We start from the raw sequence: 128,803 nt of genomic DNA on the forward strand, positions 1-128,803 counted from the left end.
AAACACTCACACTTCAATGTCAAACAACACCCCAGGACACCATTCACATACTACTGGGCCACAGATCCCAGGGACCAGCCCTCGTACACACGGTCGGAGAATCCGTCGAAATGTGTCCTATCGGACCGTGTTGTCGGATAATCCGACTGTGTGTGGTATGCATCGGACTGTTTCCGTCGGAATATCCGTCGGACCAAATTTTCCAACTTGTTGGTAATATTTTCCGACAAACTGGTCCGATAGGACATACTCCAATCATGTGTAGAGAATTCCGATCAGACAAAGTGCCATGCATGCTCAGATCAAATTCCTACATCAAAGCTATTGGCTTCTAGCCTGAACGTAGTCCCATCGTAACGAAATTACGTCATCACGTTCTGAAAGATCGGATTTTTGACAACTTTGTCAGACCGTGTGTATGCAACAGTTTCGGACACAATCCGACGGACAAAATCCGATGGATTTGGTTGGCAGAATGTCCGACCGTGTGTACGGGGGCTAACACCTTTTATCAAAATTCATCTCTACGTACACCTTGAAAACTAAAAACCTCCTGCTACTTGTGGACTTTAATCTCTGGGCAAACTCCTCTCAGGACTCCATTGCTACCACTTGCATCAACCAACTGGAAGCACTAGGCTGCAGCAACTGATAAATGCTCCCACGTATGCTTCAGGCCATACCCCCGACCTCATCTTCAAATAAAACATTAACATTAAGACACTTGATAACATGCCATTGCCATTGACCACCACGTGATCAAATTCAAAATAAACATCACTTACCAAATACCAACAAACTCAACGACAATACACTGGACAAGATCACAGAAGAAACTATACTCGCAACTCTTCAAAACGACACTATCCAACAAAATAGCGGTGTTAACCCAAAACTACTCAAATGAAGACACACTCAACTCCCTTAACACATCATTATTACAGACCGCAGACATAGTCGCACCAATACGCAGAGCACTCACCCACAAAAACAATTTGGGCTGGTTCAATGACTCTCTTACATCACTGAAACAAGAATGCAGAAGAGCTGAAGGAGCCCAGAGAAGGAACCCGGAGAAGGAACCCAACAATGGAAAACCACACAAATTACAAATCACTCATCACAAGATACCATAAAGCCATCTTCATAGCAAGAAAATAACATTTCTCCAAAACCATCTCAAAAGCCAGACTATGAACCCCACCTGTTTAGAGTCTCCAGCAAACGAAACACAAGAATTCTGCAATGAGTTATCTGATTTTTTTCATTGACAAAATTCAGAAAATAATTCAGCAGAACATAGCAAGTAACCCCACTCAGCCAGAGCAAGAAGATAAAAAAAAAAAACATACAAAGATTCTACAACCACCGAGATTTACTCTGGTCCAAATCACCATTGACACCACCAAAGCCATCATCAGAAACCTCAGAGACAGAACATCGCCGAATGACATTATTCCCACAAAACTTCTGAAAGAATGTACTGACATCTTGGCACCCATCATAACGTACCTCATAAACCAGTCATTTAAAGAAGGAATCGTCCAGACCTCCCTCAAGCAAGGCACAATCAAACCCCTCCTAAAGAAGCCTAACTTCGATCCCAAAGGCCCAAAAGACCGCAGACCTGTCACAAGCCTCAACACCATCTCCAAAATTATCAAGAAAGCAGTAGTAAGACAGATACAACTCCATCTGAACACCCATAAACTCTTGGACCCACTACAATCTGTTTTCTGCCCTGGCCACCGGACAGAAACTGCACTCCTCAAAATCTGGGATGACACCCTCGAAAGCAGCAGATGAAGGAAAACTGTGTCTCCTGGTGCTGCTGGACCTCAGTGCAGTGATCGACACAGTAGACCACAAAACCCTGCTCACTTGTCTCACAGAAGTAGCTGGAGTTGCAGATTCAGACTTACCTTGGTTCGCATCCTTCCTAGGGAACCGATCTCAGAAAGTGAAACTAGTAGCTTTCCATTCGGAAGCATAAGACCAGAAGCATAAGTCAGATGAGACCAAAATGTAACCTTTTTTGGTTTAAAAGCAAAACGCTATGTGTGGGGGAAAACTAACACTGCACATCACCCTGAACACACAGTCCCCACCGTGAAACATGGTGGTGGCAGCATCATGTGGTGGGGATGCTTTTCTTCAGCAGGGACAGGGAAGCTGGTCGGAGTTGATGGGAAGATGGATGGAGCCAAATACAGGGCAAGCTTAGAAGAAAACCTGTGATGCCGCGTACACACGGGCGGACTGTATGGCCTACTTAGTCCGCCGAAACACATTTCAGCGGACAGTCCGCTCGTGTGTGGGCTTCAGCGGACTTTTTCAGCGCGCAGTCTGGCGTACTAAGTATTTTGGATTTTTCGAAATTCTGTCCGTCATACTTTAGTTTCAGCGGACAATCCGCTCGTCAGTAGGCTAGTTCGACGGACTAAGAATGGCGCATGCTCAGAAAGGATTTACACGGCGGAAGGGTGCATTGCTGTGTATTGGACTTCCTATTTCTAGTCCCGTCGTACGTGCTGTACACATCATCGCGCAAGCTTTCGTCGGACTGTTTGGCTATCCGTGTGTGGTCAAGTCCGTTCAGTCGAAAGTATGACGGACTGTCCGTCGGATTGTATGACGGACTAAGTAGGCCATACAGTCCGCCCGTGTGTACGCGGCTTTAGAGTCTGCAAAAGACTTGAGACTGGGGTGGAGGTTCACCTTCCAGCAGGACAACGACCCAAAACATACAGCCAGAGCTGCAATGGAATGGTTTACCAAAGCATATTCATGTGTTAGAATGGCCCAGTCACAGTTTTTACATATTTGTAGAACATTTTGAAAACCATTTATAATTTTTCTTCCACTTCACAATTATGTGCAACTTTGTGTTGGTCTATCATATAAAATCTCAATAAAATACATTTAGGTATCAATGACCTTTTACCAATTGCTTGGTAATAGTGATGGGCAAACGGTTCAAGGCCAAGCATCGGTTCGGCCCATGAACAGCAGTCATTCGGGTGTTTTTTTACGGGGAATTTACATGGCTTTCGGTGGGATTTTCACCCGCTGAGCTCCCCACAATGCACCACGCACTGCACAGTCCTAAGCCAGTTCGGCCCATGAACAGCACTCATTCGGGTGTTGGCAGAACACCCTGAATTGACGGGGCGTTCGGTGGGATTTTCACCCGCTGAGCTCCCCACAATGCACCGCGCACTGCACAGTCCTAACTGGTTGAAGCAATGCACCTGGCTGCTGGTCAGGTGCAAGGCTTATGCCCAATCAGGGCACAGTGAATAGCTGGTTGTTAACGAGCAGGCCAGGAAGCTGGATGAGTCATCAGCGGTCAGCCGGCCCTTTGGGTTTGGTATGGCTTTTAAGGGGAACCCCATGCCAAAATAAAAAAAAAAGTGGCGTGGGGTCGCCGTCTGGTATAGATTTTGAGGTTAACTCCCATGCCAATTTTTTTTTTTTTAAATGGCGAGGGGTCACCTCAAAAATCGAGCTCCCCTCCCCACTCCTGAACCATACCAGTCCGCCCAATGTTGAGGGCATGTGGACTGGTATGGTTCAGGAGTGGGGAGGGGAGCTCGATTTTGGTGGTGACCCCTCGCCATTTAAAAAAAAAAAAAACAGGTGGGTTTTTTTTGGGGCAGGGGGGTCATTGGCCGGTGGGTGTATATCTGTGTTATATATTATATATACATATTTTTCATATCATATCATTTCTTTATGATATGTCTCTTCATGATATTATATATATATATATATATATATATATATATATATATATATAAATATATATATATATATATATATATATCATAAATATATATAGAACCCTCATATTATATATACAAAGTGAACAAATGCAAATAAGTTAATTCGGAGCTCAAACACAGTGCGATGTAAATACAGTCCAATAAATAATGGTGCAACTGTGATCTTCAGTGCCAGGGCTTCTTTCTTCCACCTAATCCACACGCAAGGCCAATTACCAGATACCCGGACCTTGTGGACGGTCTCAATGTGCTTTATCTCAATAGTGTAGAACACAGGCAGCCAGGATGTCATCCACCCGCATATGGACTCCAACCAACGCAAGCCAGACTAACATACATCATAGGGAAAAGAAAGCAAACACTCTATAATATACTAAAAATGCAACTTGCTTTACTAACATGAAAATAGGTGCCCACAAGGCTAGGGGTAATAAAAACACGTGACACAGAAACTTTGATTCGGTCTGGATGGCAAGCGAGCGCGATGACGTCAAACGCAATAGCTCCAGCTGACGCATTTCGTCACAACTGATGACGTCCAGGAGCACAGGCAAAGCAGTGAACTCATTCCCAGACTCTATAAAGGATACTCGAGGACAGCACTTGAGGGCGCCGCCAATCAATACTAGAAAACCAAAATGGTGCAGGCGAGGATATGAAAGACATTCAAGCTCATGCAATACTTATGTTTCCAAAAACGAGTATCAATCTTAATTAAAAAAAAATGTAAACAATCAACATATAATAAATCAGCAATGAATATATAGTAAATCGAAATAAAAAATTGGTTTTATGAAATTAACGCAATAAAAAAAGAAACAAGCGGCATCTTGTGGTCAGAAAAGGGAATGACAACTCCTATAATAATAGATGTCCAAAGAATGAAAGAAATAAAGTATTTATATACATAATAATGATGTGAATGTACAAAGCAAAATACATTCTCCTGTTCCCGAATAAAAATATACTGACCCCCACCTTTAATCCTGACCTTTAACCTTGGCTTACACCTTTGACCTGGCCTAGACTTTTAACCCTAATGTGTACAATGTATTATATAATGTATCCTGTATGCATATAATGTATTGTATAATGGATCCTGTACGTATATAATGTATTATATAATGGATCCTGTATGTATACAATGTATTATATAATGGATCCTGTATGTATATTATGTATACTGTACGTACACAATGTATTATATAATGTATTCTGTCTGTATGCAATATATTATATAGTGGATCCTGTATGTATATTATGTATACTGTACGTGCACAATGTATTATATAATGTATCCTGTCTGTATGCAATATATTATATAATGGATCCTGTATGCATATAATGTATTATGTAATGGATCCTGTATGTACACAATGTATTATATAATGGATCCTGCATGTATACAGTTATATAATGTATCCTGTAATAAAGAGCTGAGAGCCCTGAGCAGAGAGGGAGAGCACGTCCCCGCCAAGGAAATTTACAAGGATCAAGTAAGTAAAATGGGGGGGGGGGGCAGTCACTGACAGAAGTGTTTTAAGGTGAAAAAACACGAGGGGTTACAACCCCTTTAAGCTTTGACAATGAAACTTGGAAGCTGATTGGATTCTATGCAGAACTGCACCTGATTTTTCACTCACCAGATTTAGTAAATCCCCCCCCCCCCATTGAGAGCGATCACAAGGTCTGGGGATCTGGTAAGTGGCTTTGTGGCTTTGTGTGTGGATTAGGTGGAAGAGAGAAGCCCCGTCACCATTTTTTATTGGACGGTATTTACATCACATGGTGTGGGAGCTCCTAATTCACCTATTGGATGACATTTTTTCACTTGGCTCATAGTATTATTTTAATTACATGAATGTTTAATAAATATTTATGATTTAAAGAGACAGCACAACTCTATCTTTTTCTTGAATATTATTTTTGATGAGGAGTAATGCACGATCATTTATTATAAACCAATCAGAGTGCAGAACCCGCTGAGATAACATATCATGTTCAGGAGCGGAAGACGCTTTTCTGCAGTAATATTATACAGAATATTGCAGAAATTCACACACTTCCCCTTTGTTTATTTTTGACATTTTTTTTTTTAAGTTTTGCAAAAATAACACGTGATGTCCCTAAATATTCCAGTAGCACTGTTTCCTGACGAGCCGGCGCTATGGTTTTTGAAAAGTTAAGTTGCCTGAAGCCACAGTTGGGCTTCGGGGTTATTTCTCTAAATTTCTGGTTTCAGTACCAGCCCAGCTTGGTTGCACTGGGTTCTCCTTGACTGCAGGTGTCGCTGTTACCGCCGGCAAGAGCAGAAACGCAGTCTAGCTGGGTGCATTGAATGCCACTGTTCTCTCAGAGCCAGCCCAGTGGGAGTGTTTTCCTGCTGTGCATTCTAAGGAACCGGTGCCACGTTGGAGGAGAGAATTTTGTTTTGTCTGTTTGGTTCTGGTGGTCCTCCTGACCCAGCCCCATGGCCCTCCTGGCCTGGGGTACGGAACTATGCATCCTGAGTCTCGAGGCCGGCAGACCCGAGGCAATGCAAATGAAGGGATGGACCCGAGTGAATCTCAGGGCCTATTGATGCAAGAATGGTGCAGGGCTGTCTCATCTAAAGGGAGAGGCCCAGTAACTGAGGAACCCCAGGGGAGGACTCTTTCAGGAGAAGGACGTGCGCAAGGCTGGCTTCTCTGGAGGAGCCTGGAGGCTTAGTTGAAGGACGCAACATTCATATGGTATCGCCGGATCGGCTGAGAGAACCTGGTACCGTATGTGAGTTCTTTAAATTCATCCACATCCCCCAGTAACGCTCAAGTGTATCTAACAAGTCTGTGGCCTAGACTTTACCAAGCATCCTACCGGCAGCTAGGCCTAGTGAGAGAGGTCTATCCGGGGGTTGTTGAATCCAGTGTGGAACCGCTTTATTCTCTGGATTCTCTGAATATCTTTACCCTGCAATTTAAGTGCCTGAACTCACCCCTAACCCTCTACCCTTTATTGAGAGATGTTGTTTTGTTCTAAATAAATAACCCAAAAGAGGATTCAGTGTCAGTTTCCACATTCTTTGTGCCGTCTATCACGGGAACCCCAAGACGGAGAAGCAAACATGTGAGGTAACGGTAAGCCCAAATAAAACCAGAAGCTCCTTCGGGGGTCAGTGCTACATTCCCATGAAATATTTTTAAGTCTGTTTAATTAGAGTAAAGAATTTTAGAAACACTTATAGCCAGCACTGACTGACATCACTAATGGGCACTGATTGCTGGCACTGATTGCTGGCACTGGTGGGCAATGCATACTTGCCAATAGGGATGAGCTTCGTGTTCGAGTCGAACATACGTTCGACTCGAACATCGGCTGTTCGCCCGTTCGGTGAATTCCGAACGTTATGGGCCGTTCGCGCCAAATTCGTGTGCCGCTCTCGGCCCACAATGCACTGCGATGGCGCAATGCATTGCTGGCTCATGATTGGCCAAGCATGCACTGTGACCCCGCATGCTTGGCCAATCACAGCGCCGGCAGCGAGGAGAGCCATGATTGGCCACAGGCAGGATGCCTGTGGCCAATCATAGCTCAGGCTGTGTAGTACACGCCCCACACTATATAAGGCCGCCAGCGCAGCGGCCTTGTGTAGTGTGTTGGCGTCTGAAGCAGTTAGTAGGTGTTCTGTGTACCTTCAACACAGTATACACCGATCGTTATCGGCCGATTTTTCGATCTTGCTCTTCTGTAGTGGTTGTTGTCTGCGTGCCCTGACCGCAGTATACACCGCTATATTCACCGCTATATAGCTAGCGATATATCTATCTTTTATAATAGAGCTTGCAGTCAGTGTTAGGAGCTTGTGCGTGCTGTCTGCGTGCTCTGTACCCAGTACACACCGCTATATCCACCTACATAGCTCTTCTCTATTTGAGCCATCTGCCATCTGCAGGAGTTATTGGAAGTTGTGTGTGCCTCCAGCACAGCACAGTACAGTATACATCTGTATTTACCCTTTATTGCTGGTGTTCTATAATAAAGGCATCTGCAGGAGTTAGTGGGTGTTGTGTGCCTCCAGCACAATATACACCTGTATCTACCCTTTATTGCTGTTCTCTAATAGAGCCATCTGCAGGGCTTAGTGGGTGTTGTGTGCCTCCAGTACAGTATACCCCTTTATCTACCCTTTATTGCTGGTGTTCTATAATAAAGGCATCTGCAGGAGTTAGTGGGTGTTGTGTGCCTCCAGCACAATATACTCTACCCAATTGCTGTTTTACCCAACTCCCTTCAGGCCATTACCATGTCTGGAAGGCCAGCAAGGAGAGGCAGACAGGCGCAAGCCGATAAAAGAGGGCAAGCAGGCTCTGTGTCTAGAGACAACAGTGCTGGCCGTGGACGCGGTGCATTGTCATCATCAGCACGTGGCCATGGGACACGCTTGTCCTTCTTTTCGGCAGCTGAACATGTTGAGCCGCAACATGCCAACGACTTGGTAGAGTGGATGACCAAGCCCTCTTCATCCTCCTCATCCTCTCTCACCCAGGCTCAGGGTACTAGCAAAGCAGCTGTCAACACATCCTCTTCCCTTGTCTCAATGTCATCATCAGTGACTCCTTCCCTAGACCCACCACGTCCTCCTGAGGAGTCTCCTGAACTCTTTGAGCTCAGTGTTGGGTACATGCTCCAGGAGGATGCCCACGTCCGATTATAGCAGGCAAATGTCCCTGCCCCAGCTGCTGGACCGGCAAAAGAAGTTCACTCCCAGCCATCCACATGCCCAGTGGTTGAATGCTAGCTTGGCTAAATTACTAGCACTTCAACTGCTACCTTTTCAGTTGGTAGACTCGGCCCCCTTCCGTGAGTTTGTACAATGTGCGGTTCCTCAGTGGCAGGTCCCCAAATGCCAGTTTTTCTCACGGAAGGCGATTCCGGCTCTCTACCGGCATGTGGAAGGCAATGTCCTTGCCTCGCTGGACAGGGCGGTCAGCGGTAAGGTGCATATTACCGCTGACTCATGGTCCAGCAGGCATGGACAGGGACATTACCTGTCTTTCACGGCCCATTGGGTCACTCTTCTGGCAGCTGGGAAGGATGCAGGACAAGGTGCAGTAGTGTTGGAGGTTGTTCAGCCACCATGCCTCCAAAATGCTACTATTGGTTGTGACACACCTCTCTCCTCCACCCCCTCCTCTTCTTCTTCCTCCATGGCCTCTTCCAGTGCTCTGTCCTCAGAACCAGCAGTGCTCCGTAGGCGTTCCAGGGGCTACGCAAGTACGCAGGCAAAACGATGCCATGCCGTGCTTGCGCTGGTTTGTTTGGGGGACAGGAGCCACACTGGGGTTGATGTTTTGTCAGCTCTGCAGGGGCAGGCCGAGAGGTGGTTGATGCCACGCCAGCTTGAGCCCGGAATAATGGTTTGCGACAATGGCACCAACCTCCTCTCCGCCCTCTGACAGGGACAACTGACCCATGTGCCCTGTGTAGCTCACGTCCTTAACCTGGTGGTGCAGTGGTTCTTGGGCAGGTACCCGGGCTTACAGGATGTCCTGAAGCAGGCCAGGAAAGTCTGTGTGCATTTCCGCCGATCATTTAATGCCTGTGCTCGGCTGGCTGAGCTCCAAAAGGAGTTGAACCTGCCCAAGAACCGCCTTATATGGGACATGCCCACCAGGTGGAACTCAACGTTGGCCATGCTGCAGCGGCTGCACACGCAGCAGAGGGCCATCCATGAGTACCTGTGTGACTGCGGCACCAGGACAGGGTCAGGGGAGCTCGTTTTTTTCTCACCACGCCAGTGGGGCATGATCAGGGATGCATGCACTGTCCTGTCACCGTTTGAGGAGGCCACAAGGATGGTGAGCAGTGACAGTGCATGCATCAGTGACACTGTACCTCTTGTCCACCTGTTGGAGCATACGCTGCTTGGAATAATGGACAGGGCACTTGAGGCAGAACAGAGGCAGGAAGAGGAGGACTTCCTTGCCTCTCAAGGCCCCCTTTATCCAGACAGTATTCCTGCTGTGCCACCCATCACACAGGAAGAGGATGAGGAGGAGGAAGAGGAGGAGGAGGATGATTGTGTCAGCATGGAGGTGGAGGCTTGCACTCAGCATCAGCAGCAGTCTTGTAGGGATGATTTACAGTCCAAAGAAACCCGTGGACTTGTATGTGGCTGGGAGGAGGTAGCTGCGGATCATGTTGTCCTTAGTGACCCAGAGGACTCCGGACCGAATGCCTCAGCTAACCTACGCTGCATGGCATGGCCTCCCTGATCCTGCAAAGCCTGCGGAAGGATCCTCGTATTCTTCGGATCAAGGAGAGGGACCATTACTGGCTGGCCACTCTCCTTGATCCATGGTACAAGGGTAAGGTTGCAGACCTTATCTTGCCATCGCAGAGGGAGCAGAGGATGAGACATCTCCGGAAGGCCTTCCAGAAAGGTCTGTGCAACACGTTCCCAGAGACTGGGAGGTTACAAACTTCTGGTCCTGGACAACGTGTTGCTCAGGCATCGGTCAGAAGGAGCGGTGGAGAAGGTGGCCGCCTGACTGATGCTTTCAGACATATTTTTAGTCCACAGCCCCAAGGTATGATCGGTTCCAGCAACCATCGCCAGCGTCTGATTTACATGGTGCAGAAATACCTAGGGGCAAGGTCAGACTTGGACACCTTTCCCACCGAAAATCCTCTGGCTTACTGGGTCTTGAGGATGGATCACTGGCCAGAGCTTGCACAGTATGCAATTGAGCTACTGGCCTGTCCTGCATCCAGCGTTCTTTCGGAACGCACCTTCAGTGCTGCTGGTGGCTTTGTTACCGATCACAGGGTGCGCCTGTCCACCGAATCAGTTGATCGACTGACCTTCATCAAGATGAATCAGTCTTGGATCACCCACAGCTACCAAGCACCTGAAGCTGATGTAACCGAATAATTTTTTTTGAAATATCACATCCCTTCAAGACTGCCTATGCTGATGCTGAGTGACTGTCCTGTTATGTTCATTGTCTATCCTCTTCCTCCTCCGCTGATATGTTGGAAGAACATTTCTGGTTCTGGGTTATGCCATCAGCCCAATTTTTCTGCCCCTGTTTAACAGGGGCGTTTAATTACAATTTTTGATGCAATGCTTTGCAGCAGGGCTAATTCCTGCAATAAAACTAGAGTATATGGGAGAGGTTGCAGTGTCGTGGCACCAGCACCAGTGCCTAAGGCCCAATTTTTCTGCCCCTGTTTAACAGGGACATGCAATTACAATTCTTGATATAATATTTCACAGATGGGCCCGTTCCTGTGCCCACCCAGAGTAACTGTGAGGACTTATAGTGTTGTGGCACCAGCCCCACAACCACCAAAGGTCAATTTTTCTATCACTGTTCAACAATGGCATGTAATTACAATTCTTGATATAATCGTTCACAGCAGGGCGCTCCAGCGCCCACCAAGAGTCACTTTGAGGGCTTACAATGTTGTGGCAGGCCCCTACTTTCAAACATCCAACTTACAAACATCTCCTACTTGCAAACGGAAGGAGACAACAGCAAGTGAGATGAAAAAAGATGGACGACAAAGCAAATTATACAGGGGTGATAACCCTTCCCTATGTTTTCCAAAAAGCTTAAAAATAGTTTTTTTCACTGGAGCTACACTTTAAAAATGTACCAGTTGAAAATTACAAACAGATTCAACTTAACACAACAAACCTACACAGTCCCTGTCTTGTTTGCACCGCCTGTATACTGCTGTTCTGAGTATATAGGGCCTGGGGGCCACAAGCATTTCCTTTTTTTAATATGGGTACGGGGTTCCCCTTAATATGCGTACAAGACTCAAAGGGGCTGGTAATGGGCAGGGAGGGCTACCCATGCCATTTTTCTCAATGATTTTCAACCATATTGCAGGAACCAGATATAACATTAAAACCGCAAGCAGTTTTAAATTATGTCATTTTGTGCAGGGACTGTTCTAAACACGGGAAACACGTGGCACTTCACAGGCATACTATGGACACCCCCAGGCGCCATATTTAAAGGAATATTTCACTTTTTTTTTTTTTTCACTTTAATCGTCATTAAAATCAGTGCTCTAGCACTTTCAATTTCAAACGTTCGAGTCCCATAGACTTCAATGGGGTTCTAAAGCTCGTACGAATTTGGGGTCCGTTCGAAAGTTCTGGTGCGAACCGAACCGGGGGGGTGTTCGGCTCATCCCTACTTGCCAACAATCCCGATTTTTCCTGGACAATCCCAATTTTGGGACCTTTGTCCCGATCGGAGGTCGTCCCAATTAATTTCCCGAGATTTTGCCTTTGTTCCAGGAAAAAAGATGGCCGCCACCGCTGTCACAAGGATTATTTTCCCTTGTGTTCAGTGGAGAGGGGAGGGGCAGCCAATCAGCTTTTCCCCTCTCCACTAAACACACACACAAGAAAGCCGGGCACTGCCAGGAACTGTAGCTGCCGTGCTGCTGGGGGACACAGATAACTCTGTAAGGAGGGCTCCGCTGCTGCTGCCAGGGACACTGAAGTAAGGTGGGCTCTGTTGCTTGGGGACACAGATCTGTAAGGAGGGCTCCGCTGCAGGGGGACACCAGATGTAAAGGAGGGCTCCACTGCTAGGGACACCAGATGTAAAGGAGGGCTCTGCTGCCGAGAACACCAGATGTAAAGGAGTGCTCCACTTCTGGGACACCAAATTTAAGATTGAATATTTGTTTATTGTTACAGTTCAGGTAACAGTTTAATACAATAAGAATTGAGAGGGGAAGGGGGGTACAGAATAAAGAAAGTTGGGGAGGGGGAAGGGGTAGGGAGTGCATTGCATACAAAACAACTTACAGGCATCTGCAGAATTCACTCATCAAGTCATACAGTGAAACCCATACAAGAAGGAAATCATCATAAAACCTCCCCCGTGGTTTCGTCTATACAAGGACCCTGTTTGGGAGGTCCATGCAGTCCTGTGAGCCAAAAATGGCAGCCTATGTGGCATGGGACGGGTCAGCTGTTTGCGTGACCTCTTGGGTCACCTGGGTAGGGGGGGCAGGGTGTAGGTAGGGGGGACTCAACAAGAAAAGTCTCTTGGTTTGTCCCCCTGGGGGCTGGGACACCAAATTTAAAGGATGGCTCCGCTGCTGGGGACACCAGATGTAAAGGAGGGCTCTGCTGCCCGGGACACCAGCGGTAAAGGAGGGCTCTGCTCCTGGCGACACCAGATGTAAAGGAGGGCTCTGCTGCCAGGGAAACAGATCTGCAAGGAGGGCCTCTGCTTCTGGGGGCACCTGATGTAAGGACGGACTCTGCTGGGGGCACCTGATGGCATCTGGTGGCAGGCGACGTGGCAGGTTGACACCCTCAGTGGTCCCACTGATTCTGGATTATGGTGAGTTGAATGATTTCATTCTATATTACAATGTAATAATAGTAGAAATGAGCTTCAATCAGCCTGACACCATAACAACCATGGCGCTGGGATGATTGAAGCACCAACACCAGGTGTTTGGAGTGTCTTTATCTGCTTATTTGTTAAACTCTGGAATTCACATTTCTATTGTGGTTTAGGATCTGGGCCTGCTGTCCCTCCATCCCTCTTTCCTTCTTTCTCTCTCCCTCCCTCCCTATTTTGCCCTTTCTTTCTCCTTCTCTCATCCATTTCAGACTCTAACCACACCCATTTGGACCCTGCCCATATGAGCCACCCCCACTACTTTATGTAAACTACGCCCATTTTTGCTATGCCACACCTACAAACACATTCCCCACCCCCTATTTATAATAAGACTCCTCCAACAGCCAAATAAGTGTTCCTATACATTTTTTTTTTACAATGTTGGCAACTATGGCAATTGTGGGCACTGATTGCTGGCAATGATTGATGACACTGGTGGTGCTATAATGTAACCAGGGCCCAATTACACGTTTTATTGTCCCCTGGGAGGAGATGCCGCTGATCGGCACACCCTGTCAGTGTGAGGCGAGGAGCGCCAATTACCGACATCTCCGTGTTTACATGTGACCGGCTGTGATTGGACACAGCCAATCACATGGATAAAGAGCTGCGGATGTGTTTTTTTTACAGAGATGGGGGTCACACCGTGTCCTAGCTAAACAGCGCAAACTTGATCGCCATGTTGAACGCCCCCCACAGGTGTGTGAGAGCGGCAGTTCTGGGATGACGTCATATAAATCTGATACGACCATTTGAAGTGAAATGATGTACCTGGTATGCAATTTGGTGGCAAGTGGTTAAAAAATAAATCCTATTTTTTTTTTTTACAACCAGAGCAGAGCACTGTACTACTCTAGGAAAGTGATCACGTATTATTATTATTATTATTATTTACACTATGATTGCATTTTTATGACTGGCATCCACTCATGTGCCATTATGTGCAATTGCGATTGACCAGCTGTCAGATGGCACAGCTGGGTTGTGATTTGCCCTGACACTACTGTGGGTGGTGATGTCAAGGGGGCAGAGGACACTAAAGTGGGGGGGGGGTGATGTAATGGACACTGAATTGGTAGGGTACAGAACACTACTGTGGGGGGCAGAGGACACTACGGTGGGGGGTGTTTTAAAGAGGGGCAGAGAACACTACTGTGGAGGCGATGGGTGATGTGAAGGGGGGCAGAGAACACTACTGTGGGGGGCAGAGGACACTAAAGTGGGGGGGTGATGTGAAGGGGGCAGAGGACACTACTGTGGGGGGTGATGTGAAGGGGGGAAGAGGACATTACAGTGGGAGGTAATGTGAAGGGGGGCAGAGGACACTACTGTGGGTGGTGATGTGAAGGGGGGCAGAGGACGCTACTGTGTATGGTGATGTGAAGGGGGGCAGAGTACACTACTGTGTGTGGTGATGTGAAGGGGGGCAGAGGACACTACTGTGTGTGGTGATGTGAAGGGGGGCAGAGTACACTACTGTGTGTGGTGATGTAAAGGGGGGCAGAGGACACTACTGTGTGTGGTGATGTGAAGGGGGCAGAGGACACTACAGTGGGAGGTAATGCAAAGGGGGGCAGAGGTCACTACTGTGGGGAGTGATGTGAAGGGGGCAGAGGACACTACAGTGGAGGGTGAGGTGAAGGGGGAAGAGGACACTACTGTGGGTGGTGATGTGAAGGGGGCAGAGGACACTACTGTGGGTGGTGATGTGAAGGGGGCAGAGGACACTACAGTGGGGGGTAATGCAAAGGGGGGCAGAGGACACTACTGTGGGGAGTGATGTAAAGGGGGCAGAGGACACTACAGTGGGAGGTAATGCAAAGGGGGGCAGAGGACACTACTGTGGGGGGTGATGTGAGGAGGGGCAGAGGACACTTCTTTGGGGGATTATGTGAAGGGGGCAGAGGATACTACTGTGGGGGGTGATGTGAAGGGGGACAGAGGACACTACTTTGGGGATGATGTGAAAGGGGGCAGAGGACACTACTGTGGGGGGTGATGTGAAGGGGGACAGAGGACACTACTTTGGGGGATGATGTGAAAGGGGGCAGAGCACACTAATGTGGGGGTGATGTGAAGGGGGCAGAGGACACTAAAGTGGGAGGTAATGCGAAGGGGGGCAGAGGACACTAAAGTGGGCAGTGTTGTGAAGGGGGCAGAGAACACTCCTGTGGGCGGTGATGTGAAGGGGGGCATAGGATGCATTAAGGTGAAAATCACAAGGGTTTGCAACCCCTTTAAATTCCCCATCCCAGCTAAAATCTATGCCCACAGCTCAAATCCTCTCTGCCCATATGCCCCCTAGAAAAAATCTACCCCTCAAATTTTCCCTCTGAGCACAACTCCCCCCTCCCACTCCAAGTACCCCCCCTCACAGCACAAGTTCCCCTTCTCCAATCCCCAATCCTAGCACAAATCCTGCCCAATTTCCCCTCCTAGGACAAATCCCTTCCCCCCTATATCAATATTTTTTATCACAAATCCCCCCTCCTCCCAGGACAAATCCCCCACCCCAACAAAAATCTTTGCCCCAGCTGAAATCCTCCCTGCCCATATGCCCCCAGTAGAAATCCCCCCCCCCACCCCCTCACCAAAAAAATGTACATTTTACATCCTAGCAAAAATCCTTTTCCCCTCTGAGCACAAATCCTCCCCCCCAAAAGCACAAGTTTGCCTTCTCCAATCCCCAATCATCCGAGCACAAATCTACCCCAATTTCCCCCCTAGGACAAATCCCCTCCCCTCCTCTACTATATCACCTTTTCTAGCACAAACCTCACCCTCCCCATCCCCCATCAGAGCACAAATCCCTACCCCAATTTCTCTTACTAAGACAAATCCCCCCCCCCCCCACCATATTACCTTCTCTAGCACAAGCCCCCACTCCCAGCACAAGTTTCCCTTCTCCAATCCCCCAACATCCTAGCACAAATCCACCCCAATTTCCCCTCCTAGCACTACCCCCCCCCCCGCGTGCCATATCCCCTTTTGTACCACAAACCCCCCCTCTCAGCACAAGTTCCCTTTCTCTCATCCCCATCCTAGCACAAATCCCCTCCCCTCCTCCAATCCCCCACCCCCTCCCATCCACACTCCAATTTCTCCTCCTAGGAGAAATCCCCCCCCCCCCTCTACCATATCACCTTTTCTAGCACAAATTACCCCCCCCCCCCCCCACCTCAAATCCCCACAAATTTTCCCTCCTAGAACAAGTCTTACCCCCTGCCCCCTCCTAAAACAGATCCCATCCAGTCTCCTCATGGTGCCCCCCACCTCACATGATGCCACAGTGCCCAGGGCAGCTTCCCCTCCTGCCCACCCCTTGTCCCGCCCTGAATGTAATTGATCATGCCTCTAACTTCAGCTTGTTCAATTAAAGTGATTGTAAGGCTTCTTGTTTTATTTTTTAAAATTACAAACATGTCATACTTATCTCCACTGTGCAGCTTGTTTTGCACAGAGAGGCCCCTGATCCTCCTCTAATGGGGTCCCTCCAGTGGCTCTCGCTGCCCCTCCTCACATCAGATAACCCCCTAGGAGAAGCGCTCTCCCAGTGGGGGGGATTACCTTGCGGTCGCGCTCCCAAGTACATCATTTGGCATCCATAGACACGAATGCCGGACTCGGCTCCGCCCCCCGCGGTGCCCGTGTCATTGGATTTGATTGACAGCAGCGGGAGCCAATGGCTGCACTGCTATCAATCTATCCAATCAGGAGCCGAGAACCCCAAGCAGGGAGGGAGAGCGAATACCCGCCCAGGAAATTTACGGGGCTCAGGTAAGTAAAACAGGGGCGGGGGGGGGGGGGGGTCACTGCCATAAGTTTTTTAAGGTGAAAAAACACGACGGGGTTACAACCCCTTTAAGCTTTGACAATAAAACATGGAAGCTGATTGGTTTCTATGCAGAACTGCACCTAATTTTTCACTCTCCAGATTTAGTAAATCCCCCCCCATTGAGAGCGATCACAAGGTCCGGGGATCTGGTAAGGGGCTTTGTGTGTGGATTAGGTGGAAGAAAGAAGCCCCGGCACCATTTTTTATTGGGCGGTATTTACATCACACGGTGTGGGAGCTCCTAATTCATCTATTGGATGACATTTTTTCATTTTTCAGAGTGCAGAACCCGCTGAGATAACAGGAGCGGAAGACGTTTTTCTGCAGTAATGTTATACAGAATATTGCAGGAATTCACACACTTCCCCTTTGTTTATTTTTGGCATTTTTTTTTAAGTCTGTGAAATAAAAAAATAAATAAAAAAGTAAAAGCAGGGCAACACCTTCTTTTAAGAAGGTTATAAAAATAACAACATATGTTGAAGACGCAGATCGGAATCGGGTTTGACCGCATCGTACAATGAGAGGAGCTGAGAAACTGGAGATGGAAACAGGTAGGTGGTAGATGTGATCATTGATTAATATTGAGGGGGGGAGGGGGGAGAGATCAGATAAAAATAACACGTAATATCCTTAAATATTCCCACAAAATATTTTAGTTAAGTCTGTTTAATTAGAGTAAAGAATTTTAGAACACTAATGGGCACTGATTGGTGCCACTTGTGGGTACTGGGGGGCACTGATTGCTGGCACTGATTAATGACACTGGTGGCGCTATAATGTAATCAGTGCCCTGATTGCATGTTTTATCATCCCCTGGGAGGAGATGCCGCTAATCGGCTCTCCTTGCCACACTCTATATCAGTGTGAGGCAAGGAGTGCCGATTGGGGCTTGATGTGAAGGAGGCTGGGGACACTACTGTGGGCGGTGTGGTGAAGGAGGACTGTGGACACTACTGTGGGTGGTGGTGTGAAGGGGAACAGAGGACACTAAAGTGGGGGGGGGGGGTGATGTGATGGACACTGCATTGGGAGGGTACAGAACACTACTATGGGGGGCAGGGGACACTACAGTGGGAGGTAATGTGAAGTGGGGCAGAGGACACTACTTTGAGGGTTGATGTGAAGGGGGGCAGAGGACACTACTGTGGGAGGGTGATGTGAAGATGGGCAGAGGACCCTACTTTGGGGGCTAATGTGAAGGGGGGCAGAGGACACTACTTTGGGGGTTAATGTGAAGGGGGGCAGAGGACACTACTTTGGGGGTTGATGTAAAGGGGGGCAGAGCAGGGCTCGAGTGCTGCGGGAACGCATGGGAACGGCGTTCCCGTACTATTTCCACAGCGGGAACGCCGTTCCCATTAGCTATCTGAGCCGGGCCGGCTGAGGCTATGCAGCGCGTAGTCCGCGCCGCTCCTCAGCCGCCGAGTGACTGTGCGTGCCCACGCCGAAGTCATGTGACCGGTTGCTAGATGCGGAGCGGCCCCTGCCTAGCAACCGGTCACATGACTTCGGCGTGGGCACGCACAGGCACGAGACCGTCAGTGTGACACACGCGCGCCGGACTGTCCTCCCGCTCCCCTCTACCCAGTGCCTCCTGTGGAAACAGCCGCTGCACTTTGAGTTTACTTAGTTCTTCTCCCCCCAGAACAGAAGGGAAGAGAATACCAGGAGGTCAGTCACTAGTAGTGTGTAAGTAAGTTGCATTCTGCAATACCCTGCCAAATTGCCAATACTCATCCATACTGCCAATACTCATCAATACTCTGCAATACCCTGCCAATACTCATCAATACTCTGCAATACCCCGCCAATACTCATCAATACTCTGCAATACCCCGCCAATACTCTGCAATACCCCGCCAATACTCATCAATACTCTGCAATACCCCGCCAATACTCTGCAATACCCCGCCAATACTCTGCAATACCCGCCAATACTCTGCAATACATACCCTGCCAATACTCTGCAGTACCCTATCAATACTCTGCAATACCCTATCAATACTCTGCAATACCCTGCCAATACTCTGCAATACCCTATCAATACTCTGCAATACCCTGCCAATACTCTGCAATACCCTATCAATACTCTGCAATACCCTATCAGTATCAATAATCTGCAATACCCTGCCAATACTCTGCAATACCCTATCAATACTCTACACTACCCTATCAATACTCTGCACTACCCCGCCAATACTCTGCAATACCCCACCAATACTCTGCAATACCCTGCCAATAATCTGCAATACATACCCTGCCAATACTCTGCAATACCCTGCCAATACTCTTCAATACCCCGCCAATACTCTGCAATACCCTGCCAATACTCTGCAATACCCTGCCAATACATACCCTGCCAATACTCTGCAATACCCCGCCAATACTCTGCAATACCCCGCCAATACTCTGCAATACATACCCTGCCAATACTCTGCAATACCCTGCCAATACTCTGCAGTACCCTATCAATACTCTGCAATACTCTGCAATACCCTGCCAATACTCTGCAATACCCTGCCAATACATACCCTGCCAATACTCTGCAATACCCTGCCAATACTCTTCAATACTCTGCCAATACTCTTCAATATCCTGCCAATACTCTGCAATACATACCCTGCCAATACTCTGCAATACCCTATCAATACTCTGCAATACTGTGCCAATACTCTGCAATACCCTGCCAATACTCTGCCAATAAATACCCTGCCAATACTCTGCAATACCCTGTCAATACTCTTCAATACTCTGCCAATACTCTGCCAATACTCTTCAATATCCTGCCAATACTCTTCAATATCCTGCCAATACTCTGCAATACATACCCTGCCAATACTCTGCAACACCCTGCCAATACTCTGCAATACCCTATCAATACTCTGCAATACTCTGCAATACCCTGCCAATACTCTGCCAATAAATACCCTGCCAATACTCTGCAATACCCTATCAATACTCTGCGATACCCTATCAATACTCTGCGATACCCTATCAATACTCTGCAATACCCTGCCAATACTTATCAATACTCTGCAATACCCTGCCAATACTCATCAATACTCTGCAATACCCTATCAGTATCAATACTCTGCAATACTCTGCGAATACTCTGCAATACCCTATCAATACTCTGAAATACCCTATCAATACTCTGCAATACCCTGCCAATACTCTGCAATACCCTATCAATACTCTGCGATACCCTATCAATACTCTGTGATACCCTGCCAATACTCTGCAATACCCTATCAGTATCAATACTCTGCAATACCCTGCCAATACTCTGCAATACCCTGCCAATACTCTGCAATACCCTATCAATACTCTGCAATACCCTATCAATACTCTGCAATACCCTGCCAATACTCTGCAATACCCTATCAATACTCTGCAATACCCTGCCAATAGTCTGCAATACCCTGCCAATACTCTGCAATACCCTATCAATACTCTGCAATACCCTATCAATACTCTACAATACATACCCTATCAATACTCTGCAATACATACCCTGCCAATACTCTGCAATAAATACCCTATTAATACTCTTCAATACCCTGCCAATACTCTGCAATACCCTGCCAATAGTCTGCAATACCCTGCCAATACTCTGCAATACCCTATCAATACTCTACAATACATACCCTATCAATACTCTGCAATACATACCCTGCCAATACTCTGCAATACCCTATCAATACTCTGCAATACCCTGCCAATACATACCCTGCCAATACTCTGCCAATACTCTACAATACATACCCTGCCAATACTCTGCAATAACCTGCCAATACTCTGCAATAACCTATCAATACTCTGCAACCTGTGCCAATACTCTGCAATACCCTGCCAATACTCTGCAATACCCTATCAATACTCTGCAATACCCTGCCAATACATACCCTGCCAATAGTCTGCAATACCCTGCCAATACTCTGCAATACCCTATCGATACTCTACAATACATACCCTATCAATACTCTGCAATACCCTGCCAATACTCTGCAATACATACCCTACCAATACTCTGCAATACCCTATCAATACTCTGCAATACCCTGCCAATACATACCCTGCCGATGCTCTGCAATACTCTGCCAATACTCTTCAATACATACCCTGCCAATACTCTGCAATACCCTATCAATACTCTGCAATACCCTGCCAATACTCTTCAATACTCTGCCAATACTTATTCCTTTTGTGGGATATTTTCTAATGGGCTGTGTAACAGAATTTGGAACAGGGTGTATTTGTGGTAGAAATTCCCTGCGAGGGAAAGATCATCACCCATTGTGTTGATTGTTTTGTTTGACACGTTATTTTGTTTTTGTAAACTGGCACTTTACAATAAATGTTGTACTGTATTTTCTGTGAAGTATATATGCATATGAGCGTACCTTTTTTTTTTTTTTTTGGTGGGGGAATGGATCTTGGGTGGGAGTTCCCACACTTTTTTTCCCAGGACTTGACCCCTGGGGCAGAGGACAATAAAGCGTGGGGGGGGGGGGGTTATGCGATGGACACTGCATTGGGAGGGTACAAATCACTACTATGGGGGGCAGAGGACACTACAGTGGGAGGTAATGTGAAGTGGGGCAGAGGACACTAATTTGGGGGTTGATGTGAAGGGGGGCAGAGGACACTACTGTGGGAGGGTGGGCAGAGAAGATGGGCAGAGGACACTACTGTGGGAGGGTGATGTAAAGGTGGGCAGAGGACACTACTTTGGGGGTTGATGTGAAGGGGGGCAGAGGACACTACTTTGGGGGTTGATGTGAAGGGGGGCAGAGGACACTACTGTGGGAGGGTGATGTGAAGATGGGCAGAGGACACTACTTTGGGGGTTAATGTGAAGGGGGCAGAGGACACTACTTTGGGGATTGATGTGAAGGGGGGCAGAGGGCACTACTGTGGGTGGGTGGGCAGAGAAGATGGGCAGAGGACACTACTGTGGGAGGGTGATGTAAAGGTGGGCAGAGGACACTACTTTGGGGGTTGATGTGAAGGGGGGCAGAGGACACTACTTTGGGGGTTGATGTGAAGGGGGGCAGAGGACACTACTGTGGGAAGGTGATGTGAAGATGGGCAGAGGACACTACTTTGGGGGTTAATGTGAAAGGGGGCAGAGGACACTACTTTGGGGGTTAATGTGAAGGGGGCAGAGGACACTACTTTGGGGGTTAATGTGAAGGGGGCAGAGGACACTACTTTGGTGGTTAATGTGAAGGGGGCAGAGGACACTACTTTGGGGACTGATGTGAAGGGGGGCAGAGGACACTACTGTGGGAGGGTGATATGAAGATGGGCAGAGGACACTGCGTTCGGAAGGTACAGAAAGCTACATATATGAATTTCTATTGGGAGCTTGATATTTTCTTGTTTTAGGGCGCCGCCTAGTACACCCTGGGGATCTTTGCTTTTCTCCATCTCGTTCAGGTAGATCTCAACCTCCAAAAGGTAAAAGGTTGCCTACCCCCCCTTTACACAGTTTGTTTCATATGTTTTTTTTTAATAAAGATTTGATAGAAAGTATATTTTATTGTGGTGGGCATTACCTGTATACTTTTGATTGGTGGCTGATGGTCTCGCCCTGTGAGACAATGTCTGAAGTACCTCACCAGTATTATAAGTATTAATAACCCAGCCCCCTCACTAATTAGAGGTGGAGCTAGAGGGTAGAGCTTTGATGCTTAGACGGTATAAAAGAACATATGGGGTGCAGCAGACATTCAGTTCTGAAGAAGAGGGGGCACCCTTGAAACACATAAACATCTGTAGGTCTCCGTGACACCTTCCCTGTCCATCTGGAGGAGTGTGTGATTTATTCTTGAGATCTGTGATGAACCTTTTGTGAATAACCGTTTGTGATTATATTACCTACTTTTAATATGGAAATAAATGTCGTCTTGGTTAATGCAGAAGGCTGGTGCGCCCTCTTGTGTTTTTTTGCATGTAGTGCCTATAGATACTCCAGCCTGGTGGAGACCAGAGGACTGAGACCATGTACTTGAGATGCCTCAAATTCAGAGGGTCTTACCACAGCATTAGTGCCATACTTGAGCGCAGAAGATGTGTCATTATTAGCATTGCAAACTTATATATGTAGCACTGACCCCCGAAGGAGCTAGTCGTTTGATTGGGCTTACCGTCACCTTCTTCTCCTCGATTTGCATCTAGGGGTTCCCGTGGTAGATGACCCAGTAAACTCAGAGACTGACGACAGATCCGCATAAAGGGATTTTTGTTTGCAAAACGTCGACAACGAACAGTTTCTTAAAACAGGATCAGAGGGTTAGGAAGAAAGTTCAGGTACTCTTAGCCAATGTACACACGGTCAGAGATTTCGACAACCAAATCCGTCGGATTTTGTCCGTCGGATCTTGTCCGAAACTGTTGCATACACACGGTCGGACTAAGTTGTCGAAAAATCCAATCTTTCAGAACGTGATGACGTGATTTCGTTACGATGGGACTACATTCAGGCTAGTAGCCAATAGCTTTGATGTAGGAATTTGATCTGAGCATGCGTGGCACTTTGTCCGTTCAAAATTCTCTACACATGATCGGAGTATGTCCGATCGAACCAGTTGGTCGGAAAATATTTCCAACAAGTTGGAAAATTGGGTCCAACAAACCGGTCCGATAGGACACATTCCGTCGGAAAATTGGGTCCAACAAACCGGTCCGATAGGACACATTCCGTCGGAATCTCCGACCGTGTGTACAAGGGCTAAGAGTCAAAGTCAATAATGAAGGACTTGCTTACTTTGACTAAATCCAGAGAATAGCCATTCACAAATGGATGATCACTCAAGTTGGACAGCCCTTCTCTTACAAGGCCCAGCAACCAACAAGGTACTTTACTCAGGAACAAGTCTCTGCCACAGACATTGTTGTAGAACATACAGGAATACGTCCCTGCCACAGACGGTGTTGTAGACTTCAGGAAACTAACACTTATGGAACACTCGTGTGATACTTGGATCTTTCAGCCAGCTTGGCAATACCCATGAGACCGGATTCACTTAGGTACTTCAGCCCCTCCATGCTGTTGCTAAGAAACCAACCGTACGTGGCCTTCTTCTGAAGAGTCCTCCCCTGGATGGCTATGAAGTTACTGGGCCTCTCCAACTACCGGAGACGGCACCGGATGAATTCGGAATCCTTCTTTAGTTTCCTTGCCTAGCCAGCCCCGAGACAAAAAGTCAGGTGGATCCGCACCCCAGGCCATAGCCTTCCTGGGGGCTGGTCAGGAGGACCAGGACCATGGAGTTAGAACATACTTCTGGACCGGAACCCCCGAACCACGTGACATCCACAAGTACCCTATCCCAGAAAACACAGCAAGATACACTCCCTCTGGACGGGCTCCGTGAGAGAAAGTAACTTAAAGCACCCAGCCATACTGTGGTTCCATGCCTGCCAGAAGAGACAGTGCCCCTTGTGGCCAGGCTGAACATCCTATAGTCCAGTCAGACTGATGCTGAGGTCCAAATTTAGAACAATTGTACCCAAACCAAACTGCAGTTCAGGTGTAACCTTAACTTTCAAAAACATAGCGCGTGCTCTCCAGGAGCCAGCGCTACATATCCACTTACAGAACGGACCATTTTGCTGGTCAAAGACCAGACCACTTTTTGCAATTCGGCACTGCGTCGCTTTAACTGACAATTGCGCAGTCGTGCGACGTGGCTCCCAAACAAAATTGACATCCTTTTTTTCCCACAAATAGAGCTTTCTTTTGGTGGTATTTGATCTGCGGTTTTTATTTTTTGCGCTATAAACAAAAATAGAGCGCCAATTTTGAAAAAAACGCATTATTTTTTACTTTTTGTTATAATAAATATCCCCCAAAAATATAAAAAAAAACATTTCTTTCCCTCAGTTTAGGCCGATACGTAATCTTCTACATATTTTTGGTAAAAAAAATCGCAATAAGCGATTATTGATTGGTTTGCGCAAAAGTTATAGCATTTACAAAATAGGAATAGTTTTATAGCATTTTTATTAATAATTTTTTATTATTTTTTTTTTTACTAGTAATGGCGGCGATCAGCGATTTTTATTGTGACTGCGACATTGTGGAGGACCCATCGGACATTTTTGACACATTTTTGGGACCATTGTCATTTATACAGTAATCACTGATATATAAATGCAGTGATTCCTGTGTAAATGACACTGGCAGTGAAGGGGTTAACCAGGGGGTGGCAGTGTAGGGGTTAAGTGTTCCTAGGTGTGTGTTACTAACTGTGGGGGGGTTGGGCTTTCATTTAGTGTACACTGATCTCTGCTCCAATCACATGGAGCAGAGATCAGCGTCACTAGTTGCTAGGCAGAATGGAGAAATGCTGTTTACACGGCATTTCCTCCATTCAGCCGTCCCGTGAGACGATCGCGGGTATGCCCGCGGCGATCGAGTCCGCGGGTCCCGCGACCGGACTCACGGGGGTCCCGACCAGCGCGGGAGCGTGCCGCCGGCGGCGCGCTCCCGATGGCAGGGCGGCATTGAAGATTGGACGTACCTGTACGCCAATATGCCTGCCCGTGCCATTCTGTCAACGTACATCGGCGTGCGCTGGTCGGGAACCGGATATACAAAATGGAACGAGATTTTTTTTTTTCAATGTTTTTTTAAATGGAAAAATAATCATATTAAAAAAAATAGAAAAATAAAATGCAGTAAAAAAGAATTAGTGCCTCAAACATAGTCCCCGTTTTCTGGTCGGAGGTATGACATGGTTTGTGATAGTAAAATTAACTTTTAGTAATCTCTGCCTAAAATGTTTTATTTAATACTTATGAATTCTTCAAATGTGTAAATATAGATTGTTATGTGGGTTCACATACAGTATCATATTATGTATTATTGATTAAATAATAAGGTGGAACTCTCCAAGTCTCCATGAATAAATTGCTGGCATCAGAATATACAGTAGCAGTATCGTTCTTCAGAAAAGCTCCAATTAAATTTTTGTAGCGCCGGCTCCTGTGTTTTGTCATTTAACTATACCTGAAACCGCAGTTTGGTTTTGGGTTTAATTACTCATTTATTTTGACCTCAGTACCAGTCTGGCTGGACTGCATGGTGTTCTGCCTGACCATAGGTGGCGATGTGATCCCTGGCAGGGTTAAGAACGCAGTCTAGTTGGGTGCATTAAGGGTTTACTCTCTCTGCGAACCAGCCCAGTGGGTGTGTCACTCTTGCTGTGCATTCTGGGAGAGGGTACTTAAGGTGCTGACATCACGTGCTTCGGGTTTACTGTCCAGAAGTGCTTTCTGGCTGTTTGGTCCTGGTCCTCCTGACCAGCCTCCAGGACTCTCATGGCCTGGGGTGCGGATCCACCCGACTACAGGTCTCGGGGCTGGCTAGCCCGAGGCAAAGAAACTGAAAGAAGGATTCGGAGGTGGTCCGGTGCCGTCTCGGTTTGTGGAGAGGCCCAGCAACTGTGAAGGTATCCAGGGGAGGACTCTTCGGGAGAAGGCCACGCAAAAGGTTGGCTTCTCAATAAGTTGGACAAGTTGAAGGACCCCAAGTGAATCTAGTCTCATTGGGTATCGCTGGACCATACAAGGGTTCTCTAACTTGTCTACATCTTTCAGTTCTGTTTAAGTGTTTTGCATCAAGTCTGTGGCAGAGACTTTGAGCAAGTGTTCTACAACAAGTCTGTGGCAGGGACTGTATCTGATTGAAAAACCCTGTTGGCTGCTAGGCTTGGTGAGACAAGAACTATCCGATATGGGTGAGGATCCAGTTGTGAATGGCTATTCTCTGGATTTCCTAATGTGAGAGACTTTTCCTATTTGAATTAGCGCTAAGAGTACCTGGACTTTCCTACCTAAACCCTCTAACCCTATGTTGAGAGACTGTGTTCGTTAACTATTTTTGCAAATAAAAATCCCTTTAAGTGGATCTGGCGTCAGTCTCTACAGTTCTTGAGCCATGTAATTCGGGAGACCCCTAGACGCACACAAGGTCAAGAAGGTAACAGTAAGCCCAATTAAACCAGCCGCTACTTCGGGAGTCAGTGCTACATTTTATTTTTTTATTAGGTTTTCAACAGAGAGCACGTACAATAATTAGTTGGATAACAATCAATTACAACATGTATGCAAACCAAGGAAATTTGTATAGATGACTTACAATACAGAATAGGATTCACAAATAAGTAGTGAATCTATAATGAACAAGCGGCATGGATCACTCATCCGGGTATCAAGTGAAAAAGGAAAAGAAAGGAGAGGGGAAAGGCAGGTAGAGGTGGCTCTCTAATTGGGCAAATTGGGCCGCCTAAGGCCTCACACTCACAGGGGCCTCACTGCCGCCTGGTTTAACTAATTAGAGAACTGCCTCTTCTAGCAGTAGAGATACCCTGCCACCAGCACAGACTAGTCCTGAGTCTGCTCACTCTGCTACATGGAGAGATAACAGGCTTCGAGTGGGACCAAGTTTCCGGGTAATTGGAGCTCACATACAGCTCCGGATCACAGCCAGGAGAGCCGTTCAGCAGAGCCAGCTCTGACATTTCACCCCTCCTCCTGCTGCCCACGCAGCCAGACAGGAGAGGAGAGAGAGAGCTTCTGCTCCTCCTTCTCCAGCCCTCTTCTTCTGTGTCTGCCCCACCCACACTCCTCGGCGGTGTTCTCTGTTCAGCCTAATGCCGCATGCAGACGATCGGAATTTCCGACAACAAATGTTCGACGTGAGCTTGTTGACGGAAATTCCGACCGTGTGTATGCCCCATCGGACATTTGCCGTCGGAATTTCTGACAACAACTGTTTGAGAGCTGGTTATCAAATTATCCGACAACAAGACTTTTTGTCAGAAATTCCGAGCGTGTGTACACAATTCTGACGCACAAAAGTCCACACATGCTCAGACTCAAGCAGAAGAGCCACACTGGCTATTGAATGTAATTTTTCTCGTCTCGTCGTACGTCACCGTGTTCTTGACTTTCGGAATTTCCAACAATATTTGTGTGACCGTGTGTATGCAAGACAAGTTTGAGCCAACATCCGTCGGAAAAAAATCCACAGTTTGGTTGTCGGAATGTCAGAGCGTCTGTAAGCGGCATAAGAGAAGTTGATGTGTGGGCGGGAAGATTCAAGCTTAAGCCCAGCAAAACGGAAAGGAAAGATGGAATCTGATCCATCCATCCAGTCACTTCTGCCTCCCAGTGAGTACACATGTAGGGGTGCCCTTCCTTCTCTACTTCTTCCACCCCCCTCTCTTTCTTTCTATCCTTCTTTCTTTTTTCCTTCTTTCTCCCTCCACCCCCCTCTCTTTCTTTCTATCTGTCGTTCTTTTTTTCCTTCTTTCTCTCTCCACTCCCCTCTCTTTCTTTCTATCCTTCTTTCTCCCTCCACTTCCCTCCACTTCCCTCTCTTTCTATCCTTCCTTCTTCCCTTCTTTCTATCCTTCCTTCCTTCCTTCTTTCTATCCTTCCTTCTTTCCATCCTTCTTTCCTTCTTTCGAAAATTTCTCAAAATTTTTTTATTGAAAGACGTACATAACATAATGGTAAAGCATGGATGTACAGCGCAATCCAAGGGTATGACCACAATGTAGTTGGCATATATCAAAGGAAACAACCAGTGTAACCTGCAATAATCTAAAACCATACTTGAAATAAAGGCTTTGTGAGTGCTCTGAAGTACAAGTAAATAGTACTTGCAAATAGGGATGGGCGAACAGTTCGGCCCGGAGCATAAGCTTGTGCCGAACTTTAGTTGTTCGGGTGTTCTGCGAACACAGAACAATATGTGTTGTTCGGGGCAAATTCGAATCCGGAACACCATTAAAGTCTATGGGGCATTAACATGAAATATCAAAAGTGTTAATTTTAAAGGCTTATATGCAAGTTATTGTCATAAAAAGTGTTTGGGGACCTGGGTCCTGCCCCAGGGGACATGTATCAATGCATAAAAAAAGTTAAAAAAAATGGTCGTTTTTTTTTTCAGGAGCAGTGATTTTAATAATGCTTAAAGTGAAACAATAAAAGTGAAATATTCCTTTAAATTTCGTACCTGGGGGGTGTCTATAGTATGCCTGGAAAGGGGTGCATGTTTCCCGTGTTTAGAACAGTCTGACAGCAAAATGACATTTCTAAAGGAAAAAAGTAATATAAAAGTACAATAAATTGTTAGGTCTCGGCAATACACAAAAAAGTCATTGAAAAAAACGGCATGGGATTCCCCCACAGTCCATTACCAGGCCCTTTGGGTCTGGTATGAATATTAGGCCACCTTTGACCCCCTCTGACGCCCTGGGGAAGACATTGGGAAGTCCCTGTGCTTCAGGGGGGGCGGGGGTCACCTGGAAACATCAGGGTGTGGCCCCGCCCTCATTTATAAAAGAATTGTCAAATCAAAGACGCATCATACAGCGTGTGCCTCCCATGGACGCGGGTCGGTTGCTTTTTTTTTTTTTCTCTTTTTCAGTCTGTCGGCGGAGCAAGAAAAGAAAAAGACTTTGTGGGACATTTTTTTGTTTTTTAAGGACTTTTCCCAAGCCGTGTCATGTCATTTTTACCATTTTCACACTTTTTTTGTGAAATGGTAGGGGTACATTTGTACCCCATTACCATTTCACACATGGGGGAGACTGGGATCTGGGGGTCCCCTTGTTAAAGGGGCATTCCAGATTCCAATAAGCCCCCACCCCCAGACCCCCACAACCACCGGGCAAGGGTTGTGGGGATGAGGCACTTGTCCCCATCAACATGGGGACACAGTGCTTTGGGGGTCTACCCCAAAGGACCCTCCCCATGTTGAGGGCATGAGGCTGGTACAGTTCATGAGGGGATGTTGCTCTCTCATCGCTTCCTCTTTCCTGCGGTCTACCAGGATGTGTGCTTGGATAAGGGTCTGGTATGGAATTTGGGGGGACCACCACACAATTTTTTTTTTTTATTTTGGTTCAGGATTTCCCTTAATATTCATACCAGACCCAAAGGGGTCTGGTAATGGACTGTGCGGGAATCCCATGCCATTTTTTCATCAATTCATTATAGCCGCGAGTAGTTTAAAATGACTTTTTTCCTTTAGAAATATAATTTTGCTCTCGGACTGTTCTGAACACGGGAAACCTGCGCCACGTTACAGGTATACTATAGACACCCCCCAGGTACGAATTTTTTTTTCATTGATACATGTCCCCTGGGGCAGGACCCAGGTCCCCAAACACTTTTTATGACAATAACTTGCATATAAGCATAAAAAAATTAGCACTATTGATCATTCATGTTCGTGTCCCATTAACGGTGTTCAAACTAATTTTTTGCCTGTTTGCATGTTCTGCTTTTGAATTTGCCATGAACACCCCAAATTGTTCTCTAATCGGCAAACAGGTGAACACCCAAAGTTCGAGTTGAACTTACATTTGACTCGAACGTCGGGCTCATCCCTAGTGTCAGAGGGAGGTGCTGTATGGTAGATTGACTTAAATGCACGTTGCCATTGGGATGTAGTGAATTGGGTTCCAATGTCCTTTTCCCATGTACAAAAGGGGAAGAAGGACTTCTCAAACATCCTTTTTTCTATACAGGATTATAAAAAAAGAGATATCCCTTTTTTGTTGGGAGATAGGGACTTGAGGTATAGCCATGCTAGGGTTGGAATTTCCTTTGTTAGATGTGGCTGCTTAGCAAGACAGTGGCCAATTTTCAAGTATTGGAACAGGTCTGTGGGGTCCATTAACCGGCCTTGTTGCATCTGAGGGAAGGATTTAAATGTATCTCTATTATAAGAGGTCACTTATCTTTCTGTGGGGGACATCCAGCAATGCTGGAAGACATAAGCTGCGTATCATCCATTTTAGTGTTGTGGGTATTTTCAGTAAGGATGTGGGAGTCTGTTTCCACTGGGAGGTTATGAATTTCCACCAGGTAAGAGTGGTGGCTTTGAGTGTAAGTGGTAGCTGTTGTGGGATATTGCCTCTAGGGGCTGTACTATATAGCCATTTTTTTAACCACTTCCCACCCGGCCTATAGCAGAATGACGGCCGGCCGGTGGTTCAGTTATCCTGACTGGGAGTCATATGATGTGCTACAGGATAACAGCCATCGTGCGCCCATGGGGGACACGCATCGCGATGATCGGTAGTGCAGTGTGTCAATCTGACACACCGCTACACCGATCTCAGTAAAGGGCCTCCGACGGAGGCTCTTTACAACATGATCAGCCGTGTCCAATCACAGCTGATCACGATGTAAACAGGAAGAGCTGTTGATCGGCTTTTCCTCACTCATGTCTGACAGACGAGAGGAGAGCCGATCGGCGGCTCTCCTGACAGGGAGAGTCTACGCTGATTGTTTATCAGCGCAGCCCCCCCTCAGATGCCCATACTAGACCACCAGGGAAGCATGTGGATGGCCAGGTACATCCCCCATGGCCATCCACATGTGAAAAAATATGCCCAAAATATGGCAATCAGTGCCCACAAATGGGCACTGACTGGCACCTCTGTGGCACATTACAAAACAGGGATGCCCAGAAATGACACCCATCAGTGCCCACCTATCAGTGCCCATGTGTGCCACATATCAGTGCCACCCATAAGTACCCATCAGTTCCACCCATAAGTGCCCATCAGTGCCGCCTATGAGTGCCCATCGGTGCTGCCAATGAGTGCCCATCAGTGCCACCTATGAGTTGCGCAAAAAATAAAAATAGCAGTGGTGATCAAATACCACCAAAATAAAGCTCTATTTGTGGGAAAAAATGATAAAAAAATTGTTTGGGTACAGTGTAGCATGACCGCGCAATTGTCATTCAAATTGGGACAACACTGAAAACTTAAAATTGGCTTAGGCAGGAAGGTGTCTAAGTGCTTGGTATTGAATTGGTTAAGGTTGTGTCCTGGCACCATTGTTTGTTCCAGTTCGCACCAGTGGGTATTATAAGTTGATGAGAACCAGCTTCTCAACTGTGCTAGGATTGTAGATTGATAGTAGTCTTTGATTTCCACTAGTCCGGAGCCTCTCGCTAACCTGTGTTAGATGAGAATACTGTGCGCTCTGCGGGGTGTTTTCCTTTGCCATATATAAGAGTTTAGGTGTTTTTGTAAGGAGGAAAGGTAGGAGAGTGGGATATGAATAGGCAGAGTTCAGAATAAGTACAATAGCTGTGGAACTATTTTAATTTTGAACGCTGCTAGGTGGCCTGCCCATGAAAATTCATATTTGGCTAGGTTATCTAAGTCCCACACCATTTGTGATCTCAAGGGTATATAGTTTTCTTTGTACAATCCTTTGATGGACTTATTTAGTTAGAGTAACACCTAGGTAACCTATGCCTGTATCATTCCACACATATGGGTACTTCAATTGTAACCAGTTGTGTGTCGTACCATCTATGTTGAGGTCCAGGATATGACATTTTGTTATGTTCACTGTGACAGACCTAGCCGGGACAGAGGCTTTTGGAGGGGACTGAATGCAAGCCTCTTGCCAACCGATTATGGGCCTTGGCATTTGGGGGAACGGTCTTTTTTTGTGAGCTGTATGCCTGGGGACCCTGAAAGTGGTGCTACCTTGGATTCAAGTCCATATCCCCCCAAAACACAGACTCTGGGAACATGTTGAGAGCATTGATTGTTACACTACCTTGATATCAGAATTAAGAAGGGAAATGGGACGGAAATTTGGGTAGGAAGTTGGGTCCTTCCCTGGCTTTGGTAGTGTAACAATCAATGCTCTCATCATGTCTTCATGGCAGCGTCATTAATCAGGTTGCAAAGATATGGGACTAGAATTAGTTTTGTATTGCTTATAGTATTCACCTGGCAGCCTATCAGGGCCAGGAGTTTTGTTGTTTGGCCGAGATTCAATGGCGGATTAAATCTCATCTAGGGTAAAAGGTTTGTTTAACGTGGTCAGTCATTCATTTAATAGGGATGGAAGTTTGGTGTTGTTTAAGAAGGCATTAATAAGGTCTGTATCTTCTTTGATATTATAAAAGGGAATTATAATATGTGCTGAAGGTGTCTGCTATCTTCTGGGGGTCTACCAGTTTGATTTTCATTATAGGGTGAGTTAGAAAGGGAATCTTTGGTTTTCCTCACATCTCTGATATGTGCGGCCATGGCCTTACCAGTTTTATTGCTTGTAATGTAGTAGGTGGCTCGTAATTTCCTCTGACTTTTCGTAAGATTCTAGCGGGAGAGTTCTAAGTTCCTGCTGAAGGGAAAGCAACTGTTTCTTGTGGTCACAGCGTGGTTGGGATTTGTTCAGGTCCTCTATTCTGTTAATAGAAGAGAGTAATTGGTCAAAACGCTGCGTCCTCTTTTTTTGCTTTTAGCACATTAAGAGCAGCACACCCCGAATGACGAATGCATTGTGGGCGTTCAATAAAAGTTGTAACCTCCCTCAAAGAGATTATATTGTGTTTATTTATAAGGGGAAGAACGGAGGATAAAAGGTATTGGCTTACCAGATTTTAGGAGTAGTAGAGTGGGGGCTTGCATGTAGGCATATGCCAATGGGAGCATGGTCTGACCAGGAGATGGTGGAGATGTCAGAGCTGCACGCTGCTTGAAGTAACCACTTGTCCACGAGAAAGTGGTCAATACGTGAGCGTGAGTAAGAGTTATGTGTCGCTGAAAAGAAAGTATGGCACTGCTATCACCTAGAAGAACGTGGCTAAACATCAAATAAGTCATTGGCATGAATTAATGTGGACATAGGGGACTGTAGTCTCAGGTGTGAGGAGGAGTTGGTGTTGAAGTCCCCACATAGAATAAGGTGGCCTTTTTTAGTGGGCCGGATCCACTTAATAAGTTTGTCCAAGACACGTATTTGACCGGAATTGGGGGCATAGAGAGAGACTACTGTATAGACAATAGAGTCAATCTTGCAAACTAGAATTATAAAGTGGCCATTTGGGTCCAAGTTGCTATCCAGGAGTTGAAAGGCTACGGTATCATGTATGGCAATAAATGCACCTCTTTTTCTCTCTGGGCTGTTAGCTGTAAAAGTGTGGGGGAAAGGTTTAAGTGTACATTGCGGCACAGATCTGCTTTGGAAATGAGTCTCTTGTGTGCAGAGGATATCACACCTATGCGCTAAAGCGGTCTTCCTCTTTTGGCCGGGTGATATAACCCTTTGGGGTTAAGGGGTAGTATGTTAAGTCCCATTGGTATGTGTGGAGTGCTAGATTGAAGATTCTGTAATCAGAGTAAGAATGCGTATGCGGTAGTTGATAGACCAGATTACCAGGAAGCTTGGGAGATAATTTCCACTTGCAGGGATGGTCGAGTGCGGGTAACCATTCGACGAGCAGACAAAGTGGATGGTGTGTTCCATAGGAGATTCAAAAGAAGAAATGAAAGATATGGAGAGTTGTAACAAAACAAAGCAAACAATATACAGACAGCGGCGGCATATGCTGTGACTAAGCTGTTGGTAATCAATGAGGATAGTGTCAATGAGACCAAAGCTAGGCACTCTATGGCGACATCCGGGGCAGAGGGCTAATATGTTGAAGGATGGAACTAAATTCCAAGGAGGGGGACTCTGTGAGCAATTATTTGTTCCTGCATTGCAGGTGATGGGTGGATTTATGCCAGGGGGGTGTTATTCTCCCTGGGGGGGTTTATGCATAGCCACTTGTGGTGGTGGCTCAGGAATGATGCCCTAGGTATGGAGAATATCCAAGCCCTTATTCACAGAGGTGATATTATGAGATACACAATTTCTTTCCACCATGAGTTTGGTGGGATTGCCCTATTTGTAGGGGATGTTGTGATTACTACATGCTTTTGTCACTGTGGCAAGTTGCCTCCTCATGTCCAAGGTGTATTTGGAGAGATCCACATACAGCTGGATGTTCACGTAGGGAGCTGGAAACTGGCCAATTGACCTGGATTTTCGTAGGAGTTGCTCTTTAATGTGAAAAAAGTGTATGTGCATGATGACATCCCGTGGAATGGTTTCTGACATGTAATTCGGTTTAGGCAGGCGGTGTATGCAGTCAATGGTTAGGTCCAAAGCAGTTGCATCAGGTAGAAGGGAATTGAACATTTCAGTGGCATAGCGTTTTAAATTAGCAGGTTGCACTGACTCCGGGATCCCCCTTAGCTATAAATTATTGTGCCTGGACCTTTCTTCTAAATCTGCAATTTTTGCTTTCATCCACTGTCTGTCTTCTAAGGCCGCGTACACACGCGGGGACTGTTCGCTGAAACTGTCCGCTGAAACCAAGTTTCAGCGGACAGTCCGCTCGTGTGTGGGCTTTCAGCTGACAGTTTCAGCGAACAGTCCGCTGAACAAGGTTTTTCGGAAATTCCGAAAAACTGTCCGCTGAAACCTTGTTTCAGCGGACAGTCCCCGCGTGTGTAGGCTTGTTCGTCAAACAAAGTTGCGCGCATGCTCAGAAAGGATTTTCACGCCGAAAGTTATAATGCAGCGTATAGGACGTCGTATTTTTCGTCCCGTCGTACGTGCCGTTCACGCGCGCACGGTTTCAGCAAACTGTTCGTCCGTCGTGTGTGGCCATGTCCGTCCATGCTAATTTTGAGCGGACTGTTTGCCGAAACTGTTTGACGGACAAAGTTGGGCGAACAGTCCCCGCGTGTGTACGCGGCCTAAGTTGTCATCATAAGCATCCACCAGGTCATTTATTGTAGTAGTGGTTTCTCCCATGGAACCCCCTATGTGATTCACTCTCTCATCTAGTGAGATTATTTCACAGGAGAACTTATGGGTCAGAGTTTCAAAATCAGCATGCAGAGAATTCTGCAGTGGTAGGAGCATATCCTTCAACAATGTGTTCATCACTGGCTGAGGTATGAAATAAGGCTATAGAAGAGCAGTGGGGAGATTGCATCATGTGTTCAGGGACAGCATGGCTCACCTCTGATTCTTGTGAACTGTCATCCAAGCGCATTCTAGCTTTAGCAGGACTGGCACACATCTGGCTAGGTGATGAGGGTGGGTTTGGTGAAAAGCCCTCATTTTGGAATCCTTCAGTCCCAGGCTGGTCATCTGGCAGGTCTGTGTAGGAGCCCATTCTGAGAGAGGAGGAGGCAGGGGCCAAGGTGGCGGTGTCATCTTGACAGCCTCCTCACAGAAGGAAGAATTTTGTTAGCTTCTGCGGGCACCGATCGTCCTTCCTCTTCCTGGACATATCGGTAGTGTTCCTGTGGGTGTCAGTCAGGTGCTGAGGCATGTCCTCACTGGAAGCCTTAAATGCTCCGGAGCTCGGATCCTATGCTGCCATACAGTGCACGCACTGGCCACGCCCCCCATCCTTTTCTTACTTTCTCCCTCCATCTCTCTCTCTTTCCTTCTTTTTCCCCCTTTATCCCTCTCTATTTCTATCCTTCTTTCTTTTCACCCCCTCTCTTTTTTTCCTTCTTTCTTTCCCCGGCCATCCCTCTCTCTTTCTTCCTCCACCCCCTCTCGTTCTTTCTACCTCCATCCTCCTCTCTTTCTTTCTCCATACATCCCCCTTTATTTCTCTCTTTCTGTGACAGCTTGCCAGAATAGATAGGATCTGTGAGAGCAGTTTCCCTGCAGGGCTCTGCTTGAGGAGAACATATCTGAATTATTCATTACTGTCCCTATACTGTGCCCTCCTGCCCCCTGTACTGTCCACTTACTCCCCCCTGTGCTGTACTCTTCTGCACTGTATCCTCCTAATACAGTTCATTCTTATCACTTGAATTATTTTTCCCCATTATGGGTGTAAGGGAACCTCATGTCTAAGTTTTGCCTAAGGCCTCATAAAGTCTAGAGCTGCCTCTGAAGACAGAAGTCTAGTGAAGGGGGGCGGAAGCCTAATAGTAGGTTTGTAGCTGCAATATAGGAGACTTACTGAATTTAATTTACAAGTGCAGTTGACCTAGCTGGGTTTGGCATCACAACCTATACTATGCCATGTCAGGGGAGACTAGTACAAAGGGTTAGAGACATAAAGTTTGGTTAAGGGTCAATTTTTCTGTCCTAGCTTTAGCAGGCCAGGAGGGCCAGTCTAGGAGGAATTTTGTCATGGTTAGATTGGCTTTGGTGAACATGTGTTCCAGGTGCATGTGTTGGTTGACAGTGGCCATAGCTTGTTGAAGGTTTGGAATGGTACTGCTTTTCCATTTACAGGCTATGGTTAGACGAGCAGCAATGAAGATGTGTGTCAGGACTGGATGGGAATGTCTGGGCCAATCTTCTAAACCCAAGGCCAACTGGGGTGGTAATATTTCTCTCATACCAGCATTATTTATCAAAGACTGAATGTCTGTCCAGAATTATGTGAGACCTGAGCATGTCAGTTTCAACTTTTATCATGTAAAGTCATCCTTGAGCTCCAGTCAGGGACTTTGCCTGGGGCATGGGCACTCAACCTGAGGTCCTCCAGCTGTCGCAGAACTTCAAGTCCCATGGGGCATTGCAAGGCTGACAGCTACAAGCATGACTCCCAAGGGAAGAGGCATGATGGAGCTTACAACCCCTGCAACAGCTGAATGGCCATAGGTTGAGCACCCATGGCCTAGGATTAGATGATGTCACCAGTCTCATGAAAAGAATATTGAGTGGAGAGTATATATCGCTCTCACAGTGCTCCATTATATCTGCATTGCATTGCCTGAATATCCTCCCTGGAATCTTAGGTTTTTATATGAAGGTCTCTGTTCCTTAATAGATGAACTTTGTGAGGACGCTGTATATACCAACTTGTGTGAACTCAATGTACGAAGGATGGGGAATACAGCAACAGCCAAAGGTAAGTTATTATAATGAGGGGTATCCTCTTCATCCATTATAGACAGCTGAGGACCCGAGTCTCTATTTATAGGACACGTCCACCAATACTGCTATACTGGATCTATAAAACAAATTAACCAATCAGATATCACCTCTTACTATCTCTGTATAAAGGTAATAAAAACCAGCATCTCATTGGTTTCCATGCTTCAGTATAAATTTCACACACAGATATGATATACTGTATGCTGCATGACATAATATATTGATTTATGTGAAATAACACGATGCAATAGAGATATACTGTATAACACAGATAAAATATAAAATGTCTTTATCTGAGATAAGAATTCTGGAGGATCATTATACCGGCTGATACACACAGGATTATTCACTATCCCCTCTGTCTGTAGAGATTCCACCTTCCAGGAGTACAAAGAACCGGGTGATACTGATCCTGGGGGTCCTCCTAATATTGGCCTTCATTACTGTGGTCATCCTCATGAGTTTCCTCTTCATTTACTGTAAGTATCTCTACTATAATTATCATTTGGATTATTACATGAAACTAAAAGAGAAAGGAAAAGTGTACTGTTTAAGCATTGGCAGTACAGGGATTTATTTACCATAATCGTATTCAGGGGTGGGGAGGGGGGGGAGTTGGTGCCTGGGGGGGAGCTATGGAGCAAGGACCCGGATTCCACCTTCTACATGCCCGCATTGTCCACCACTTGTGGCATGGGGGGATTGTTCAAGTAGGTGTTCTGTTCACCTTAGGACACTGATGAGTGTATTCAGGAAGAAAACGTAAGGGTGTGCAGAGGGTGTGAGGGTTTGCAAGGGATGTAAGGGAAAGGGGTTTAAAAGATGTTAGGGGGAAATACACACAGGAGATGTAGGGTTCAGGAGATGCTTAGTGAAGGGAAGTGGATTAGGGAATGTAAGAAGAAGGGGCGCACATGGGATAAAGAGTGAAAAACAGGGCCACCACTAAATCGTGGGACCCTGTACAGGTTGACTAGCTGTAAGCCAAAAGGTTTTAGGATGTTCATTGTGAACAAACATGGCAGCTTCCTGCTATTAATGGTTGCTAGGGGAGCAGCAGGTGCAGGTACCCACCATGAGCTTAGCATCTGTGGCCATTTAGATGAATGGAATGGGTGATGCCAATGGTTGCTAAGGATGTGGTTGGGGCAGGTACCCACTGCGTTCTCAGCAAACACTGACATCACACGTCCCCGCTTTCTTACAGATGTAACATATTTCCTCTATCTTTTGCATGTGTGTGTATTAGAGTTGTGTGAATGTGCTTGAACTTGGCTCACATTCAGAGAACACAACAAAATATCCTCAAAGTGCAAATGTTAATGCACACCCTACTGATGTCATTTTGAGGGGATTATTAAACTTTTTTTTTTTTTTCTGGCCATTGTCAAGGCTAATATGCAAACAAAGGACATTGTTAGATGGGCACTGCTAAGGGGAACATGTACCAATGCAAGATCGTTAAAAAATTGTTACAAAATAGTTCAGTGGGGAGTGGATTTTTTATTAAGACTTAAATTGAAACATTAAAAATGCACAAGTCCATGACTGGGGAATGACCAAAACCTGCCTGTAAAATGAGGCACCTGTAGGAGGTGTTATTTCAAAAGAAGAATATGTGCTGATAAATGGTAGCTTACAAATAGAAACAGGATGATTGTAACTAATGCCACGTACGCACGACCAAACTTTTCGACAGCAAAGGTCCAACAGAGTGAATCAGTTGGACAATTCGATCGTGTATGGGCTCCATTGGACCTTTGCTGTCCAAAAATCTGACGGACTTTAGAAATAGAACATGTTTCATTTTTTTTTTTTGCTGGAACTGCTCCGGACCCAGTTCCTATCGAGAAATCCGCTCGTGTATGTATGCTAGCCCGACAGATGAAAACCGACGCTAGGGCAGCTATTGGCTACTGGCTATGAACTTCCTTATTCTAGTCCGGTCGTACGTCATCATGTTCGAATCCGTCGGACTTTGGTGTGATTGTTTGTGGCCAAGTCCGTTAATTCACAAAGTCTGTCGAAATTCCGTCAGAAAGACCATCGAACCTAGTACGTCAGAAAAGTCCGCTCTTGTGTACGCGGCATGAGTGGGATACCTGATGACATCATTGACTCCATATTGTCATATTGTCATGGCCATATAGGATCAATGGCATCATCCAGACAAAAAGGGAGAGGCAATAAGTGTACGGCCTTCATGAACTATACCAGTCCTTATTCACTCATCATTTGGTGGGCCCCTTGCAATAGGGGGCCCCCTTGGTAAGGCATTATGTCTCTATATTGATGGGAACAAGGGCCTCGTCCACACAATTCTGGGCCATGGTAGTGAGGATCTGCAGGGGGGTTTATAAGAATCTGGAAGCCCTCATTAAAATAGGAAGGTCCCCATATATGCCATATGCCACTGCCCCCTACCTGATTGGGGGCAGTGGCATGAACTAAATGCTAAATACATGAACTGTAATTTAATTTAAGAAAAAGCCCCATGGTGTAAATAGTAAATCATGCTGTCAAGCAATGCTGATCCATCATCAATCGAGGAAGGAAAGATGATTGGCCATCAGGCTTCTTTCTGCTTGAGTGCGTCAGTCAGCACACTGCTTCTCCCAGTCTGGAACTTCAGATATTACAGCCCATATATTGTAAGAACCAGGCGAGACTAGCTCAGTTACAAAACTGCAACATGGAACTGTTTATTGAAACAAAGGTATGCAGAGATATTCAAACATCTCTTCAGTAGACTGTCCAATCAGCAGGAAGAGCTGTTGGAGGAATTTGCCCTCTCACAGCTAATCTACATACACATCCCATAATACCCAAGGCAGACAGACACAATAGAACAGTTGAATACAGCCATACCCCAAACAACCCAACAAAGAGCACACCATAGTATAAGATATTATATATATATATATATTTATACAGTATATATATAGAGTGTAGAGTTTAAATAGAGAAAATGGCTCTCTCAGTTTTCTCCATCCAGGTTTTGCTAGTTCTGGATGGGATTTGTAGTTTGGAGATCCCTGAGAGTCATGGGTGGGACGCGATCTCCAACCCTGTGTCCAGGTCTTGAGGAGCAAGCAGGGTGTGTGCCCAGCTGCACACAGCCCATATGACGAGGGGCTGGTGAGAGCAGAAGGGGGAAGGAAGGTGGAGTTGGAGCAGCGGCTCCTAGTGAGTGTCTCTGTGTGAAGAGCTAAGCTGTGTGCATTGAGGGGCTTGAAAACCTGTATGCGTTTAAGAAGCCTGAAGCTGCGTGCATTTAAGAAGCCTGAAGCTGTGTGCATCCAAGACTGTGGGCCTGGAAGAGCTGGTGGTTTGAGGGACCAGTACCTGTAGCAGCAGTGCTGTTGAAGAGTAGCCAGGTGGGCTTGTATTTTCAGTTGTGTCTGAATGACGTTTAAACCCCTGCGTGGGATTCTTGAGTGGATTTTGTTTTTATCATTTAATAAACGTGGGCTAACAGGCCCTTAACTATAAACGCCCATCTGATGTGGACTCACTACATGAAAACGCATCCACCACTGAGCTGAACAATCCCCCTATGCCACTATATATATACTGTATATGTATATGTATATATATATATATATATATATATATATATATATATATATATATATACACACACACACAGTATCTCACAAAGGTGAGTACACCCCTCAGTCACATTTTTGTAAATATTTTATTCTATCTTTTCATGTGACAACACTGAAGAAATTACACTTGTCTACAATGTAAAGTAGTGAGTGTACAGCTTGTATAACAGTGTGAATTTGCTGTCCCCTCAAAATAACTCAACACCCAGCCATTAATTTCTAAACCGCTGGCAACAAAAATGAGTACACCCATAAGTGAAAATGTCCAAATTGGGCCCAATTAGCCATTTTCCCTCCCCGGTAGGGATGAGCCGAACACACCCCTGTTCGGTTCGCACCAGAACCTGCGAACAGATCTAAACTTCGTGTGAACTTTAGAACCCAATTAAAGTCTATGGGACTCGAACGTTCACAATCTAAAGTGCTAATTTTAAAGGCTAATATGCAAGTTACTGTCCTAAAACGTGTTTGGGGACCTGGGTCCTGCCCCAGGGGACATGGATCAATCCAAAAAAAAGTTTTAAAAACTGACGTTTTTTTCAGGAGCAGTGATTTTAATAATGATTAAAGTGAAACAATAAAAGTGTAATATTCCTTTAAATATCATACCTGGGTGGTGTCTATAGTATGCTTGTAAAGGGGCGCATGTTTCCCGTGTTTATAACCGTCTGACAGCAAAATTACATTTCTAAAGGAAAAAGTAATTTAAAACTACTTGTGGCTATAATGAATTGTCAATCCGTTCTACACATAAAAGTTAATTGATAAAAACGGTTCCCACAGGGGAACCCCGAACCAAAATGTAAAAAAAAAAAAAATGCATGGGGGTCCCCCTTAATTCCATACCAGGCCCTTTAGGTCTGGTATGGATATTAAGGGGAACCCCCGTGCCAAAATGTGGCCTGGTACGGTTCAGGAGGGAGGGGGGCCGCTCTCTCGCCCCCCCCTCTTTTACTGCGGCCTGCCAGGTTGCGTGCTCGGATAAAGGATCTGGTATGGATTTTTAGGGGGACCCCACATCATTTTTTTTTTAAATTTGATGCGGGGTTCCCCTTAATATCCATACCAGAACAGGTGTCATCTGGATCCAGCATCAGGGAACGCCTAGACCGCCAGGTGTCTGACTACATCGGGTTAACGGCCGATGTGGATGCTCTGAGAAGTGATGAACCCCTGGACTACTGGGTGGGCAGGCTTGACCTCTGGCCAGAGCTTGCCCAATTTGCAATGGAACTGTTGGCTTGCCCCTCGTCCAGTGTCCTGTCCGAAAGGATGTTCAGCGCAGCAGGGGGGATCGTGACCAGTAAGCCCACTCGCCTAGCTCACGACAGTGTTTACTATCTGACATTTATAAAAATGAATGAGGCATGGATCTCAGAGGAATTCAACACATGTGACCAGTAGACCATGTATATGCATAACTCTATAAACCATTTATTTAATCGAGCACACAGACCTTTTTTCTACCTTTGGCTCACTTCCTTGTACAAAAAAAGCACACCGTACTTTATGCCCTTACCCTCCTGTTTGAAGAGGTTGAGCGGTGTCATATTTTTGGGTCCCGCAGCGAGTTGCTGGTATTAGTGCTGCTGTCAGTGCTCTATCTCGGTGCTGGTGTCAGTGCTCTCTCTCTATCTCGGTGCTGGTGTGGTGTCAGTGCTCTTGATCTCGGTGCTGATGTGGTCTCAGTGCTCTCTATCTCGGTGCTGGTGTGGTCTCAGTGCTCTCTATCACGGTGCTGGTGTCAGTGCTCTCTATCATGGTGCTGGTGTGGTGTCAGTGCTCTCTATCATGGTGCTGGTGTGGTGTCAGTGCTCTCTATCACAGTGCTGGTGTGGTCTCAGTGCTCTCTATCTCGGTGCTGGTGTCAGTGCTCTCTATCTCAGTGCTGGTGTCAGTGTTCTCTATCTCGATGCTGGTGTGGTGTCAGTGCTCTCTAACATGGTGCTGGTGTCAGTGCTCTCTCTCTATCTCGGTGCCGGTATCAGTGGTAGTGCTCTCTCTCTCTATCTCGGTGCTGGTGATGTCAGTGCTCTCTATCTCGGTGCTGGTGTGGTGTCAGTGCTCTCTATCTCGATGCTGGTGTCAGTTCTCTCTATCTCAGTGCTGGTGTCAGTGCTCTCTATCAAGGTGCTGGTGTCAGTGTTCTCTATCACGGTGCTGGTGTGGTGTCAGAGCTCTCTATCTTGGTGCTGGTGTCAGTGCTCTCTATCACGGTGCTGGTGTCAGTGCTCTCTATCTCGGTGCTGGTGTCAGTGCTCTCTATCTCGGTGCTGGTGTCAGTGCTATCTATCTCAGTGCTGGTGTCAGTGGAGCCCTGCATAGGTGGGGGTAATGGTCGGGCAGAGGGAGGGGCTCAAGCACAGGTTGGCACACTGGGACACTGGCACAGGACTGCACTGCCCTGACTTTAGCACTGATCATCTCCTGCACCCCCTTTATAGCCTGCCCTGACCTTGCCTCTCCTCCGTGGCCTTCATGCGCTCCTGAATTGTCAAAATTTCACAGATAAAAAAAGAATGCTTGTCATTGTCGATCCCAGATTCACTTAATACTTTTGTCATGTCAGTGTCCATGTGGTGGGACTATGTGTACACAGCTAGTAAGTATTTTGTGGCTGTAAATATGACCTGTAGGTTTTTAAGGTTCACCTTCCATTAAAGTCAATGGGGCCCGCCACGAACTTAGCGGTTCACAAACTTTTGGCCGTGTTCGCGAAACGTCCCATTGGAAGTTCATCCATCACTAATTTTCATCCTTGACAAACTCTGGTAAAATCCTCAAAGAATCACTAGAAGCCCTTATAGTGACAATCACCAAACCAGGCAAACCTATGGACAATCCAGCTAACTATCGTCCCATTTCACTACTCATAGACATAAAACATTTTGCCAAATTACTAGCCTCCAGAGTTTCCCAATATGTCCCATCCCTGGTCCACAAGGATCAGGTAGGGTTTGTTTTAGGACGGCAGGCCTCTGACGGAACTCGTCGTTTTATAGAACTGATTCAGTAGGCAGAGCGCAGGCGAGGACCTTTTCTGCTCTTGTCTCTTGATGCGGAGAAAGCCTTTGACAAGGTGCACTGGAATTATCTTAAGGAGGTTCTTTTGAAATACGGCTTTAGTGGCCCTATTCTCTCAGCAATCTGAGATGTAAACTCTGTCCCTAGTGTGGACCTCCAGACTTTTATCTAACACCTTTGACATCACCAATGGTACCTGTCAGGGATGTCCACTCACCCCTATTATTTTTGATTTAATCATGGAACAAAGAAAAAAAAAGCCAATTTTTTTCCTCAGTTTAGGCCGATATGTATTCTTTTACATACTTCTGGTAATAAAAATTGCAATAAGCGTATATTGATTGGTTTGTGCAAAAGGTATAGCATCTACAAATAGGGGATAGATTTATGGCATTTTTATTATTATTTTTTTACTAGTAATGGTGGCGATCTGCGATATTTTTCAAGACTGCGACATTATGGCGGACACATTTTTTGGGATGGTTGCCAATTATACAGTGATCAGTGCTATAAAAATGCACTGATTACTGTATAAATGTCACTGACAGGGAAGGGGTTAACACTAGGAGGGGGTGATCAAGGGGTTAACTGTGTTCCCTAGTGTGTGTTCTAACTGTAGGGGGAGGGGACTGACTATAGGAGATGACAGATCTTGTTCCTAGCTATTAGAAACTCACGATCTACCTCTCCTCTCCTCTCCTCACAGAACAGTGATGTGTGCATTTTACACACATGTCCCTGTTCTGCCTCTCGCTCCCGCAATCGTGCGTGGTCACCGCGACCGCCGGTCACAAGCATCAACACCCCCGCAGGGCAGCGGGTGCACACCTGCTATCCCACTTATAGGAGCCGATGTACAACTATGACAGCTCGCGGGATCGTGCTGACCTGGGTATGGATATTCTTGGCATACACTGTGTGACAGCTGATTGGAGGAAAGGCACACACCCCCCACTCCACATAGGCAGAGGAAGGAAGGAACGTGCAGAGCTGTGCTGTGAATAGACAAGCTTTCTGCTTATCTTTTTATAGCACCCACCATGACACAAATCTCAGGCTGGTTTTATCTCGTTGTTGGAGAACTTGTCAGAAGTTATCATGCTGATAACAGTGGAACGAAACAGTTTACTTGAAAATCAATAAAAAAGAAAAAAAAAGAAAAAAGCTAGTTACACACATGGAGAGAAAACCAAATTAAACAAATAAGTGCCCATGCTAGTGCATTGGCTAGATCGTGTGACCTGGTAACAAAAAATTAACCTGATCAGCCGTAGCCCAAGAAAAAATAATGTGGCCATTCTCATAGTAGGTTTCCCAAGCGATAATAAGAGCACCCCTGGAGTGACCAAATCCCAGGTGGCACTGGCAACTTGGGCTCTCTGCCTTCCCAGCCCATGACCAGACCAGGTAGCACCATTCAAATCGGGAGGCACTGGGTCCCTCAAGAACATCACCATAGAATTTTTCCTGTGCCACACCTTACCTAGGGAGCACCCCAGTTTCTGTTCCTACAGGACAAACCTTTAGAGTGCCCATTATACCAGAAATACTATACATGCCCATCAGGGCTGGACTGGGATAAAAATGTGTCCCTGGACTTCATCCAGACCAGCCCACTTAAAATTTTGCAAACAGGCACAAAAACAGTATATAAAACTATATGTAATTGTGCAGAAAAACATAAGTAGCATAACATGAGTCCTCACTAACCTCTTTTATTATTTCACTTATTCTCCTGTTTTTTTCTCAACTTTCTCACATCACTGACTGAAGTTGAGGGTAAGCCGCGCAGCCATTACTTTGTCACTGAAATCGGCCCACTGAGCCATCGGCCCACCAGGAAACTCCCTGTAGGCCCGATGGCCAGTACATGCCTGATGCCAATACTACTACAAAAGGAGCTTGTTAGCCCCCTTGTGATAGTAATAAAGTTAAACAAAAAAATAAAAAGCAAGTTAAAAAAAATATAATAAAATTCATAAAAATTATAGGAAATTATTAAAAGCAACCACATTACCCCATGTACACAATTTTAAAGCTTGACCTGTTGGGTATCCATTTAATCAGTGCAAGCTCATCTTTTATATATTACAAGAACAAAAAATGTGAAGATCCAAAATATTCAGACTTCGGTGCAATCTGTTGATAATGCCTTTCTATGTTTTTTTTTTTTTTTTTCTAGCTGCATTTGCTTTTCTGAGCTCCCCAACAGTCAAGGGATCTTTTCTGACATGATTTTCTATTTTCTTATTAGATAAAAGTTTCCAAGAGGATATTCTACAGATGAAGAATGGTGAGTGTTTAGGAATCCAAGGTTGCTATTGAGTAGGGATGAGCCGAACACCCCCCGGTTCGGTTCGCACCAGAACTTTCGAACGGACCCCAAATTCGTATGAACGTTAGAACCCCATTGAAGTCTATGGGACTCAAACGTTCGAAATTAAAAGTGCTAATTTTAACGGCTAATATGCAAGATACTGTCCTAAAAAGGGTTATGGGACCTGGCTCCTGCCCCAGGGGAAATGGGTCAATGTAAAAAAAAGTTTTAAAAAAGCCTGTTTTGGCGGGAGCAGTGATTTTAATGACTATTAAAGTGAAAAAAAAGTGAAATATTCCTTTAAATATCGTGCCTGGGGGGTGTCTGTAGTATGCCTGTGAAGTGCCACATGTTTCCCGTGTTTAGAACAGTTCCTGCACAAAATGACATTTAATGGAAATAACGTCATTTAAAACTGCTTGCGGTTTTAATGTTATATCTGGTTCCTGCAATATGGTTGAAAATCATTGAGAAAAATGGCATGGGTAGCCCTCCCTGCCCATTACCAGCCGCTTTGGGTCTTGTACGCATATTAAGGGGAACCCCGTACCCATATTAAAAAAAGAAAATACGTGTGGCCCCCATGCCCTATATACTCAGAACAGCAGTATACAGGCGGTGCAAACAAGACAGGGACTGTGTAGGTTTGTTGTGTTAAGTTGAATCTGTTTGTAATTTTCAACTGGTACATTTTTAAAGTGTAGCTCCAGTCAAAAAAAATATTTTTAAGCTTTTTGGAAAATATAGGGAAGGGTTATCTTCCCTGTATAATTTGTTTTGCCGTCCGTCTTTTTTCATCTCACTTGCTGTTGTCTACTTCCGTTTGCAAGTAGGAGATGCTTGTAAGTTGGATGTTTGAAAGTAGGGGCCTGCCCTATATGCTCTGCAGAAATGGCGTAACAAGGTGTTGGTTTTTCCCCAATATTGTAAGCCCTCAAAGTGACTCTTGGTGGGCGCTGGAACGGTTATATCAAGAATTGTAATTACATGCCATTGTTGAACAGTGGTAGAAAAATTGACCTTTGGTGGTTGTGGTGCTGGTGCCACAACACTATAAGTCCTCACAGTTAATCTGGGTGGGCACAGGAACGGGCCCTCCTGTGAAATATTATATCAAGAATTGTAATTACATGTCCCTGTTAAACAGGGGCAGAAAAATTGGGCCTTAGGCACTGGTGCTGGTGCCACAACACTGCAACCTCTGCCATATACTCTAGTTTTAGTGCAGGAATTAGCCCTGCTGCAAAGCATTGCATCAAAAATTGTAATTAAACGCCCCTGTTAAACAGGGGCAGAAAAATTGGGCCTTAGGCACTGGTGCTGGTGCCACAACACTGCAACCTCTCCCATATACTCTAGTTTTAGTGCAGAAATTAGCCCTGCTGCAAAGTATTGCATCAAAAATTGTAAACAAACGCCCCTGTTAAACAGGGGCAGAAAAATTGGGCCTTAGACACTGGTGCTGGTGCCACAACACTGCAACCTCTCCCATATACCCTAGTTTTAGTGCAGGAATTAGCCCTGCTGCAAAGCATTGCATCAAAAATTTTAATTAAACGCCCCTGTTAAAAGGGGGCAGAAAAATTGGGCCTTAGGCACTGGTGCTGGTGCCACCACACTGCAACCTCTTCCATATACTCTAGTTGTAGTGCAGGAATTAGCCCTGCTGTAAAGCATTGCATAAACAATTGTAATTAAATGCCCCTGTTAAACAGGGGCAGAAAAATTGGGCTGATGGCATCACCCAGAACCAGAAATGTTCTTCCAACATATCAGCGGAAGAGGAAGAGGATAGACAATCAACATAACAGGACAGTCACTCAGCATCAGCATAGGCAGTCTTGAAGGGATGTGATATTTCAAAAAAAATTATTCTGTTACATCAGCTTCAGGTGCTTGGTAGCTGTGGGTGATCCAAGACTGATTCATCTTGATGAAGGTCAGTCGATCAACTGATTCGGTGGACAGGCACACCCTGTGATCGGTAACAAAGCCACCAGCAGCACTGAAGGTGCGTTCCGAAAGAACGCTGGATGCAGGACAGGCCAGTAGCTCAATTGCATACTGTGCAAGCTCTGGCCAGTGATCCATCCTCAAGACACAGTAAGCCAGAGGATTTTCGGTGGGAAAGGTGTCCAAGTCTGACCTTGCCCCTAGGTATTCCTGCACCATGTAAATCAGACGCTGGCGATGGTTGCTGGAACCGATCATACCTTGGGGCTGCGGACTAAAAAATTGTCTGAAAGCATCGGTCAGACGGCCACCTTCTCCACCGCTCCTTCTGACGATGCCTCAGCAACACGTTGTCCATGACCAGGAGTTTGTAACCTCCCAGTCTCTGGGAACGTGTTGCACAGACCTTTCTGCAAGGCCTCCCGGAGATGTCTCATCCTCTGATCCCTCTGCGATGGCAAGATAAGGTCGGCAACCTTACCCTTGTACCGTGGATCAAGGAGAGTGGCCAGCCAGTAATGGTCCCTCTCCTTGATCCGAAGAATACGAGGATCCTTCCGCAGGCTTTGCAGGATCAGGGAGGCCATGCAGTGTAGGTTAGCTGAGGCATTCAGTCTGGAGTCCTCTGGGTCACTAAGGACAACATGATCCGCAGCTACCTCCTCCCAGCCACGTACAAGTCCACGGGTTTCTTGGGACTGTAAATCATCCCTACAAGACTTCTGCTGCTGCTGATGCTGAGTGCCAGCCTCCACCTCCATGCTGACACAATCATCCTCCTCCTCCTCCTCATCCTCTTCCTGTGTGATGGGTGGCACAGCAGGAGGAACACTGTCTGGATAAAGGGGGCCTTGAGAGGCAAGGAAGTCCTCCTCTTCCTGCCTCTGTTCTGCCTCAAGTGCCCTGTCCATTATTCCACGCAGCGTATGCTCCAAGAGGTGGACAAGAGGTACAGTGTCACTGATGCATGCACTGTCACTGCTCACCATCCTTGTGGCCTCCTCAAACGGTGACAGGACAGTGCATGCATCCCTGATCATGCCCCACTGGCGTGGTGAGAAAAAACTGAGCTCCCCTGACCCTGTCCTGGTGCCGTAGTCGCACAGATACTCATTGATGGCCCTCTGCTGCGTGTGCAGCCGCTGCAGCATGGCCAACGTTGAGTTCCACCTGGTGGGCATGTCACATATAAGGCGGTTCTTGGGCAGGTTCAAAACCTTTTGGAGCTCAGCCAGCCGAGCACAGGCATTAAATGATTGGCGGAAACGCACACAGACTTTCCTGGCCTGCTTCAGGACATCCTGTAAGCCCGGGTACCTGCCCAAGAACCGCTGCACCACCAAGTTAAGGATGTGAGCTACACAGGGCACATGGGTCAGTTGTCCCTGTCAGAGGGCGGAGAGGAGGTTGGTGCCATTGTCGCTAACCACCATTCCTGGCTTAAGCTGGCGTGGCGTCAACCACCTCTCGGCCTGCCCCTGCAGAGCTGACAAAACATCCGCCCCAGTGTGGCTCCTGTCCCCCAAACAAACCAGCGCAAGCACGGCATGGCATCGTTTTGCCTGCGTACTTGCGTAGCCCCTGGAACGCCTACGGAGCACCGCTGGTTCTGAGGACTGAGCACTGGAAGAGGCCATGGAGGAAGAAGAAGAGGAGGGGGTGGAGGAGAGAGGTGTGTCACAACCAATAGTAGCATTTTGGAGGCGTGGTGGCGGAACAACCTCCAACACTACTGCACCTTGTCCTGCATCCTTCCCAGCTGCCAGAAGAGTGACCCAATGGGCCGTGAAAGACAGGTAATGTCCCTGTCCATGCCTGCTGGACCATGAGTCAGCGGTAATATGCTCCTTACCGCTGAACGCCCTGTCCAGCGAGGCAAGGACATTGCCTTCCACATGCCGGTAGAGAGCCGGAATCGCCTTCGGTGAGAAAATGTGGCGTTTGGGGACCTACCACTGAGGAACCGCACATTGTACAAACTCACGGAAGGGGGCCGAGTCTACCAACTGAAAAGGCAGCAGTTGAAGTGCTAGCAATTTAGCCAAGCTAGCATTCAACCGCTGGACATGTGGATGGCTGGGAGTGAACTTCTTTCGCCGGTCCAGCAGCTGGGGCAGGGACATTTGCCTGCTATAATCAGACGTGGGTGTACTGCTAGCAGATTGCCGGAAGCACTTGGCTGTGACACACCTAATTCTACACCTTCATTCCTCTCAGAGCAGGTTTCAGAGAGGACTGAAAGTCTAGTGGGGTTGGAAATCCCAGCTGATGAGGAGCAAGGAGAGTTCCGCTTTGTTCTTTGGTGTGGGTCTTTGAGGTACGCTTGCCAACGAGCTGCATGGCAGGTCAACATATGTCTGGTCAAGCATGTGGTGCCCAAGCGGCTGATGTTTTGGCCACGCGAGATACGCTTGAGACATATGTTGCAAATAGCAGCGGTGCGATCTGATGCACTCGTCTCAAAAAAGGCCCACACCAAAGAACTTTTAGAATAACGCGCAGAGGCAGCGCCCTGCACAGGCGGAGCTCTGCGGTGGGATTCAGTCGGTGTGCTGCCCCTAAGCTGGCCCCCGGAGGGCATCCTGCCTTGTTGGACATGTGCCTCCTCCTCCTCCTCTCTCCTACCAGGCACCCACGTGGAGTCAGTGCCCTCATCATCCCCTCCCTTTTCATCGCTGGAGCAAACCTGGCAGTATGCTGCAGCTTGTGGAACATGACTGCCAGTTTGCTGTCCTTCTTGAGCATCCCCTCTCTCTGCGCTCACGCTACTGCCTTCCTCTAGCTGAGTATCATCATCAGAGCCTACAAAACACTGGGCATCCTCCTGGAGCATGTACCCAACACTGTGCTCAAAGAGTTCAGGAGACTCCTCAGGAGGACGTGGTGGGTCTAGGGAAGGAGTCACTGATGATGACATTGAGAGGAGGGAAGACGATGCGTTGGCAGCTGCTTTGCTAGTACCCTGAGACTGAGTGAGAGAGGATGAGGAGGATGAAGAGGGCTTGGTCATCCACTCTACCAAGTCGTTGGCATGTTGCGGCTCAACATGTCCAGCTGCCGAAAACAAGGACAAGCGTGTCCCATGGCCACGTGCTGATGATGACGATGCACTGCGTCCACGACCAGCAATGTTGTCTCTAGACATAGAGCCTGCTTGCCCTCTTTTATCGGCTCACGCCTGTCTGCATCTCCTTGCTGGCCTTCCAGACATGGTAATGGCCTGAAGGGAGTTGGGATAACCAACAATTGGGTAGTGTATATTGTGCTGGAGGCACACACAACGTCCACTAACTCCTGCAGATGGCAGATGGCTCAAATAGAGAAGAGCTATGTAGGTGGATATAGCGGTGTATACTGGGTTCAGAGCACGCAGACAGCACGTACAATCTCCTACCGCTGATGCAAGCTCTATTTAAAATGAGCAAGATAGTTTGCTATATAGGTGGATATAGCGGTGTATACTGGGTTTAGAGCACGCAGACAGCACGCACAATCTCCTACCGCTGACTGCAAGCTCTATTTAAAACGAGCAAGATAGTTTGCTATATAGGTGGATATAGCGGTGTATACTGGGTTCAGAGCATGCAGACAGCACGCACAAGCTCCTACCGCTGACTGCAATCTCAATTTAAAACGAGCAAGATAGTTTGCTATATAGGTGGATATAGCGGTGTATACTGGGTTCAGAGCACGCAGACAGCACGCACAAGCTCCTACCGCTGACTGCAAGCTCTATTTAAAACGAGCAAGATAGTTTGCTATATAGGTGGATATAGCGGTGTATACTGGGTTCAGAGCACGCAGACAGCACGCACAAGCTCCTATCGCTGACTGCAAGCTCTATTTAAAACTAGCAAGATAGTTTGCTATATAGGTGGATATAGTGGTGTATACTGGGTTCAGAGCACGCAGACAGCACGCACAAGCTCCTAACACTGACTGCAAGCTCTATTATAAAAGATAGATATATCGCTAGCTATATAGGTGAATATAGCGGTGTATACTGAGCTGGCGGCCTTATATAGTGTGGGGCATGTACTGCACAGCCTGAGCTATGAGCTATGAGCTATGATTGGCCACAGGCATCCTGCCTATGGCCAATCATGGCTCTCCTAACTGCCGGCGCTGTGATTGGCCAAGCATGCGGGGTCACAGTGCATGCTTGGCCAATCATGAGCCAGCACTGCACTGCGCCATCGCAGTGCATTGTGGGCCGTGAGCGCCACACGAATTTGGCGCGAACGGCCCATAACGTTCGGAATTCGTCGAACGGGCGAACAGGCGATGTTTGACTCGAACACGAAGCTCATCCCTACTATTGAGTGGCTTCAGAAGTTACTTCCAATATATGCAAAATATTTTGGTGGAAGTTGCTGAAGACATAATTCTGTGGAGGAGGAGGTAGTGGAAGGAGATCCTGTATATATAATTCTGTGGAGGAGGAGGTGGTGGAAGGAGATCCTGCATACATAATTCTGTGGAGGAGGAGGTGGTGGAAGGAGATCCTGTATACATAATTCTGTGGAGGAGGAGGTGGTGGAAGGAGATCCTGCATACATAATTCTGTGGAGGAGGAGGTGCTGGAAGGAGATCCTGTATATATAATTCTGTGGAGGAGGAGGTGGTGGAAGGAGATCCTGTATATATAATTCTGTGGAGGAGGAGGTGGTGGAAGGAGATCCTGCATACATAATACTGTGGAGGAGGAGGTGGTGGAAGGAGATCCTGCATACATAATTCTGTGGAGGAGGAGGTAGAAGGATATTCCACCATGTGATTCCATCACTATAGAACACACTGAAAGATGTTTAGCTCTAATATTTAAAGAGATCAAAAAAAAAAAAAAGCGCTCAATGTATATAGGTCTTTAGGAGTCACCAACACAAGCTGATGTGGTCCTCAGGAACTCCAACCAGCAAGACACTAATGCCGCGTACACACGATCAGACTATCCGGCGGACTTAGTCCGGCGCACAACCCCCCTGGCTTTCCGAATGAGCGGACTTGCCCACACACGCCCGGACCTTTTCGGCGGACTAGGTCCGGTGGACAATCCACCGGACTTTTGAAATTAATGGACTTGCCCACACACGGAGTAAAGTCCATTCATTTTGAACGTGACTCCAGGTAGACTGAACTAGCGAAGGAAGTCAAAGTGGCCGTCTCCATCACCGAGACTGACACCTCCATAGCCCCGTCACCTGGTATGGATTTAAAGAGGAACCCCATGCCACAAAAACTGTGTGGGGGTCCCCCAAAGTCCATACAAGACCCTTATCTGAGCATGTAGCCTGCCCGTTCAGGAAAGAGGGTGGGGACGAGCGAGCGCCCCCCCCCCCCTCCTGAGCCGTACCAGGCCATGTGCTGGTGTGGTCTCAGTGCTCTCTATCACGGTGATGGTGTCAGTGCTCTCGATCACGGTGCTGGTGTCAGTGCTCTCGATCACGGTGCTGGTGTGGTGTCAGTGCTCTCTAACTCGGTGCTGGTGTCAGTGCTCTCTAACTCGGTGCTGGTGTCAATGCTCTCTATCATGGTGCTGGTGTGGTGTCAGTGCTCTCTATCTCGGTGCTGGTGTCAGTGCTCTCTATCACAGTGCTGGTGTGTCTCAGTGCTCTCTATCACGGTGCTGGTGTGGTGTCAGTGCTTTCTATCTCGGTGTTGATGTCAATGCTCTCTATCTCGGTGCTGGTGTGGTGTCAGTGCTATCTATCTCGGTGCAGGTGTGGTGTCAGTGCTCTCTTATCTCGGTGCTGGTGTCAGTGCTCTCTATCACGGTGCTGGTGTCAGTGCTCTCTATCACGGTGCTGGTGTCAGTGCTCTCTATCATGGTGCTGGTGTGGTGTCAGTGCTCTCTATTTTGGTGCTGGTGCCAGTGCTCTCTATCACGATGCTGGTGTGGTGTCAGTGCTCTCTATCTTGGTGCTGGTGTCAGTGCTCTCTATCACGGTGCTGGTGTCAGTGCTCCCTATCTCGGTGCTGGTGTCAGTGCTCTCTATCTCGATGCTGGTGTCAGTGCTCTCTATCACGGTGCTGGTGTCAGTGCTCTCTATCACGGTGCTGGTGCCAGTGCTCTCTATCTCGGTGCTGGTGTCAGTGATCTCTATCTCTGTGCTCTCTATCACAGTGCTGGTGTCAGTGTTCTTTATCTTGGTGCTGGTGTGGTGTCAGTGCTCTCTATCACAGTGCTGGTATCAGTGCTCAGTCTCTATCGCGGTGCTGGTGTCAGTGTTCTATCTCAGTGCTGGTGTCAGTGAGGGAGATAGCAGCAGAGAAGCCAATCAGCAGGCAGTGCCAGCACCATGGTTGAGGATCAGCACTGGACTGGCACCTCCGGACCACCGCAGTGGAGCCCTGCATAGGTGGGGGTAAGGGCCGGGCAGAGGACTGCACTGCCCTGACTTTGGCACTGATCATCTCCTGCACCCCCTTCATAGCCTGCCCTGACCTTGCCTCTTCTCCATGGCCTTCATGCACTCCTGAATTGTCAAAATTTCACAGATAAAAAAAGAATGCTTGTCGTTGTCGATCCCAGATTCACTTAATACTTTTGTTATGTCAGTGTCCATGTGGTGGGATTATGTGTGCACAGCTAGTAAGTATTTTGTGGCTGAAAATATGACCTGTAGGTTTTTAAGGTTCACCTTCCATTAAAGTCAATGGGGTCCGCCACTGTGTTCCCTAGTGTGTGTTCTAACTGTAGGGGGAGGGAACTGACTATAGGAGATGACAGATCTTAGTTCCTAGCTATTAGAAACTCACGATCTACCTCTCCTCTCCTCTCCTCACAGAAAAGGGATGTGTGCATTTTACACACATGTCCCTGTTCTGCCTCTCGCTCCTGCAATCGTGCATGGTTGGTGGTCATCACGACCGCCGGTGCACACCCGCTATCCCACTTATAGGAGCCGATGTACAACTATGACGGCTCGCGGGATCGTGCTGACCTGGGTATGGATATTCTTGGCATACACTGTGTAACAGGTGATTGGAGGAAAGGCACACCCCCCCCCCCCACTCCACATAGGCAGAGGAAGGAAGGAACGTGCGGAGCTTTGCTGTGAATAGGCAAGCTTTCTGCTAATCTTTTTATAGCACCCACCACGACACAAATCTCAGGCTGGTTTTATCTCGTTGTTGGAGAACTTGTCAAAAGTTATCGTGCTGATAACAGTGGAATGAAACAGTTTACTTGAAAATCAAAAAAAAAAAAAAAGCTAGTTACATACATGGAGAGAAAACAAAATTAAACAAATAAGTGCCCATGCTAGTGCATTGGCTAGATCGTGTGACCTGGTAACAAAAATTATCCTGATCAGCCCTAGCCCAAGAAAAAATAATATGGCCATTCTCATAGTAGGTTTCCCAAGCGATAATAAGAGCACCCCTGGAGTGACCAAATCCCAGGTGGCACTGGCAACTTGGGCTCTCTGCCTTCCCAGCCCATGACCAGACCAGGTAGCACCATTCAAATCGGGAGGCACTGGGTCCCTTAAGAACATCACCATAGAATTTTTCCTGTGCCACACCTTACCTAGGGAGCACCCCAGTTTCTGTTCCTACAGGACAAACCTTTAGAGTCCCCATTATATCAGAAATACTATGCATGCCCATCAGGGCTGGACTGGGATAAAAATTTGTCCCTGGACTTCATCCAGACCAGCCCACTTTAATTTTGCAAACAAGCACAAAAACAGTATATAAAACTATACGTAATTGTGCAGAAAAACATAAGTAGCATAACATGAGTCCTCACTAACCTCTTTTATTATTTCACTTATTCTCCTCTGTATTTTCTCAACTTTCTCACATCACTGACTGAAGTTGAGGGTAAGCCGCGCAGCCATTACTTTGTCACTGAAATTGGCCCACTGAGCCATCGGCCCACCGGGAAACTCCCAGTAGGCCCAATGGCCAGTACATGCCTGATGCCAATGCTATTTGTTGGGTATCCATTTACTCAGTGCAAGCTCATCTTTTATATATTACAAGAACAAAAATGTGAAGATCCAAAATATTCAGACTTCGGTGCAATCTGTTGATAATGCCTTTATATGTTTTTTTTTTTTTTCTAGCTGCATTTGCTTTTCTGAGCTCCCCAACAGTCAAGGGATCTTTTCTGACATGATCTATTTTCTCATTAGATAAAAGCTTCCAAGAGGAAATTCTACAGCTGAAGAATGGTGAGTGTGTAGGAATTCAGGGTTGCTATTGAGTGGCTTCAGAAGTTACTTCCAATATATGCAAAATATTTTGGTGGAAGTTGCTGAAGACATAATTCTGTGGAGGAGGAGGTAGTGGAAGGAGATCCTGCATACATAATTCTGTGGAGGAGGATGTAGTGGAAGGAGACCCTGCATACATAATTCTGTGGAGGAGGAGGTAGTGGAAAGAGATCCTGCATACATAATTCTGTGGAGGAGGAGGTAGTGGAAGGAGATCCTCCATACATAATTCTGTGGAGGAGAAGGTAGTGGAAGGAGATCCTGTATACATAATTCTGTAGAGGAGGAGGTAGTGGAAGGAGATCCTCCATACATAATTCTGTGGAGGAGGAGGTAGTGGAAGGAGATCCTGCATACATAATTCTGTGGAGGAGGAGGTAGTGGAAGGAGATCCTACATACATAATTCTGTGGAGGAGGAGGTAGTGGAAGGAGATCCTCCATACATAATTCTGTGGAGGAGGAGGTAGTGAAAGGAGATCCTCCATACATAATTATGTGGGGGAGGAGGTAGTGGAAGGAGATCCTCCATACATAATTCTGTGGAGGAGGAGGTAGTGGAAGGAGATCCTGCATACATAATTCTGTGGAGGAGGAGGTAGTGGAAGGAGATCCTCCATACATAATTCTGTGGAGGAGAAGGTAGTGGAAGGAGATCCTGTATACATAATTCTGTAGAGGAGGAGGTAGTGGAAGGAGATCCTCCATACATAATTCTGTGGAGGAGGAGGTAGTGGAAGGAGATCCTGCATACATAATTCTGTGGAGGAGGAGGTAGTGGAAGGAGATCCTGCATACATAATTCTGTGGAGGAGGAGGTAGTGGAAGGAGATCCTACATACATAATTCTGTGGAGGAGGAGGTAGTGGAAGGAGATCCTCCATACATAATTCTGTGGAGGAGGAGGTAGTGAAAGGAGATCCTCCATACATAATTATGTGGGGGAGGAGGTAGTGGAAGGAGATCCTGCATACATAATTATGTGGGGGAGGAGGTAGTGGAAGGAGATCCTCCATACATAATTCTGTGGGGGAGGAGGTAGTGGAAGAAGATCCTCCATACATAATTCTGTGGGGGAGGAGGTAGTGGAAGGAGATCCTGCATACATAATTCTGTGGAGGAGGAGGTAGTGGAAGGAGATCCTTCATACATAATTCTGTGGAGGAGGAGGTAGAGGAAGGAGATCCTCCATACATAATTCTGTGGAGGAGGAGGTAGTGGAAGGAGATCCTGCATACATAATTCTGTGGAGGAGGAGGTGGTGGAAGGAGATCCTGCATGAATAATACTGTAGAGGAGGAGGTGGTGGAAGGGGATCCTGCATACATAATTCTGTGGAGGAGGAGGTAGAAGGATATTCCACCATGTGATTCCATCACTATAGAACACAGTCTCTTACTGAAAGATGTTTAGCTCTAATATTTAAAGAGATCAAAAAAAAAAAAAAAAAAAGCGCTCAATGTGTATAGGTCTTTAGGAGTCACCAACACAAGCTGATGTGATCCTCAGGAACTCCAACCAGCAAGACACTAATGTCGCGTACACACAATCAGACTATCCGGCGGACTTAGTCCGGCGCACAACCCCCCTGACTTTCCGAATGAGCGGACTTGCCCACACACGCCCGGACCTTTCCGGCGGACTAGGTCTGGTGGACAATCCACCGGACTTTTGAAATGAATGGACTTGCCCACACGTGGAGTAAAGTCCGTTCATGTTGAACGTGACTCCAGGTAGACGGAACTAGCGAAGGAAGTCAAAGTCGCCGCCTCCATCAGCGAGACTGACACCTCCATAGCCACGTCACCTGGTATGGATTTAAAGGGGAATCCCATGCCAAAAAACTGTGTGGGGGTCCCCCAAAGTCCATACCAGACCCTTATCTGAGCATGCAGCCTGCCCCTTCAGGAAAGAGGGTGGGGACAAGCGAGCGCCCCCCCCCCCCCCTCCTGAGCCGTACGAGGCCATGTGCCCTCAACATGCGGCACCCCCACCCCAAAGTACCTTGTCCCCATGTTGATGAGGACAAGGGCCTCTTCCCGACAACCCTGGCCATTGGCTGTCGGGGTCTGCGGGCTTATCAGAATCTGGAAGCCCCCTTTAATAAGGAGGCCCCCAGATCCTGGCCCCCTACCATATGTGAATGAGTATGGGGTACGATGTACCCCTACCCATTCACCTGGGGGGAAAAAGTGTTAATAAAAAAACACAACACAGGTTTTTAAATTACTTTATTAGACAGCTCTGGGGGTCTTCTTCCGTCTTCGGGGGTCTTCTCACCGGACTCCTCCGCTATCTTCTGCTCTTTTACCGCTAGCTCTTTTACTAGCGGAGGAGCCTGGCTTTCTCCTCTTTCGCCGCCAGCGTCCAGGGGTCTTCTTACGATTTCTGTGGTCTTGTCCCGCTCTTCGGTTCTTCTTGCCGGGCCTCCGCTATCTTCTTGCAGCTCTTTTACTAGCATTGGCCCGGTCTTGTTGCTTCTTCTTCTTCCTTCCGATGTTGACACAACGCTCTCTCTGGCCGTAATGGCAGGGACACGTTGTGCGGCAACTTATATACTCAAAAGGGGCGGAGTCATCGGTTGATGTCACATGGTGACCCCACCCCTTACGATGTCACAGTCCCAGAGGATGCTGGGATACCGGCGACCCCGCCCCTTATGCCTATATAAGTCGCGGCACAACGCATCCGTGCCATTATGGCCAGAGAGAGTGTTGGGTCAACATCGGAAGGAAGAAGAAGAAAGAAGAAAGCAGAAACAGGAAAGAAGAAAGAAGAAGAAGAAACCGGGCCAACGCTAGTAACAAAGCTGCAAGAAGATAGAGGAGAAAGCCAGGCTCCGCTGCTAGTAAAATAGCTAGCGGTAAAATAGCAGAAGATAGCGGAGGAGTCCAGCGAGAAGACACCCGGAGCTGTCTGATAAAGTATTTTAAAAACCTGTGTTGTGTTTTTTTATTAACACTTTTTTCCCCAGGTGAATGGGTAGGGTTACATCATACCCCATACCCATTCACATAGGGTAGGGTCCCCCTTATTAAAGGGGGCTCCCAGATTCTGATAAGCCCCCTGCCCGCAGACCCCGACAATCAATGGCCAGGGTTGTCGGGAAGAGGCCCTTGTCCTCATCAACATGGGGACAAGGTGCTTTGGGGTGGGGGACCTCAGGGTCCCCCCTTCCCCAAAGCACCCCCCCATGTTGAGGGCATGCGGCCTGGTATGGCTCGGGGGAGGGATGGGTGCTCGCTTGTCCCCACTCCCTTTCCTGACCGGCTGGGCTGCATGCTCGGATAAGGATCTGGTATGGACCCCCACACCGTTTTTTCAGCATAGGGGTTCCCGTTTAAATCCATACCAGGCAAGGTGTCAATCTCGCCGATGGAGGCGGCGACATCCACTTCCTTCGCTAGTCACGTCTTCCTGGAGCCATGTTCAAAATGAACAGACTTTATTCCGTGTTTGGGCAAGTCCGTTAATTTCAAAAGTTCGGCGGACTGCCGAGTCCGGCGGACAATTTTAAGTCAAGACTTCTTTCTAAGTCCGCCGGACTTTTGGGAACAAAAAGTCCCCCAGAGCCCACACACGGGCGGATAATCCGATCATGTGTATGCTGCATAAGGGGTTAATAGTGCGGCTTGTGCAGTACATGAATCCCTTAAACATGTCCCAAAGGAGCCGGCATAGTGTTACACCACCAAAACAGGTGTATTACAATACTGTAGTGCAATAGGCAAACACCTACACAAGGGTGGAGACAGAGTTGCACAAACTGAAGCCACCACACCATTCAAACATGGCAGATCAGGTTTCCTTTCTGGCCACAGGACATCAGAGTCCTTCTTCTGCCCTCAGCATTGGGTGGGCCCTGATGTTGTGGACCTTTGTAGTCATGGATCCTCTTCTCTCCTCAGCAGTAGGAGTATTCTGACATCATGGGCCCATTACATCACAGGTCCTCTCCTTTCTTCAGTAGTGGATGGATCCTGACATCATGGGTCGGTTTTTGTCCTCGGCAGTGTATTTTATTAAATTGAATTTGGGCTTTAAAGCAGAGCTATTATCAGATAAAATTTCCACTGCCCAGTCCACCATGTTCCATGGTGATCATAAATGGTAACAATCATGTTCACCGCTTCTCCAAAATCTCACTATGGTCACATGACTAAGTCTCTAGAATCAGAGTTCAGCCTGCCTGATCCTTCTCTTTAGTAGAAGAGTGTGACCCCCAATTGGGGTGGGTAGAGTTTTGGTCAGGGCTTAACGTTCTCCTGGTGCTTTCTAATGCCTGTGCTCACAAGCACAGGCCTTGGTCACTGGAGAACAGTCTTAAGACTGCACTCTAATTTAGAAACAAGCATGTCCGGCTTGCACAGTAAACCCTTTGTGTACGTCACACTCCTTAGTTACCCACACTTCACTTTAACTGTACTCTGACTTCTCCCAATGGATGCTGCAATTCTGAGTGGGTACCGGGGAGCCTGTAACCCACTCACCAGCACAGCCCGACATGTCACCTCACTCCCACTATGAGGCTTCTCCCCGACACATACAGGGATCATCTCTTCACATGTTTCCAAGCTTCCCCACTCCCGAGGGCCCTCCTTTGCTCTAGCCTTCGCTGACCTCCAGGCTGGGTACATGGGGTACCCCGTTTTGCAATATCAGTCCCTGGATGTGGGCCATAATTCGCTATTGAAGCGGTTAAACTCACAAACTCCCTCACCACAAGGGACTTCTGTCACCTAAGCCAGGTCACCACCATTTCCTTCTGACTGGCTACTTTATCACCCAACATATCTCCAGTTACCCTTGACAGCTGCAATATCACCTTCTCCACTCCACTGCAGGCAAAATTGTTGTAATGTGTTCACACAAAATTCTCTTTATCCCCATCCTAAGCCCTGTTCTTTTGATATGCCATGCATGCATTTCTTTTGAATGAGCATCGGGCCAGACACTTTTAGAACTTTTACTGAAAACCTGTGCAGGTACAGAGCAATGTAAACATCAGTCTCTCACAGATTCTTCCATACACAACTCTAGCTCATCCTAACTTCAGGCTGCCCCAGTTCATACCTTCAAATAGAGCAAAGTTCTTTGAGTAAATACCATGAACCCGTCTATGGTACTCCGACTGGTTACCCACCAAGAGGAAGCCCCCAAAAGTTATAGCAGACATATAGTACATGTTTCTGCAGTCCTCCTTGCAATTCCCCATCAAAAGGGCTCCGATAGGTTGCCTCCTCTTGTATTTACAGCCCTCCAAAAGGGGACAGAGCCATGACACAACAGTTGAGAGCGGGCATCTTAACCCCCTCCTGACTTCTAGGCAGCTTAATAGATAAAACCCACTAACCATAATTACTCAGTAAAAACAGTACAGGAAAACAACATGAAGTAGAACTTGGCAATGTAGGATCTCCACAATTAGGCCCCTGCCTGCAGGGTAGTGGGCAGTGACAGCTGGTGAAGTTTTAGGATGGGGGTGAACAAGACCACGCCCCTCCAGATTTGGCCCCTCCCATTTCTCATAAACCACACCCCTTATCAAATCCACATCATATACGAAGCTGCACATTATACACAGGGCTCTGCACATCATATACCAGGCTGCACATTATACACCGGGCTCTGCACATCATATACCAGGCTGCACATTATACGCTGGGCTCTGCACATCATATACCAGGCTCTACATTATACACAGGGCTCTGCACATCATATACCAGGCTGCACATTATACACCGGGCTCTGCACATCATATACCAGGCTGCACATTATACACTGGGCTCTGCACATCATATACCAGGCTGCACATTATACACTGGGCTCTGCACATCATATACCAGGCTGCACATTATACACCGGGCTCTGCACATCATATACCAGGCTGCACATTATACACTGGGCTCTGCACATCATATACCAGGCTGCACATTATACATCGGGCTCTGCACATCATATACCAGGCAACCTGTAAATCTTAAATCTAAATATCTGCAACCTGTAAATTGCACATATCTGCATTCTGCAACCTGTAAATTGCAAATATCTACAGTCTGCAAACTGTAAATTGCACAAAGCCTGTCAAGGAAGACTTAACAATACCTGTTTTATAGCAGAGAAGAGAAGAAATTAAATTACAATAAAAAACCAAGTTGTTGGGGGGGGGGGGGGGGGTGATGGTGCCGCCGTGACATGTTTAAATATTTTTTTTTTTTGCTTTTTTTTTTTTGACTGCATGGGCTGCTACTGGTAGTGGGTGTGTCTTGAATTAATATATGTAGAGTACAGAGGGGTGTATAATGATAAACCTGAATATACTAATTGATATTGGTTTTCCTCTCTTTCTTAGAGACTAACGTGAAGCATAATTTAACAGATCGAATCATAGGTAAATATGTACTGCTCAATGTATATCAGAAAAGTTTGATAGCTGTTATCTAAATATTCTAATCACCTTCTGTATCCAGTCCCTATCCATGAACCCATAAAGAATGGGGGAGATTTTCTGAAGCATGCAGAAGATCGGGAGCTCTGGTCATTGCTTAAAATGTATTGGGGGTTTTTCCTTAATGGATAGCGGCATATTCTTAAACTAGACTCACCCCTGTTAGTGATAAGCCAAAGACATCTGGGTTTGGTTCTAGCAGGGTCCAAAGCAAGGTTCCAAAGTATGGGAGGTGTAAAGTTTGCAGAACCATCCTGTTCTTGTTGAGTAAACTCCATCCTTTGTGTCAGAAAAGGTCAGATACATTAAAATTTCCGAATAACAAAAAATGTGTCTGAATTTTGATTCAAAACGAAACCAACCACACATGTTTAGGATATACCATGCCTGAAAGAGCCTCAACATGGTACTCCGAAGTGTGGTTTAAGCCGCGTACACATGTAGCCGTCTGTCCGACATACTTAGTCTGGCGGACTTCCCGCCAGACTGTCCGTCGGACTTTCGGAACGGGCTACTTGCCCACACACGGCACTTTTTCAGCGGACTAATACGGCGTACTAAGTCCACCGTACTATCCGCCCTACTTTTGAAATGAACGGACTCGCCCACACACGTGGAGGAAAGTCCGCTCATTTCGAGCGGGTCTCCAGGTAGGCGGGGCCCGCGAAGGAGACGTCGCTGGCCCCGCCGCCTGGTATGGACTTAAAGGGGAACCCCAACACCGAAAAAAAACGGCGTGGGGGTCCCCCCAAAGTCCACAACAGACCCTTGTCCGAGCACGCTACCCGGCCGGCCAGGAAAGGAGAAGCGAGCGAGCGCCCTCCCCCCCTCCTGAGCCGTACCAGGCCGCGTGCCCTCAACATGGGGGTTGCCTTGGGGAAGGGGGGGCTGCGCGGCCCCCCCACCCCAAAGCACCTTGTCCCCATGTTGATGAGGACAAGGGCCTCTTCCCGACAACCCTGGCCGTTGGTTGTCGGGGTCTGCGGGCGGGGGGCTTATCGGAATCCGGCTTACCGGCCCCCCACCCTATGTGAATGAGTATGGGGTACAATGTACCCCTACCCATTCACCTGTAAAATAAAGTACAAAAAAAAACACAACACACAAGATAAAATAATTTATTGCACAGCTCCGGGGGTCTTCCGTCTTCGGGGGTCTTCTTGTCGGACTCCTCCGCTATCTTCTTGTAGCTCTTTTACTAGCGGAGGAGCCCGGCATTCTTCTTCGTCGCCGCGGCCTCTTCTTCCGACTTCGGGGGTCTTGTCCCCCTCTTCGGTTCTTCTGCCGGGCCACCGCGCCTTCTTATAGCTCTTTTACAGGCGGTGGCCCGGTCTTCTGTCGCCGCCGTCGCCGCCGCCGCCTTCCGTTCTTCTTCTTCTCTTGGAGATGTTGACTCGACGTTCTCTCCGGCCGCAATGCCAGGGACGCGCTGCGCTGCGACTTATATAGGGACAAGGGGCGGTGTCACATGGGTTGATGTCACATGGGTTGGTCACATGGGTTGATGTCACATGGCGACAGTCCCAGCATCCTCCGGGACTGTGACATCATAAGGGGGCAGGGTCACCATGTGACACCAACCCATGTGACATCAACCCATGTGACACCGCTCCTTGTCCCTATATAAGTCGCAGCGCAGCGCGTCCCTGGCATTGCTGCCGGAGAGAACGTCGAGTCAACATCTCCAGGAGAAGAAGAAGAAGAAAAAGAAGAGGAACGGAAGGCAGCGGCGGCGGTGACAGAAGACAGGGCCACTGCCTGTAAAAGAGCTATAAGAAGGCGCGGTGGCCCGGCAGAAGAACCGAAGAGGGGGACAAGACCCCCGAAGTCGGAAGAAGAGGCCGCGGCGACGAAGAAGAATGCCGGGCTCCTCCGCTAGTAAAAGAGCTACAAGAAGATAGCGGAGGAGTCCGGCGAGAAGACCCCCGAAGACGGAAGACCCCCGGAGCTGTGAAATAAATTATTTTATCTTGTGTGTTGTGTTTTTTTTGTACTTTATTTTACAGGTGAATGGGTAGGGGTACATTGTACCCCATACTCATTCACATAGGGTGGGGGGCCGGTATCCGGGGGCCCCCTTATTAAAGGGGGCTCCCGGATTCCGATAAGCCCCCCGCCCGCAGACCCCGACAACCAATGGCCAGGGTTGTCGGGAAGAGGCCCTTGTCCTCATCAACATGGGGACAAGATGCTTTGGGGTGGGGGGGCCGCGCAGCCCCCCCTTCCCCAAGGCACCCCCCATGTTGAGGGCACGCGGCCCGGTACGGCTCAGGAGGGGAGGGCGCTCGCTCGCCCCTCCTTTCCTGGCCGGCCGGGTAGCGTGCTCGGACAAGGGTCTGTTGTGGACTTTGGGGGGACCCCCACGCCGATTTTTTTTCAGCGTTGGGGTTCCCCTTTAAGTCCATACCAGGCGGCGGGGCCAGCGACGTCTCCTTTGCAGGCCCCGCCTACCTGGAGACCCGCTCAAAATGAGCGGACTTTTCTCCGGGCGGGAAAAGTCCGTTCATTTCAAAAGTACGGCGGACTGGCATACACACGGCCGGATTGTCCGCCGAAATGCAAGTCCGGCGGGAAGATTGGAGTGTATAACTACATTCTAAGTCCACCGTACTTTCGGGTCAAAAAAGTATGCTGGAGGCTACACACGGGGGGATTGTTTGGCGGACTTAAGTTTGCTGGACTTTTCCACCCGCTTGTTTGATCGTGTGTACGCGGCATTACAATCTCCATCAAAGTCTGCCCTTACATCACATTCTCTCCCTACATCAGGGTCTCCATAAGTGCCCCCAATACATTGGAGTCCCATCAGAGTCCCCTTTGCATCGCCCCTTTTATTAGAGTCCCCATCAGATTTTCCCCTTACACCGGACTTCCCATTATAGTCCCTTTTCCATCAGAGTTCCCTCTTACATAAGTGTCCCCATTGGAGTCCTTCCTTACATCAGGGTGACCATGAGAGTCTCCCTTATATCGGAGTCCACCCTTATCTCACATGCTTACACTGTGGCTGGGTGCCTAGAGGGCCAGGAGTTTGGCTGTAGACACAGGGTGAGTGGGTCTAGATGGAGGAAGTGTGGTCCTGCTGTAAATACTAGCATTTGATTGCTTGTTAGGACACCAGCAGCCCTAGCAACTGCAGTCCAGTGCAGCCGAGAGAACCTACACTGGGGACCAGGATGGGTGAATGTTGGGGAGAAATGAAGACTGAAGGCATGTGAGGGACTGCGAACCCTAGCTAAGAGCCAGATAAAATCTTGTAGCGGGCCATAGTTCAGAGACCTCTGGTATAAAGGAAATAAGCTCTTTCCGCTTCTGTGTATTTCAGCTTATTATTCCAACGACAATCAGAGGATTATGGAGTTGTTGGGGAAAGTGGCAGAAGATCTCCAGAACATGAAAAGTAAGTTTATCCTAAACTATTTCATCTAAAAATTCTTCAAGGTTCCATAAATGATCCACCGAGGGCTGCACCTATGTCAATTCTAGATAAATATAAAAAGCACCAATAATTTATATTATAATTGTATGTTGTACACCATAGAAAGGGACAAGAAAACTTTTCCTAAAATATTTAACCTCAAAATGATATGTGGAACCCTGTTTCAGGGGGTTTGTGTGGGGTGATCCTCACCTTGTATTTTAAACAAAATTAGATGAAGTGATGGCAAGAAAGAACCTTCTAATGTAATTATATACAAACATTCAAAGGACAATCCAATGCCGTGTATACACGATCGGACATTCCGACAACAAAATCCATGGAATATTTTTTCTGACGGATGTTGGCTCAAACTTGTCTTGCATACACACGGTCACACAATGTTGTTGGAGATCTCGAACGCCAAGAACACGGTGACGTACGACGAGCCGAGAATATTGAAGTTCAATAGCCAGTGCGGCTCTTCCGATTCCTAGCATGCGTAGAACTTTGTGCGTCAGAATTGTGTACACACGATCGGAATTTCCGACAACGGATTGTGTTGTCGGAAACTTTGAGATCCAGATCTCGGAAATTCCGATGGAGCCTACACGCAGTCAGAATTTCCAACAAAAATCTCCCAATCGAACATTTTCAATCGCAAAATCCGACCGTGTGTACGCGGCATTACTGTGTGAGACCAACTTTACACAGGACTCTGACGTCCCCTAATAAGTGAGCGTTAGTTGATGTCCTACAGGTCATCTCTGGCTGCAATGCTCCTCGGGGAATTTAAACAAAACACAGCAGGCTGCCACAGACCAAACCCCTACATAATAATAAGTGTGGCTTTGTTTCAACAGAGTGCAATAAGGATAGTCTCAATTACTTTAAATTCTAGGAGTCAATCTATGCCACAAAGACGGAAGGAGAAGGCCACATGTGGCTCAAAAACACAAGCTTGAGAATAAAACCCCCTAACATTTCTTCAATCTCTTATTTACATTTCTGTACTGGAGTTCACCACTTACAATACCTGATATCATTAGAGGGGGCTCCCACCAACCCTGTACCTAGGCCTGTACACTTGATGCTCTAATTATATGGAGTTTCCACCAAACCTGCGCTGACTTACCAGCTCTAAACACCAGCAGTGCCCAATATGAGTTTCTGTGTCTGCATATCCACTGTTCCCATTGTGAGGGTTTCCACATCCATGTACTGAGTTCCTGGATCTGCATGCCCGTTGTGCCCAAATAGAGGAAGTCCCACCATCCCAGGCCAGGTCTGCCAGGTCTGTACACCTGCTCTGTCCATTGTAAGGGGTTTCCTCTATCCCTTGTAACCTGGGGTGCAGGTATCAGGTACAAAGCTACCTCTTTCAGGCACAGATACCAAATCCAGTGAGGTAGTGACAAACAGTGTGGTGTTTATTTGTGATATATATATATATATATATATATATATATATGTGTATGTGTATGTGTATGTGTATATATATATATATATATATATATATATATATATATATATATATATATATATATATATATGTGCTGTATAGTTTTCCAGAAAAACAAGTAAAAATAGCCAAACAAAAACCTAGCCGTGCCTCAACACTAGTTATACAATATTTACAGGTCCTAACTCCCAGGCTGAGCAAGTCAACAGTTTGTCAGCTTCCACATACACAGCTTAATAGCTTTTACCAGCCTTTTGCTCTCTTAGCCCTTGTACACACGGTCGGACATTCCGACAACAAAATCCGTCGGATTTTGTCCGAAACCTGTGTTGCATACACACGATTGGATGAAGTTGTCGGAAAATCCAATCGTACGTAACGTGACGACGTTATTTAGTTACGACGGGACTACGTTCAGGCTAGTAGCCAATGGCTTTGGTCTAGGAATTTGATCTGAGCATGCGTGGCACTTTGTCCGATCGGAATTCTCTACACACAATCGGACAAAGTCCGATCGGATCATGTTATCGGAAAGTTTTATAGCCCAGCTCTAAAACTTTGTCCGTCGGATATTCCGACAGAAACAGTCCGATGGATTCCACACACACAGTCGGATTATCTGACAACACGGTCCGATCGGACATTTTCCGTCGGAATGTCCGACCGTGTGTACAAGGGCTTAGACAGAAGTTGTCTGAGGATCCCAGGCCAAGAGCACTGGCTGTCTGTCTCAGGTGAGTTTAAATTGCCCTGGGGGAGAGGACCAAGATCCGAACTGGACCATGGATCAGAAATCCCCCAATGTGTATGAAAGAAGCCTGGGAGACGTATAAACCCCCGAACAGGACTTTTCCAGGCTAACTCTGGGAGACGCTCTGCTACACCCTTTTCTGAGTTCCTGGGTCTGAGCAACTGATTTGCCCACCACAGTTCCCACCACTGCTGCAGTTAATTCCCAGATGTTTAAACCTACTTTGTCCATTATGAGAAATTCCCACCATCACCGTGCTGAGTTTATCGGTATGTAGACCTGCAATGATCATTATAGTGGAGTCCCACCATTCCTGCTCTGAGTTCCTAAGTCTGCCTGCTGTCCCCATTTTAATAAAGATTTTATTTATTTCAGAAATAAAGCAAGTTTATAATCAGTAAAGCCATTGTACATGCTTGAGCAAAATATATATTCAACTTTAAACAGAACAGATTGCACCTTTTAAGTTTTCTATGGCGGATGTCTCAAGATGAGAAACGTTTCCTAAGACGGTATGACAATCAGCCGCTCAGTATACATCAAGAACATCGTATTTAACTATTCCGATTAAGTCTATTTGGCTCTAGAGAGTAGAACAGGAAGGAAAGGAAAAGGGTGTCAGCCTCTAGTAAGGGTGACATTTTGAAAAAGAAAAGGTGGAAAAATATAAGGAGAGACCAGTATTATATTAGGGTCGTAGATTTGATCACTATTCAGGTTTGTACCAAAGAGTCAAATGAAGAGGAATGTTTGCAGATGATCCAGGGATGCCACGTAACATTAACATTTTCTATTTTTTCATGGGCCATTGCCCTAATCTCTTCCATTTTGTAAAGAAAATGTACCTTTTCTAACCATTCTTTTGTTGAGGGAGCAATGGTATTTCTCCAGTGTCTGGGTATTAACGCTTTCGCGGCTGTGATTTTTTTATATCTCTTCATCGAGCAGTTGGTAATATGTAGCAAACAACATGCTTAAGACCCCATTCACACCTGTGCGTTTTGTAGCTTGAAGCCTGAAGCTACAAAATGCTTGAGGGGAAAAAAATCTATTATTCTCAATGGAGATGGTTCACATCTCCACTCCATGTCGCCTGAAGCCGAACGCCTGAAGCTCAAACAAGTTCCGGACCCTTTTTGGTCGCTCGAATTGAACAGTTTGGGCGTTTTTCTTCTTTTAACATTGGTGACCTTTTGCCCTGCACAAATCGCGGTTAAAAAAGCCGGGAATCACGGTAAAAAACGCAGCAAAAAACGCCGCAAAATGGCGGTAAATTTGATCGATTTTCTGCTTGAAAACGCTACACTCAGGTGTGAATGTAGCCTTAGTGGATCTTTTTGTCAGTAATTTGTTTTGTAATTTCGATTACTCCAGAAGGGTTGAATTAGGTCGCACTCCCACCAAATATGTTGTAGGGTGCCCTTGTCTTGCAACGCCAGCAGAGATCATGAACTGTGGGGAACCGTTTATGTTGTTTATTTGGCGTGTTATACCAATTTGTTAGTAATTTTAACAAAGTTTCTTGTAATCGCGTACTAATCGCACCAATTCCACTTGTAAGTTTGAGATTGATTTCATTTTGTTGCCTTCAAGACAGTGTGTAGCTAAGAATGGTGAGTTTCTGTTGGTGAATGGCTGGGTTAATCTAATCATACCCGGTGGAAAATCTGTGTTAGCCATCAATGGCGTTAGTGGGCTAGGGGATGTGGTCAGGCCGGATATTCAAATGACTGTTTTGTAGAGTTTTAAGTGTTGCCCCTATAAGGGGAGGTTGTTTTAGTCATTTAGGGCATAAGTCCCATGGGATCCATGGTGAATGTGACAGCGGTATGGGGTCTATGCTGTTTTCTAAGGTGACTTGTGCGGTGTTAGGGAAGTGTACGTTTGCCAGTGTGATCGGTGTTCCCGCCCATTGCCCCTTAAGGAATATGTATCTGTCAGAAACCATGAATAAGACTGAGACAGAAGTACAATTAAATCACACTTGTTTATTAAATAAAAAGGTAAATAGAAAAAGCGTAGTCAAAGCATAGCCAGAGTCCAGTAACCGGATAGATTAGTCAGCCAGGCCAGAGTTTAATAACCAGATCAGGTATTCAGCCAGGCCAGAAGTCAGGGATCCAAGTAGAGCAACAGCAAGCAGGATAAGGAGCCAGAAGGGATCTCAGCAAGCCAGTCTTTAAACAGAACCGCAGGAAACGGTTTCTTGTGATGTGACCAAGGCGAAGGCAAAGGTGAAGTGAGCTGGACAGCTTTAAGTAGGCAGGTCAGACGAGCATGATCAGGAACAGCTGGTAACTGTGGAGAGAGATGAGAGCTGGCAATTAGCCGACAGCTGAGCAGCCAGCCCAGAGAAGGAAGGGCTAAGCCAGCCCTGACAGTATCTCCTTTCAGTGTCTGCTTGCTGCTGGGTGATGACGATGTCAGTGTTTTTATGTATTAAGATAGAAACTCCCTTTGATTTGGTCATTGGATTTGTTACATGAAAGGCGTGTGGGTAGTGTCTGTCATGCAATCTGGTTTCTTGGAGAAATACCACGGCCGTTTTAGTCTTGCGAAGCTCCCGAAGTAACGAGATTCGCTTCCCTGGTGTATTTAAACCCCTGATGTTATGAGAGATCACAAAAGCATGTTTATCAAGCACAGAGTAAGACATGGTTAGGTGAGTAAATGTTATTAGCCGTTTCTTTCACAGAACTGGCCTAAATGCCGTGATTATTAGAGAAAAAGATAGAAAAGAACAGAAAAGAGGTATTCCAGTAACACTCATGTGGAGTGTCACCTGAATGAAGTATATAGGTAAAATATCTCCTAATGTCCGCTTTAGGAGAGAGAAGAAGTGAATTTATGTTTGGTAAAAACCAATCAAAAATTCATAGTCAGGAGCAATAGGAGGTTGTCACTACAGAAATAGTAGAAACAAGTATATATACATCCCCTTCCAGCCATTAGGGTAGTATGAACATGAATATGAACATGAAAGTTGCCTCTATGACCCCTTTCTCACCACACCGCCCATTGTGTCGGCGGTAAAACACGCTATTTTTAGCGGCGTTTTACCGCTGGATTTGCGGCAGATTTGCGGTGCCTTTCGGCCGCTAGCAGTGCGCTTTTAACCCCCCTGCTAGCGGCCGCGAAACTGTTAAAACCGCCGTCAATTAGCCGCAATAGCGGCGTTTTGCGGCGGTGATACAGCGCTGCCCCGTTGATTTCAATGGGGAGCAGCGGTGGAGGAGCGGTAAACACACCGCTCCTTCACCGCTCCAAAGAAGCTGCTGGCAGGACTTTTTTCTGACGTCCTGCCAGTGCACCGCTGTAGTGTGAAAGCCCTCGGGGCTTTCACACTACACATAATGGTGCAGCTTCTTTAGGGCGTTTTGCAGGCGCTATTTCTAATGCTATAGCACCTGCAAAACGCCCTGGTGTGAAAGTGGTGTAAAGTGAATGATGGTTGCAGTTAGTAAACTATGGTCCAACAAAAAGTCTGCTGTATCTATATTGAGCAGATATAGTTGTTCATTAACATAATAGAATTTTAAGGAAATCTAAAGAATTTTAAAGTGGCACAAAGTGCGTGGCCTGCTAGCGCCACTTAAACTGGTATATTTGTGAAAATCAAGAAATCCCACACCGGGAATGAGGTTGGGTCTTTCCTGTGTTGTGCCCTGGTGACTGCACCCTGAGCGGGCGTCTCCCGTGGCGAGTTTAATTTTATCCTGACTACGGTCAATTTGATAAAATGTTAAGGTCCCGTCGAGGCAAAGCATACACGTGGACCGCCTATCCAGGCAAGAAATGTCAAGCAGACGCTTGCACCGCCTCGACCCTCCCACATGTAATATTGCTGTGCCCATTTTAATGGCCACTCCAGTATTTATGATGGAATTTGTATGTATTTTATATCATGGAGAATGTAAGAAAAGTTGTGACACACAAAGTTGGGTGGAGAAACAAAACTTCTGGGTGTGCAGGAACAGAGCCAAGAATTCCGACAGGGAGATCTCATTGATGGAATTTCTGAGACATATAAGACTCTAGGGTCTGACTCAGGGATGTGATGTCTTTTATCTGTGATTTCCTTTTACTATAATTTTACCATCTTGGCTGAATAACCATGACAATCTAGCATGACCCTCATAATCCTCTTTCTTGCTCCCTCAGACTCTTCTGATCCATTATGCAGTAAGGGATGGATGCGGTATGGACTCAGCTGTTACTCCTTTTCTTCAAGCTCACGACCATGGAACGTCTCCAAGAAAGACTGTGAGGAGAGGGAGGCCCACCTGATAGTCATTAATAGCGAGGGAGAGATGGTATGAATGCTGAACAGATAGACACGTCCAACTGTGATAGTTCCACTGTCCGATCACATCACTGCCAGCAGTATTTGATTATTATGCTCACAGCCTCACCCTGTGAAGAGATTTTCCAGTTTGCAGGACAACAATTTAAGCACTGGTAGACTGAGAGTGATTATGCCTGAGGCAGGTTAATTGAATAATTAAACCTTTGCTCACACACCGCTATGTGTTTTAACAGAAACCTGCACCTTTTAAAGAATCTGTTGGTGCAACTCTGACATCTAAAAAAAAAAAAGTATTTATCGCTTGCTGCCTCATCCAGACAGGAATGTAACAGAGTTTACACTGCTATAGATTCTCCACAGAGACAACGTTATTTCATTTCTAATTAGAACATTAAGTAGCCCAGCTTCATGATTCTTAAACATTTTTTTTTCACAGTTTAGTGAGTGCATTTTCAGGTAATAGCTGCCTCTTTTATTACCTGATTGTTTATTTATCACTTTATTTATTTTGCTTTGATTACTTATTTTGTGGAGAAATATGGGAATTGTTTTGATGAGCGAGGAGGTATTTTCTCCTTCCCTGATTTGTAAACATTGCTTTAACGAAAAGAAAAAAAAAGAAATGCAGAAAAAAATTACAATAGTTAAATAAATGGTAATAATGTAAAATATATTTTATAATTTATTAAAATATTTATAGAAAATATATTTAAAAAAAAAAAGACATAAACAACAGTAAAATAAATGGTTTAAAAAGGAAAAATATTTAACCACTTCAGCTCCGGAAGGTTTTACTCCCTTCCTGACCAGGCCATTTTTGCGATACGGCACTGAGTTGCGTTAGCTGATAATTCCGCGGTTGTGTGACATTGTACTCAATGAAAATTGATGTTCTCTTTTCCCACAAATAGAGCTTTCTTTTGGTGGTTTTTGATCACCTCTGCGGTTTTTATTTTTTGTGCTATAAACAAAAAAGAGCGACAATTTTGAAAAAAAAAAATGTTTTACTTTCTGTTATAAAACACATCCAATAAAAAAGTAAACAATCAAATGTCCTCATCAATTTAGGATAATTTGTATTCTGCTACATATTTTTGGTAAAAAAAAAAAAATCCCAAAAAGCATACATCGATTGGTTTGCACAAAAGTTACAGCATTCACAAACTATGGGATATATTTATGGACTTTTTAGTTATTTTTTTTTTTCAATGTTTTTATTGAGTTTTAAAACGAATTCAATACAGAAGAAGAATAAAACAGAATAATACAACCACCTCCTGGGCCAGAGGGTGCATAAAGATAAACCAGTGTACAATAAACATTACAGAAAACGTAAAACAGCTTCTCTTATTTCCGGGATGGTACAGCAAGCTAGGTAATCAGGTATTAAAAGTATGCACTACTAAACCCTCTTAAGAGCTATGGTTGTAGGGGAGATGGGCTGCTGAGGGGGGGCCACACTCCACCCCAGGGGGAGCACACTGTGGAGAAGGCCACCCGCCCCAGCCCCATCCCTGAGGATTACATAGAAAGTCTGGAGGGGGCTGCTGAAACCCCAACAACTAAAAACTACAATAAGCATACTTAAATATCAATGTGTGTAGTGATCAAAGGAAAACAGAATCGTGTCACGCAGGTATTAAGCTGAGATGTGAGAAACTAAACCACTGAGATTATAAGTGTACCCAGCTATGCCTCTAGGTCTGTACCAGCTGTTTAGATCGCATAATGTGAGACTTAAACACTGGGGGGAGTCCGTTTCTACATAAGAGCACAGAAAAAGGGAGAGGCGTAGGAAGAGAAGGATTTAGAAAAAGTAGGAGAAAGAGCAGATCCATAGGAAAGGGGGAGAATAGAGAGGGCAAGAGGGAAGGTCACCTAGGGGAAGAAGAGCGGACCCAGACATCTAAGTCCCTGGAATTATGGGGACTCCGAAGTAGTTCGCCCATGGTTCCCAAATAAATTGGAATTTGTGGGTTTTGTCTAGAAGTTTGCAGACAATCTTTTCTTGGGCCATGATCCAGGAAATTTTCCGTTTCACGCCATGCAGCGGTACCGTGGACCTTTTCCAGTTTTTAGCTATAGTAATTCTAGCTCCTAAGAGCATATAAAAAATTAAAGATTGGGTGTGTTTAGGGGTCTTTTCCACGCTGGCATTAAGAAGTGCTATTTCGGGTATCTGTGGGACAGCCGTTCCCGTAATTTTTCTCAAAAGGTGGAAAAATCCGTTCCAAAATGTCCGTATCCTAGGGCATGTCCACCATGTGTGAATTAGGGTGCCCGTGAGGCCACATCCCCTAAAACATAGGGGGGAAGTGTCCGGAAACATCTTGGCCAAAGAGGCTGGGACACGATACCATCGCACCATGATTTTAATGCTAGCTTCCATTCGAGAAGGGGGGATAGAGTTGAGGGGCCATTTTGAGCGTAGAAAGTGGGAAATTTGAAATAGTCTATATCTTTCGGTAGAGGGCATTTCCAATTTACTCACACAGTATCCTGGTGTGAGAGGTCCTGTGGTGTGTAGGAAGTGGCCAATTCTGTATAGGCCCTTGTCCACCCACCACTTAAACGCTAAAATATTTTGTCCAGGTGGGAAGCCTGGGTTATTAAAGAGATGTGCAAGGGGGCGCATGGGAGAGACCAGGGCTGGGTGCTTTCGAAGCCTGTCCCACAACGACATAGAGTGAGAAAGGGTAGGGGCCAATATTGCAGGACAAAGTCACGACGTGGACCAGAGTAAATAATCAATTGTGTGTTTCGGTGTCGCCTCCCTCTCCATTGGGAGCCAATCTGGCTTAGGGCCCTTAGAATACACTACTGAGATTTGAGCTACCTGTGCAGCTTGGTAGTAGCACCAAACGTTGGGCAAAGCAAGGCCACCTTGGGTCTTAAGTCTATAAAGAATTTCTTTGGAACATCTGCTGCCTTTGGAACCCCAGATAAATTTCAAGATAGAGGATTGGAACCGCGTAATTTGGGCTTTTCTGATTGGGATTGGCAGAGAACGGAAAAGGTACAGCAAGCGAGGTAAGAGGGTAATTTTTATAGAGTTTACCCGGCCCAGCCAGGATAGATCATATTTGGACCACATGGACATATCCGCTTCGAGTTTTTTGAATATGGGGGGGTAATTGCTGGAGAATAACTTATAATATCTGCTGGCTAAGTTGATTCCTAGGTAAGGGATGGCTGAAGAGTTCCAGGTAAACGGAAAGTGAGTTTGAAGGCTTGTAAGGAGGTTTGGCGAGACGGATATGTTCAGAGCGGCGGATTTTGCAACATTGACTTGGAGGCCTGAGGCAGCTCCAAATTGCTCCAGGAGTTTGATAATGTTGAGAGTAGAAATGAAGGGGATGTGACGAATAGGAGTAGATCATCAGCAAAAAGGGCACATCTATGTTCCTGACCGCTGCAAGAGACTCCTCTGATGTCCGGATTTGTACGGATGGCTATGGCTAGGGATTCGATGGCTATGGCAAAAATCAGGGGCGATAACGGGCATCCCTGTCTGGTGCCCTTCTCGATGGTAAATATGTCCGAGTATCTACCTTGCAATCTTACTTGGGCGCTGAGGTTGGAGTAAAGGGATTTCAATGTACCTAGGAAATTTGGACCCATGCCCCACCTACTAAGTACTTCGAAGATATATGGCCAGGTGACCGTGTCAAATGCTTTTTGTAAATCAACCGAAAGGAGGAACCCTTCTTGAGTGGGTCCTCCATCCCATTGCGAGTTAAGGAGGGACACTATGTCTATGGCTCTTCTCACTTGGTCTGGGCCCTGTCTCCCCGGGATAAAGCCTGCTTGATCTCGGTGTACATACTGAGCAATGAAGGAGGATAAACGATTTGCCATTATTTTCGTTAAAAGTTTAAGATCGTTATTGATCAATGAGATCGGGCGATAGTTGCACACCAAAGACGGGTCTTTTCCAGGTTTAGGAATGGCCGAGATATCCAGGCAAGTACCTTGGCGAAGTGAATTGAAAAATCTCGCTAAGTAAGGTGCTAAAGTGTCAGAAATTTTTGTGTAATAGCCGGCTGAAAAGCCATCTGGGCCGGGAGCGGAGCCTAGTTTGAGATTCTTTATGGTTTCCTTAACCTCTGAGGAAGAAATGGGTTGTTCAAGGCGCTCCACATGATCCCTGGAGAGTTTGGGCAAGGGTAGGGATTCCAGGAACTTCTCGACGCTTGGGAGAGGGTTGGGATTGTTGTCCTTATAGAGGGAAGAGTAAAAATCGTGGAAGCATTTCAGGATGCGCTGCAGATTTTGTGTCGGGATACCCGATGGTAACCGTATCTTGGGGAAAGCCATGATCCGTGACTTGGGTGACTATTTGGTGGCTAATTTAGATCCAATTTTATCTTTGTGTAAGTAAAACCTGGCACCAGACCATCGGAGGTGTTTTTCTGCTTCCGTGGTGAGGGCTAAGTTAAGTTTGATTCTTGAAGTTTCTAGATCCCAACGGGAGGATTGTGTACATTCTCGTTTGTTACGTTTACACGACGCCTGGAATTCGTTAGTAAGTTTGGTTATTTCGGCCCTATGCTCCTTTTTTAATTGGGAGGAAAATTGTATGATTTTGCCCCTTATCACAGCCTTATGGGCTGCCCACAGTGTAGCAGGGGAGACATCTTCTGTGTCGTTACATATGAAGTAATTTTTTAAGTCCCGTTCTAACATGGAGCAGTGAGCTGGATTACTAAGCAGTGACTCATTAAGACGCCACTTGAATTCCTTATTTGTGGTACAAGAGTTGCAAAGGGAAAGTGTAACCATGGAGTGGTCTGAGATAGGGGAGTCTCTAATAGCGGACTTTAACGCTAACGGAACATTAGTACCACGTAGGAAAATATGATCTATCCTGGCGTATGATTTTTGTGGGGCCGAGTAGTGGGTATGGTCTTTGGTGCGGGGGTTGAGTTCCCTCCAAACATCCACTAGACCCGAGTCAAAAAGGAGTTTGGCTATCCTAGTACTTTGTTTAGAGGGTTGCTTAGGACGTGGGAGGCCAGATCCCGATTTATCTAGAGACAGATCGAATGTTATGTTCGAGTCTCCCCCCAAGACTATAACTCCTTCCAGTTGCGGGGAAAGGGCGGCTAGCATTGAAGTGGAAAATTTGTCTTGACCCTTATTGGGCGCGTAATACGAGACAAAAGTATAGATCGTCCCGTCTATGGTGCCTTTAACCAGGATATATCTGCCCAATGGGTCAGTAATAACCTGTGACATGGAAAAATTTAAGTGTTTAGAAAAGCAGACAGCCACACCTTTTGTTTTGTTTTCCACGTTGGAGAGATAGAATTGGGGGAAGTTTTGGTGGAGAAATGAGGGGTGGAACGATTTAGGGAAGTGGGTCTCCTGAAGCAGGAGAACCGCAAATTTTTGTGATTGGTAAAGTTTGAACAGTTTCCGTCTTTTAACAGGGGAATTGAGGCCCTGGACATTATGTGAAACTATGGAGAGGGGTGGAGAAGCAGTGTCATGTACTGGCATGGATCAGGTGGGAGGTACCATCTGGGAGAGAGTGGGACTTACCTTGTGTAGTGAAGACGATATCTGCCAAATTCTGGAAGCGCACTTGGATAGGTGACCTTCGGCAGGAAGAGGGAGAAGGAGGGGTGGAAAAGAAAGGTAGAAAGATGGATCTGCTAGGAGAAAATAGGAGAGAAGCGAGATGTCAGTAAACATAGACAACAAACAGATAATCGAGAACACCCAGATGAGGTGTGGAAACCCATTCCCGCACCTCATACAACCCAACCCCAAACATAACCTTGGTAGCACACCACCCATGAATAGAGGGTGCACAAGATCTCCAATCCGAAAGAGGAACTCAAAGGAGCCCCTCTCTCAGTTAGAGATACGTAGAGGCGCAGGACATCCGCCCCAGCCTTCTCCAGGAGCTTAAATAAAAGATAATGGACTGAGCCCTATATAATGTCCTGAGGGACTAAATGGTGCAAACCGTCCGGCCACCTAACCAGCCATTGACCTCCAATCGAGGTCAAGGCCGGAGTGGTCCGCGGGTTCTGGTGGAAGTCCCTTAGTTAAACATAGCAGTGGGTCTAAGAAGGGATAATGGGGGGAAAGTATCTCCCCCGAGAATCGGCAGTGGACCTGAGGGAAGCCCTTTTGTACATTAGACATCCAACTTAAGACAGGTCAAAAAAAATTGGGGGGGCACCCCTATCAAAAAATAAGAGATATAGAATTAAATAAAACATCAACCAGGTTAGCAGTGTGAAAGACAGGACTGGTACAAAAAAAATAAAAATAAAAAAAGTCAAAAGAGTCATAAGTATATCAGAGGATCCGGATCAGCCAGGATTAAAGGGAGTGACGCGGGTCCATACCGAACCCAGACCTGATACTGTCATTAAGGCGGCTTGGAGTCTTTGGACTTTTTGGATAGGCGCTTCTGCCATGCAGGGGCGATGGGGCTTGACGGAGGGGGTCTCTTAGAGGACGTATTCGGGGTCTTGCCAGTCAAAGATGATTCGGGGTCCCGTGAGATGAGGCCAAGTTGAAGGAGGAGTTTTTCACCGTCTGGAAATGATGAAAAGCCATAAGATTTAGAATTAAAAGAGAATGAAAGCCGAAATGGGAAGGACCACCAGTAGGCGATCGATTTCTGGGAGAGTGCAAGAAGTAGCGGTTTCAGAGACCTCCGTTTTTGAATGGTGTAGGGCGATAAGTCAGCAAAGATTTGTATGGGGTGGCCCTGGAATGTAAGATGCCCTTCACCCTACGACCGTTGCATGATCTCCTCCTTAACTTTGTAAAAGTGTGGTTTGACTATAATGTCTCTCGGGAGCCCATCTTGTCGTGGGGGTTGCAGTGCCCTGTGAGCGCGGTCCAGTGATCAGGAATGTCTGGAATGAGCTCCTTAATGAACGATTGGACCTATAGGACCGAGTCCTGGAAGGATTCAGGGACTCCTCTGATGCGAAAATTGTATCTCCTCGTACGATTTTCGAGGTCGTCAATTTTGGAGAACGCAGTTTCAAGTTGGTCTTGTAAGTCCTGTATTCGGGCAGTATTTTGATTCACTCTGGTGATTGTTTGATCTGCTTTGAGTTCGATCATTTCAATTCTATTTCCCAGTTGCTGTAAGTCAGCTTGAATGGCTGAGGTGATTTGGGTAGCAGTTTGGGAGAGACCCCTGGCTAACATGGTGCCGAACATTGCAACCATAGAGGAAAAGTCCTGAGGTGAGGGGTGAGCGCCTGGTTTAAAGGCCTCACTGCCTCCTGGGCTAGCTGTAATGTCCTCCATGGGTGAGAGCGGCATATCATCAAGGACCCTGCCTAGGAGGGATTCTGTGGAGGAGGGGGACAAGCAGGCGTTGGAGTTATTACTTACTGTGGGGCCTGTCAGCCCTGCTGAGTGAAGAGGCTGATCTGCTATGGTGTCTTCCTCCTCCTGTACATCCCCTCGTGTGGCGGTGTTCGGCGCCATCTTGGATATGGTCGCGGGTCCCGGGCCCGTGTTTAAAACACGGGAGAGGTCTCTCCTAGCCGTTCCACCTGCCATTCCGGAGTTCCCGGGTGTTTCCCCTGTCCACCGAAGCTATTTGCGGCTGCTAATGTCGGCGCTGGAGAGGCTGTAAGGCCGGGGCGGTGCGGAGCTCGCGGACTAAGCTGCCATCCGACGAGCTTCCGCGCATGTGCCTCTCCTTTTCGTTCTTTTTTATTGTTTTTACTAGTAATGACAGTGATTAGCAATTTCTAGCAGGACTGCGACATTGTGTTAGACAAATCTGATACTTTTTGGGGACCAGTGACACCAATACAGTGATCCGTGCTAAAAAGTGTGTTAAGTGTGCTCCTAGGGAGTGATTTCTAACTGTGTGGGGGGTGGACTTACTGGAGGAAGAGAGGCATCTGTGTTCCTGATTAGCAGGAACACAAGATCTCTCTCTTTCTCCCTGAGAGAATGGCGGTCTGCCTTGTTTACATAGGCAGACTGCCATTCAATATAGAATGGGAAAGACAACAGATATACATGTAAAACTTATGTAGGAGGATTTGTTTCTTCTCCGTGTATCATCTGAGGCTGTTTACTTCATTGGGTATAGGAGAGGGTTTACATCCACTTTAAGTAGTCCACCTGTTCTTTGGTTCTTTGTAGAATCTTTTTCATTGGAGAGTAAGTCCAATCTGATGTTTCAGAGTCACTGACGCTCATAAATGACTCTTCATACTCCTTCATAATCTCTATGGTAAGAGCTCAGAGCTGTGGGGACAGCCATCTTTTCTTGTAACCTTAATGGGTGTTGCAGAACAGCCCCACTTACTCAAAGGGCCCCATATTGGCAACTACTGTATCTTAAATAAATGTATAATTACATCTGACAAGGTTTCACAATCTGACAACCAACATATAATTTATCAGCATGAAATTACAATTTGTTAGACACCAAATATCATAATGATCTTATGCATATTCCTATTAGGAAGTCACACTTGTATTTAGACCTGAAATGTAACTCTGTGCAATTCAGCCATTGTAATGTACATGGTAGATGCTAAGATGATGAGAGGGCTTCCCTTACATCTCCTGTCCAATACCCCCTGGAGTTATTGACAGGGTGTAGCAGGATGAGGAGTGGCACAGGTGCCTGTGGTAGGTATGGACACTGTGCATGGTCAGATGACAGTCTGGATACCACTGAGATGCTGTGGATGCTGGACTGGTATTTGTGGAGAATGCTGTCACACACGTGGAGCACAGGAACTCTCAGATGCAGGTATTAAAGTCGTAGCCAAAACAAGCCAATGATAACCGGGCAACAGAGTTTCTTTGAGTTGGTTTCCTCCTGGTACCTCAGTTTCCTATCCAATCCCAAAAATATACTGGTAGATTAACTGTCATGTCAAATTGGCTGAAAAGTGTGTATGCATATTAATTAATCTTCACACAATTTCTATCTTTTGTCTTTCTTAAGAATTTTCTGCGTGGAATTGCAAACAAGAGATTTGTGTGGATCGGTCTAACGGATTTGGATGGAACCTGGAAATGGGTGGATGGAACTCCTTATGAGGTCACTCCAAAGTAAGACACTTAAACCTCAAATTTAAGAATCCTTCTCGCACATTCCTAAATTTAGGATCTGGCAAAATGATCTGAAAAGGTGGCTAATCCATGAATCCTTGTGCTGAAGTGCATTGTTGAGACTTAAGTTCACTCCACCTTGCGCTTTACAACACTTTTTCATACAGAAAGCCTTAATGTATGCATGATCTATGAGTTAGTGGGCCTTATCAGAGTCTAGAGGACACCGTTAAAAATACTGGTGCCTACCACTACTGCCCTCCATCCATGTGAATGGTTACATACAGTAGAATTAAAGACATCCACAAATCCGTTTTTTTACAACCAACCCTGCCCCCCCCCCCCCCCCCCCCAAAAAAAAAAGCAAGAGTCGGTCATTGTAAATCTATAATCAATCATGATGCCCAAAACCTGCCAAATTGCCGGATTAAAAAATGAAAAACTTGACCCAGTGCACATGGCCATTCCTGATGGAACTGCTCACCAAATAACAGCTCCCCATGCTGTCATCAGCTATATAGGGGAAGGCATGGGGAAAGTAGTGACATCATTGTCCAAATATGACCAGATATTTGGGCAGTGATATTGCTGCCCATGTAAGTAATGTGCCAGAGGGGGTTTCTAGGGACACAGCGGGTGTCACCACTTCCTGCTTCTCTAGGAACCACTGACAGCAGGACGCTGGTATATATAGAAGTGGAAAAATACCACTTCTATAGATGATGCTCACCTCCCACCGAACAGGGGGCCAAACCTGCAAAAGTTTGGGCATTCTTTGAAACACTCTAACAGCCTAGGTCCAGGCCAAACCATTGGCTCATCCCTACTCCTCACATAGCCAATCAGGGAACGAGGTGAAGAAAATAACTCCTTACATGCAGTTGGCCGCAACTGATCTAACCTCAGTGAATTGCACAATTAAATTGTAACATGTGGTCAGCTCTTTTGCAGTCCGTCACAGCTGTTGGGCTCACAATTTGAAAATCAAATTTTAAAGCATTTCTTAGGTCCCAGTTCTGCTCTGCCTTGGTCTGATCACTATTGTCTCTTCTGTCCTTCAGGTTCTGGGAGCAGGGTCAGCCCGATGATTGGAAGGGTCATGGTTACGGAGGAGGGGAAGACTGTGCTGTGTTAAGGCCAAGTAATGAGTGGAATGATGGTCACTGTTCACCGAACTTCTGGTATGTCTGTGAGAAGAAGATTGTCTTCTGATCTGCACTGATGGACATCAGAGGACACCTGATATCTCTGTCCGCCTTTTCTCCTTCTCCATCATAAAGAATCTACTACTGCATAAAATATTGCTACAGGATATGCTGGAACTTGTTATTCTTCTAGAATGGTAGGATCTCAGAGTGCCCAATCTGCAGATTTCAAGCTGTACTCCAGCCTAGTCTTTAGTCTTGCACAGCTTTATAGGGTTCTGCATTTCACCACACACTGTGAGCTTCTCACAATGTGCATTAGAAGCTACAGAGGGTCAGACAGAGTCTTCTTCATTTCTTGGCTGGAGGAGGTCCAGTGTCATCTAGACCAACCACAATTAATCTAATCAATTTCAGTTCTTTCAACCACAGAGGTTCAGCATTCCACGTGGGTGTTATCTTAGGTGCTCCGAATGTGAGTCTGTCTAGGAACACCCACGCCTCTAAACTGACACCCACCATCAAGGAATTTTTAAAATATTCGTATAACTCCTCCCAAGAGCCAGCCCACTGCTTGCATCAGGACTGAGGGCTCTTGAAAGGACTACTGAGGGTGGTGTGATGTGTTTAGAAATGTACAACATCCCACCAGTCCCTCCCACCAGTCATGATCTGCCTGCATTGCTTAGTACAGAGACCCAGCGATGTCATCACTAGATCTAACATAAGGCATAATTAAGGTAGAATTCTAATACCTACCCTGCAACAATAGGCAGATAAAATAAGAGCCTCTCAAAAATATTAGTTGTCACGGCAAAGATGAGATTTCACGCATTGTAGCAGGGTCGCCATTCTACATTCATGTCAGCGCTTCCTTTAACCACTTCAATACCGGGTGCTTTTATCCCCTTCCTGCCCAGGCCAATTTTCAGCGCTGTCGCACTTTGAATGACAATTGTGCAGTCATGCAACACTCTACCCATATAACATTTTTAGAATTTTTTTTCACATAAATCTAGCGTCTAGCGCACTGCCGAAAAATTTGTTTGTTTTCATTTCTTTCTTTCATTTTTTTTTGGGCCGTTCATTATGTTCTCAATTCGTAATTTCTTCAGTTTGTAAATTCGAAAATCCGAAAATAAGAAAGAAAATCCGAAAATTTGAAAGAATGAAAATCCCAAAATTCTAAATGATAACTAACTAACTAATAATAGCTAGCTATAAAATTATAGTTATTGAAATTTCCTTTAAAATTTGGCTGTTATTGAGCGTTACAAATACAAATTTATCCGAAGTTACGAATGTCACATCTAAATAAATGGAACAAATAAATAAATAATAATAATACGTTTTTTATTAGTATTGTTATTTATTATTATTATTCATTTGTTATGTTCCATTCGTTTAGATACTTTATTTGTTATTTCAGATAAATACATATTTTGGATACATTTGTATTCATTGCGTTCACTAACAGCCAAATTTGAAAAGGAAATACCAATATCATTCATTTAATAGTTAGTAATAGTTAAGTTATTATTAATTAGTTATTATTTCAGATTTCCGAATTTTCATATTTACGAATTATAGAATATTCAAATTTACGAATGTTCGTAAAAGTTCATTAAACGGGTTTTTGTTAATTTGGATATTTCTGAATAACCGAATTTGTCGGAATTTGTTAAAAAATTAATTTGGAATGAAACAAATTGCACATGTCTAATAAATAGAGCTTCTTTTTGGGGGAATTTAATCACTGTTGGGGGTTTTAATTTTTTGCTTAATAAACAGTAAAAGTTTGTTATAAAATTTTGCAAAAGGGTAATTTTTCTCCTTCACTGATGGGCACTGATAAGGCTGCACTGATATGTGGCACTGGTGAGTACTGATTGACAGCACTGGTGAGTACTGATTGACAGCACTCGGGAGCACTGATTGACAGCACTCGGGAGCACTGATTGATGGCACAGGTGGGCACCGAGAGGTAGCACTGGTGGGCACTGTTGGGACTGCACTGATAATAAATTCCCTGATTATCAGTGTAGATGTCCCTTGCACACAAGCCAATTATCGACTCGCCTCTCCTCATGCTGTCAGGGTGAGGAAAGGAGTTCTGATAATCGGCTTGTGTTAACATCGTGATCAGCTGTGATTGGACACAGCTAATCATGTGGTAAAGAGCCGCTGATTTACCCCATCTGTAATCAGCTGTGTCCGAAGTCACAGTGATCAAAGAATGTGCTCCCCGTGTGGCACATCGAGTGCTTGGTGGGCACGATCATGGTAGGACATCATAGGACACCCTCCCAGAACTGGCCGGCCGGCAGTGCTGTAGCCTTCATTCAGCTATAGAACGGTCGGCAAGTGGTTAATAAATCAATTGTGGATGATATTGTTCATGGAGCTACTCTTCTAAATGCCGGCAAATCTGGTTGCAAACTAGAGAAAGAAGCGGAGGATATATTTGTAAAGTGAGCAGATCATCAGATAAAGTCATTCACGTTTGTTGTGGCATGATCTGCAATGTGTCAGTGTAATATGTTCAGATATTTATCCCCTCCCCCGACAATTCCTTCATCTGCTTTTCCCTCTAGAAGAATATCACCATCAGGCATCATCTAGGGCAGCTTTTCTCAACCTTTTCAACACTGATGAACCCTTGATATAACTTTCTGGTCTCAGGGAACCCCTGCTAACAATGACTATACCTACAACTCATGATCCATTAGTGTGATGGTCAGTGGGAAGAAGGCTCCTTACACTTGCGAGCACTGAGAAGAATTACCCCTTACAGATAGATAAAAATATCAATGGTGGCAGTGGGAACTTATCTGAGAGGAAGAAATTGCTAATTTTTCAAGGAACCCCCAGCAACCACTGGAAGAACCCTGGTTGAGAGACCCTGATCTAGTGTCACCATCTACTTCCTACCCTGAGATGAAAACTCACAGATGACTCTGATTTAAAATTTTTTGAAATATAATAAATTAATAAGCAACTTTCTCAACTGTTATGCTTTTTTTACATGTTGTTATTAATTTACTATTAAATACAATTTAAAAAATGAAAGCCCCTCTCCGTAACTAATTCTTCTCTAGTCCCTGTGCTGGGTTCCCAACCCATATGTTTAGCATCTGATTGGGTGGTTCAAGATGAAGGAGGGTGTGAAAAGAATCTCCTCTCAAACAACTATCCTGTGGTGGTGATAGGCATTGAGTCTTCTTGACTGAACGGTGCCCCAGAAGATGTTGATGAGACACTCACTAACACTGTCTCACTCTCTTGGAACTTTCCCCGGAGAGGCTCCCTATGCTCTGGCCCGACTATGGTAGTGATGTCCTTGCCACTTGTATTGGCTATCAACACCTTTTTTTTCTTTGGGGGCTCTTCATTTCAGCCTAGCCCCCCCCCCATTGATTGGCCTGGGTGGCCACGCATCCCCCATATTTTTTTTTACAATGATTTTCCCCTCTGATTGGCTGTGGTGCTGAGACATTCCATTTTAGGACCTCAAGCCCAGTACTCTGGGCTTGTGTTAGTGGTTTTTGACCTTGTTTCTGCACCATGGCCTTGCATTGTCCTCTCTGGACCACCCTGCTACTGACCCTTTGCTTGAAAAATTGATTTTTTTTTCTGATTGCTGCCTGCCATTACCATTTGCCTGGATACAGCTTACTCTTTGCTGCTTGCCCTGACCTTTTGCCTGGATGCAGCTAACTCTTTTCTGCCTGTCCTGACCTTTTTCCTGGATACAGCTTACTCTTTGCTGCCTGCCCTGACCCTTTGCCTGGATACAGCTTACTCTTTTCTGCCTGTCCTGACCTTTTGCCTGGATGCAGATTACTATTTGCTGCCTGCCCTGACCCTTTGTCTGGATATGGGTTGCTCTCCTATTGCTGCCTGCCTTGTCTCTTTGCCCAGATATAGATTACTCTCTGATTGCCACCTTTCCTAACTCTTGCTTGAATAATGGACTGCGGAACTATCTGTTGTCTGCTGAGACCTCCATCTGCTTGGGGCACTGCAGTCACCAGTCACGGTTGTTCCTGTACACACCAGCTACCTTGAACTCTACCTTCTTGAAGCCATCAGATACAGTACTCTATACTCTCTCTCTGGGTTGCTGGGGAACATCTCAGTTCTGTAAATATAAATCTTTACTTTGGGGCATTTTAGTACTGGTAGGCAGGGCAGGACTTAGGGTGGTGGGGGCCCCTGGGCTTAAGTCACTTTCGGGCCCTACCTTCTATACATTCCCATATTTATCAGCGTATAACCCTCTCTGGCATATAACACAAGCCCCAAGTTTAGGAGGGAATTTTAAGGAAAAAAACTTTTAGGAGGGAAGTTTAAGGAAAAAACTGACATTGAAATGCCCATCAATGCAGCCTTGCCCAACCATCTGCAGCCTTGTCAGTGTCATTTGCAGCCTTGTCAGTGTAGCCTTGTCATTTGCAGCCTTTTCATTGCAGTCTTGAAGTTTAAAAATGGCGCTGCCAGTCCTGTCTATCTCGGCGGCTCTCGGTTCCTCTCGGCGGCTCTCGGTTCCTCTCGGTGGCTCTTGGGTCCTCTCGCAGTCCTGAGCAGAACCAAGAGTAGCCAAATGTACTCGGCTCGGCTCACAGTCACGCTCAGTCCCTGTGATATGTCCATCATAGGGCGGGACTGGGCGTGACTGTGAGTGGAGCCGAGAACACTCGGCTATGTATCTCGGCAGGGCGTGTGGGGCCCCCTACTGGGCGGGGCCCATGGGCTTGAGCCCAGTCAAGCCCAATGGTAAGTCCAGCCCTGCTGGTAGGTACACTATTCATAAGGGAAAGGTGGCTTCTATAGGTCATACTGTGCATAAGCCTTGTTATATTTGCAGAACAGGACATGGCCAGGTAAACTATGCAACATAATGAGAGCCACACTATGGAGATGAATCCTATTCAGGCCCAGTTATTTGCTGGCAAACTATGTGAGTTGACACACCAGTTTCAAGCCTGAATAGTCCAGTATTCTGTTGCTGCCACGTCAGCAACTTTGGAACCCAAGTCAAAAATTCCTTTACCAGACTAAGAGTAACCAGTAATCACCAGGATTTTCAAGCTTTAAAAATTTCTGCAAGTTGAATTTTCAGTATTTCACCCCAGGTCCTTGTCTTCTGAACAACAACAAAGATTGTAATATTGTCATGGTCAGAGACCAGGCTCTGAGACCAGTAGCAGTAGAGAGTCTCCCACCAATCAGCAGGATGGGTATCAAAGCAGGTCACCCTGGCAGATGACACTGGCTCACCGAATGTGCGGGGCCTAAGCACTAACCAGTATTCTCCAAAGCTCGTTATGGTGGAGACAGGACCTGCAACAGGGGGGTGCAGCCAATAAACATATATCGGTCCCGAACGTTTGGAGGGGCCTGGCAACCAGGAAGTGTGCAGGAGAGACATAGTGCAGGAGAGATGCTGGAGGAGAAATAGTGCAGGAGAGGCCCGGAGGAGAGATAGTGAATGAGAGGAACCTGAGGAGACACAACATTTTTTTTTGGCGTTGTCTCCCGGATCCTGATGATGGAATATGGTCTAGAAAATGATGCTTGTGTAGTCTGTTGACACAATCGGAGCGAATGCTTTCTGGGGAGGATACTTGTTGTTGGATATGGGCAGTGACAATGGCTTCAATAAACTTTATAAAGGTGTTGGGTAAGGATGAACTGAACACCCCCCCCCCGGTTCAGTTCGCACCAGAACCTACGAACAGACCTAAACTTCATGTGAACTTTAGAACCCTATTAAAGTCTATGGGTCTCGAACGTTCAAAATCTAAAGTGCTAATTTTCAAGGCTAATATGCAAGTTATTGTCCTAAAAAGTGTTTGAGGACCTGGGTCCTGCCCCAGGGGACATGTATCAATGCAAAAAAAAGTTGTAAAAAAATGCAGTTTTTTCGGGAGCAGTGATTTTAATAATGCTTAAAGTGAAACAATAAAAGTGTAATATTCCTTTAAATTTCGTACCTGGGGGGTGTGTATAGTATGACTGTAAAGGGGCCCATGTTTCCCGTGCTTAGAACTGTCCCTGCACGAAGTGTAATTTCTGCAGGAAAAAAAGTAATTTAAAAGCACTCGCGGCTATAATGAATTGTCGGCTCCCCATAATACAGAGAAGTCATTGAAAGTCATTGATGATAAAAAAAAAAAAAGCGTGGGGTTCCCCCAAATTCAATTACCAGGCCCTTCAGGTCTGGTATGGATATTAAGGGGAACCCCTCGTCAAATAAAAAAAAAATGACGTGGGGTTCCCCCTAAGGGAAACTCCACGCCAAATTAAAAAAAAATGGCGTGGAGTCCCCCATAAAAATCCATACCAGACCCTTTATCCGAGCACGCAACCTGGCAGGCCACAGGAAAAGAGGGGGGGTCGAGAGAGCGCCCCCCTCCTGAACCATACCAGGTCACATGCACTCAACATTGGGAGGATGCTTTGGGGGTCTGTGACCCCTCAAAGCACCTTGTCCCCATGTTGATGAGGACAAGGGCCTCAACCCACAACCCTGGCCAGTGGTTGTGGGGGTCTACGGGGGGGGCTTATCAGAATCTGGAAGCCCCCTTTAACAAGGGGACCCCTCTGAGCATTTGAGGGGGCCTGCCCCCTGCCAACACATCTGTTGGGGATAGGCCAGGGCTCTCAGAACACTCCAGACAGCTCCTCCTAGACTCCTTCTGACTGCTTCTGGAATCTTCTCCAAGGTTCCAGCCAGCAGGGGGAGTCACCATCAATGCTGCTGATGAGACATCCAGCCTACCTAATCACACACCCGACCCAGATTAACAAAGAAGCTTAGCTGCCAGCCAAGCCCAAATACCTTAACTCTAGCACACTAGCAATACTAGGAGTTGCTACAATTGTCTTTTCCATTGTGTTGATTCTTCTCCTGATCCTTGTACTTATAGACCCATCAGCACCTTTGAAGATCTTTTCTAGGTCTTTAAGCTTTGCTTTGCTTACAACCAAACATCCTATTTTTTGACTCCTGGATCATTTTTCCATAGTTACATAGCTGGTATGATTGAATAAAGATACCCATCCATCCAGTCAAATCTGAGTGTGTCTGTGTGTCAATACAATTTTCAATATTCCTCTTGTGGTTGCTAATAAATACATCAAAAAGTTTTAATTGAACTTATACACATTCCCCACTGAAACCATTAGCTGTGGAAGGGAGTTCCACATCCTTACCGCTCTAACAGTAAAGAACCCCTGTGGCATACCACTGCACACTGTATTCAACTCTGATGTGAAGTTAATGAACTAAAAAGACTTCTCATCAAGTCCCTGCCTAACAGTCATGCCCCTCTGACATGATTCACCCACATTGGGCTGAATTGTAGAGCCCAATGTGGTTGAAACATGACAGAGGGGCATAGTTGGTGGGCAGGGACTTGAGCTGAGCATGCCATAGAGGTTCTATAGTGTGAGAGCAGTATTCCTATGCCATATTGTATCTTGGATTGGGACCTGTTCTGTCTCTACCAGCTTGTATATACAGAGAATAAACCTGAGAGATGGACACTGTGGGCTTGGCGCAGTACAGATCCATTATGGTTTTAGTAAAGTACACCTTACATAGTTTAAGATTGAAGTGCCTTTCATGCAATTTCATTGTCTGGCCACACATCTTCATTATAGAATTTAGGTTAAATCGTTTCCTTCCAATGCTAGAGTCGCCATTCAAAGATTTGTATATCGCTATCATATGCCATATCAAGAATTTCTTCTCCAGTTAAAATACGTTTAATGTGTGTAGTCATTTCTCTGTGCTGGAGCACACTGGGATCACAAGTCTGGAAACAGGCTGAGGTACACTGGGAACACAAGGCTGGAATAGGGCTGGAACACACTGGAAACACAAGGCTGGAAGCAGGATGGGACACACTGGGAGAACAAGGCTGGAAGCTGGCTAGGTCATTCTGAGAACATAAGGCTGGAAGAAGGCTGGGGCACACTGAGAATAATAAACTGGAAGCAGACTGGGATACACTAGGAAAACAAGGCTGGAAGATGGCTGGGACACACTGGGAGCACAAGGCTGTAAGAAGGGTGGGACACACTGGGAACACAAGGCTGTGACACACTGGGAACACAATGCTGAAAGCAGACTGGGACACATTGGGAACACAATGCTGAAAGCAGACTGGGACACATTGGGAACACAATGCTGAAAGCAGACCGGGACACAATGGGGACACAAGGCTGGAAGCGGGCTCATGCACGCTGGGAATACAAGGCTGGAAGAAGGCTGGGACACACTGGGAGAACAAGGCTGGAAGCTGGCTAGGTCATGCTGAGAACATAAGGCTGGAAGAAGGCTGGGGCACCCTGGAATACAAGGCTGGTAGCAGGCTGGGATACACTGGGAAAAATAAGCTGTAAGCAGGCTGGGATACACTGGGGAAAACAAGGCTGGAAGAAGGCTGGGTCACACTGGGAATAGTGATGGACGAACTTCCGATGGGACGTTTCGCGAACGCAAACCGCGAACGTGGCCAAAAGTTGCGGTTCGCGGTGGGCACCATTGACTTTAATGGCAGGCAAACCTTAAAAACCTCCAGGTCATATTTTCAGCCACAAAATACTTACTAGCTGTGCACACATAGTCCCGCAACATGGACACTGACATAACAAAAGTATTAAGTGAATCTGGGAGCGACAACGACAAGCATTCTTTTTTTATCTGTGAAATTTTGACAATTCAGGACCGCATGAGGACCATGGAGGAGAGGAAAGGTCAGGGCAGGCTATGAAGGGGATGCAGGAGATGACCAGTGCCACTGTCAGGGCAGAGCAGTCCTGTACCAGTGTCCCAGTGTGCCAACCTGTGCTTGAGCCCCTTACCCCTCCCTCTGCCCGGCCCTTACCCCCACCTATGCAGGGCTCCACTGTGGTGGTCTGGAGGTGTCAGTCCAGTGCTGATCCTCAGCTATGGTGCTGGCACTGCCTGCTGATTGGCCTCTCCGCTGCTATCTCCCTCACTGTCTGAAACCAGCACCGCAATAGAGACTGAGCACTGACACCAGCACCGTGAGAGAGAGCACTGACACTAGCACTGAGATAGAGAGCACTGGCACTAGCACCGAGATAGAGAGCACTGACACCAGCACCATGAGAGCACTGACACCAGCACCGTGATAGAGAGCACTGAGACCACACCAGCACCGAGATAGAGAGCACTGACACCACACCAGCACCAAGATAGAGAGAGAGCACTGACACAAGCAGCATGATAGAGACTGAGCACTGACACCAGCACGGAGATAGAGAGCACTAACACCAGTACCGTGATAGAGAGCACTGACACCAGCATCGTGATAGAGAGCACTGAGACCACACCAGCATCGTGATAGAGAACACTGACACCAGCACCGTGATAGAGAGCACTGACACCAGCACCGAGATAGAGAGCACTGACACCAGCACCGAGATAGAGAGCACTGACACTAGTACCGTGATAGAGAGCACTGAGACCACACCAGCACCAATTGTGTCGCTGCTGAATGTCAACAACGAATCGCTGCTCGACCAAGTTTAAGACGTGTGCCATGAATGGCACGTGTGTAATTTTGCCCTTTTTCAATGTGCTAAGCAGATTGGCACCGTTGTCACACACCACTTTACCAATTGTCAAATCGAGCGGTGTTAGCCACTGATCTGCCTGTGAACGCAAAGCTGAAAGGAGTGCAGGGCCAGTGTGGCTCTTGGCTTCCAGGCACAACAGACGCAGCACAGCATGGCAACGTCTCACCTGGCATGTCGAATAGGTTCTGGGGATCTTGGGCGGCGCAGCAGAAGAGACGCTAGCAGCGGAAAAGGAGGAGTCAGCTGAGGAGGAGAGGGAGGATGGAGTAGGAGGAGGAGAGGAAGAGGCATGCCTGCATGCAATCCGTGGCTGTAAAACCAAATCTACACGTGTGCAACGGGTTACATGCTTGACGGCCGTCAGAAGGTTCACCCAGTGGGCAGTAAAAGTTATATACCTTCCCTGCCTGTGTTTGCTAGACCATGTGTCTGTGGTCAGATGTATCTGTGTGCCAGAGATACATTCACTTGCCACTGAACATGGCCATATAGCTCTGGGATGCCCTCCTGTGAGAAATACTTCCTTCCTGGGACCTTCCATTGTGGTGTTCCAATGGCCACAAATTTTCGAAAGGCCTCCGAGTCCACCAGTTTATATGGCAGTAGTTGGCGGGCTATCAGTTCGGACAAGCCAGCCGTCAACCGTTGGGCAAGAGGGTTATCCGGCGTCATCATTTTTTTACGCTCAAACATTTGGCCCACGGAAGCCTGCCTTTTTCCAGAAAAACGTGAGGACGGCATGATGGAAGGTGAAGTGGAGGATAATTGTGAGGAGAGAGGAGAAGGAGAAGTAGAAGACGAGGCTGGATGGTGAGAGCCTGGAGTGTGGCTTTGTGGGTTCTGTTGCTCCCACTGGGCTCAGTAATGGAAGCTCATGTTTCTTCTTAAGGCGGTCGTCCCTAGGTGAGTGTTGGGCTTACCGCAACTTATGCGTTGACTGCAAAGGCTGCAGATGGCAACACTATTGTCAGCAGCGGACACGTTAAAAAAAAAAGCCCACACTGCGGAGCCATGTACCGGCGTCCTGGGAGCGCCAGATGTGACCGTACATGGTTGATGCCTCGCTCCTGATACATTAGCAGTCTGGTTTGTCCCTTCTGTGCAATGTATGTTCCGTCTGCTTCTCCTCCCTATCTGCTGGTCCATATCTCCCTCTGAACTCCCCTCCTCTTCCTCTCTTGTGGGCACCCACGTGACATCACTAGACACGTCATCATCAATGTCACCTTCCCCACCGCTATAATTAGAGATCTCGGAGTAGGCAGCAACACCGGGGACCAACCTCCTCCTTGGGCTGATCTGGGTACTGCGTCAGACTGCTGAGTGGCGGTTGTTGCTTGCTCCTCTTCCTGATCCAATATCAAGAGTGGCTGCGCATCGGCAATGTCTTGTGATGGATCAGAAAATAATTCCTGTGACTCAAGCGGAGGGTATATGGTGGTGGTGGTGTTGGTGGTAGTGTCTTTGGCGGTGCACACAGCAGAGAGTGAAGAAAAGGGTGCAGATCAAGAAGATGAGGAGGGTGCAGAAGAGTAAGGCTGAGTGAGCCATTCAACCAAGTCTGGTGCGTCCTTTGATGTAATCGAACGCACCTTCTGCAATTTGCCACTTTGGCTCAAGCCTGTTGCTCCTGCCCTACCCCTACCATCCCTGCGGAAGGGCCTGCCTCTTCCTCTGCCTGTCATTTTTTAAATGACCCTGTGACAAAAGTCTCTAGAGAAGTGCAATATGTATGTGGAAGAATGTATATAACATCCCACTTCAACCTGTCATTTTGGGGGGCCACTGGTCTATCACACCAGTTATAATACTTTTTTCTAATTGCGTTTGTCACTCTTTGTAGTATCGCTGCAGAACCGCTCAGTACTCACAATGCTGCACAGTGGAAATGCACTATACTTTGCTTTCTATATTTGCAAGTATTTTATACGTGTATTACACCCCTATATACTGCACACCAAATAGTACACCTATACCAGTCCTTAAAAGGACCTTTGTGGACCTAATAGTAGCTAGCTAGTAGCTAGTGAATTGCAGACTGTCCCTGCTCCAAAAACCAAACTGTCCCTCCCTACACTGAGAAACGACAGCTGTAGAATCGGTCAGCACTCAGCTCAGCAGCACAACAGTGAAGTATAATATGCTTTCTATATTTGAAAGAAAGTATATTATACGCGTACAACCCTGTGACGGAACCGATCCCACACTCCGATTGAGTGCTTCCATCATATACCACTTCCTCCCAGCCTGAATATAGATATCAGATATTCCAACCGCTCACAAGCACAAAACAAGACAAGACTTACTTTGTGCTTGTGAGTGGTTGGAATGTCTGATATCTATATTCAGACTTAGGAAGCAGTATACTGACGGAAGCACTCAATCGGAGTGTGGGATCGGTTCCATCACACTGGTGGCAGCAGTGGGATACTTCCTGCAGTCTGGAACATCCAAACCTCCACCTGGATCCAAGGTCTGGATAGCAGAAGAGGAGGAGTGGTACAGATACCAGCCGCCATGTAAAAGGAATTCAGAAGGAGGTTGTGAGAGATGCAGCTACAGCACAGAGGACCAGTATCAGAGCAGGTCCTGCTGGGATGGTTTGATTCTATTCGCTGCGGACTCTGGAAGGAAGCGCTAGCCCGTGTGCAGCATCACCAGGGTGGAGGAAGCAGTCTTTCCTCACCAGCAAAGATCCGTGCTCCTGGAAGACAGTGATAGAGAAATGTCATCCCAGCAGTCAGATGAGAGAACGGAAAAGGAATCAGCCGGCTCACTTTCCCCATGGCAGTTACACCATTTGGGAGTGGAGGAAGCCAGCCTCCTGCCACAACAGTTAACCAGAGCGGTGGATGTGGAGTCCCCAGCAGAAGTGCTGGCAACAGGTCAGAGTGCTACCAACCTCTGCCCAGCACCGGCAACTGTGGAGTTACAAGAGACTCCTCCAGTTGAAGTGCTGGCCACCGGACAGAGGGTCCAAGACCTCTGCCCCACACCTGCAGTAGTTCTAGGGGCCCATGGTGAGAAGATGACGGTCACTCCCCAACTGTTAGCTGGAGTGGATGATGTGGGGTCCTCAGCTGAGGTGCTTACAGGGCAGAATGCTACTGGCCCCTACACACAACTGCAGCTTGAGCTGATATCGGGGTATGGAACTTTGGTCTCCACTGACACAACGCCAGAAAATGTCACGGCACTGAGACAGGAGGAAGTCAGCCTTGCTTTGCAAGAACTGGGGGATTTTCACCTACCAAAAGTAGATGGGACTTTAGTCCCCACTTGTATACCCCAGGGATGCTGGGCGGTCGGCCCAGATCCCCAACAGCATTACGGAGTGAGCCCAGTCACCCTGTCGTCTCTCCAGCATTTGAAAGGACTCCAGGGAGAAGGACCAGTCCAGGCCTCTCCCCAGCGGCGGGCGTGTTCTCTGAGAGAGGCAGAGGTTGGCTGGGTAAGTACTGCTCTGTTTGGGACAATTTATTTGGGGTACTGTGTAGATACCGGCATTGGGGGACTGGAACTACTGACTAAATTCGGAGTCAACCCGTCTGGGGCCTCCTCCTGTGTTAGTCTCCTACCGAAAGGGGAGATGTGTGACAGACCAAGCCGGGACACAGGCTTTTGGAGAGGACTGAATGCCAGCCTCTTGCCGATCGATTATGGGCCCTGGATTTTAAGGGGCACAGGGTGAATGGGAACCCCACTATAATCTGTGCTAGTCAGATTTAATGCTGTATATATGTATATATAATGTGTGTTGTCTCATGCTGTTGGGACACACACTGTCAGATGCTAATGTCATAAACTCCAGTCACCTGTATGTTGGCTTGTATTATGTAAATGAGTCTAGTCTGGCTTGTAATCTTATTCCACACATTGTTGTTTGGGCTAATTAACCCTGTGTTGATGTTTATGGTAATATTTATTGAATTGTTAGTGAGCTAGGAGCCGAAAAGTCTTATCTCTCAGTCAACTAGTCTGAGTGTTGATTTAGATAATTAGCTCATGCTAATTAGGTTAGGTTTTAGTCTTCTACTGTATTATAAATACTTGTCATTTTGGTTCTAATAAAGGAGTCCATGTTAGCACTAAGCAAGTCTCATCTTGTTTTGTGCTTGTGAGCGGTGGGAATATCTGATATCTATATTCAGACTTAGGAAGCGGTATACTGACGGAAGCACTCAATCGGAGTGTGGGATTGGTTCCGTCACAAACCCTATATACTATACACCTATACCAGTCCTTAAAAGAACCTTTGTGGACCTAGTAGCTAATGATGTGCAGACTGTCCCTGCTGATAAAAGACAGCTGCAGAATCGGGCAGCACTCAGCAGCACAGCAGTCAGCAGTGCACCATAATATACTTTCTATATTTGAAAGAAAGTATATTAGAAGTGTATTAAAACCCTATATACTGTACACCTATACCAGTCCTTAAAAGGACTTTTGTGGACCTAATAGTAATAGCTAGTGATTAGACTGAATGTCCCTGCTCCACACAGTGTCCTTTCCCTACACTGACAAAAGACAGAATGTAAAATGGCCGCCAGATCAGGTCTATTTATAAGGTAGGGGGTATGTCCATGTGCTGAAATGTCTCAATTGGCTGTCCTGTACCCCATGATGGATGTGTCATGGGTCAAAGTTCTTCACAATGTAAACAAATATGTCTGCCGCGAACAGCGCTAGAAGTCCACAGCGCTGCTGACACTGGTCTCCTCCCCCTCTGAGCAAAGTTTGCCGCGAATCGACCGCCGGGCGAACCACAAGGCCATCTCTAACTGGGGACACAAGGCTGTAAACAGGTTAAGACACACTGGGAACACAAGGGTGAAAGCAGACTGGGATACACTGGGAACACAAGGCTTGAAGAAGGCTGGGACATGCTGGGAACACAAGGCTGGAAGAAGGCTGAGATACACAAGGCTGGAGCATATAGACTACCCACCTGGTCTTGCAATTCGCATAGTGTTTGGCTTTGAACTCCCGGCGGACTCCCGCTTTAAAGTATATTTTACTATATATAATTGTAAATAGGTGATTACAGCAATTATACTGTCATCCAACATAGACCACTTCGCGCCCAGGCCAATTCTGACATTTCTCTCCTACATGTAAAATTCATATTTTTTTGCTAGAAAATTACATAGAACCTAGGGGTGCTGAAATTAATCGTTGCATCGATGCATCAGGATTCGGGAGTCCCCGATGCGGCATCGATGAATACAGACCGGAAAATCGATTGCGGGTGACGTCATTAAAACTTGCCCCGCCCCTCCCAGGAAAGCACTCCGAGCATATTTTTAAAATTACTTTTTTTTTTTATAAATGCCGCTGTATGTGCTTTTTAAAAAAATGTCACTTGATACCAAAATTCACAGTAAATACATCCCGATCATGTGCCATGCCAAGCCCGGCCCGCCTCTCGCCTCCCTCCTCTCTCCTCTCACGTCTCTCGAGTCCTGAGGTCAGCGGGGGATTCTTAGCCCCGCCCGCCTCTCTTCTGATACGATAACTATAGTCAGCGGGCGGGGCTGAGAATTTCCCGCTGACGTCAGGACTAGAGAGACTTGAGAGGAGAGAGGCGAGAGGCGGGCCGGTGTTGTGCCAAGAATGGTTTGCCAGTCAAAATCTGTTCCCCCTGGCTCTCGGCTCTTATCGGAACTCCGTCTGTCCAGCCCTCTGCGCTGCAGCTCCTCCTCCTCTACCCCAAATGCAAATCACACTTCCACTGTTCCGTGTACAATATTATTAGTCTATTTTATCCACACACATATATATATATATATATGTGGGGATGGAGTAATACATATAAATATATGTGTGGATAGAATAGACTAATAATATTGTACAGGGGACGGTGGAAGTGTGATTTGCCTTCGGGGTAGAGGAGGAGGAGCTGCAGTGCAGAGGGCTGGACAGGTGGAGTTCCGATATGAGCCGAGAGCCAGGGGGAACAGATTTTGACGGGGAAACCATTCTTGGCACAACACCGGGCACGGCATATGATCGGGATGTATTTACTGTGAAATGCGGTATAGTGACAAATTTTTAAAAAAAGCACATACTTTTTTAATAAATACAGCGGAGCACATCATACAATGTAACAGTAAGTAGAGCACTTTAAGGGAGTGAGGTTATTTTTAATTCAAAGCGGAGTTCCAGTCAATTTTTTGTTTATTAAAAGTCAGCAGCTAAAAAAAGAGTGTAACTACTGACTTTTAATAAAAAGACACTAGGGGGCCCAAGCAGAAGTGGGAGCTCGTCGATAATCGTGATGCATCGAGGATTTAAATCGAATCGTTGACCAGATATTCGTAATCGAATCGTGAGACCAGTGAAGATGCGCACCCCTAATAGAACCCCCAAACATTATATATGTTTTTTTAGCAAAGACTCTAGAGAATACAATGGCGGTTGTTGCAACTTTTTATCTCGCACGGTATTTGCGCAGCAATTTTTTGAACATGTTTTTTTTCAGAAAAAAAAAAACTGTTTCATGCTTTAGAAAAAAAAAAAAACAACAGTAAAGTTAGCCCAATCTTTTTGCATAATGTGAAAGATGAAGATATGCCGAGTAAATAGATACCCAACATGTGATGCTTCAAAATTGTGCCCGCTCGTGGAATGGCGCTAAACTTTGGTATTTAAAAATCCTCATAGACGACACTTTAAAATTTTTTACTGGTTACATATTTTGGGTTACAGAGGAGATCTAGGGCTAGAATTATTGCTTTCACTCTAATGTTCGTGGCGATACCTCACATGTGTGGTTTGAACACCGTTTTCATATGTGGGCGGTTCTTACGTATGCATTCGCTTCTGCGTACAAGCTCACGGGGACAGGGGCGCTTTAAATTTTTATTTTTATTATTAATTTTACTTTTATTTTTTTAGTTTGACACTTAAAAAAAAAATTTTTAAACATCCCTTGTAATAGGAATATGGCATGATCTGACCTATTTACAGTGAGATATGGGGTCAATAAGACCCCACATCTCACCACTAGGCTGGGAAGCCTAAAATAAAAAATAAAAAAATCCTATCACAGCTTCCCAGCCAAAGCGGCGCCATTATTTGAATGCAGAGGCCGGGCGTGATGTCATAACATTGCGCCCGGCCTCCAAACGATCATAGCGACTCCGGCGGACCAGTTCTCTATGATCACCATCCGGGAGCCGACTGATCAGTTCTCCGACTCAAGCGGTGAGTCGGTAAAAGCACCGGAGGGGGATGGAAGGGGGGGACGTCCCCTCCCGCCACCTGTAAGAATGATCAAGCGGTGGAACAGCCGCTATGATCATTCTTATGGTGCAGGGAATCGCTGGCTGAAAATGCTGATATCTGAATGATGTCTGTAGCCTCAGGCATCATTGAGATATACCCCTGGAAAGTCGAGGCCGTCCCTGGACGTCCACGGGGGACCAAGTGGTTAATAAACTTCGATAAAACAGTTACAAACTATATATATATATATATATATATATATATATATATACATACACACACACGCATATATATATATATATATATATATATATATATATATATATATATATATATATATATATATATAAATATGAGCTCCCCCTACTTTTATAGCTATGTGTGAGATCTCGCTTAACCAGTTGCCGACCGCCGCACGCCGATGTACGTCGGCAGAATGGCACGGGCAGGCATAAGGGCTTACATGTACGTCCCTTGCCTCCCGCGGGTCGGGGGCCCGATCGGGCCCCCACCCGGTGCCTGCGGCGGTCGGTTTTCGTCCGGGAGCGATCCGGGACGAGGGGGCGGCCATTCATTCATGGCCACCCCCTCGCGATCGCTCCCGACGAATAGAAATCCCCCGTGACATCACTTCCTCTCCTGTAATGTAAACACAGGAGAGGAAGTGATGTATTCTCTCCTCCGTGTCGGTATTTTTCGTTCCGACACGGAGGAGAGCGGATCGGTGAGTTGCACCAACACTCTACACACACAGTAGAACATGCCAGGCACACTCACACCCCCCCGATCACCCCCCCCAATTACCCCTGCCCCCCAGTCACAGTGACACCAATGTCATTTTTTTTTTTTTTTTTTGCATTGGTGTCATTTGTGACTATAATAACTGTTAGGGCAGTTAGAGTTAGCCCCCTTTAGTTCTAATGTACCCCCCTAACCCCCCCAATAAAGGTTTAACCCCGTGATCACCCCCCGTCGCCAGTGTCACTAAGGCTGGGTTCACATTGCAGCGGTTTATGAGAACGAATGTGATTCACACCGCACTGCAGTGCAAATCACATCCGATCTCTGTGCGATTCGAGTTCAGCCATTCGCCGCACCCGCCGCACCCGCCGCAAATTCGCACGGGACCCTTTTTTTGGCCCGCAGCAGAATCGGATCGCATGGGTGTTCACACCATGCGATCCGAGTTTGCAGATCGCACTGCGATATGCGAACTGATCTGGGGGTGTCAGTAACATTTCACTGACACTCCCAGCAGTTCGCATAAGGCAGTGTGAACTGCCGCCGGGAGGCATGCGATGCGGGAACCCGCCGCGGATTCGCGGCGTTTCCGCATCGCTCCAGTGTGAACCCAGCCTAATAAGCGATCATTTTTCTGATCGCCGTATTAGTGTCACAGGTGACGCTAGTTAGGCAGGTAGGTATTTAGGTTCGCCGCAGCTTTTTATAGCGCCAGGGACCCCCATATACTACCGCATAAAGCCCCCTGATTGCCCCCTAGTTAACCCTTTCACCAGTGATCACCATATAACTGTTACAGGTGACGCTGGTTGGTTAGTTATTTTTTTATAGTTTCAGGGCACCCGCCACCTAATAAAGGTTTAACCCCCTGATCACCCGGCGGGTGTCATTTGTGACTATAATAACTGTTAGGGCAGTTAGGGTTAGCCCCCTTTAGTTCTAAGGTACCCCCCTGACCCCCCCAATAAAGGTTTAACCCCGTGATCACCCCCCGTCGCCAGTGTCACTAAGGCTGGGTTCACATTGCAGCGGTTTATGAGAACGGATGTGATTCGCACCGCACTGCAGTGCAAATCACATCCGATCTCTGTGCGATTCGAGTTCAGCCATTCGCCGCACCCGCCACACCCGCCGCACCCGCCGCAAATTCGCACGGGACCCTTTTTTTGGCCCGCAGCAGAATCGGATCGCATGGGTGTTCACACCATGCGATCCGAGTTTGCAGATCGCACTGCGATATGCGAACTGATCTGGGGGTGTCAGTAACATTTCACTGACACTCCCAGCAGTTCGCATAGGGCAGTGTGAACTGCCGCCGGGAGGCATGCGATGCGGGAACCCGCCGCGCATTCGTGGCGTTCCCGCATCGCTCCAGTGTGAACCCAGCCTAATAAGCGATCGTTTTTCTGATCGCTGTATTAGTGTCACAGGTGACGCTAGTTAGGCAGGTAGGTATTTAGGTTCGCCGCAGCTTTTTATAGCGCCAGGGACCCCCATATACTACCGCATAAAGCCCCCTGATTGCCCCCTAGTTAACCCTTTCACCAGTGATCACCATATAACTGTTACAGGTGACGCTGGTTGGTTAGTTATTTTTTTATAGTTTCAGGGCACCCGCCATTTATTACCTAGTCTCACTAGTGTACCCCTAAATTTAGGGGTGTCTACTTTCCAAAATGGGGTCATTTGGGGGGGGGGGTTGTGCCATCTTGGCATTTTATGGCCTTCAAAACTGTAACGCCCTTAGAAAGCCTGAAGGCGGTGCTTGGTTTTCGGGGCCCCGTACGCGGCTAGGCTCCCAAAAAGTCCCACATATGTGGTATCCCCGTACTCAGGAGAAGCAGCAGAATTTATTTTGGGGTGTCATTTCACATATGCCCATGGCATGCGTGAGCAATATATCATTTAGTGACAACTTTGTGAAAAAAAAAAAAAAAAAAAGTTTGTAATTTTCCCGCAACTTGTGGCAAAATATAAAATATTCCATGGACTCAACATGCCTCTCAGCAAATAGCTTGGGGTGTCTACTTTCTAAAATGGGGTCATTTGTGGGGGTTTTGTGCCATCTTGGCATTTTATGGCCTTCAAAACTGTAATAGGTAGTGAGAAGTGAACTCAAAAATTTACGCCCTTAGAAAGCCTGAAGGCGGTGCTTGGTTTTCGGGGCCCTGTACGCGGCTAGGCTCCCAAAAAGTCCCACATATGTGGTATCCCCGTACTCAGGAGAAGCAGCAGAATTTATTTTGGGGTGTCATTTCACATATGCCCATGGCATGCATGAGCAATATATCATTTAGTGACAACTTTGTGAAAAAAAAAAAAAAATTTTTTTTTTTTGTCATTATTCAATCGCTTGAGGCAAAAAAATAAAATATTCAATGGGCTCAACATGCCTCTTATCAATTTCCTTAGGGGGTCTACTTTCCAAAATGGGGTCATTTGGGGGGGTTTTGTACTGCCCTGCCATTTTAGCACCTCAAGAAATGAGATAGGCAGTCGTAAACTAAAAGCTGCGTAAATTCCAGAAAACGTACCTTAGTTTGTAGATGTGACAACTTCTGCGCAAACCAATAAATATACAATTATTGACTTTTTTTTTACCAAAGACATGTGGCTGAATACATTTTGGCCTAAATGTATGACTAAAATTGAGTTTATTGGATTTTTCTAATAACAAAAAGTAGAAAATATCATTTTTTTTCAAAATTTGCGGTCTTTTTACGTTTATATCGCAAAAAATAAAAATCGCAGAGGCAATCAAATACCATCAAAAGAAAGCTCTATTTGTGGGAAGAAAAGGACGCAAATTTTGTTTGGGTACAACATTGCATGACCGCGCAATTACTAGTTAAAGCAGCGCAGGGCCAAAGTGTAAAAAGACCTCTGGTCATTTACCAGCAAAATGGTCCGGTCTGAAAGTGGTTAAAGTACTCAGTCTTTATCTTCGGATCTTCAGAGTCATATGTCATAGCAAGGTCATAGCAAGGTTAACTCCATATAAATTTGTAATCCAAGGTTAAAGCAGTTAACGTTGAATTAGAAATGATTCTAGTGTTGTTTCCACAAATATAATACAGTGCCTGAAGTGTGATAGTAAGTAGGCCTTATGCCTGCCTAGCGTCAGTTGATATACTCCTCCTCCGTGGGACTAAGTATCCCAGCGAGGCCTGTATATAAGTCTGACTAGGTGCAATGGTTTAGAAAACGGTGGGTAGCAACCCGTTCACCAACTGGATCGGAACCTTGGTATGGTAACTAGACATGTGCATTCGTTTTCGTCCGAACGCATTTTCGTCCGAATTTCAGCTATTTTCGTTTTCGTTTTGACAAACGATAACGAAAGCACAAAATCCGAAAAAACGAAAATCCGACATAAATAAATGCTTATTTTCGTTCGTTTTCGTTGTTACAACAGTTCGATATAGAATAGGAGATTGGGTCCTGCCCCAGGGGACATGTATCAATGCAAAAAAAAGTTTTAAAGACGGCCGTTTTTTCGGGAGCAGTGATTTTAATAATGATTAAAGTGAAACAATAAAAGTGTAATATTCCTTTAAATTTCGTAGGGGGGGGGGGGTTGTCTATAGTATGCCTGTGAAGGGGCGCATGTTTCCCGTGCTTAGAACTGTCCCTGCACAAAGTGTCATTTATGCAGGAAAAAAAGTCCTTTAAAATCACTCGCGGCTATAATGAATTGTCGGCTCCCGTAATACAGAGAACACTCATTGAAAGTCATTGATAAAAAAATAAATAAATAAATTTAAAAAAAAGCGTGGGGGTCCCCCAAATTCAATTACCAGGCCCTTCAGGTCTGGTATGGATATTAAGGGGAACCCTGCCTCAAATTTAAGAAAAAATTTGACGTGGGGTTCCCCCTAAATATCCATAACCAGACCCTTCAGGTCTGGTATGGATATTAAGGAGAACCCCGCGTCAAATTTAAAAAAAAATTGACGTGGGGTTCCCCCTAAAAATTCATACCAGACCCTTTATCCGAGCACGCAACCTGGCAGGCCGCAGGAAAAGAGGGGGGGACGAGAGAGCGGCCCCTCCTCCCTCCTGAACCGTACCAGGCCACATGCCCTCAACATTGGGAGGATGCTTTGGGGGTCTGTGACCCCTCAAAGCACCTTGTCCCCATGTTGATGAAGACAAGGGCCTCATCCCCACAACCCTGGCCGGTGGTTGTGGAGGTCTGTGGGCGGGGGGCTTATCAGAATCTGGAAGCCCCCTTTAACAAGGGGACCCCCAGATCCCGGCCCCCCCCTGTTTGAAATGGTAAGGGGGTACAAAAGTACCCCTACCATTTCACAAAGAAAGTGTAAAAAATGGTTAAATAAAACAAACACACTTTTGAAAAATTCCTTTATTAAAAAAAAAAAAAAAAAAAAGATTCCAGCGGCGGTAATCCACTCTTGCTATCCAGCGACGGACGGTCATCTCTCCAGCGATGTCTCATGTCATCCAGCGCAGCGCAGCATCCTTCTTCTGTCTCCGTGGAGGAGACACTGCAAGGATTCCGGCGGCTGACGTTTGTTATATACGGAGGGCGGGGCCACCCGTCACCTGACCCCACCCCCTCTGACGCAAGGGGAAACCCGGGGTTCCCCGTGACGTATGGGTGACCCCGCCCCCCCTCTGATGTAACGGAAACCTGCCTGTGTTACATCAGAGGGGTGCGGGTCACCTATACGTCACGGGGAACCCCGGGTTTCCCCTTGCGTCAGAGGGGGGCGGGGTCAGGTGACGGGTGGCCCCGCCCTCCGTATATAAGAAATGTCAGCCGCCGGAATCCTTGCAGTGTCTCCTCCACGGAGACAGAAGAAGGATGTATTCGCTGCGCTGGATGAGATGAGACATCGCTGGAGAGATGACCGTCCGTCGCTGGATAGCAAGAGTGGATTACCGCCGCTGGAATCTTTTTTTTATTTTTTTATTTTTAATAAAGGAATTTTTCAAAAGTGTGTTTGTTTTATTTAACCATTTTTTACACTTTCTTTGTGAAATGGTAGGGGTACTTTTGTACCCCCTTACCATTTCAAACAGGGGGGGGGCCGGGATCTGGGGGTCCCCTTGTTAAAGGGGGCTTCCAGATTCTGATAAGCCCCCCGCCCGCAGACCTCCACAACCACCGGCCAGGGTTGTGGGGATGAGGCCCTTGTCTTCATCAACATGGGGACAAGGTGCTTTGAGGGGTCACAGACCCCCAAAGCATCCTCCCAATGTTGAGGGCATGTGGCCTGGTACGGTTATATCGGATAAAGGGTCTGGTATGGATTTTTAGGGGGAACTCCACGTCAATTTTTTTTAAAATTTGAGGCAGGGTTCCCCTTAATATCCATACCAGACCTGAAGGGCCTGGTAATTGAATTTGGGGGACCCCCACGCTTTTTTTTAATTTATTTTTTTATTTTTTTATCAATGACTTTCAATGAGTGTTCTCTGTATTACGGAGCCGACAATTCATTATAGCCGCGAGTGATTTTAAAGGACTTTTTTTCCTGCATAAATGACACTTTGTGCAGGGACAATTCTAAGCACGGGAAACATGCGCCCCTTCACAGGCATACTATAGACAACCCCCCCCCCCCCTACGAAATTTAAAGGAATATTACACTTTTATTGTTTCACTTTAATCATTATTAAAATCACTGCTCCCGAAAAAACGGCCGTTTTTAAAACTTTTTTTTGCATTGATACATGTCCCCTGGGGCAGGACCCGGGTCCCCAAACACTTTTTAGGACAGTAACTTGCAAATTAGCCTTTAAAATTAGCACTTTAGATTTTGAACGTTGGAGTCCCATAGACTTTAATAAGGTTCTAAAGTATGCTATATAGTTAGCTCCGTCGAATCTTCTAAGACAGATTCGAACGTAATTCATGTGGCTTTTCGGACGAATGAAATTTTTGAACGAAAACGAAATAAATAAAAACGATTTTCGGGAGTAACTAAATAAATTAAGTTTTCGGACGAAAACGAAATTCCGAAACGAAATATTTTACTCTGCACATGTCTAATGGTAACTTTGGTCCGGTAGTTGCAGCCTGCTCCGTCACTCCATCCCGTTCCGACGGGTGGACCTGGTCTTCCGATGCTTAAATGAGTGTCTCTGGATCCTCTCAATCCGATCCCTGTGTCGCTGGCACTTCAGGTCCAGGCAGGGTTGCTCTCCGTATTGGCAATAGGTTGCTTCCTCTGGGAGGCCTCTGCACAAGTCCTCACAGGCAGACCATGCGTTCCCAAGAGACCTAAAATGGCCGCTCAGGGTCCTTTTATCTCCTACCCAGCATGCAATGCAGGAGAGGGTGTCCATGGGTAGGTCACTCAGCATCCTGGGTAAACTCTCCACTGTAAATAACAGTCACTTTCTGTAAATAGTTCAATGCTTGAAAGCCAAATATCATTTAAGTTCCCTTTCAGTATTTGGCCACTAGATGGCGCCAAACACTAAGCTATAGAATCGTCCATAGACTTTCATTATAATGCTAATACACATCAGAAGACAAAGATATCAGGGTTACAAAAGTTACATTAACTAGTTAACCACTTCAGCCCCTGAAGGATTTACCCCCTTCCTGACAAGGCCATTTTTTGCGTTATGGCACTGCATCACTTTAACTGACAATTGTGTAGTCGTGCGACGTTGTACCAAAACAAAATTGATGTCCTTTTTTTCTCCCCACAAATAGAGCTTTCTTTTGGTGGTATTTGATCACCTCTGCAGTCTTTATTTTTTGTGCTATGTACAAAAAAAAAAAAAAAAGAAAAGAAAAGAAAGACAATTTTGAAAAAAAAAACAACAATATTATTTACTTTTTGCTATAAAAAAAATCGCCAAAAAACGATTTTTTCATCCGTTTAGGCCAATATATATATACATATTTTTGGTAAAAATTGCAATAGGCGTATATTGATTGGTTTTGTGCAAAAGATATTGTATCTACAAACTATGGGATAGATTTAGGGACTTATATTTATTTCTATTGTTTTTACTAGTAATTGCAGAGATTTGATGGCACAGTGAGAGCATTTGACGGCACAGTGAGAGCATTTGATGGGCACGGTGAAAGCATTTGATGGGCACGGTGGCAGCATTTGATGGCACGGTGAGAGCATTTGATGGCACGGTGAGAGCATTTGATGAGCACGGTGGGAGCATTTGATGGGCACGGTGGGAGCATTTGATGGGCACGGTGGGAGAATTTGATGGCACAGTGGGAGAATTTGATGGCACGGTGGGAGCATTTGATGGGCACGGTGGGAGGATTTGATGGGCACAGTGGGAGCATTTGATGGCACGGCGAGAGCATTTGATGGCACGGCGGGAGCATTTGATGGGCACAGTGGGAGCATTTGATGGGCACGGTGGGAGCATTTGATGGGCACAGTGGGAGCATTTGATGGCACGGCGAGAGCATTTGATGGCACGGCGGGAGCATTTGATGGGCACAGTGGGAGCATTTGATGGGCACGGTGGGAGGATTTGATGGGCACAGTGGGAGCATTTGATGGCACGGCGAGAGCATTTGATGGCACGGCGGGAGCATTTGATGGGCACAGTGGGAGCATTTGATGGGCACGGTGGGAGCATTTGATGGGCACAGTGGGAGCATTTGATGGCACGGCGAGAGCATTTGATGGCACGGCGGGAGCATTTGATGGGCACAGTGGGAGCATTTGATGGGCACGGTGGGAGCATTTGATGGCCCAGTGGGAGCGTTTGATGGGCACAGTGGGAGCATTTGATGGGCACGGTGGGAGCATTTGATGGCCCAGTGGGAGCGTTTGATGGGTTTTTCTTTTCAGTTTGTTTGCACCGCCCCCCCAAAAAAAAAAATTGTGAGCACCAGCCGCCACTGGTGCCAATAAATGAATTATCGTTCTTCTTCAAATAGTCCAAATAAACTGATCCAGTAAAATGTGACTTGTTTGATCTTCATAAATCCTCACACTGTGAGGTCACACTTCATGAGGTGAGTGCATACCTAATGGGGGAGCACTGAAGGGAACTAATATAAGAACTTTTGAGGATTTATGAAGATCAAGCAAGTCACATTTTACTTAGCTTCACTTGATGGCACTGGATCAGTTTATTTGGACTATTTGAAGAACATTAATTCATTCACTATTTGGCGTCCATAGATACGAATGCCGGACTTGCCCATCGCCTTTCCTCCCCCCCCCCCCCCCAGTGCCCGCGTCATTGGATTTGATTGACAGCTGCGGGAGCCAATGGCTGCTCTGCTACCAATCTATCCAATCAAGAGCCGAGAACCCTGAGCAGAGAGGGAAAAGCGCGTTTCCGGCAAAGAAATTTCCGGGGGTCAGGTACGTTTTTTTTTTTTTTAAGGTGAAAAAACACCAGGGGGTTACAACCCCTTTAAGCTTTAACAATAAAACATGGAGGCTGATTGGTTTCTATGCAGAATTGCACCTGATTTTTCACTCACCAGATTTAGTAAATCCCCCCCCCATTGAGAGCGATCACAAGGTCCGGGGATCTGCTAAGGGGCTTTGTGTGTGGATTAGGTGGAAGAGAGAAGCCCCGGCACCATTTCTTATTGGACGGTATTTACATCACACGGTGTGGGAGCTCCTAATTCATCTCTTGGATGACATTTTTTTCACTTGGCTCATATTATTATTTTCATTATATGAATGTTTTATAAATATTTATGATTTAAAGGGACAGCGCAACTCTATCTATTTCTTGAATGTTATTTATGATGAGGAGTAATGCACGATCATTTATTATAAACCAATCAGAGTGCAGAACCCGCTGAGATAACATATCATGTTCACAAGCGGAAGATGTTTTTCTGCAGTAATATACAGAATATTGCAGGAATTCACACACTTCCCCTTTGTTTATTTTTGTCATTTTTTTTTTTTTTAAAGTTTGCGAAATAAAAAAAAAAAAAAAAAGCAGGGCAACACCTTCTTTTAAGAAGATTATAAAAAAGAAACAACGTATGTTGAAGACGCAGATCAGAATCGGGTGTGACCGCATCGTACAATGAGAGGAGCTCAGAAACTGGAGATGGAAACAGGTAGGTGGTAGATGTGACCATTAATTAATATTGAGGGGGGGGGGGGGGGGGGAGACTCGGCAAAAATAACATGTAATATCCTTAAATATTCCCATGAAATAATTTAAGTCTTTTTAATTAGAGTAAAGAAAAAAAATCATATTGATGCCATCAGTTACTGTAAATAGTTGGTTAGGTTAAAAGAAAAGTCCATTGAGTTTAACCACTTGACTAGCGGGCACTTTTACCCCCTTCCTGCCCAGGCCATTTTTCGGCTTTCAGCGCTGTCACACTGTGAATGACAATTGCACGGTCGTGCAACACTGTACCCAAATTATATTTTTATTATTTTCTTCATCGAAATAGAGCTTTCTTTTGGTGGTATTTAATCACTGCCGGGTTTATTATTTTTTGCAAAAAAAAGACAAAATATTTTGAATACAATTTTTTTTTCTTAGTTTGTCAGTAAATTTTGTAAATAAGTCATTTTTTCTCCTTCACTGATGTGCACTGATGAGGCGGCACTGATGGGCACTGATAGGCTGAACTGGTGGGCATTGATGACGTAGCACTTATGGGCACTGATGGGCACTAATAGGTGGCACAGATAGGCAGCACTGATGGGCATTGATGGGTGGCACTGATGGTCAACACTGATGGACATTGATGGGTGGCACTGATGGTCAACACTGATGGGCATTGATGGGTGGCACTGATGGTCAACACTGATGGACATTGATGGGTGGCACTGATGGTCAACACTAATGGGCACTGATTGCTGGCACTTCTTTCTATCCTTTTTTTTCCTCCCTCCACCCCCCTCGCTTTTTTCTATCCTTCTTTCTTTTTTTTTTTTTTTTTAATTTCAATACATTTTTATTGAGAAAATTTTGAAGTACATAACACAGACATCTCAAGTCTCCCGCGAGGTGCAGGAGACTCCCGCATTACTGCAGCGAATTCCGCACACCCGCAAGCGCCTCCTGATCTCCCGGGAATGATCAGTGTGGCGGGGAACAGCTGTGAAGACCGACTCTGACCCCCGCAGACATCTCCGCAAACAGCTTCCGCTCCTAGCATCCCCATCAACACTAAACAATCTGTCCTTAGGGCTCCAGCTGGCAGCCATTTTGTGGTGGACCATATTGCATTGGTTTTAATGGGAGAATTCTCAAATGCTAGAGAACAAACACACACACACAGTTTGTTTATTCCTTATGTTTGTTACTGTATTTCAGAGCAGATATTTTATATACATATATATATATATATATATATATATATATATATATATATATATATCAGCTTTGAAATAAAAAAATTAACAAGTGTATATGCTGACATCTCATCAAAGCCCCCCCCCCCCCCCCCAAATAAAAAACTACTGACACCACTCTGCCCTGCCCTACCAACACTGTCCACTGAAACCCCCCCCCCCCCCCCCCAAAAAAAAGGCATTGTGAAAAAAAAAAAATTATTACAAATAAAAATAAAAAAAATAAACTACTGGCACCATCCACTGCCACCTACCACCCACTCCCTTCCCCAGAAGCACTGTGGAAAAATATTAAAAAAGGTGATATAAAAAAATATTTTGCTGTGGGGGGGAGGTGTTGCGGGCGCGAAGCGCCACCTCCCTGAAATTAGTTTTTGTAGGTCGGGATGTCTGCATAACATAAAGGTAAAGCATGGATACACAGAGCAATCCAAAAGGTATGACCACAATGTAGTCGGCATATATCAAAAGGAAACAACCAGTGTAACCTGCAATAATCTAAAACCATACTTTAAGTAAAGGCTTTGTGAGTGCTCTGAAGTACAAGCAGATAGTACAAGCAGCAAATAGGAAGGGAGAGTAAGGGATGGGAGAACAGTTAAGTGGGAGGAAGAGTGAAGAGGAGGAATAGTACCTACGGGTATCACTTAGAAGTAATGTATTGGGCAATGGGGAAGTGGTGGGAGTACCAGTCCATCCAAGGAGACCATGCTCTATGGGAGTGGATGTAAGCTGCCCTGGATGGGGACAGTATTGCTTCATATAAATAGTGGGTGTGAGTTAATTGAACCATGGACTCTGTGGATGGTGTATTTCCATAGTCTGGTAATTGCTGGAGTTGGAATTTCCTTTGTTAGATGTGGCTGCCTATCTAGACAGTGGCTAATTTTCAAGTATTGGAACAGGTCTGTGGGGTCCATTAACCGGTCTTGTTGCAGCTGAGGGAAGGATTTAAATTTACCTCTATTATAAAAGGTCAATTATCTATCTATAGGGGACATCCAGCAATGCTGGAAGACATAAGCTGGATATCATCCGCTTTAGTGTTATGGGCATTTTCAGGGAAGATCCGGGAGTCATTTTTCACTGGAAGGTTATGAATTTCCACCAGGTAAGAGTGTCGGCTTTGAGTGTAAGTGGTAGATGTTGTGGGATATTGCCTCTAGGGCTTGTACTATATAGCCAGTTCTTTAGGTTGTGCCCTGGCACCATTGTTTGTTCAGGTTCGCACCAGTGGGTACCTTTAATTTGATGAGAACCAGCTTCTCAACTGTGCTAGGATTGTAGATTGATAGAAGTTTTTGATTTCCACTAGTCCGGAGCCTCTCGCTAACCTGTGTTTGATGAGAATACTGTGCGCTCTGCGGGGTGTTTTCCTTTGCCATATATAAGAGTTTAGGTGTTTTTGTAAGGAGGAAAGGTAGGAGAGTGGGATATGAATAGGCAGAGGTCGTAATAAGTACAATAGCTATGGAACTATTTTCATTTTGAACGCTGCTGGCCTGCCCATGAAAATTCTTATTGGGCTAGGTTATCTAGGTCTCACACAATTTGTGATCTCAAGGGTATATAGTTTTCTTTGTACAGTCCTATGGTGGACTTATTTAGTTAGAGCAGCCTTTCTCAACCTTTTCAACATAGAGGAACCCTTGAAATAGTTCTCTGGTCTCTGGGAACCCCTTCTAAAAATTTGAAATCTACAACTCATGATACATTAGTGTGATGGTCAGTGGGATGAATTGTCCTTATACTTGTGGTCATTGGGAAGAATTACCCCCTTACAGGTAGCTAAAAAGATCAATGAGTGGGAACTTATCTGAGAGGCAGAAATTGCCCAATGCTGACGGAACCCCTAGCAACCTCTGGAGGAACCCTAGGGTTCCACGCAACCCTGGTTGAAAATCACTGAGTTAGAGTAACATCTAGCTAACCTATGGCTGTATCATTCCACATATATGGGTACTTCAATTGTAACGCGGAGGAAAGTCCGCTCATTTCGAGCGCGTCTCCAGGTAGGCAGGGCCCGCGAAGGATACGTCGCTGGCCCCACCGCCTGGTATGGACTTAAAGGGGAACCCCAACGCTGAAAAAAATCGGCGTGGGGGTTCCCCCAGGTCCACATCAGACCCTTGTCCGAGCACGCTACCCGGCCGGCCAGGAAAGGGGGGGACGAGCGAGCGGCCCCCCTCCTGAGCCGTACCAGGCTGCGTGCCCTCAACATGGGGGGTGCCTTGGGGAAGGGGGGCCATGTTGATGAGGACAAGGGCCTCTTCCTGACAACCCTGGCCGTTGGTTGTCGGGGTCTGCGGGCAGGGGGCTTATCGGAATCTGGGAGCCCCCTGTAATAAGGGGGCCCGGGATACCGGCCCCCCCACCCTATGTGAATGAGTATGTTGTACAATGTACCCCTACTCATTCACCTGTAAATAAAAGTAAAAAAAAAACACAACACACAAGGGTTAAAATAGTGCACAGCTCCGGGGGTCTTCCGTCATCGAGGGGGTCTTCTCGCCGGACTCCTCCGCTATCTTCTTCTAGCTCTTTTGCTAGCGGAGGAGCCCGGCTTTCTTCCTCGCCGCCGCCCTCTTCTTCCGACTTCGGGGGTCTTGTCCCCCTCTTCGGTTCTTCTGCCGGGCCACCGCGCCTTCTTCTAGCTCTTTTACAGGCATTGCCCCGGTCTTCTGTCGCCGCCGCCGCCGCTCCGCCTTCCGTTCTTCTGTTCTTCTCTTCTTCTTCTTCAGATGTTGCCTCGCCGAGTCCTCCGCTCACAATGACGGGGACCGGGCACGCGGCAACTTATATAGGGACAAGGGGCGGGGTCTTTTGGTTGATGTCACATGGGTTGATGTCACATGGCGACAGTCCCAGCATCCTCCGGGACTGTGACATCGTAAGGGGGCGGGGTCACCATGTGACATCAACCCATGTGACATCAACCAAAGACCCCGCCCCTTGTCCCTATATAAGTCGCCGCGTGCCCGGTCCCCGTCATTGTGAGCGGAGGACTCGGCGAGGCAACATCTGAAGAAGAAAAAGAGAAGAACAGAAGAACGGAAGGCGGCGGCGGTGGCGGCGGCGACAGAAGACCGGGCCACCGCCTGTAAAAGAGCTAGAAGAAGGTGCGGTGGCCCGGCAGAAGAACCGAAGAGGGGGACAGGACCCCCGAAGTCGGAAGAAGAGGCCGGCGGCGAGGAAGAAAGCCGGGCTCCTCCACTAGCAAAAGAGCTACAAGAAGATAGCGGGGGAGGCCAGCGAGAAGACCCCCAAAGACGGAAGACCCCCGGAGCTGTGCAATAAACTATTTTATCTTGTGTGTTTTGGTTTTTTTGTACTTTTATTTTACAGGTGAATGGGTAGGGGTACATTGTACCCCATACTCATTCACATAGGGTGGGGGGGCCGGTATCCGGGCCCCCTTATTAAAGGGGGCTCCCGGATTCCGATAATCCCCCCGCCCGCAGACCCCGACAACCAACGGCCAGGGTTGTCGGGAAGAGGCCCTTGTCCTCATCAACATGGGGACAAGGGGCTTTGGGGTGGGGGGGGGGGGGGCGCTCGCTCGTCCCCCCCTTTCCTGGCCACCCGGGTAGCGTGCTCGGACAAGGGTCTGATGTGGACCTGGGGGGACCCCCACGCCGATTTTTTTCAGCGTTGGGGTTCCCCTTTAAGTCCATACCAGGCGGCGGGCCAGCGGCGGGCCAGTGGCGGGGCCAGCGACGTCTCCTTCCCAGGCCCCGCCTACCTGGAGACCCGCTCCAAATGAGCTCATTTCAAAAGTACGGCGGACTGGCATACACACGGCCAGATTTGTCTGCCGAAATGCGAGTCCGGAGTGTAAAACTACTTTCTAAGTACGCCGTACTTTCGGGTCAAAAAAGTATGCCGGAGGCTACACATGGGGGGATTGTTTGGCGGACTTCAGTTTGCCGGACTTTTCCACCCGCTTGTTTGATCGTGTGTACACGGCATTAGAATTACATCGTCTGCAAAGAGACACATTTTGTGTTCTTGTGAGCCAATTTGGAATCCAGCGATTTGGGGATGTGACCTAATGTATTCAGCAAGGGATTCCATGACCAGGTTTAAAATCAGGGAGGGATAGAGGACACCCCTGTCTGGTGCCGTTAGAAATGTGAAGGGGGTGGAAAGCATTTCTGAAACATAAACCAGAGCCGAGGGGTTGGAATAAAGTGCCATGATGGCTGAGAGAATTCTATGTCCAGTGCATCCTGTCGAATGCCTTCTCTGCATCCAAAGAGAGGAGCAGAGAAAGGGTTTGAGTGCGTTCCGCCAAATTAATAATGTTTATCAGGCGCCTGGTTGCATCCGAGGCCTGCCTCCCTGCAACAAAGCTGGTTTGGTCCTTGTTGATTAGGTTGGGTAATATATGCATAAGTCTAGAAGCGATAAGTTTAGCATAAACCTTGATAAATCAGAATTAAGAAGGGAAATGGGATGGAAATTAGTTGGATCCTTCCCTGGCTTTGGTAGTGTAACAATCAATGCTCTCAACATGTCTTCATGGCAGCGTCATTGATCAGGTTGCAAAGATATGGGGCTAGGATTAGTTTGTATTTCTTATAGTAGTCACCTGGCAGCCCATCGGGATCAAGAGTTTTGTTGTTTGGCAGAGATGCAATGGCGGAGTAAATCATCTAGGGTAAAAGGTTTGTTTAACGTGGTTAGTCGCTCATTTGGTAGGGATGGAAATTTGGTGTTGTTTTAAGAAGGCATTAATAAGGTCTGGGTCTGGTTGTGTGGTGCCTGCATCTTCTTTGATATTATAAAGGGAATTATAATATGTGCTGAAGGCGTCTGCCATCTTCTGGTGCTGAGGTATGTCGCTTGCTGTTCGGGTCCCAAGGGCAGAGGCATGAGGAAACTTGCAATCCCACAACAGCTGGATGGCCAAACGTTGAGCACCCATGGCCTAGGATGAGATTTCACCAGTTTGAGGAAAAGGAATATCGAGTGGAGAATATACATCGCTCTCACAGAGCTCCATTATATCTGCATTGCATTGCCTGAATGTCCTCCCTGGAATCTTAGATTTTCATATGAAGGTCTCTGTTCCTTTATAGATCCACTTAGTGAGGACATTGTATATGCCAACACATGTGATCGCAATGTACAGAGGACGAAGAATACATCAACATCCAAAGGTTAGTTATTATAATGAGGGGTATCCTCTTCATCCATTATAGACAACTGAGGACCAGAGTCTCCATTTATAGGACACATGTCTACTAATACTGCTGTACTGGAACCAAATTAACTGTATACTGTATATACTGTATGCTGCGTGACATAATATATTGATCTATGTGAGATAACATGATGCGATAGAGATATACTGCATAACACAGATAAATATAACATGTCTTTATGTGAGATAAGAATTCTGGAGGATCATTATACCGGCTGATACACGCAGGATTATTCACTATCCTCTCTGTAGGGATTCCGGCTGCCAGGAGTACAAAGAACCGGGTGATACTGATCCTGGGGGTCCTCCTAATATTGGCCTTCATTACCGTGGTCATCCTCATGAGTTTCCTCTTCATTTACAGTGAGTATCTCTATTATAATTATCATTTGGGTTATTACATGAAACTAAAAAGAGAAAAAAGGAAAAAAAAACGGTATTACTATTTGAGCATTGGCAGTGCAGGGATGTATTTACCATAATTGCATTCAGGGGTTGGGGGGGCTAGAGGAGGTAGAACCAAACCTGAAAATGACACAAATTGTGATAATGTCTCCTTATTTTTCTTCTCTGTTCTGTTCACCTCTGGACACTGATGATTGTGTAGCGGCCATAACCCGTTGCAGGGCGGCCATGACTTAATGGGCTTACTGGTTACCTTCTCCTGGCCTGCTCCTCTGCGTCTAGGGGTTCCCAGGGTTGATACCCAACAACTTGTACACTGACACAGATGAAGTCCTTTCAAAAAGGTTTATTTTGCAGTAGAACTTTCACAAACACAGTCTCTTAGGGAACAGAGGGCACAGATGAAGAACTCGGGTACCTTGAACTGCAGGTTTAACAAAGTCTCTATTTCCACCCAGAGAGTAGCCACTCGCAGCTGGGTACTTCAAGGCTGAACAGACCTCTAGCCAGAGATCATGGCAGTCAGCATGTTGACTCAAAACTTTATCAACCAACTGAGAGTTTACAGGAAACTTTTTCTAACCGTTCCCGCTTCCTCTATGGTACTGGAAAAGTGTGAATTCGTCAATGTTCTCCTCAACCCAGTAACCAGGCACTTCTCAGGAGGCCACTTGCCGGCCCTCCTCTGAAGAGTCCTCCCCCGGTCACTTCCACGAGCTGCCGAGAGCACACCCGGACACTTTGAATCCTCCCTCAGTTACTGCGCCTCGGAACAGCCGGCTCCGAGACTCGGGAACAGACGGATCCCTTCCCCCAGACCAGACGGGTCTAACAGGGGCCTCTGACAGGAACATGTTGGGGGATGTCGAGCACCCCGTGACCGGGACCCCGGTCCTGGAACCAGAACAGACCACATGGGTCTTACGAACAACTCTGGAACCCTGAACACGTGACCCACACCTGTTTAAGTACCCCCTCCCAGACTCCTCTGCGGGCCTGGCACTCCCACTGATTGGCTCCGAGAGGGCCGATACCAAAACATCCAACCAGACTTGGTTCTGGCCTGTCATGTGCACCTCACCATTCACATGACCAGGTAGAACTTCTAAACATGGCCTGGCCAGACTGGTGTTAGGCCTACCTATAATAATTACCCCTCAGAACTTTTAATGTCCTAAGGCCAAAAACTAAATTTACAATGCGAGTGACATTTGATCCCAAATGTCATCTGCTACAATTGTATTCAGGAAGAAAATGTAAAGGTGTGCAGAGGGTGTGCGGGGGCTTGCAGGGGATGTAAGGGAAACGGGTGTAAGAAACGTTAGGGTGAAATACACACAGGAGATGTAGGGTTCAGGAGATGAGTAGTAAAGAGGGAAGTTGAAAGGAATGTAAGAGGAAGGGGCGTGTATGGGATGTAGAAAGAAATACAGGGCCACCACTAAATCATGGGACCCTGTAAAGGTCTACTAGCTGTAAGCCAAAAGGTTTAGGTTGTTCATTGTGGATAAACATGGCAGCTTCCTGCTATTAATGGTTGCTAGGGGAGCAGCAGCTGCAGGCACCCACCATGAGCTTAGCATCTGTGGCCATGTAGATTAATGGACTGGGTGATGCCAATGGTTGCTAAGGATGTGGTTGGGGCAGGCACCCATTGGCATCATACGGCCCCGCTTGCTTACAGATATAAAATATTTCCTCTACCTTTGTTGTGCTTGAACTTGACTCACATCCAGAGAACGCAGCAAAATATCCTCAAAGTGCAAATGTTAATGCACACCCAACTGAAGTCATTTTGGAGGTGATTATGAAACTTTTGTTCTAATAGACCCATGATGTCTCCAAAAAGAGAACGTGCCCATGCTATTACATAAGGGGCTTGTTAGCCCCCTTGTGATAATAATAAAGTTAAACAAAAAAAATAAAAAGCATGTTAACAAAAATATAATAAAATTCTAGGAAATCATTAAAAGCAACGGCATTACCCCATGTACACAGTTTTAAAGCTTGACATGTTGGGTATCCATTTACTAAGCGCAAACTCATCTTTTATATTTTACAAGGAAAAGCTCTACCATATTCAGACTTTGGTGCAATCTGTTGATAATGCCTTTAGATGTTTTTTTTTTTTTTTTCTAGCTGCATTTTCTTTTCTGAGCTCCCCAACAGTCAAGGGATCTTCTCTGACATGATTTTCTATTTTCTCATTAGATAAAAGTTTCCAAGAGGAAATTCTACAGCTGAAGAATGGTGAGTGTTTAGGAATTCAGGGTTGCTATTGAGTGGCTTCAGAAGTTGCTTCCAATATATGCAAAAATGTTTTAGTGGAGGAGGAGGTAGTGGAAGGAGATCCTGCATACATAATTCTGTGGAGGAGGAGGTAGTGGAAGGAGATCCTGCATACATAATTCTGTGGAGGAGGAGGTAGTGGAAGGAGATCCTGCATACATAATTCTGTGGAGGAGGAGGTAGCGGAAGGAGATCCTGCATACATAATTATGTAGAGGAGGAGGTAATGGAAGGAGATCCTCCATACATAATTCTGTGGAGGAGGAGGTAGTGGAAGGAGATCCTCCATACATAATTCTGTGGAGGAGGAGGTAGTGGAAGGAGATCCTGCATACATAATTCTGTGGAGGAGGAGGTAGTGGAAGGAGATCCTGTATACATAATTCTGTGGAGGAGGAGGTAGTGGAAGGAAATCATGCATACATAATTCTGTGGAGGAGGAGGTAGTGGAAGGAGATCCTCCATACATAGTTCTGTGGAGGAGGAGGTAGTGGAAGGAGATCCTGTATACATAATTCTGTGGAGGAGGAGGTAGTGGAAGAAGATCCTCCATACATAATTCTGTAGAGGAGGAGGTAGTGGAAGGAGATCCTCCATACATAATTCTGTGGAGGAGGAGGTAGTGGAAGGAGATCCTCCATACATAATTCTGTAGAGGAGGAGGTAGTGGAAGGAGATCCTCCATACATAATTCTGTGGAGGAGGAGGTAGTGGAAGGAGATCCTCCATACATAATTCTGTGGAGGAGGAGGTAGTGGAAGGAAATCCTGCATACATAATTCTGTGGAGGAGGAGGTAGTGGAAGGAGATCCTCCATACATAATTCTGTGGAGGAGGAGGTAGTGAAAGGAGATCCCGCATACATAATTCTGTGGAGGAGGAGGTAGTGGAAGGAGATCCTCCATACATAATTCTGTGGAGGAGGAGGTAGTGGAAGGAGATCCTGCATATATAATTCTGTGGAGGAGGAGGTAGTGGAAGGAGATCCTGCATACATAATTCTGTGGAGGAGGAGGTAGTGGAAGGAGATCCTGCATATATAATTCTGTGGAGGAGGAGGTAGTGGAAGGAGATCCTGCATACATAATTCTGTGGAGGAGGAGGTAGTGGAAGGAGATCCTCCATACATAATTCTGTAGAGGAGGAGGTAGTGGAAGGAGATCCTCCATACATAATTCTGTGGAGGAGGAGGTAGTGGAAGGAGATCCTCCATACATAATTCTGTGGAGGAGGAGGTAGTGGAAGGAAATCCTGCATACATAATTCTGTGGAGGAGGAGGTAGTGGAAGGAGATCCTCCATACATAATTCTGTGGAGGAGGAGGTAGTGAAAGGAGATCCTGCATACATAATTCTGTGGAGGAGGAGGTAGTGGAAGGAGATCCTCCATACATAATTCTGTGGAGGAGGAGGTAGTGGAAGGAGATCCTGCATATATAATTCTGTGGAGGAGGAGGTAGTGGAAGGAGATCCTGCATACATAATTCTGTGGAGGAGGAGGTAGTGAAAGGAGATCCTCCATACATAATTCTGTGGAGGAGGAGTTAGTGGAAGGAGATCCTGCATACATAATTCTATGGAGGAGGAAACAAAAGGATATTCCCCCATGTGATCTCATCACTAAAACACTCAGCCTCTTACTGGAAGATGTTCATCTCTAATATTTAAAGAGATTAAAAAAAACCCCTCAATATGTATAGGTCTTTAGTAGTCACTAATGCAAGCTGATGTGGTCCTCAGGAACTCCAACTAGCCCAACACTAAGGGGTTAATAGTGCGGCTTGTGTAGTACATGAATCCCTTAAACAAGTGCCTAAGAAGCCAGCATAGTGTTACTCCACCAAAACAGGTTTATTACAATACTGTAGTGCAATAGGCAAACACCTACAAGGGTGGAGTCAGAGTTGCACAATCTGAAGCCACCACACCATTCAAACATGGCAGGTCAGGTTTCCCATCTGGCTATAGCATTGTGTGGGCCCTGATGTCGTGGACCTTTGAAATCATGGATTCTCTTCTCTCCTCAACAGTAGGAGTATTCTGACATCATGGGCCCATTACATCACAGGTCCTCCTCTTTTTTTCAGAAGTGGGTGGATCCTGACATCATGGGTCGGTTTTTGTCCTCAGCAGTGTATTTTATTAAATTGAAGTTGGGCTTTAAAGCAGAGCTATTATCAGATATGATGTCCACTGCCCAGTACACCATGTTCCATGGTGATCCTAAATGGTAACAATCATGTTCACAGCTTCTCCAAAATTCCATTATGGTCACATGTCTAAGTCCCTAGAATCAGAGTTCAAACTGCCTGATCCTTCTCTTTAGTAGAAGAGTGTGACCCCTGATTGGGGTGGGTAGAGTTTTGGTCAGGGCTTAACCTGCTCCTGGTGCTTCCTAATGCCTGTGCTCACAAGCACAGGCCTTGGTCACTGGAAAACAGTCTTAAGACTGCACTCTAATTTAGAATCAAGCATGTCCGGCTTGCACAGTAAACTCTTTGTGTACGTCACACTCCTTAGTGACCCACACTTCACTTTAACTGTACTCTGACTTCTCCCAATGGATGCTGCAATTCTGAGTGGGTACCGGGGAGCCTGTAACCCACTCACCAGCACAGCCCGACATGTCGCCTCACTCCCACTACGAGGCTTCTCCCCGACACATACAGAGATCATCTCTTCACATGTTTCCAAGTCTCTCCACGCCCAAGGGCCCTCCTTTCCTCTAGTCTTCGCTGACCTCCAGGCTGGGTACATGGGGTACCCTGTGTCGCAATATCAGTCCTTGGATGTGGGCCATTATTCACTAGGGAAGCGGTTAAACTCACAAACTCCCTCACCACAAGGGATTTCTGTCACCCAAGCCAGGTCACCACCATTTCCTTCTGACTGGCTACTTTATCACCCAACATAACTCCAGTTACACTTGACAGCTGCAATATCACCTTCTCCACTCCACTGCATGCAAAATTGTTGTAATGTGTTCACACAAAATTCTCTTCATCCCCATCCTAAGCCCTGTTCTTTTGATATGCCATGCATGCATTTCTTTTGAATAAGCATCGGGCCAGACACTTTTAGAACTTTTACTGGAAACCTGTGCAGGTACAGAGCAGTAAAAACATCAGTCTCTCACAGATTCTTCCATACACAACTCTAGCTCATCCTAACTTCAGGCTGCTCCAGTTCATACCTTCAAATAGAGCAAAGTTCTTTGAGTAAAGACCATGAACCCATCTATGGTACTCTGACTGGTAAACCACCAAGAGGAAGCCCCCAAAATTTATAGCAGACATATAGTACATGTGTCTGCAGTCCTCCTTGCAAATCCCCATCAAAAGGGCTCTGATAGGTTGCCTCCTCTTGTATTTACAGCCCTCCAAAAGGGGGCAGAGCCATGGCACAACACTTGAGAGTGAGCATCTTAACCACCTCCTGACTTCTAGGCAGCTTAATAGATAAAACCCACGAACCATAATTGCTCAGTAAAAACAGTACAGAAAAACAACATGAGGTAGAACTTGGCAATGTAGGATCTCCACAATTAGGCCCCTGCCTACAGGGTAGTGGGCAGTGACGGCTGTTGAAGTTTTAGGATGGGGGGGCACAAGACCCCACCCCTCCAGATTTGGCCCATCCCACTTATAAGCCACAACCCTTATCAAATCCACATCATATACGAGGCTGAACATTATACATAGGGCACTGCACATCATATACCAGGCTGTACATTATACACAGGGCACTGTACATCATATATCAGGCTGCACATTATACACTGGGCTCTGCACATCATATACCAGGCTGTAAATTATACACAGGGCACTGCACATCATATACCATGCTCTACATTATACACAGGGCTCTGTACATCATATACCAGGCTGCACATTATACACAGGGCTCTGTACATCATATACCAGGCTGCACATTATACACAGGGCTCTGCACATCATATACCAGGCTGCACATTATACACCGGGCTCTGCACATCATATACCAGGCTGCACATTATACACCGGGCTCTGTACATCATATACCAGGCAACCTGTAAATCTTAAATCTAAATATCTGCAACCTGTAAATCGCACATATCTGCATTCTGCAACCTGTAAATTGCACATATCTGCAGTCTGCAAACTGTAAATCGCACAAAGCCTGTCAAGGAAGACTTAACAATACCTGTTTTATAGCAGAGAAGAAATTAAATTACAATAAAAGTTGTTGGGGGGGGGGATGGTGCCGCTGACCACCGAACATAAATAACCAAAGTTGTTGACCAGGAGGGGGACAGTTAGGGTGCTGCCCACCGTAGAAAATAAAAAAAGTTAATAATAATAGTTCAGCCGCCGAAAAAAACCACAATTAAACACATCAGGTTGTAAAGCATGGCTTACCTCTGATCCTCTCAGGCAGGAGAACTGAGCAGCAGAGTGCCAAGGTCACTTCCTTGAGTGACGTTGGAAGCACAGCCCATGTTAACTCAGAGTGAAAGTCTATGCTGTCGCCCGACCAGTCCATCGCGCCAGAAGCAGTGGCACGATCAACTGCGCCACAGAGGGATTTTTAGGGGAAAATGAAGCGCCTCATCTGCAATCTCATGATTGCACAGACGTGGCGCTTCCCATATTGCACTGTGCCCGGCGCTAGGACACAATGCACATTTAAAAAAATAATAATTATTTTTTTAAAGGGACATGTTTAAATCATTTTTTTTTTCAATTTTTTGACTGTATGGGCACCCCCGATGGATGGACCGCTACTGGTAGTGGGTGTGTCTTGAATGAATATATGTAGAGTATAGAGGGGTGTATAATGATAAACCAGAATATACTAATTGATATTGGTTTTCCTCTCTTTCTCAGAGTCTAACGTGAAGCATAATTTAACAGATCGAATCATGGGTAAATATGTACTGCTCAATGTATATGAGAAAAGTTTTGATAGCTGTTATCTAAATATTCTAATCACCTTCTGTATCCAGTCCCTATTCATGAACCCACAAAGAATGGGGGAGATTTTCTGAAGCATGCAGAAGATCGGGAGCTTTGGTCATTGCTTCAATGTATTGGGGATTCTGCTTAATGGATAGCGGCGTATTCTTAAACTAGACTCGCCCCTGTTAGTGATAAGTGAAAGACATCTGGGTTTGGTTCTAGCAGGGTCCAAAGCAGGGTTCCAAAGTTTGGGAGGTGTGACAAAAAATGTGTCTGAATTTTGATTCAAAACTAAACCAACCACACATGTTTAGGATATACCATGCCTGAAAGAGCCTCAACGTGGTACTCCGAAGTGTGGTTTACAATCTCCATCAAAGTCTGCCCTTACATCACATTCTCTCCCTACATCAGGGTCTCCATAAGTGTCCCCAATACATTGGAGTCCCATCAGAGTCCCCTTTGCATCGCCCCTTTTATTAGAGTCCCCATCAGATTTTCCCCTTACACCAGACTTCCCATTATAGTCCCTTTTTCATCAGAGTTCCCTCTTACATAAGGGTCCCCATTGGAGTCCTTCCTTACATCAGGGTGACCATCAGAGTCTCCCTTATATCGGAGTCCACCCTTATCTCACATGCTTACACTGTGGCTGGGTGCCTAGAGGGCCAGGAGTTTGGCTGTAGACACAGGGTGAGTGGGTCTAGATGGAGGAAATGTGGTCCTGCTGTAAATACTAGCATTTGATTGCTTGTTAGGACACCAGCAGTCCTAGCAACTGCAGTCCAGCGCAGCCGAGAGAACCTGCGCTGGCGACCAGGATGGGTGGATGTTGGGGAGAAATGAAGACTGAAGGCACGTGAGGGACTGCGAACCCTAGCTATGAGCCAGATAAAATCTTGCAGCGGGCCATAGTTTAGAGACCTCTCGTATAACGGAAGTAAGCTCTTTCCTCTTCTGTGTATTTCAGCTTATTATTCCAACGACAATCAGAGGATTATGGAGTTGTTGGGGAAAGTGGCAGAAGATCTCCAGAACATGAAAAGTAAGTTTATCCTAAACTATTTCATCCAAAAATTCTTCAAGGTCCCATAAATGATCCACTGAGGGCTGCACCTATGTAAATTCTAGATAAATATAAAAAGCACCAATAATTTATATTATAATTGTATGTTGTACACCACAGAAAGGGACAAGAAAACATTTCCTAAAATATTTAACCTCAAAATGATATGTGGAACCCTGTTTCAGGGGGTTTGTGTGGGGTGATCCTCAGCTTGCATTTTAAACAAAATTAGATGAAGTGATGGCAAGAAAGAACCTTCTAATGTAATTATATACAAACATTCAAATGACAATCCAATGCCGTGTACACACGGTCGGACATTCCGATAACAAAATCCATGGGATTTTTTCCGACGGATGTTGGCTCAAACTTGTCTTACATACACACGGTCACACAATGTTGTTGGAAATCTCGAACGTCAAGAACACGGTGACGTACGACGAGCCGAGAAAATTAAAGTTCAATCTTCCGATTCCGAGCATGCGTAGAACTTTGTGCGTCAGAATTGTGTACACACGAGTCGGAATTTCCGACAACGGATTTTGTTGTCGGAAAATTTGAGATCCAGATCTCGGAAATTTACGATGGAGCCTACACGCAGTCAGAATTTACAACAAAAATCTCCCAATCGAACGTTTTCCATCGGAAAATCCGACCGTGTGTACGCAGCATTACTGTGTGAGACCAACTTTACACAGGACTCTGACGTCCCCTTAAATAAGTGAGCGTTATGCCGCGTACACACGAGCGGATTGTATGGCGTACTTAGTCCGTCATACAATCCGACGGACAGTCCGTCGTACTTTCCACTGAACGGACTTGACCACACACGGATACACAAACAGTCCGTCGAAAGCTTGCGCGATGACATGTACAGCACGTACGATGGGACTAGAAATAGGAAGTCCAAGACACAGCAAAGCACCCTTCCGCCGTGTAAATCTTTTCTGGGCATGCGCCATTCTTAGTCCGTCGAACTAGCATACTGACGACCGTATTGTCCGCTGAAATCAAAGTACGACGGACTGAATTTCGAAAAAACCGAAATACTTAGTACTCCAGACTGCACGCTGAAAAAGTCAGCTGAAGCCCACACACGAGCGGATTGTCCGCTGAAATGTGTTTCGACGGACTAAGTACGCCATACAATCCACCCGTGTGTATGCGGCATTAGTTGATGTCCTACAGGTCATCTCTGGCTGCAATGCTCCTCGGGGAATTTAAACAAAACACAGCAGGCTGCCACGGACCAAACCCCTACATAATAATAAGTGTAGCTTTATTTCAACAGAGTGCAATAAGGAGTCTCAATTACTTTAAATTCTAGGAGTAAATCTATGCCACAAAGAAGGAAGGAGAAGGCCACATGTGGCTCAAAAACACAATCTTGAGAAAAAAAAACCCTAACATTTCTTCAATCTCTTATTTACATTTCTGTACTGGAGTTCACCACTTACAATACCTGATATCATTAGAGGGGGCTCCCACCAACCCTGTACCTAGGCCTGTACACTTGATGCTCTAATTATATGGAGTTTCCACCAAACCTGCGCTGACTTACCAGTTCTAAACACCAGCAGTGCCAAATATGAGTTTCTGTGTCTGCATATCAACTGTTCCCATTGTGAGGGTTTCCACATCCATGTACTGAGTTCCTGGATCTGCATGCCCGTTGTGCCCAAATAGAGGAGTTCCCACCACCCCAGGCCACATCTGCCAGGTCTGTACACCTGCTCTGTCCATTGTAAGGGGTTTCCTCTATCCCTTGTAACCTGGGGTGCAGGTATCAGGTACAAAGCTACCTGGGATGAACAGTCTTTCAGGCACAGATACCAAATCCAGTGAGGTAGTGACAAACAGTGTCGTGTTTATTTGTGATATATATATATATATATATATATATATATATATATATATATATATAAGTGCTGTATAGTTTTCCAGAAAAACAAGTAAAAATAGCCAAACAAAAACCTAGCCGTGCCTCAGCCCTAGTTATACAATATTTACAGGCCCTAACTATCAGGCTGAGCAAGCCAACAGTTTTTCAGCTTCCACATGCACAGCTTAATAGCTTTTACCAGCCTTTTGCTCTCTTAGCCCTTGTACACACGGTCGGACATTCCGACAACAAAATCCGTCGGATTTTGTCTGAAACTTGTGTTGCATACACACAATCGGACGAAGTTGTCAGAAAATCCGATCGTACTTAACGTGACGACGTTATTTCGTTACGACGGGACTACGTTCAGGCTAGTAGCCAATAGCTTTGGTCTAGGAATTTGATCTGAGCATGCGTGGCACTTTGTCCGATCGGAATTCTCTACACACAATCGGACAAAGTCCGATCGGATCATGTTGTCGGAAAATTTTATAGCCCAGCTCTAAAACTTTGTCCGTCGGATATTCCGAAAGAAACAGTCCAATGGAGCCCACACACACAGTCAGATTATCCGACAACACGGTCCGATCGGACATTTTCCATCGGAATGTCCGACCGTGTGTACAAGGGCTTAGACAGAAGTTGTCTGAGGTTCCCAGGCCAAGAGCACTGGATGTCTGTCTCAGGTGAGTTTACATTGCCCTGGGGGAGAGGACCAAGATCCAAACTGGACCATGGATCAGAAATCCCTCAATGTGTATGAAAGGAGCCTGGGAGACATATAAACCCCCGAACAGGACTTTTCCAGGCTAACTCTGGGAGACGCTCTGCTACACCCTTTTCTGAGTTCCTGGGTCTGAGCAACTGATTTGCCCACAACAGTTCCCACCACTGCTGCAGTTAATTCCCAGATGTTTAAACCTACTTTGTCATTTATGAGAAATTCCCACCATCACCGTGCTGAGTTTATCGTTATGTAGACCTGCAATGATCATTATAGTGGAGTCCCACCATTCCTGCTCTGAGTTCCTAAGTCTGCCTGCTGTGCCCATTTTAATAAAGATTTTATTTATTTCAGAAATAAAGTAAGTTTACAATCAGTAAAGCATTTGTACATACTTGAGCAAAACATATATTCAACTTTAAACAGAACAGATTGCACCTTTTAAGTTTTCTATGGTGGATGTCTCAAGATGAGAAACGTTTCCTAAGACGGTATAACAATCAGCCGCTCAGTATACATCAAGAACATCATAATTAACTATTCCAATTGAGTCTATTTGGCTCTAGAGAGTAGAACAGGAAGGAAAGGAAAAGGGTGTCAGCCTCTAGTAAGGGTGACATTTTGAAAAAGAAAAGGTGGAAAAAGATAAGGAGAGACCAGTATTATATTAGGGTCGTAGATTTGATCACTATTCAGGTTTCTACCAAAGAGTCAAATGAAGAGGAATATTTGAAGATGATCCAGGGATGCCACGTAACATTAAAATTTTCTATTTTTTAGTTCGTTGGTCAGGCTGTGGCATTTCCTGGCTGGGTAGGATTAATGCGGTGAAAATGACACTTCTACCAAGATTATTATATTTGTTCCGTTCACTTCCAATTCCAGTCCCC

At 46.3% G+C, this 128,803-nt stretch overlaps 1 protein-coding gene across 1 annotated transcript; it reads left to right on the top strand.

Annotated features, from left to right (window-relative positions):
- The first annotated feature begins 17,565 nt into the window (after positions 1 to 17,565).
- Positions 17,566 to 84,577, top strand: LOC143962522 (C-type lectin domain family 10 member A-like). Its single transcript, XM_077471796.1, has 10 exons — positions 17,566 to 17,599; positions 37,690 to 37,770; positions 38,165 to 38,275; positions 46,686 to 46,724; positions 56,843 to 56,881; positions 63,275 to 63,313; positions 66,696 to 66,770; positions 73,163 to 73,314; positions 82,264 to 82,370; positions 83,432 to 84,577. The coding sequence occupies exons 1-10, from the start codon at positions 17,566 to 17,568 to the stop codon at positions 83,580 to 83,582; spliced, it is 828 nt and encodes a 275-aa protein (XP_077327922.1). The 3' UTR covers positions 83,583 to 84,577.
- Positions 84,578 to 128,803: the final 44,226 nt, after the last annotated feature.

The sequence above is a fragment of the Lithobates pipiens genome, unplaced genomic scaffold (assembly GCF_037356315.1).
Source record: "Lithobates pipiens isolate NorthernLeopardFrog02 unplaced genomic scaffold, aLitPip1_a1.2 Scaffold_8, whole genome shotgun sequence".
Lineage (NCBI taxonomy): Eukaryota > Metazoa > Chordata > Amphibia > Anura > Ranidae > Lithobates > Lithobates pipiens.

What these genes read in the sequence shown, in the direction of transcription:
- LOC143962522 (XM_077471796.1), top strand. Translation starts at nt 17,566, where the DNA reads ATGAGAGGAGCTGAGAAACTGGAGATGGAAACAG. An exon ending in GAAACTGGAGATGGAAACAG is followed by an intron (nt 17,600 to 37,689) that starts GTAGGTGGTAGA and finishes GTTCCTTAATAG; the next exon opens with ATGAACTTTGTGAGGACGCT. An exon ending in TTAATAGCGAGGGAGAGATG is followed by an intron (nt 73,315 to 82,263) that starts GTATGAATGCTG and finishes GTCTTTCTTAAG; the next exon opens with AATTTTCTGCGTGGAATTGC.